The following is a 144,179-nucleotide window of genomic DNA, read 5'->3' as shown; positions in this document are numbered from 1 at the left end:
GAAATGCCAAGGCTCCATACTTATTCAATTTAATATCTCTGTTTCTCGAAATCATAGGAAAAAAATTAACTAGAAGAGACCTCTGGACATCTTTTGGTGCACATCCTTGCCCTGCCACCATGGCCAATTTTGAAATTAGACCCAACTTCATAGTTAATTCACTTTTTTCAGGGTATTTCAAACTATTTTATAGGGATAAATATCATCATTATTTTCCTCCTCTTAACTGATGAGTAAAATATTAATGAAGACAAATAACTTCTTAATATCATACTAGTTTGGAACAAATGATTGACTTCCATATTCCCTGAAAGGTTATTGAGGTATTTCTCTAGATCTAAATGCAGCCAGGATATTACTCCAGATCTCATGTCTCAAAGTTTCATACTCCTTTTATTAGGCTTTAACAAAAGGATTTCAGTCATCAGGACATTCAGTTCACAGGAATTTTTAATAATATAGTAAAAGAGATCCTTTCCCTTCCCTTCCCTTCCCTTCCCTTCCCTTCCCTTCCCTTCCCTTCCCTTCCCTTCCCTTCCCTTCCCTTCCCTTCCCTTCCCTTCCCTTCCCTTCCCTTCCCTTCCCTTCCCTTCCCTTCCCTTCCCTTCCCTTCCCTTCCCTTCCCTTCCCTTCCCTTCCCTTCCCTTCCCTTCCTTGTAAGAATGAAAATGCCACTGCAAATTTATCCATTCAAGCACAATGCTTTTAATGAGTCACTTCAGTGTTCTCATGTGATCTAACTGTAAAACTGATCTATTTTACAGTTTTAATTGCTTGATTAATAAGAAAATAATCACAGTACTGAGCTTGCATAACAATGAGTGTCCATCTTTAAAACTTTTGTTCTCCACCCAGTTTCAGTTATGAGACGTAATCCTCGCATGGAGCCTACAAACAAGGACCTCTCTAAATATGCCTACCAGGATTAAAGCTAAAGGTGAGCAATAACTCTTAATTTCAGCAAGATCTTGGTTACAAATTAATTTTTCTATGCTCAGTGTACAAGGGGTTGTCCCATATGTTTTTCAGGAACTGGATCCTGTTGCTGTTCTGTTGAGACATATGGTGTCATTCCTTTACATTATTTAGCTCAATAAATTGCTAGTGTAGTTCAGAGCAGAGAATGGGAGGGCTGTGGATAGAAGATGAATGAAAAGCCAGTTGCATAATCTGATACTTTCAAATGTGTGATATTGCAGGAAGGCCAGCATTTATTTGAGGGTTTTTTTAAACATTTTAGAATATATTTTAAATTCATTTAGCTAGAATAGTTCAGATAAATTAGTAACGGTGGAATTATATGAGTCAAGACAGTCTAAAAGTAGAAACCAGATGGGCTTTCTATGAAGAGAGGCTACATTTTATGAGATGAACTAATATAATTGTAAAAAGCATAGAAGCTTTTGGGCTCACCAGCCTTCAATACCATGTGTAGATTTCAAATCAATTTTCAAGGGTCTTTGGCATTGATTTGAGGAGGATTTCTTTAATCTGACATGTTGCTCTGAGTGAATTACAACCATTTTTCTTTCACCTTAGATCCTAAAGACAACTACATATATATTGGCATTCTCTGAGCCAGTTCACTGGACCCTGTGAGCATATGTGTCAACCTGGCCAAGAATTTATCATGTGTATGATCTTCTATAGAAATCTGCTAATTAAAATCCCATTATGTATGAGGCACTCACATATTAGGACTACAAAATGACATCCTCATGAAGACAGCTAAATTGCCACAGCCTGGTGTTTTTTTTTCTGTGAACATAGCTACAGTTAAAATTTATCTGTATTTACACTTAAATCTGTATTTACATTTATCTGTACAAACACTGCCTCTCTCCAAACACTCCCATATATATGTGTGAGTTTGGGAGGCAGAGAACAGGTTGGGAAAAGAAGAACAGTTCTCACACTTGCAGTCATTTTTATGGTCCTTATTACAGACTTCAGGGATAAGAATCATCCCATACTCAATAACAGTCTGTTACACTGTTTCATTACCACTATATCCAAAGGATATAACAGAAGGAAAACGAATGGGGCTTTATTCTACCAAAAACTTCTGAAAATGCATTGACAGAGGAAAATATAGCTGCAGCATAAGTTCAGCAATGCTTGAAAATACAAAGCTGAAAATATTTTGAATATATAAATATATACATGTTACAGCTTAAAGTTTTCAACTTTCAAGAATTTGCCCTTTTGGTAACAAAGTATTTCCAGGATTGCTTCTCAGGCAGCTGCATGAGCTGCAGAGACAACAGCTGAGAGGTGTTTAACTGTCTTGTGATGCTCAGTGAGAAGTACCTGTGCAAGGTTTCCTGCATGGCCTCTGTCAGGTAAATACTTGTAACACATGAATTCTAAGATACCTCACATTGGACAGCATCCTTGAACTGTAGTTTGTTTTCACTGAAATAAATAGAATTAGTCTTGCTGGTGGTGTTTGCATGGGGAATCAGTGCTTGCTTGAAGGAGGTCCATAATAACTGCTACAATTAATCAATTATAAAACTGGAATTTTGAAAGATGATGAGAAAATGTGATTTAATATTTTAAGCCATCAGGTATTCACAGTTAAATGCCCAGCTCTTCATTTTCCCAGGATAGGCATCAGTAGCTAAATAGCAGCACCAATTTTCATTCAGTAAAAACTCTGTTTCAACACAACACTAATACTGAAATATAAACTGAAGACTTAATTAAACAAAAGAAAAATTATGACTAGTCTAACTTGCAGCATTTGGCCTTTAAAAATCATTAGTAACTCATCCATGGTGGCAGTAGAAAAAATAACTTTCAAAAGAGTTTAGAAGCCTTTTGATCTTTTTTTCTGCTTTAAAATCAATTTCAGTTTGAAAATATCCCTGAATTTTTTCTCAGTCCCCGATGTTAAAAATATTGCCGCTGCTGTTGAGCAGGAGTGCTTTCATAGCAGCTAAACTAGGTGATGTTTCCCGTTGTAGTCTCACCAGTGAAAGAGGAGAGAGGAGTGAAGAAAAGCTGCCCACCTTGGACTGCAGTTAATGCCCGGGAGACAGCTCCTTATCGAGCACGTGTAGGAGAGAAAATGCAGGTCTTTATACTGTGTTTTTGCAAAACTTCCTAGATACATCCTTTCTCAAAACAAAAAGAATTGTTTTCCTAAGATCCATCTTTACAAACTATATGAAAGACAGGGCCCAAATTACAAAGTACTCTCTGCCTGTAATACCCCTTAAAAATCCCTGTGGAATGCTACACTTTCATTACACATTAGCGTTGGTGTCGGTAGTTGGATACACACACAGCAACGTGCACAAAGGCCAATTACTTAGAAGCAGGTAAAGAATTTTCTTTCGTGGAATTCAGTGCTAAGTCACGTAAATTTTTTACTTTTAGCCACGTAAATTGTTCAGATTTGCCCCGAGCGGGGCGCGGGTCCGAGCGCACGGAGCCCCGGGTGCCCCGCACGCCGGGCGCGCTCAGCCCGCACCCAGCGCCGGGCGGGAGCCGCTGAACTGAAAGCAGGTAGAGGCACTTCCTGCAGGCAGAATTCAACAGAGAAAGGGAGTTTGCCTCTGATCTCCTTCAAAAACCAATCAGGCCGGATCAGCCAGGCGTTGATTCTCCCTCCGTCCCTCCTACACCTTTTCCAGAGGCCCAATGGCCTTGTCCCTTTGGGAGATTGACTAGAGTCACATGAGCTGCACCAAGGGCAGGTAACTCAGGAGAGGGGAAGGGGAAGAGGGAAGGAAAAAAAAAAAAAGGAGAGAGAGAGAGAAAAAAAAAAGCCCAAGCCCAGACTGAGCTGCCATGATGTCAGAGGGAGAGAAACCCACAGCTTGCTAATTTCACCTCCCAATCGGCCCCGGGAAGGAGATCACCGGGAACAGGTAGAGATGGGAGCTTTCTTTCTCCATGTTTTTTTTTTTTTTTTCCAACAGCCTAAATAGCTCTTTCTCTCCTCTTTATATTGTGACTCCTCGTTCGCTCCTTTTCCCTTTGATTACTTGGAGGTAGGGGGTGAGCCTTGTGGGATTTTTTTGGTTTAATTTTTTTTTCTTGTTTGTTAGTGTGTCTTTCTTTTGCTTTTCTTTTTTTTTTTTTTTTTCCCTCTCTTTTTTTTTTTTTGACCTCTGCTTTTGATTGTAGTTGTTTCCCCCTGTGGTCATGACGGCTTCGCACAGTGACTCTTTGGTGGTGTTGTTTGGGGCAACAGCTGGTGCATATGGGGCTAAACTGGGTTCGGATGAGAGGGAACTAATTCTCTTGGTGTGGCAAGTTGTGGATCTACAGAACAAGAAGGTATGGCTTCGATATCCGGGGCGAGGGCGCGTTCCCCGGCGGGGGCGAGCGGGCTGTGCCGGGCATCGCCGCCTGCCCGGAGCCGTTTGTTCATTTCACAAATGCACCGAGGGAAGGGAGGGGAGGGGAGGGCGCGGGGCCCGTGCCCGGGGCTCATTCCCTGCCCGGGGCTCATTCCCTGCCCGGGCCGCTCGCTCGGGAAGCTCCTTTTTGTTCCGTCTTCAGGGAAGGAGTAACTTTTCAAGAAAGTTTGACCGCTTCCATACCCCACTGCCCCGTCCGTCTTAAATCATGTGCAGCTTCGAGGATGTCTACGGACTTTTGAAGCTTTAAAACAAAAAGTTCCCCCGGGTGGCTCCCAGCGTGCTCGCTTCCCTGGGAGGCGGCTCACGGTCACCGTTGGACCCTTTGGGCCTGCTTTTTGTTTGTTTAACCAATGTTTGGATAACCTTTAAGAGAATATTGACTTCTTTTAATTCTTAGGCCAACCTAAAAGTCATGTCTAGTATTTTTTTTCTCCCCAAAAGCCCTATCATAAATAACTCCCTAGAGATGAAGGGCTTTGATAAAACAAACAGCACTATCAATTTCATTAGTGGATTCACGAAACTGCCTTTATATTAAGTGATCTTCCCTTTGTACGTAACAACTCCCGAAAAGTCGGTGCTAACTGCAAAAGGCCTCCCATGAAATGGGCTTGGATACTCCGAAGCAGAGAGCGTGGCTCTCCGGGGTGGGAGGGAAGAGAAACCGCGGCCAAAGGTTTCGATTTGTGAAATAGACAAATGCGTTTTCTCCTGGCATTTATCGGGAGGTGATACTGCACCTTTCTGATTTTTCTGCAGTCTCAACACAATGCTAGAAAGAGCTATTTCTATTGTTGCTCACTTTTGTCCATAATTTCTTGAATGTTTTTAGGTAGGGACACTACACAAATCCCTGGTGAAAGCAGACAACTTGGACTTAAGTGACCAGTGTCGCGAAGTCAGTGGCTTAACACCAGAGGGACTGGGCAAAGCTGAACCACTGGACCGGGTTCTTCAACAGGTGAGGTGCTTCTTTTGGGAGCAGGGGCTCTTCAGAGTGAAGCCTGTGAATGAGATTTAATGGATTTGAACAAGGAAACAGAATTTAGTTTTGTCTTTCACTTTGAAATCACTAGCAAGTTTTTGTGCTTGTTTTTAAGCTAACCCAAAAGAGACCTGAACCATTTGAAATGGGAACTCCATAAATCTGAAACAGTTGTGTATGATACCAGATTATTTGAGTTGATTCTGTGAGTCCTTGGAACATCTGACTTCTGTTTTTTTTTGATGGGTCTACTTTTATTGCAAGTTTCTTTTAAGCTTTGAAAGGGTAGGCCAGTAAGAGTACTGCTTAATAAAGCAGTGCTAATCAAACTTTCAGACTTCACATGGTACATTCTAATCTACAGGTTCACTGCTCTAATGGGTATTGATAAACTTTTTCTCATTTGTTATTCTTAAAATCAGCTGAAATCTTCAAGATCTTTAATGTAACATCAGATATGCTTGTTGTGTATCATTCTTTTCCAGATGAGATTAATGAGTGGATTATAAAGTGATTTGGTTTGATTATTTTCTAATGTCTGTAGTTTTGCTCTTTGGCTCATTTAATATCACATTGAGCCAGTAAATCTAACATTTGTATGATACTTACAGCTCAAGAGACTTATGCTACTTGAAAAAATTTAGTGCAAATTGTGTACACACAATGCAGTTCCCAAAAGTTTGCTTACTTTGACTGTCCTTTCTATGCATGAAATGTGCTTGAATGGAAAAATACAATAGTGCATTTTTGTGTAACATATAAACCTGCCTTTCCACACCTTGTCTGAATCATTTGTAGGTGTGTTTCAGCAAGAAACTTGCTTAGGCAGTAGAACAGGTTCATGTTGCTGTAATTTCTGGTGACACAGATAACTTGGCAGACTTGGTCCTAACCCTCTTTGATACTGCATGGTTAACACTACACTCTGGAGTGTCTTTGAACATGTAACTTCTATGTGGCTTAAAATCTGTCAGCATTGGCTGCAGTGGCATTTGTTCTACTTGTATTTGTTTTGTTAGAGTCCAGGACCAAGAGGTGATTGTCTTTTTATTTTTTGGGGGTTTTTGGTTGTTTTTTTTTAAAGCTCCATAATAACCCCTGAGAAAATGTGCAGCTGCAGGTTTGATCTTGTCCCAGATCTTGCACTAAAGACATCTGGAACAGCTTACCCTAGTACACTCTGTTTACCTTTATAACAGACACACTTTAATTATACCCAATACTTTATGAGAGATTGTATCTTATTGCCGTAAATTGCACTGTAGGTGGGTCTGCTTTAGCAAATAAAAGGAAATACTACCTTTGTGTGTAGGTGGGTAGAGACTCTTGAAAAACAACAATTTTTTTCCTTTTTGTTTGCATATCTATGCAACTAAATAATGATTTTGCTGTTAATTGTTGGATGCCTGTTGTGATGTGGCCAGTTCCATCATAAGTCTTCTGGAACACACCTTACCTAAACTCTTCTCCCTTCCCCTCTGTGTCCTGACTCCTGTGGGAATTAGGAAAGAATTAATTCAACTTCCCACTTGCAGTGGTGGCAAAAAGCAAAACCCCATATTCTTTATTAGTAAATCCTTTTCTGCATTTTTAAAGACAAGTCCATGGGATATTTTAATTGCATCATGTATTTTAAGGATCAGGTGATCCTTTCTCAGTTAAGCATCCTTAAAAAGGATCAGGTGATCCTTTCTCAGTTAAGCATTTTGATTAGCAAAAGCAACAGGTAGTTGAAGTGGTTATTTGAAGTGGAGGAGGAAAAGGAAGCAGACTTGTACCTTGATTTGAGATGATGTTATAGAGTACGTGAAATTAGCTTTCCACACCCTGCCTGGATTGTGGTAGAAAATTGATGATGCAGCTGAAAATTGCTCACCTTAGCACACATCTCAATCATGTAAATGAAAGTTGTGGTGCCCGCTTCTGGTTTTTTGCCTTGGGTTCCCAATCTCTACATGTAGAGGGAAGTGAGAACCACTGAGCACAAATCCATTGTAACTTTTATCCATGCTTCAGAGTCCTCTTTCAACTTCAAGCATTCTGTGGTTCTGAATCAGTGATTTGTAGCTGGTAAACAGCAGATCAGCTTCTGTGGGTCTGGAGTTATTCCCCTGACCACAGAAAGTCTCCTTCTATTGCTATATACTTCACTTTCCAGCAATGATGGGATCTACCAAAGGCCTGTAGTCTGTGGTCAAGTCTTTACTCTGCTTTTAACCAAGCACTTCATCTTGCACAGCTTACTACTTGAGTTTGTCTTGAAATTTTCTGAAATAGGGTTCCTTATCAATAAATTTTGGCTGTTGTAATTATACAAGGTAAAGTCCTGAAGCACACAGCCCCCAAATAACCAAGCTGTTTGCTGCAGCATATGCTCTGTATGTTTTGTTGCAAGGTTTTTAATACTGTACCTGCCCAGGGTAACAAGTATTTGATTCCAGAGGTACCACTGCAGTTATGGGATCCATTTGTGTTTTCTCATAGGTGATGTGCAGGGTTGTGATAGCTTTCCTTTGTGAGGGTGGAGTATGTACAAATGTCAGGGAAATAGTTAACCTGAAATTATAAAATGTGTGCCCTTTGGGAGCCCCTTGCTTGATGTATTTAGTTCAAAATGGTATTAATAACTTACCTCTGATGTGAGACCAGTAATGGTGAACTCACAGCTGCTGAGATGTTGCAAAAATGCTACTGAGTAGAAAACTGAGGATTTTTACTTAACAAAGTAGGAGATCTCTTGTTCAAGTGTGTATTTGGAACTCTCTTGAGCCTGTGATCTAAGCCTCTAAACATGTATCAACTACACTACTTACCAAAGGGAATAGTTTTCTTCCTGCATGACTGGGACATTCTTGCCAGTTTGATTGTTTAGATCCTCAAATCACAGGACTGGCTTATTTAGCATGTTATTTATATTTTTCTAGTTAATTGCTGTAGCTTAATAGTTCCCCACTTTGCAAGCTTTTAAGGGAGAGCAGTTATTCTCAGGTTGCTCTCTGAAACCTTGTAGGAATGGAACCTTGCTTTTAAAGAGCAAAACCAAAATGAACTTTGCCTTTCTCTCAGCCCCATTACTCTGTCATCAAAAAGCTGCCATCCTCATGTGCTTCTCTGATTGTAGCCACGGGGGCTCTAAGATAAAGATCCCATATGAAGTTGAAAGTGTTGTGGATTTCTTAATCCTTCCCATATAGAAAACCTGGCTGAATCAGCATGACTTGCCTTAAGACATGCTACTTTCCTTATGCAAGGCAATATTTGCATGTCTTCCTGAAAAAGGATGTCTAAGAAGAGTTAATAATGTTGGAGAACTGTCTGCAGTATTTAGCTGTAATTACCATCTTTCTTTGAACAATATACATAAAAAGGGAGACATTCTCATGTGAGACCTGGCTTTACTTTTGGGTCTACTAAAAACATTCAATTTTAATCTATGGATTGATATTAAAATATTAAAAATTTGTTTAAAAGACTCTCCTTGTCTTGCTAATTGAATATACTGAATCAAATATACCAGTGAATATTTTGATTCATATTCTTATACAGAGAGACAAAGCTGGGCCTTTCTCCCCCCACTACTCCCCTAAATAATGCTCAAATTGAAAATACTGAATGGTTGCCACTTTATCAGGTGATAGCAAATTGCCAGTTCCCTCCAGCATGTTTGGATGCCTATTGATCATCCAGCTGAGCTGCAGGTGCAATTTATTTTCAGCAAATTCAGCAAGAAACAAGCTGGTTAAATGAGCTTTTGGAAACAAATGGGATGGGGGGAGAGGTGGAAGAACTCATGAATTCCTCTAACCTGATAAACCGGTTACAACCCTTTTTTTAAGAGAAACTTGTTCTGCAGCTTCTTCCTCACAAAGTGCTAGCAGAACGTTTTCTTGGTTCCCTTGCCAGCTGTCACATCTTCATTTTGGTTAAATGATTTTTAAAATTTATTTTTAATACACCTCTCAGTCTTCAAACTGCAGAAAAATCTGAAAATGCGGGTGACTTTTTTTTTTTTTGAGTCCTACAGTTGATTTTCCAACTTCAGATTATTTGTTGACTGCATCACCACAATAAAACTTCTAACAGAGTTTGGAGTATTTGCTGGGTCTGAGCTCTGGTGGTTTGGAGCAGGTGTTTGGTGAATCTTTGGCAAGTGTTACCAGACAGGCTGCTCTGTCCACAACAAACACTTCGGGTGTCGTTTCACAAGATTTGGCTTCAGCAGTGAAGCCAACTTCTCCCCTGGCCCTACACCAGACTTTGCCATCTTTTTGTTGTGTCAGTAAAACCCTTTGTGAAGCTGTGCTGTAAACAGGATCACTGAAATGAGCAGATGGGGTGGGAACTTAAAACTGCTTTGCTGTCCAAGCTCACATCCTGTGAAACTACACCCTTTGGTTGTGTTTTCATGATCCAACATGTTTGATGGCGATACCAGCTTAAGCTGTTTCTGCTCCTGAGCACTTCAGTGGCAGCTTTCACTTAGGCAGGTGCTGCTACATGGCCCTCCCTCCTGCATTCTGCCTGTACAAAAGTCTTTGGGGCTGCAGATGGAGCTGGAGCAGGGCACTGTTCTGAGTTGAAGGCAGTTCTGGTTTGGAGTGGTTCTGTCTGATGCTCATGTGGCCGATTAGGAAGTTTTCCCAAGGGCAGCCGTAGCACGAAGGTGTGGGTGAAAGGAGGGTAACATTTTAAGACAGGTAGGGCACTGAGCAATTTATGTGAAACTGTGGCCTTGGTTTGGCATCAGCAGTGAGTGATGAGGATTTCCTGATAGACACAAGGGCCTTCAGGTTCTCAAGGTAGGTAAGTGATAGATTCCTGCTCTTACAGGAGGCCTGAGTGTCCTGTGTGCAGGTAGCCTTATGTAGAGTTTTCACATTTATTATCATCCAATAGCTCCCTATTTTCACTGAGAAATGTAGATGAGGATTTCTTAAATTATGTTGCATACTTCTCATTGGAATATCACCAGTATTTACTGTAAGGAATTACGGATGTGCTAATGCTTCCCGTAGCTGTAGGACAGTGCAGTGTGGATTTTTATTGTTCTTTTAGCTATGGCTAACTTTTTTTTTTTCAGAACCTTGGTTGCAATTCTATTGTTGATGTCCTAGATAAACTAATTTTGTCTTTACAAATTCTCAGCACTACCCAGCTCTGTAACCCACTACATTGTTCTTGAAACACTCAAATCTGTTCCCTCAAAAAGGCCAGAAAAGACTTGATAGCATAAACAGCTCTGTTATGTATATTAAATATATATATGTGTATACAGAAATAGGCGTATGTAGATCATGGGAATCCATTTGTTATTGGTAGCACTTGTGTTCTCTTATGTTGTGTGGAAAAGCAGTGACATTCGCTTCTCCAAAGGCTGCAATACTTTTATCTGAATTCCTCAAGTATTCCCTGTAGGAAATAGTAAGGTTCCTTTGCTTTGTTCCAGTATTTAGGTGCGTTTCACTTCTGAATGAGCAGAGAATTAGATAAAAGAATTTGTCTAAAGCTGTGTATTCTTTTTCTTATGGGCATAAAATTGTGGTAGCCTTGGCAAGCTGGGCTATCTTCTCTTAAAACTCAAAGTGCCAGTATTAATGAAAAGTAAATAATTTGGCCCAGTGGTCTGAGGATATGAGTAGACTTTTCTGTGATAGCAGATGTTGCTACATTTTCTGGTGAAGTGGAACAGTAGCAATTAATTACCAAGTCTGGGATTAGCATATATTGACAAATAAACTTTACTATGAGCTTGCAGAACAGCTTGAGGTGCCTGTCTTCACAGGGAGTGATGTGCCATGTTTGTAAACTGTGTCACTAATACATTTGGATGTTTCTACAGCTATAATATTATGTTTGAATACATGAATTTCTCTTGAAATTGTTCTTGTGGTTTTTTTTTAACATCATTGAAAGACAGCAAAATAGAGGGTAGAAGCATTTTAATACAAAGATTGCTGGATTGCATGATGCTCAGGGACTTTGAACTTCTTTCCTCTAACTTGCTCTCAATAGCTACTGAAAAAGTCACTGGAAATGTGTTAATGAATTATTGTCAGGGGTTTCAAAAGTAGCTGAGGAATAAATGAAGCATAAAGGATTTTAACATGTAGATGGGGCATTTAGTGACATGGTTTAGTGGTCAACTTGGTGCTGTCAGGTTAATGGTAGGACTCAATGATCTTGAAGATCTTGTCCAACCTAAATGATTCTATGATTTGCATTCTATGATTTTGGCAGTAATTATGTGTGCAGTGCTTCTATCTGTTCTTGAAGTTAACATGGAAGCAGCTTAGAAAATTTTGTGTGCATTTGTCTGCAAACCTGTGCTGTTTCTCTCTTCCTCTGGTAGCATTTTGAAAGGGTTGCACACTTCCTCAATCTGTATGTTGGTTTACTTTATTTTTCCCCCCTTTCAATAAACCATCACTCTTCAGTTACATATGGTTATACAAAACCATATATAACCATAGATATGGTTGGGTAGCTGAGTGCTGCCAAAGGAGGGCAATGTCTCTGTCAAACTCTTGCAGAACTTCTTTTCTGAGCAGTTGGGTTTCAGACTGATGTACAGTTGCTAGAGTTGATACTGCTAGCAAAGCAGTGCTGTGGCCAGAACTAAAAATGCTGATTAAAAATTAATTTTTTAGCATCATAATGTCAATCCTCATGTCAGTCTCATTTTATAATTTCTGTGGTTAAAAGTGAAAATTTGATGTCTCTTAATTAGAAACAAAACCAGTAATTTTCCCTCACATTCATGTCTTTGCCATCTCCTCTCTGCTCTGACAAAGTTTTTTCTTTCCTGCAGAGATATCATGTTGTTTTCTGTTAGCTACAACCTTATTCCAATAAAAAGGAGGAAATACTGATGCTCTGAAAGACACCTTGACATGTGTTCTAGGAGAGTCTTGAGTCAGAAGCCATGTTTGTTCTACAAACCATATTTCAGTGCTTTGCTCTGATAAATCTGTGGTGATGTTCTCTAAACTGTTCACAATTTGCTCCAGTGTCCTTCTATACCTCTGTTCTTGCTTTGTTCACAAACAGCTGCTTTGCTTATTTGTCCCTCATTCATTAAATCCACATGCTGTAAAGGTAGATATGAGTTATGGGATAATATTAAGCAAAAGGTATTGGGAATTGAAATTGAAATGATCACCCCTTTTGATGAGAGACAAAACAAAACAACTAAAACCAACTCTCTCACTTCCCCCAAACTTCTATTTCAAAATATTTTGCTTTCTCTTTCCTCCTGCTGACTTTCTTTGTAGAGCTGCAGTGGGAAGAGTGTGGCAAAAAAGGATTGAGAAATGGATATTTTATTAACACTAAAATATTGGTTAGAAACTTAAGGTTAAGAAACAGTTGTATTCTTCTTGCAAAACTTGGCTCCTGTGATGATTTTGGACACCTGTTAGCTTAAAATGAAAGGTTCTGTTGCTAAAGGTCTAGGACAGTCTCTGAATTTTGTTATCATTCTTATTGAATTCAAATCAAAACTTAATCAGTGAGGTTTCCATTCTCTGGCTCTTATTCTAGAGAAATGTAAGCGTGTGCTTTAGCATTACAATGAGCTGTGTCGACATTGGCAGTGTGTGGAATTAATTCTGCTGTAACTTCTTTAGATGTTTACGTGCCTGGTAAGTAAGTCTGTTGCAGTGAATTGCACTAAGAGGAAAGTAAAACTATAGTAATGTTACTTGAAAATTAAAGTGAAAAAACCCCTGTGGAAGTTTTGCTGTGTAACCAGACCTTATTGTAGCTGAAAGTTGATTTAAGTTAACTTTGCAGCTTAAGAAATACACGAGACATTGTATAACACACCAATCTCCTCTTGAATCAAATCCCATTGGATTGGAGGGGGATGGTGAGAGATACAGAGTTGGAAATACATAACTGGCACAAGAATGTGACTGTGACAGAGTTTTGCAGTTTGCTTGATTGGTAGCTTGAGTGTCTCAGTGTTATTTCTTACAACAAAATTAAACTTACACAGGACTTCATATTATTGTAAAGTATGTGAGATGGCACCTTGTAAATATGAAGTGCAGAAGAAAACTGCAGTTCTTGTGGTTATGCTTAAAGAAACAAAAGAAAATATAAATCAACACCCTTTCTCTGTAAGTCTCAGATGCTAAGATTTGATCACAAGGAGCTGTGACTTGCTTCACATTCAGACAAATTCATGTCAAGTCTTTCCAGTCACAAGTAACTTGCTTTGGAAGCAGTAAGTTACCTGAAAGGGAGGATGTAGTTCTGTAAGAGGAAGCAACATCCAAATAGTGGAACCATTAATGTCCTTGTTCTGTGTTGGCCAGGTCTGAATCCCTTGGAAGGCCAAGTGTAAATTTTGATATTACTCAGTTGTGAACTGCTAAAATCATATCTCTAATAGTTTCTCACTCTCATTTTTCCTTTTGAGTCATTACCAATTTTTGATGCTTGCCCTAATCTGTGACTTGAAAGTTTGAGAGATTGAGGGCAAACTGATTTAGGGATCTAATTCCACTTGTCCTTTATGTATTTGTGAAAGCATGTTTGTACAAGAAAGGGAACACTCCCCCATTTACAAAGCAATGCAGAGTCAATTTAAGAAAGGTTGACTTTCTTTTGCTGATATTTGTAAGGGTTTGATCAAGAATCACTTGGATTCTTACATAAGCAAAGATACTTCATAGATTTCAAGGCTGTTACTCAGGAAAGTCCATGCTTATTATATTCTTACAGTAGAAGTTTAATGGAGAAGCAGGAGCATGAGAAAATCATGCAGGAAACCGGGTTGTGGATAATAAGTGTCTCTTCATTCTTTTGGTGTTGCCTCATCTTTTTACTTTCCCTGAGTATTACTAAGAAAAAAAAACCTTGAGAAACAGCCTACAAGAAAAAAATGTTTTAATTTTGCAGGCATTGGCTATTCTCCTACAACTGGTTAAGCTTGTACTACAAACAATGAGGTAGTGTTGAGTAAATAGAGCAGTACCAAGCATTACAGTCAATAGAGCCAGTGCTAAAGATCACATTGCTAATGAAAGTTTGTCCTTGAAACAGAGGTGAGTGGGAGTGGGGGAGGTATAGAACACTGAGAGAGAGCTTGTGCTTATATCAAGACTTTGGGAAATGTTGCAGTCATGGCATTAATTAAACCTAGAGTTTGGAAAGTATGTTCAACCTTGTCTTTCAGGCTGTAATGACTTGCTCTGTGAGTTGAGCTGATAGCAAGCAGCCTGTGAGGACTGTGAGGCACCATTGTAAACCTGTTTGAAATGTAGGTAAAAGGTTGACAGAGTAGGGATTTTTTTGTATTAGTAGTATTCAAAATTTTCTTTTTGCTTAAAATCAGACTTAGGTAATCATTTGTTAGCACAGATTATTCATATTTTGCAAGATATTTATATTTTTGTGTTATTTTGTTGGTTTTGATAGCTAAGGCCTCTTTCACACAGATTAATTTAAAGTGAAAACATAGTTTATCTCAGTAAGTGTTTCTTTATTTAGCAGTTTCCTGACACATAATGTAGTAGTAAAGTAAGTCCACAAACTCTGAAATTCTTATGTTGCTGGACTGGGGTGCTTTATCTTACACAAGGCTAACTTCAAGTAGCTTATTTGTGGAGTACTCTGCATATTTCAACACTCTCTTATTAAAACAGGTCGTGCTTTTGAAGATAAAAGCCTGTGACCTGATTGCTGTGACATTCAGATGGCCTGAGCCATGGTCTTGCCTTTTATGCTTAATGCATTACCTGAATTAGATGCTGTAGATACCATAGCTGGGAAGCATGCAAATAGTCTGGTGTTTCAAACTTCCATCTAAGAAATAATTAATCAAAAATGGTCATAAAGTGCTCAAGTGGCATGGCTTGGACAGATCTTTGTCATGGCAGAAGGTTAGATGTTTGCATTCTTTCCTAGGAAGAATTAAAGCATTTAGTTAGCTATTGTTTACTTTGCTGCACAAAGACCCAGGTCCAATTAAAATGAACCACAGAAAGAAATAGTGTGGAAGTTTCATCTTTAAAACAGTTTACCACAGCCCTGAGTAACGATGGTCTGTTTTCTATGCTCCACAGAGTATCACTAGACAGACAAACCATGACAATTGTTGCTCTGTTTCTGTATTTCATGTTCCACCTGTTGCTGAACAACGCTGAACAAACTTATTTTTATGCAGGAAATTAGCTGTAGGCTACTCTCACCAGCTAAGTTTAAAGTTGCCAGTCCCTCTATTAATTCTGAAGGAGTATAATGAATTTTAAAGGAATTTTCTCTGTTTTATTGAGTGAAAGGATGCAATAAATTTGAAGAATACTTTCCATTTTCCACCTTGAAGTCTTGCAGTAATTATAAGAGGTGTCTGGAGGCCTTTCTTTCTTGAGAGAACTGTGAGGTGACAACAAGGAGGACAAGGTGGTATTACTTCTTGTAACTTCAGCTTCCCAACCAAGTAAAAAATAAAAGTGACTATCATAAATACACTTAAAAACATAATTCTGTGTTTTTCAACTACTACTTCTTTTGAAGAAGAATTCTTTTGGAATTTCACGGCAGAGCCCCAAGCCTAGGATAGCTGAGACCCTGTTGTCACCTTTTGCTCATGGCATGAGTGGCAAAGAATTCATTTCTTTCTGTGAGAGAGGCAACAACAGGAGTTTGTCTAAATAAGCTGCTGCTGTGGAGGAAACTGCTTTGGAACAGCTAGAGAAGCAGCAGGGTGTGCAGCACCTGGTCTGGACCTCTGTTCAGGAAATAAGACAAAGTGACAGCAGATTATCAGGTGTAAGAAGCAGCATAATGTAGTTGAGGAGAAGGCAGTCTCCAGTGCTTGAAGCTCAGTGCCACATCCTGCCTCTCCTTGAGACTTAGTAGGGTAAATTTGCTCTTACACTTGCAAATTCCAAGATGGATCTGTACTCTAACTGGTTTTGGATATGTAATGTCTGTCTTGAGTACATTTGTGGTGGCCTTTGTGACTGATTGGTCCTTCTGTTATTTAATGTAGTTTCTAGGCCATCAAGAGGTATAAGGTGATATGTAACTTGACTGGTCATACTGAGCAAAATTAGATTCTCTGGCAAGCTGGAAATGAATCCTATGCTTTTGTCCAAGCTAGTCTGCAGTCACTAAATAATCTCAGGCATTAGTGTTCAGTAGAGCAAATAATTGCCTTCCTCCTAATAGGAGAAATCAACTGGCAATATTATTTTTGAACATTTCCAGTGAATGAACCTGGGCTGCCTCTGTCATCTCCTGCATGTTTGCCCAGCAATGAATTCAAACCAAGGGGCAATTTCTTTTTCATGTTTATGTCTGAATGGTATCTAAATATGGTATTTTTACCCCTGTTTAGTTAGAAGGGGAAAAGAAGTTATTTGTAGCTTGTGGCTACACTGGGGCTTTTTTCTTTTATTTCCATACAGCAATTTCAGTACAAGGTCACCATGTATCCATTATCAGCCATGTGGAATATCAGTTAACAGATGAACAAAGGCAAGGGCTTACTATAGGATTCTCTGTTTAAAAAGTTACCCAGCACAATAAAGGGTTATCATACTTGTAAATAGTGCTGAAATGCAGTCTGTGCACCTCCCAGTAGTATTGACATGCTTTAAATTCCTCCATTGCATGGATAAGGCTGACATTATCAACAGGGTTGGAAGAGTGAAGGAGCAGAAGACTGCTCATGGAGAGTATTGTAAATAAATGTGACACCCTCATGGGTGTAGGAACTGAGGCACAAAGACCAAGTGAAAATATTTCCCTAGGCTGACATGTCATGGTATGTTGTGTGTGTGTGCAAGCCTTGTATACCAAAGCCATGGCTTGTTACTCCTGACTTTTCTCATGCTGTATTAGACCCTTTAAGTCTTCGGACAAACTTCAGGATTCAGTGATACTCCAATCTTGCTTATGTTTTAGTGGCAGACAGGTTCTGTTAATGAGATTTGGCTGCATCTCAACTCTTGATTTCCTTCACTTCCCTCCATCCTGGAAAACATGACCTTTCCCAAAAACCCCCAGCCCCTCAGGTACGCACTGTGGTGCCATTGGTGTCCTGATCTTTGGTGGAGCTGCAGAGTGGGCAAAATAGAGTCCAAAGTGGGGAGAGTCACACAACAGCTGAGGCTGGAAGGCACCTGTAGATGTTGTCCAGCCCACGCCCTGAAAGCAGGGACACTTGAGCAGGCTGCCAAAGACCATGGCCACTTGGGTCTTTGGTATCTTCAACGATGAAGAACCTGCAACTTTTCTCAGCAGCCTCTTTATTGTTCATCTGCTGGAGATCTTCTTTCAGGAACCACACCTGCGACTGTATAATTGGGTTTGGGTGTTCTCTGGAATAAATTGTAGAGGACTTAGCATAAAATCAGGCTTTGAGGCAACAACTGCAGTGCCTTTTGCCTGTTGAAACAGAACTGGGAATAGAAAATCTTTACTGAAACCTTTTTGAAGATTATCCTTTGTTTTCCATGCTGCTATAGCTGAAAGAAGACTGGTCATTGTTATACGCTCAATGCTACAAGCAAAGAGTGACTCACACCAAAAGCCTGAAAGAGAGTCTAAGGCTCTAATGTTGTGAATTGCAGTAATGTCTAATAAGTGATGATGATTTTTTTAAAATACAAGTTAGACTGGAAAACATCCATGGTTATAAACAGTATGGCTTTAGTCATAGGTTTGCACAAAGGAGGACAAAACTTTTTTCTTCTCAGGGTACTTTACAGATCTGTGGAATCTTATTTTCACTTTCTCTGGAACAGTTTCATTTTAGCAATATGAGGGGTTTTTAAGCTCAAGGGAATATGTCAGAATGTAAGTCCTAAGTGAACCAAAATAAATTTTCTTCTAAGTTATTCCTGAAAGTTTTCTTCTTAATAATGACCAAAAACTGTCTTTCCTGAAAAAGTTTTATTGTCAGGGTTTTTATTTGTTTTGGTGGTTTTTGTTTTGTTTGCTTGGGCTTTTTTTGCAAAACACTAATCTAGAATGTTAAACCTGTTCCAAGTCTTTCAACAGGCTTTAAGCCAAATCAATTATCATCTCTCTGCCTCATGTCTCAAATTTTGACTGGACCAGATATGATCTGTTCACCCTCCCAAGTCTAAAGATGGCATGGATGAAAAAATGAGCACTTTTTGATATGCTGATCTGGCAGAAAGTAGACCATGCAATCACCAAATTGTAAACTCTGGGCAGTTTAGTAACATCCTGTTGATGCTACTGGTTTGAAACCAGATCCCTACACCATAAGGACCATTCTTTGTGCAAAGAATATTGATAAATATAACTCATCTTTCTACTTGAAAATAGATTCAAGTCTAGCTTAAGTGTGGACTACAAGCTAAGCTGTTTTCTGGATTTTTATGTGATATTTTAGCATGGCACTCCAGACCTGCTTAAACTGCAAGGATGCTTTTAATTCTGAAGCTCTGTGAATGATTTTATCTTGTCTTAGCTGTGATGGGTCAGTAGGGCCAAAAGAAGCAAAACAGAGAAATTCTGTGCATGACTAAAGGAAGGGATGCTGCTTTAAAGACTGACTAGCAGCTTGGAAATCTGATGCATAAGGGGCAGCTGAATTTTCTGTTACTTCTCAGAGGTGATTTGAAGAAAAAAATCCCCCAGAGTGCCATGGTGTTTTAGAAATGGTTCTATTTGACAGCATGGGTGCATTCTGTGCCTGAATTATCTCAGTGTTTAATTACCATGCCAGGCACAGATACAGCACAGATGCAGTGGCCTTTCTCAAGGATGACAGCTATTTTTAGTAAGGAAAATGAGACTATCCAAATAGACAGATGTTTATTTTAGTTTTTTGTGCATCATAACTGTAGAAAAAGCTTAATGAAGAATCTTCTTGTTTCTCCAAGATCTACATCTTAGTTCAGCTATATTTAAGGCAACACAAAGTGGGCTGTTATTTTAGTCCCTTGAGATTCATCAGTATAAAACACAGCAGCTTGTTCTGGCTTTCATCCAGCTTTGCTGCTGGCAAAACATGTCTCTTCAATCTCTTTGTACTCTCAGCTACATGACCAAAATCCTGTTTAGCCAGTTTTTCAAACTGCTGTTCAAAGTCTGTCCTTCCCTCTCACCACCTTTTCTCTAAGAACTGATTTAGGTTTCAAGGAGGCAAGTATACAGAACAGCTTGTTTGATTCTTCCTCTTCCCTCTGTTCAGTTTTTAATCTTGGTGTGGAATTATTGAACAAATTCCTTTAAATAAGGAATGACTCATCAGAGCTTTGCTGGAGAGACTGATCTGGTGGAATAAGCAAGAGAGGTGGAGGATGATGCTAATAGACTGGTTCTTGCAGTCAGAATGAGGGCTGGTTGCAAGATGCAAACAGGTAATTAGCAGTGTGTAAGTGCTGTGGAAGGAGCAGAGGAGCAGGGCAGACAGGGTGTGTGAGCTTGGTGGGGGCAGTGTTAAGGTGGGGCAGCTTTGCCTGCTGAGGTGGGGGCGTGCTTGGACGGCAGCATGAAGGTGAATGACAGCAGGTAAATAGCTGAGATGGATTTTATTAGTGGAGTGAAGGAGAGGGGATGGAATTTATGAAATGACAGAGTTGTGGACAGGTTGTTCAACATGTGAGACAGAAAAACGTAATGTAAATCTGGTGCTGGTCTTAACTTGTCCTGTGCTTGCTCCATTTGGGTGGATGCTGGTTCAAGGCTGGCTTTTGAAATGCTGCCTGCAATCTGTGGCGCAAGAAAGGAGGCTGAAGATGGCTTTTCCTGGGCAGTGCTGAATTGCTTAACTGGTGTGGCTTGTTGTGCTGAATAATGTGGCTTTACAAACACATCTGCCCTAGCTGCTTTAACAAGTTTGACACATGTGTTACGTGTATCTATTGCCTGAAAGACTTGAGGGTCCAGTGTAATCTATAGCAGCAAGAGCTGGTCCACAGCTATGCCTCTCATACTCAACCTCTGCAGAATTAGGAGACCTCTCCTAATTGGGTGAAAGAAGCTACTTCAGGCTAATCTCAAATATCTGTCATTCCTCTGGGGCTATTTTGCCCCATGCTCTGATCCTGAGTGAATCTTCCCAGTCATTCTGCTACCCCCTCCTCTCCTCAGTTAACCCATGCCATGGTTGAGCTGGTTTGGATAACAAAGATTGCTTATGTCTCCTGACTATTCTTTCCAGTCTTCTTGCCCTCTTCCAGAGCAGTACACCCCAAAGTTTGAAACAGGCTGGTTTTAAAATAGGAGTTTCTAAATAAGCTCCCAGCAAGTCTTGCCAACCTTGTGGCAGTTTATCTAAGGCACTTTAAGCTGCTGGCATTTGGTAAGAAAAGTAGAGTATTGTTTTGACATGTTGATTGTTCCACTGGAAAGGAGTTTGCAATGTTGAATGTTATCACTGACATTTAATAAATATCCAAATACTAACGCTTGGTACAAATAAAAAACAAATCCTGATCCTTGGGAGTTCTTTAAACCTTAGTACAGTTGGAATTCTAGGCTTATCAGTGTCCTTATGCAATATTTTACTACTCTGGCATCTTCTCAGTAGAGGCTTCTGAAAATATCTGTGTTTTCTTTTCAGCTGTAGGTTGTGTGGGAAACACCACCTGGAAAAAATGTGAATGTTTCAGTGCAACAGTCTTGATTTTTACTAATTTGACTTACACCATTTGACCTGAGCATTTCCTCCCTTGTGCAAACATTTTTCTCCTTTTATTTTCTAACTTGATGACGTCTTTTTGATCTACAGTTCTTACATTTTATGTGTACAGCAGGAGGCTGCTTACATTTGCTGCTTTCTTCAGATTGTGTGGGTTAGATTTCTTCTTGTATCTGATCAAAATAGCTCCCTAACTGCACTCCCTGTATTGGCTCTTGAGCACCTCCAGTAACAAGGGTACAAAGTTGAAGGTTTGGGGAGTGTTTTATTGCTGTTCATCAGTAAGACTCTGCTTCCTTTCAGCAAGAATCCCTGTGCACCCCCTCTGGAGGCTGATTCCTATCACCATTTCCAACCCCTTTTTACAAATATTTGCTCTTTACTGTGTGCATTAGTTAAACAAAAAAAAAAACCCTAATAAGTTGCTGCATTTAGTAAGAAAGCAATTCTCATGTGTATTATTGTGGTGAGAATATTTGTTGTTGGTCTGTGACTGTGGCCATCCACAGAACTACTTTTCTGAAGTGATTCCTCTGGAGTCCACTGGAATTTTCTTCTTTTTCTGATGTTTACACATCAACTGAGGTATTTTGAGCACTCTCAGATCTCAATTTTCTGACTTTAAATCATCTTTGAACAATAACTGGCTTTAAAGCCTCAGATTCTTCAAGACTTCAGCTTGTGGTAGGACCACAACCTGCACTAGCAATTGGGAGGAAACAGACTTTGGGAATCTGCAAGTTTGGGTTGGTTGATTTTTAGTTAGTTATTTTGTCTGTTTGTGGTAGTTTGTTCTTTTTGTGTGTTTTGGTAGTGTGCAGAGAATTGCATTATAAAGGTTTTTGTTTTGTGGGGCTATTCACCCTTCTTACAGTTTCAAATATGTTCTCTGCTATTTAATAACTTCACTTTATAGATATGTTCATATCTATATCTGTAAATATATCTGCAAATGAAGTAACTTAGCACAAGGTGCTGAGCTGAGTGCCCCTCCTTACCCAGCTTTGCCCCTCAGTTCCCTGTTTTGATGTATAGTACCCAGTACTACAGGATTCTGAACTCAGAATGGTAGTGGAACTCTAGCTGCCTAAGCCTAGAAAAGGGCCTGGGTTGGTTTGAGCAGGTATTTTGAAATAAAGCCTGGGTAATCATGTCTCTGCTCCTTCTAAATCATGTTCTAAATCATGTTCAATACACGTGTTTTCCCTTGTGGAGCCTTACCTTTGGGCTGCAGGTGCTGCAACACTTGCTCACACTGTGAGCTCTGTGTAGCTGTGGGATCAGGTCATTAGGACATCACCTTTCCTGAGCAGAGACTGTAATGATGTAGTGTCACATGTGTTGTGATAAAACAAACCAACTCTCTTTTCTCCCCATACACAGGTTAAAAGACTGCACAAAGATATTGTCTAAGTCTCAAGCCGACTTGTAATTTGCTTTTGGGGTGGTTGTTTTGGAGTTATAAGCTGTTGCTGAGAGCAGTGGGTGGCTACTGCATCATGATTGTAATTATTGCTTGTTTGTGAGGTGATGCTTTCCTGGGAGGGAGTAGCATCAAGAGGGAAGCTTAGAATAATTACATTTGTCCCCTTGAAAATTAGTTAACAAGCTACTGCTTACTGATACATGTAGGTACTATAATATGCTAGCTGACTTATTAGGAGCTAGGAATTTAACACTGGTATAGAGTAATAAAAGGCTGGAAACTGTTATCTAAGGATGGAAAATAATGTAGAATAAGACAGCTGGAGCCCTTTCCTCTTGAGAATTACTCTGCTGGGGGTTAGCCATCCTAGAGCTCGGAATAATTTTTTTAAATCTAGTATTCATAACACTTTATCTGTACCAAGAACTTTATTAGCATGGACGTGACTTGATTATAATTTTACTTTTGAAGGTATTAGATCACTATTTGTTTGGCTTTTCTTAATATATGACTTTTGAAACATTATTAAGTCCTGATGAGTATGTTTTTTGCTTTTGAACCAAAAAATTATTAAGGATATAATCAAAGTCAGAGGTGTTATAGGTGAAGAAAGGATATTGCAAAATCAATATTGTGATTTATCTTCAAAGTTCTTTCAAATATTTAAGAACTTAAATTATAGTTAGTCCAGATTCTGTACATTACCAGTATAGTATGATCACTTTTCATATGAACTCATAATTCTGCCATATCTTCCTAATTACTCTTTTGTTTTACTATATTCTGGGTGTTCTTGTTTGCTATTCCACAAATGCAGTTTATTTGCCTTCTTTAATCAGGAGCCCATGTCTGTTCTCCATCATGTTTTTGAAAAAACTTTTACAAAATGTTGAATTACTTTATCTCGTTTTAAAAAAAGTGCTGAAGTAATGGCAAATGCATGAAATTATCAGTCAGTACAATGAAATTTTTCACTTTATTTTCCAGTTTAGTCAGCTGGTATCCAGTGATTTGAAAGTACTTGGAAGGAGCTCTTACACACTCTGCAGTGATGGCCAGTTACTCATCCGACAAGTTCTCCACCCAGAAACATCCAAGAAGGTACAAGATCAGAACTGGTGCAGAGAGGCAGTGCTGGGAGGGGAGTGACACAAGGGAGCTGGAGTGTCCCAAGACTATTGAAGATGATCCCCTCCCTGCCTGAGCCCTGAGTAGCTCTTTTAGGCACTTGCTCTCGAAAGTCAGCCACACTACTTGGACTCCCAGATGAGCAAAAGGAAGAGGAAAATTAGGAAAAACAGGATAGAGACAGAAGCAATACTAGTCCTTTGAATTCTGTGTGTAGAGTGGAAACAGAGGTACAGATCAAACCCCAGCAGAAGTGATGGAGAGCTATTGCTTTGCTTAGGCTTCTGTTAAACCAGTGTCCTCTGGAGCGTAAGCACCCAGGTGGTGATGTGGCCTGGCAGTGGTTCTCCATTTGCATTTATTCAGTGGAAAGCAGAGCTGCATCTTGTTTGCTATTCCCACATGAAGCAGCAGTTTCTGCTCCAAGTTCCTGGAGGGTTTAGAACACCCTGTCATGCGTAGGGAGGAGAACCTTGCCTTTGTGCAAGGTGGTGACTCTTGAGTTTGTTGGCTTAGCAGGGTCTGCAGGAGCCCCTCAAGAATGAGAGATGCTAACATAGAAGTTGCTGAAAGAGATTTTGTATTCTGTGACAATATTTATTTAAAATTTGTCATCGTGGTTTGGTACAAACCTGCTTTTCAGTGTAGCCGCAAAAGATAAAATAGTGTCAAAAATGGGAATTAAACAGCAAAATGTAGATATTTTAAAATATTTTTTCCCAGACATCCTTTCCAGCTGTTTTGCATGACTCTGACTCCCAGAGGCTTTGACTTTGTTCATGTAGACATCCAGTTCTGTAGAGTTATGGAATTTGAACTGTGTTACAAAGGAACCAAACTGCTCCATCACATACAAGCTGGTGATGTGGAACTACCTGATTTCTGAGAGTGCCTCATTCCGTTCAAAAGTATTAATTGAAATTTAAAGGATTAGCATGTATAAAACAAATATTTTTGCCTTCCTTGTAGAACTTCTTGTTGTCAGACTGCTTCTATTCCTTTTATGATCTGCGCAAAGAATTCCACACTTGCTACCCTAGTTCAGCCGCCGTGAAAGACCAGACTATCAAGACCATGGCAGAATGTATCCTTTTGCTGCAGCTTATATCCCACAATCTGGTCAGTTCCTTGAGTTTTATCTCCGTGATTGTAACAGAGTTTAGAAGAATAAAATTAGATGTGGGTTTTATAAACTCACAGGTAAGGTGAAAGGAGTGTCTACTTAAGTGTGTGTCAGGGGAGTGGCTCTGCTTGTAATTTTTTTTTCTCCAAATTGAATCTAATTGATTTCTAAACCATATTTAGTAAATATGCCAAAGAAAAGCATCACTTGCATTGGTACTTGATCTTAAAGGAAAAGCTGAGCTGTCAGTGGGCTTTTTTCAGCACCAGCTGGCCTGCAGCTTTCCACTGTTTGCAGATAACAATTATCTTGCATGATCCTGATGAAAATGAGTTTAAAATAAAGCAAAAACAAAGCCCAAACAATACTCTACATCTCAGTTCAAATTAGAGGGATTTTTGGGGGCCATCTGAATGGGATTGAAGTTCAGTTATGTTTAAAGTGATAGGAACTTACTCAGCTTTTCCTTTTTTGGACTGTTAACACTGAAATTATGTAAGCTCTCAATAGTTTTCAAACTGTTGTCTGTTGAAGTGAATATAAACCAGTTTATGAGCAATGTAACATGTCTAATAGCCACATGTCTCCGCTAAGACCAGTACATTTGATTATTAGTTCTGTGCTAATATCAGGAAAGCCTTATAACTTGTTTACAAAGGATTGTGCAACTCTGTTATTTTCTATAATCACTTGTTTAGATCTAGGCTTAGGGACAGATGAAGCAGAGGAGGACTTTGGCGTGTGGCAAGTGAAGACCATGGTGGCTATCATTTTCAGCATGCTTTCAGAAGGTTGTAGTAAGTTAACTATTTATACTGAATGCTGAAATCCTTCTTTTCTGAAAGAATTGGCAGTGATGCTGTCATTCTTAAGTAACCTCTGACTCTGGTTATATTTAAACTTCTTGTTTTGTCACAGATCACGTATTTACTGAGCCTGAAACTGTGAAACACAAGTATGAAACAGGTCCTTGGTAAGTGCCCTTGTCACGGTTGTTTACAAACAAAGATGAGTCTTGTGTACAGCAAGGAAAGTTTGTGAATATTTCCCCACGGTCATGTGAAAGCAGGCTGGCTCCTGAGAACAGCCCAGTGTACTCAGCAGTCACTGCAGTGCGGCCAGAGTGTGGCTGGCATGCTGAGTGCTGTACTTTAGTCCATCTCTTTAAAGTCACTGCAAGTTAAATGCTCTTTGTTCTCTTGCTTCTATTTTGCATGGCAGCGAGGCTGTTTTATCTTACCCAGGGTGAAGAAATATTTGTGAACTTTCCCTAAGTCAACAGAGCTGATGGCCAGTGCACCCTGCATAAGCTGAGCTGTGTGGTGCTTCCCAAAGTGGTTTTTCACCCATGCTGAATTGGGTGCTGGGTTCAGGGATGAGGGGACAGGATGACTCATTTTTTACAAATGCATTTCAGTGACCAGATTGAAATATTTTAGGCATAAGTAATTTGTGTTGCTTGGATTGCTAGATCTTTCATATAAAATTAATTCAGTTCCTCATTACTTTACATTTTGGCAGTTGTCCTATTTTTTTGTTTAAGGAACTGTGGTGACAACATTGTGCATCTACAGTGTTGTAGATAAAAAGGAATTATCCAAGTTATCTTCCCTTTCTTTATTAAAAGGAATAATGGAGATAGGAGAGTCTCAACAGAAAATATGCTCCCAATTTACAATTCAATTAGTTGCAATCTGAAGTTTGGTAAAATATTGGAAAACCTGGATGAAAGCTTACTTTGTCTTCTTTTTTCTTTCTGTGCAGCAGTAAATCTGAAACTGTGGACAGTGAGACAGTAATACGTGCCAGAGGTTTGCCATGGCAGTCTTCAGACCAGGACATCGCTCGATTTTTCAAAGGGCTCAACATTGCCAAGTAAGTTAAGGAGAATTTGCCTTGCTTTATCACTTTGCCTTAAATATTTGTTTTACATACATCCCCCACTCTCCCCACTGGAGTCCTTCAGTCTTTCCCCACTTGACCCCTTCCCATGCTGTGGCCATGACAGCTGAACAGGTTTACCAGCCTTAGGCATGCAAGAGAAAGTTTTGAAATGTGTGAAGAAGAAAAGAAACTCATCAATTGAAAACCAATATACATTCATTTATTGCTAGTATCAAAAGGGAGAAACTCCTATTGCATTAATCAAAGCAGAGGCCAAGACATGAAAACAGCTTTAATTTTGTGCCAACTTATTATTCTTCTATATCTCCTAAACAGGCCACATTCAGAAACTTCTAAGTACTGTTTGGAATAAATTTTCATATGATTCATGTATATACCTATGTATAGATTTATGTGCATACATATATATGAAGAGAGTGCAGTTATTTAGCATACCTGTCACTTAATATATATTCCAGATCTCCAATACTGAAAAAATATATAATTTTCTAATTTAGAATGATGAGGAATTTCAAATGTGCATCTCTGAAATAATAGGAAGGACAAATTTGAAACTTTATGGGAGTTGAGAAAGTGTTGAACAACATGAGATCCATGATCTCAAGGAAGCAGATTTTAAAGTACAATTGTGTTACAACAAAAATTAAATTTTGGATAGTAGGAATTTCTTTCCAATCTGTAATCTTCATGTTTAAGTCTGATTCCTTTACTATTCTTACACAGTTATTTATTAAATGTATTAAAGATTCAGACTAAACCTGTATTTGTTGGCTTTACCTTTCAGAGGTGGTGTGGCTCTTTGCCTGAATTCCCAAGGAAGAAGAAATGGGGAGGCTTTGGTTCGGTTTGTCAATTCTGAACAGAGAGACCTTGCCCTGGAGAGGCACAAGCATCACATGGGTAGCAGATACATTGAGGTAAAAAGTTGTGACTTGAAACAAATCTTTGGAGAGAAACCTGAATATTTTAAGCTATGTTCTCATTTTAAACCAAACTGCACTTCTGTTTTGCTCAAAGTACCAAAACACAATTCTCTTGCTTGTGAAAGTGTGTCTGTGGTTTAAAGCTGAACATTGTGATTTTCATGTGGATTTTTTTGTCCTTTCTTTCAAGGTTTACAAAGCAACTGGGGAAGAATTCTTAAAAATTGCAGGAGGTAAGTGATGCTGGAATTCAATGTGATTACTGCCGTTCATAGGAATGTTGTTCAAGTTCTGTTTTTTTTCTTTGACTGAGGATGCAAATGGATAATGAAGTAGCTTTTCCTGTTTTGTCTTCCAAAATGTTTGACCCTGTCAAGTTGTTGAAACTGAGCTGTGAGCATTTGAGCTGTGATGTTCACAGACTGCCCTCCTTCTTGGGAGGAAGACCAGCTTTTGCAGTGGAAACATCTGTGTATCTTGTATTAATTCACACTCATCTCATCTTTGCTCCAATTTCATTAAAATATGAAGCACTTGCAGATGAAGAGGTTTTCCCCTCAAAACAGATTGCTGAGAGTCAGTAGTGTTTTGGGTCTTGTCTGGGTTTGTTGCTGGCTGCTTACCTACTGTATTATTCCTTAGTGCTTCCCTGCTGCTGCTGCATCCCCTGAACTGGGTGCCCAGCACTGACCACATGTTCTTGGCTGACCACGTGCTGTTATCTCTCTGCCAGGCACCTCCAATGAAGTGGCCCAGTTCTTATCCAAGGAGAATCAAGTTATCATCAGGATGAGAGGCCTTCCATTCACTGCTACCCAGGAAGATGTCTTGGGGTTCCTGGGGCCAGAGTGCCCAGTCACAGGAGGGAAAGAGGGACTTCTCTTTGTCAAGTACCCAGATGGCAGGCCCACAGGAGATGCATTTGTGTTATTTTCCTGTGAAGAATATGCACAGAATGCACTTAAAAAGCACAAAGAAATACTTGGAAAACGTTACATTGAACTCTTCAGGAGCACAGCAGCAGAGGTCCAACAGGTTGTAACTATTGGTTGTGAGACTTAAAACTGAACAGTTGAAACGTTTCTTCTAACATTTGCACACAAATATGTTGTAGAGAGCCATGAACATTTATTATATGAAAAATGTCAAGAAAGATCAATGCATATTTCCTAATGGTCATGGAAAATGGTGCAGCACTGGTTTTGCTTTGTTTGGGGAGGGGGTGTTTGTTTTGGTTTTTTTTTTTTTTAAGCTACCACTGCTTGGGAGTTTGTTTTTTTACCATCCTTCAGACTATAAAGTGAAAATCATTGCATATTTTTCTTCTCCTTTAAGGTTGACTGAAATCAAAAAAATAATTCTAAAAATATAGTAGATTGATAGTATTGTAGTAATACTTCCTGAAAATCTGCAGTATGGTCTTTAAATGCTAGTCTCCATGTACAGAATTTCTAATATTAAATTCAAATCTGGATGCATGAAATGAGCAACTGCTTTCTTGGAAACTAAGAATTAAGATGTATCTGATTTTTTGGTGAAAGGAAGTGAACTTTTTTTCTTGACATGATATATTTCTTTTTTTGCCTATCCTTCACCAGTTCCTATCATTACCTTCTTAAACTGGTAAAACCATTTTATTTTGTCACCAGCAGCTTGTCCCTATGAAAAATATCACATATTGTATTTTTCTTCCTGACACAGAATACTTGTAGACTGGTGGCTCCAGAGGGAACCAGTATTAGATTTGGTCTGGTGTTTGCATAACCACTGGCTATAAAAGTGTAATACAGTTACTGTGCAATTTATGTGACAGGTGAAGTCTTTCTGTAGAAGGGATGGGGCAATGGAAAGAATATCCACACTTGTAGATCATTGCTACTACTGTGATATGGATATTACAACAGCCAAGAATCTGTGTGCTGTGAAGATTGGGAAGTGGCATTTCCCTCTCCCCCACAGCTTCCCTCCTGAGAGAGAAGGAAGCAAAATCCTCTAAGGAACAAAATCACTCTGTCACAATGACCAAGTCTCTGCTTCCACTTTTTTTAGGGAGACCTGGATATAACTTACATTCTACCAAAATGTCATTACTTCTTCCTCTATGACAGCTGTCTAGGCTGACACCCAAACTTTTTTGCTGCCTGGGCAAGAAATGATTTTTTAGGACATTACAGGCTACTTGTTTGAGTAATTGCAAGAAGTAAAGCCAGGCCTCATCTATTTAATGTTAGTACAAAGTAAATGAAACAAATGAGAGAGATTTCTGTCCTGAAATGCATTACAAGGAGATTCCTGAAATAAACTCCCTAAGCTGAATCACTTTTAGCAAAACTAAAGCTTTTTGACCTGTTTTTTAGTAGCTCTTTCAGTAGAATGTGTTTATTTTTGATAATCATCAGTAAAAATGGTTTCCAGCAGTAAGCCCCTACATGTGTCATATGTTGCCTTTGTCGTTTGGAAATGAGTCAAGAGAAAATGTTGAGATCAAAGTCTTCTATATTCTTATCTTTAATTTTTATTTTCTCCTCAGAAAATCTGTACTTGGAGATGAGCACTGGGGTTAAACGAAATAAGCACCCTCACTTAACCAATCAGGTTTTAGAATAAATTAAAATTAGTGCTTTCACTTACTAGCTATTTCAGGTCTCAGTTCTTTTAAAATGACTGGTTTTAATTTACCCTGATTTACCTAAGAACTGTATGTGGCAATACTGGTTTATTAGCACAGATGTGATTTCAGATGTTTCTTTTTGAGGTACTATACACAGTAATTGACTTTTAACTTTTTTATATTGACATGAGAAAAGTCTGTTATTGGGGTCTGGCAAATTGAATTTGTTAGCCTTCCCCTCTCTTTTTCTGAGTTTAAAACTTTCAAATGCCCAACAGGAAAGTAACTGCAGTAACTTAGTATAAGAAGGGTTTGTTGGAAATAGTATTGTGAGAACTGCTCTATGCTCAGACAGATGATTGTAAATCTGCATTGCTGTGGGTTTTTTGCCAACAGGTACTTAATAGATACATGTCAACACCTCTTATTCCAACCCTTCCAACTCCCATCATTCCGGTCATGCCCCCTCCGTACACCATCGCCACGGGCAGCATCCGTGACTGCGTGCGGCTCAGGGGCCTTCCCTACACTGCTGGCATTGATGACATCTTGGAATTTATGGGAGATGCCACAGGGGATATCAAGCCCCATGGAGTTCACATGGTCCTTAATCAGCAGGTAACAGCATTTTGCATGGGAGGAGTAACTTTGCATTGACATTGGTTTGAAGTCAGGGCAGCTTACCTTATCTTGGCTTTAGTCTTCTCCAGCCCTGGGAAAATGTAATGTTCTCTTCATCTGTCTTCGCTTCATTTCTCTTCCCCTTTTACATACACCCTTGCTTTTCTCTCTCTGTATATATATATGGACCAGCCTGGGGAAGATGAACCTTGTTCTTTAAATGATAACTTTATCCTGAAGGCTGTTTTCAGTCAGAGGCTGGAGATACATTACAGAAATCTCTCCTTTAGATGGCATAGCTGCTCTGTCAACTTCAGGATTCCTGCTGTGTTGTTTGAGTGCTCTTTATGTCAAAATGAGATTTTTCTAACTTGATTAGCAGTTGCTCAGGCTTAAAAGAGAGTCGATAACTAAAAATTGTGGTTTGGGTGTATTTTAATGATGTGATCATAGAGATATATTTTCCCTGTTGTCTTGTGTTAAAAGTAAGTTCTTACTGACAGAAATACTGAGGTATTAAAGAAAACAAATGAGAGATCTACTATATTTGTTTAGGAGTTTTTCTTTGCGTGTGTGTGTGTATTTTTTTGGTTAAGAAAGTTTTTGTATTTTATACAGACAGGTATATCTGTCAGATTGCAGAAAATCAGGCCTGGAAATCAACTTCCAATGCAGCTATGGACTTTACTAAAGGATCTGGAACTTTATGCTGCTGTACTATTACCTCGAAAGCAGTTGTAGGGAAGGCAAAACCAGGATCTTCTAGAGCTTCACAGCAAAAGAATAAGAGACAATGTGAATAAACTACATCCAAAAAACCCCATTCCAGTTGATGGAAAAGGGAAAAAATAAAACTGCAATGACAAATTAGCTAAGCACCTGAACAGATTCCCAGAGGTGATATGGAACCTTCACCCCTGGAGATGCTCAGATTTCAAGTGGAGAAGGCCATGAGTGGCCTGACGTAAATTGAAAGTTAGTCCTGCTTTGAACAGCTTTTGGATGAGAGACCTCCACATTTTTTTCCATGCTACATGATTCTGTTTTTTTCTGCAGAGGACTGAAGTAGCATTGTATTAACTGGGCACTTGTTGCATGAGTCTTGATTTTTCTGCTCCTAAATAGAATTGTTGAGTTGTGAGTCATTTGTGGCAGAAAAGGAATAAGGATACAGGCTTTCAGTAGATGTTTGATCTTAGTCCTTTCTGCATTTCTTGTGATCTGGGAGATTTCATAACAGATTGACTTACGATTACTTCCCCGCCTCCCCTAGGGACGACCGTCAGGTGATGCTTTTATCCAGATGAAATCTGCTGACAAAGCCTTTATGGTGGCTCAAAAATGTCACAAAAAAATGATGAAGGACCGTTATGTGGAAGTATTCCAGTGTTCTGGAGAGGAGATGAACTTTGTTTTAATGGGTGGCACTTTAAATCGTAGTGGCTTATCCCCACCGCCATGTAAGTTACCATGTAAGTCTCCAATTCTTCTGCTCTCTGCTGCTAAAGGCTGATATGTGGTAGGTGCTGAAGCTTTGTGGCCTTTCACCTTTTGACTCGGGTTTTGCCATGATCAATAATCATCCATCTGTGTACATGCTAAGATTGGAATTGTTCCCTTTGGGCAATAATGGGACTGATCAGAGGCATTTTTATTGTATTTTCGGCGGTGAGTAGAGGGCAGCAAGGCCTTGCCAGTGAAATTGTTGCACACTTTGCTTTTTATGGGTGTACTGTTCTTCTGAGCTCTGCAGTAGACTTGCCTGTAGTGAAACCTACTTGGAATGAGAGGGATTTTTAAAATGGGGAGTTGTTCTATATTCCAGCTGCCAATGAGTGCTCTTGCTATCTTGCCTCAGAGCATTCAGAAGGTACTCTTTGGGCTTAGTTTTGAAGGAAAACACCCACTGGGATGATATACTAACCAACCATAGAGTGGTGAAGTTGGATGGCTTTTAATTTTTTTATTTTAAGATTACAGTGAACCTTATTGAGGAGCTATAATGGAATTTTACTGTATTGTTCTAATTAGTCTCACTACCAAATCACAAAGCAGATACTGATGTGTATTTGCAAAATATTAAAAAGCTGCCAAATATAGTATATAAAACCAATTTGACTGCACACCAAGCCAAGTGTATTGTTCCTGTACAAATTAGGTATTTGTTCATCAAAATCCATCAGACTAGTGATCTAGTGGGAATTTCTCCCTTCCATTTGCTATATCCTAAAAATACTTTTTGAAGTCTCAGGAAGCTTATAGATGAAGTCTCATGGTTAGTAGTTATGGATGCCCACGTGTGCACCCATGTGGATGCCCAAGCACTATTATGGTGCTTTTGTCCCACAGAGTACAACTTCTGTTAGAAAACACCAGGGTGTGTTGGTGTGCACGCCTGCTTTCTCTATGCACATGGCTTTATGCTTTCTTTTATTAACTCTGAAGTTCCCTACTTTCCATTTACATATAGACAAAGCTGCTCAGATCTAGGAGTTGTGAACTCTCAGGAATTACTCATTCCAAATGAACCCTGGTTGTTATTCATGGCAATGTAGCAAAGGTCTCCAGAGGAGAGGCTAGAGAGCAGTCTTTGCTCAAGTGTTTATCAATCATGCCCAGATGGTTTTAATCACATTGCCGTAGCAGAGGAGTTACTCATCTGAGACTTGTCCATTCTGATTGCTTTTTGTTGCTGTGTCCTCGTTTGGTTTTAGGTCTTTCTCCACCAGCTTATGCTGCTTTCCAAACAGCAGCTGTGATCCCAGCAGAGGCAGCAGCCCTTTACCAGCCACAAGCCCTCCTACCATCCACCAGGACACCCCAGGCCTCTGCAGCTGCTCCTCCAACTGTTACCTACTACCCAGCCCAGGCTGCTCAGCTCTACATGAACTACACAGCTTACTATCCCAGGTAACCCCGAGATTTCACTGCTCCTCTTGACCTTTCATCCCAGTGCACTAGGTGACTCTGTGGTCACCTGTGAACACCTTTTAAATTTGCACTTCTAGTGTAGGTAGTTCTGGGAACATAATGTTCAGCAACAGAGGCAGAAACCATTTTAACTGTTTCTCTGTGACCTTGTAAGGGCGTTCATCTCTGTAGGTTCTGCTTGAATCTCATGATAATGTAAAGGGGTTTTTTGGCACTGAGGCAATGTCACCAAGGCAGTTCTATTTCTCGGCCAGAAGAGAAAGAAGCTGTGTCAATCCACACCTCTACCCTCACCTCTTAGTTTGTTCTTTTACTTACAATACTGTTTTCATGCTGAAAGACTCATCATAGGTGTGTACTAGGTTTGATTTTGTACATCAGTGAGACCAAAGAACATTTTTACATGTGAAAGCAAATCTCCACCTTTTCCCTTCCACAGATGGTATCAGCATGAGTCACTGAAGTCTGGTACAGGGGTTGTGGGGAAATAGCTTGTTCACTGATAGCTCCTAGGCTTGTGTGACACTTGCTAGCTTGAGTATCTGGCAATTTGCTAAATAGGCCCTGACCAGAGATGGAGATACTAATTACTCACTATTTTGTGGCTCAGAAGTGCCAGATTAGGGTGTTTTCCTCCTTTTCATATTATGGCACACCCCTCCCCTTTATTTCTTTGTGTTTTCATTAACGATCTTAGAACAAGTCATCTGCAGCTACTTTTCCTACTCCCCTGTGAAATAACAAATGCCACTCCTTATGTCTTTAACTACAAATGTTAGCCATTTTGCCTTCCCTCCCTTGTCTAAAAATAGATCATGAGAGCCTAAGAGAAATTAAGAAAGTCCACAAAGCAATCCACATCGGGACTCTCTGTTTTTCTGTAGTATTTGGATTATTTTTCAAATCTAAGTTTTTGGTTTCATCTTTGCCTGTTCTTAGTAGAACCAGTTACTGGTTTTTGTAACAATTTTGCTCCCTCTCTCTCTTTCAGCCCTCCAGTATCTCCTACCACGGTGGGGTACATTGCAGCTCCCCCAGGAGCTGTGGCAGCTGCTGCCACTGCCACCCACACTCCCCTTCTACCCCAGCCTGGAGCCTTGGTCCGGATGCAGGGCTTGCCATATAACACAGGAATGAAGGAGATACTCAGTTTCTTCCAGGGGTACCAGGTTAGTATGCAGCCCTCTCCTTGAGACCTCTTTGGACCTCTGAGTTTTGATCAGTGGAGGCCAAACTGAGCCAGCAAGAGCTTTTGGAAACTGCAAGATGCTTGTATTGTATATTTAACTGGCGGACTGAAGAGTAACACAAAATTTGCCTTCCTTCTTATTAAATAAACAAATCCTGATCTGGAAGCAGTCATTTAGTGTCTGGGTTTGGGGTTTGAGTTTGAAGAGCTCAGAGCCGCAGTGGGAGTGGGGCTTCCACGGGAAAGTGGGGGCTGCCAGAAGTTTTCAGTCCTGGGCTCTCGGTGGTGGGAGCCTTTTGGTAGGGTCAGTGTTTGACCTTCAACACTGAAAGTTTGCTGATTTCTAATACAGAGAGCTGTGAGCTGGGTGTGGTGACTTGCAAAAGGAGACACAGATGTCTTGGTAAAACATTGTTTCAGTTGCTAATAATTTTGGTTACAGGCAGGAGCATCTTTCATTAAAACTGTATTACATTGCAAACTAAAGAAAATCTGTATTATCCATGCTGTCCATTTTGACAGCAAATATACTATAGGTAAGGTCAGTCTGTATGGACTGATGGAATGCTCTCAGGTGATCAAACAGAAATTTATCTTCTTGATAAGTCTTAAAACAAAAAAAAGGCACCAGCTATAAACACTGTTTTCCAGCAGCCCTTATTTGATGTCTTCTGCCTTTTGTCTCAGAGGATACAGTATGTCTATATCCATGGTTTGTCATGGCATATTTGCTAAAAGGAAAGGTAATTGAATATGTTCTGGTGAGTATTTAACCCCTGTGAGTAACGGCACTTACACAGTTCCAACTCTGCCCTTTTGGGTACTACTCGGAAGCTCGGACCTAAAATCCTCTTTATGGCTCTCAAACCACTGCAAGTGAACAAGTGATTTGTGTCAAAAGGCAGTAATATTTGCATGTTTGTCCTTCAACATTCTGGGATAACAGTGATATTGCAAGAGGTAATAGGAAACATTCAGGCATGGTATGTTTTCTTTCTTTATTTCTTTTTTTTTTAACCTTTATATTCTTAGAAGACAATGAGCTTTAATTTGTTGAGCCAGATATCTGGTATGCAAATGAATGTAGACTGAGAACAGATGCTTAAATGTGTATGTTCCAAGTTTTGAGTATTTGGAAGATGCAATGCTCTACCTGTTGTGTCTTCTCTTTGAACGTTACATTTATGTTTTGAAAGCAGTTCTGCATACTCAATTTTTCAGTGGATAAAGACTATCACATAAAAAGTGTGGTGAATTTTGACAAACAGTAAAAAGAAACTGCATATTGTATTTTAGGTCTTTTTGTTCCACAGATATTTCCAGAGTTCAAACCAAGTTCAGTTATTTGTGGCTTTCATGATACCCAGAGAAGCAATAAACATTCATCCTATTGTTTAGCCATCAATATTTTGCCTTTTAGTTGTTTTCTACTGCCTGGGGGTTTTGGTGGATAGATGGTGGATGTATTAAAACCTTAAGTATGGAAGCTTATTTGCTAAATTGAAATTCAGCTAGAAGTGTAACTGTACCTTTGAAAAATGTGGCCTGAACCTGTCCCTGCATGAAACAGGTCAGTGACCACCTCTGCCTTTTGTTAAATCTTCAGTTTAGTGAACCTGAACTTTGTGTCTCGTGCTCAGTTTGCTCTTCTCATTTCTGCATTTGGAGACCAGTTCCTGGTGTTTGTATTGCACAATTAAATGGTTATAGGAACAGAAATTTTGCCACAAGGTGAAACCTATATTCTGTTGCTGCAACCTCCTGTGATCACCAGTTACTGTTATTAAATTGGTCACCTCTTTGACTTCTTTAGAAGATGTTGTCCAAATGAGATCAGTTTCAAAATCTTATCAAGGAACCAGGAATTCTTTTGAATTATTCTTGGAATCCCGCATGTGGTAATGCTAATTTTATACTCATTCATTCCTTCAGGGGAAAAAGAGATGGTGACTTACTGTAATGGGACAATATTACATCTCTGGAGCAACAACTAATCTTTTTTTTTTTCTTTTTTCCTCCCCTTTTTCACGTTGTTTTCTCATTTTTCTGCTGCTGCCCAAGGATTTATTGCACGATGCTTCTGCTTGTTCATAAAGTGAGCCCTTAATAATAATCAGTGGTTTGGGCATGGTTTTAATCTGTGTACAGCTAATTGATGTTGCTATTCAATGGTCTTCAGTGTTGGTATCCTGGGAACCAGATCGGAGATGCTGAAATGGAAGGGTGATTTTTGTCTTTGTGTGTCCTTGTCTGGAAGGAACAGGGCTTAAGTTTTAGCTCTTGCTTTATTCTCCTCTGAATTTTTCCTTCAGGCTTCATGGGCTCTGTATATTGCATGTGTGCACATGTTGCTACTTAAGTGAAAGAACTTTTCATACCAGACCTGCCTCTTAAGAGATATCATGGGCTTCAACAAGCTGGTCTCAACATCAGTACATGCTTCTAAAAACAAATAATTTAAAAGTCTGCAGATCAGCATTTAAATTTTCATGTAATTTTATTACTATTAGCCTCTTGTTTAGTGTTTCAGCAGCTCAATTTCTTTCTGTAGTTCTGTTTTCTTGGGTTTTTTTTTGCTGAAAATTCCTTCCAGCTTGCATGTATTTATTGTAACTTGGGTTAGGCAATTGAAAAACTTGGGAAGAATTTTAATAGTAAATCAGGGACATGGCAATTATCCCCATCACCTTTCTGTAAAATATTGTAGTATACTGTAATCCTCAAAAGAGCTAATACTAGTACTCTCTCATTCAGTAATTCACATTAAACTGCTTTTTAGTTGTAGTGTAAAGCAGTAGGGCCATTGATTTGAGTTCAATTATGTGCTGGATACATAGCTAAGGGATAGCTAAAATAAACCACAAAATCCAAGCCAAAAAAAAAACACATTGAGGAAACAACAAACCCCTGAAATAACCAAAACAACAACAAAACCCTCACCGTGCCATTCACCAGCTGCTCAGCAGATCCTGGTCTCTGGGCTTTATGTTGAAGCGAGGGATCCATGGATGGGATTGTGAGGAGACTCTTCTGGAATTCAGAAAAGTAACTCATATTTTATATCATGGGGTGAAGTCTGGGGAAGAAGTGGTGCAAATGTAGTAATAACATCCAGCAAAACTCCTCAGTGTTACTTCTGCAGCTGTGCAGAGCGATGGTCTGAAGCAGTGAGAGAACTCCAATAAATAATGATTGAACAGGGGTAGCAGTTGTGATGAATCTATGTGAAGTTTTTTACTGAAGTATTTTTATTTCTCTTTATTTAGTGTCTAAATACTTAATGGGTTTTACTATTTAGCCACTAAAGGAATCAATGCAAAATATTTTAGTCTCCAAATACTGGAGACTCTTTTGGGGTAGGGTTCTCTTTCAGTTGTCTTTTTTGTTGTTGTTGTTTGGCTTGGTTTGGTTGTTTGTTTGATTTGGGTTTTCTGTGTGTTTGTGTGGGTTTTTGTTGGTGTGCAGTTTTACAAAAAATTTTTTTCTGAGAATGCAAATAGTGGCAGGGTTGGTATCGTGACAAGAGCTATTAGGTTAATGTAAAAGCAGATGCAGTTTAGCTGTGCCTGTGGTCTTAGCTGACCAAAAACCATTTCACAGCTGTTGTCTTGGCCAGGATTCAGCCTCCTTTTAGTAGTACTTGCCCAGTTTCTTGGAGGTTGGCATGAATGTGAAGTGAACTCATGCCTGCCTGGAAAAGACCCTGTGGATTAGTTCTTAGAAAGCAGATTTGCTATTTAGGTAACTTGTGTGTAAGAATAGCAGTAAAAAACCAAACCAAAAAAAAAAACAAAAAACCCAACAATAACAAACTAGAAGATGACTAAGATTTAGGGGCCATGGTCACCATCTGAACTTTTTAAAAGCCCCCTGAATTTGCTGAAAAAGGCTGGGATGGAAATGTAAGAACTTCTTTGTGTATGTGTTTCTACATAAGAAAAGCATAAAATAAATAAATAGTGTTCTTCAGAGACACAGAATTTAAGGCTTGCTGGTGGAGGGGAGGAGGGTGAGTTGTGGTTAAAACAGTAATAAGGAAGTGAAGGGAAGTGGATGGATGGCTAAATTCCAAGGGCACTAACAACATTTCTCTGCTCTATCAGGACAACAGACTTCATTGTTGCTGACTTTTTAGGGATTAGGAGTTTCTTTCTCTGAAATGTGTGCTTAAACAAAGAAGTATTCTCTATTTCCTTTAAGATCCTTTTGAAATCTGATTCTCTGCAGTCTGAGAGGGGGATACCCCATCATCTGTGTGCCAGTCCTAGGCATGGCACCCTCTGTCTAGGGAAGGGAAAGGGGAAGTGGTAGAGGAAGAATTAATTCCCACTTACTGGGGTTGGAAGTCATCTGGCAATACAGACACTATTCCATGCTCACCCCCACACTCTCAGAATAGAGCACACTGCTTGTTTTGCTTTATTCCTAAATTTATCTCCCACCTGGAAATGTGGAGAAAGCATTGTGAGACTGGGACCAGTAAATTAGAGGTTACAGTTTCTGTCTGTTGCCTCCCACGCTTGAAGCAAGTGACTGAAGTGGCACCCTCTGTATTTTTGGAACAGGCATTACCTGTTTCAGTCTCTGATGCACAGAAGGTTCAGGTGGTATCTTCTTCCACACAGAATTCAGGTATTTGTGGGTGTCTGTTTTGGCAGTCTTATGGTAAAATCGATGTGCTTCTAGGGGCAAAGCCATTGTAGGGTATTTCTCCTGACTCTTGTGCTCAAGGTTGCAGTTACCTACCATCAAACCTGATTCTATTTTCCAGGCTGAGTCTAGCTAGACTTTTTTCCAGAGTCTGAGAGTTCTCTTTGGGAACTATTCTGTGACAAAGTTTATGGGCAGTTTGAGCAAGAATTGCAGCTGCCTTCCTGAGGTGGCCATTTTGCCCATGATGTTTTCCTTTTCTATCATTTGCTCCTGTTTTTTCCCAGTTGGAGTGTGTCTAAATATACTTTCCAGTTTCAATGCCGGGTTTGTTTTTTTTGTTTTTTTGTTTTTTTTTTTTTTTTAGCAGTGGGTTATTTTCTCTAGATTGCTGTTTTTGTGCTGTTTTTAGACTGAGCTTTGAATATTCAATGTAGGAACTGCAAAAATGAAATGGAAATCAATGACTGGTTAGTGACCTGGTTAAATCCGTGCACAGTCTGTGAGGGGAAGACAGTCCCATATTTCTCTCAGCAAGAGAAGTACAAAGAAATAAAATAGGCTGAAGAAAAAGAAAATTCAAGGAGGATGTTTAGTGTATTACATCTTTATTAACCAGTTTACCCTTGGTTTGGTCCTGTGTGGTTGGATGCTCTTGTTTTGTTCTTATGGGTTCTGAAATGCAGACAGAATCAGAAAGATTCACAATCATGTGCCTACTCAGGCAAGTTAGGGTAGTTTTCACTTTATTTGAAGAATTTACTGTCCTACAGCTTCTGTTTTAATTGACTGCAGTCTCTCACCTATACTTGTGATTAGATGCTACTTCTATTTCTGGGTCTTTTGATGAATTTATTTTTCTTCTTTCTTTCTCGCTTTCTTTAGGTCTTTGCCTAAGCTCTGACAACTCTTTACAGGATATTTTTATAACTTTCATATTTTCTACATTGTTTATTCCATTTCAAGTGTAACTTCTGAAATGCTGTCCCTTACAAGAGTAAGACTGTAGAGCTTTGCCTACTGTACATCTACTGATAATCTAAAGTATGTACTATCTTGAGACATTCCTTCCAAAGAGTAAACTTACATTTTGTAGATTTGTTTCAAGGGCAGGTCTGGGAACTCATAAATCTAATATTTGCACGGTCTGGTTGCCCTGGCAGAGACTATCTAGAAAATACTTCTTATATTTGTCTTTTACTTAATGGAATGGGTTTAGAATTCAGTAGTAAAATTCTGGGGGGTTCTTTTCTTTTGTGCTCTCTGGGCTATTGGTTATTGCTTTCTGTGAAAGGTGTGTACAAGATGGTTGGTGTTTTTCTTTTCAACTTCCCTTTGGATGGATATGTGTTCTGTATGCCCAAATATGCCCCTTTTCTCCCTAAGCTGGCAGGAGACTTTTTGCATCATAGAAATATCAAAGGAAAGGCAGCACAGTGCATTTACATTGTGTGCATTTGGCAATCATCTAAAGCATTAGTCTGTTAGGGGGGAGACAGGAAACTCTTCTTGCCACTGAAAAGATATTCTACAACTCAGGTTATGCTAAACACTATTGTCTTCTGGATTACAGGAACCACTCAAGTAATCTTCGCAGCATGTGTAAGAATGCTCAGTCCCTTCCCAGGATATGTGATTTGGAAGGATTATGTGCTAAGAACAATATTTCATATTGATGTATTTCCTGACTATATTTATTTGTACCAGGCCAGTAGTATGAGTGATTACTGTTCATATTCAGCATCTCAAAGAATTCTTAGATCTGATTCATATAAGAGGGTTTTGTTCTAATTTGATAGTGTGACTGTTCTGTGCAGTCATTATTTTTATTTTAATATATTACTTCTACAAATCTGTCATGATGCAGTTACACTGTGCAGTTTATTTCATTTTCCAATGTAGAAATACACTACACTAGCATAAATGCTATTTTACCTTGTGAATGCATTCATGCTGGGGCATTGATTTTCTTTCATTACATCGGTGTAGTCTATGGAGTACAAGTATTATCTGCAGCTTAAGTGTTTTTCACTCTTCCCTAGAGAAGCTGCACTTCATTTCCATGAGTGCATAAAAGATCTGAATGAGATCCATACAATTATTCTGATCCCTCACCTCAGTGTGCAGGCTGGAAGATGCTCATCTGTCCCAGTGAGAGCCATTACTGGGTTTGTGATTGTGCTTATGAAAATGTAGGAGTTTGGTTACCTGGTGCTGCCATCTCATGAGTAGAAGGAAAAAAGGAGCGCTTCATGGTCTGAGCTATTTCCCTTCCTTGATAAGGAGCAGTTCAAATACACAGTTTAGAACATTGCCCACAAACATTTACTTTATTTCTACAACCAGTAATGCAATTAATGTATGTTTTATCTTACATAAAAGTAGTTTCTGTCCAATTCAGTGTCTCCTGCCAGTTATTACAGCTGATGGTCTTAATTGTGGTTGCAAATGATGGTCTGTGTGGCTTGCTGTGCCAGACTGTTCCTTCTCTTGCTGATTGTCCCATGTCACACTTGTACTGTAGTATGCACCTGATGACTACAATGGCCTAATTCAGCTGAGCGATCAAGCCAGGAGTGTGTTACAAGCACCGAAAGAGTGGGTCTGTTTGTAACTTTGTAACTTCTGAAGAAGGTAAGATGTGACTGCCAGAGCCTGGCTCTCCAGAGGTGAATGGGAAGGGAAAGAAGGGCTTGGTGCTACAGAGATCTTTGCTTGTGGCTTTCCCCCTTAGAAGCTTGCATTGGGATCCTGGTTTTAGTCTTCCTGCTTCAAAAATCGACTAACCCAAGGAAATGGGCTGGCTGTGATCTGTAGCTGCTGGGGCAGCAGTGGTGGAGGTAGTGATTGCCTGGTTCTGCTCAGATGGTGTGTTCAACTTCCAGAAGGGTTTGTTAATGCTTGTATCTCATGTGAACCTTTCAGTCCAGTATTTTTCTCTTAGTAAAGTCATAGAAGATTATTTTTTCTCCCTGGTATTGCTAGAAAGCACATACAAATGTGTGTGTGAAAACCCCCAGACCTCTGGCTGTGTCTTTTCTGTACCATATAACTGGCTAGAGATTAATATGTCTCCTTCTTGATCTCCCTAATGCAATGTGAACTATTACATTCGTTTTTCCAGAAGAGGTTTTTTGGGTATAGTGACTTTCTAATGCATCTAACTAGGTTTGCCAACAGTAAATTTGCCTGCATTTTTTGGCCCTTACACATAGTTCTCAGAGAAATTTTGTTATGGCCTATGTGAACTACAAGATGCCACACTACTACTGTATTCCATTCAAAAGGCTACTGATTAGTTAGTACATTTTCTTTTTCCTTAAGAAAAAAACAGAACAACCTCTCAGTTTAAAAATGGCAGTCACATACTGTGCCTTGAGAGAATTACTTTCACAGACAAATGTACTTTCACTAACAATCATCACTCAGTTGTTTTCAAATTAGTTGTTTTCTCGTGTTGGATCTGTAGGGAGCAGATGGACTCATGGTCTGGTGATTAACTGGAAAACCAGATCAGCAGCTGGTTTCTACTAAGTATGACGTGGAAACAGTCTTTGGCTAATTCATGGAGTAGCTCAGTCTGAATTCTAAGTGGTGCAAAGTAGTATTGTACAGGTACCACTGTTAGAGAGTAAAAAAAAAAAATCCATGAAAAATATTTGTGTGAATCTGAATCTAATTTTAAAACACGGATTTGCATACAGAAAATCTGTTTCTCTAGAATTATCTATAAATAAGAACTTAAACCCAGTGTGTCTTAAAATGAAACTGAAGGGGTCCATTTAGCTCTTTAAATTAAATTGCTTGCAGAATGTGTAGACGTCTCTGCTAACTTTCTATGCAGCTCTCATAACATGAGTTTCTAGATCTCTACATTGGTATTACACCAATAATGCTATTTAAACTATGTTTTTAAAGCTCTCCTCTGTGCTCAGAGCTATAACTGTGTTCCATGTGTGTTTTCAGCTGAGTCTGAGCTGAAATATTAAAGTTTTATTCTGGACTGATGGTAAATGGTTGATCCCATATGGATTAATAGCAAAGAGCTGGTTTAGACCATCTTTTAGTTCAGATTTGCAGCTCAACCCAAGTTCTGTACAGCTTTCTCTTTGAGAGAGGGTTACTCTGAAATAAAACAAGATTGGTTCCAAACCATTAGTGGGCTTTAGAGATTATGTATTTTATCTGTTTTTTGATTTCTTTCTGCATGCTATTTCTTGACTAACTTTAGTTCTCTGAGAAGAAATGATAGAAAGTTTGTACTAACTGCCTTATGCATGGTTTTGGTTTTTAAAGTGTGCTGTTGCTTATATTTTAAGAATAGTTTTACTGCCTGCTCAGTGTTTGGGTGAGTGAAGCTCTGGCATGCACTTGATTTATTTTCATATGTTTGAATGTAAAGGTGATACATGATATGATACATGAATGAAATGCTATTGGTAATAACTGAGACGTCTGCTGTTTCTTGTAGTATACCAGACACACACAAGTTCTACAGTAATGAAACACTTAAATATTTTAATCTTTTATAAACTCAAGAGAACATATGTCACATGAACATAACTTGAATTAATATTCATAAAACTGGTTGGTTTTCCAGCATTGCTTTGTCTGACACTGTTTTTCAAAAAAACTAACCTTGTATGCTGAGCTTTTGATCCTTCAGTCTCTCATTGTGAAACTTCACTGAGATTCATTTCTGTCCAGTAACCTGGAGTTCAAACTTAGCTTGGAAGAATTTCCTGCATCTTACTGAAAATGAATGGGGTACAATAGGGCTGACTGTAGTCTACTTTGAACTCAGCAATTTGGAACTGCCTTTTAAGACTTTATGAGGGCAAATGCCTCAAAAGTAGAAATCAACTCCAATGACTAAATAATCTTGTCTGCTAACCTGCTTTTCCTTAGCCTTGTTAAAATTACAATAAATATTTATTTAATTCAGTTTTGCACCAAATTTTACTTAATTGTTCTGGAAAATCTTCCTTGCACTGTATACCTGTGTTGAGTTCAGCTCATTCTCCCAACACAGAACTCATACAGCTCTTTTATTTTTGGCATGTGTGTTGGGTTTTTTTTTTAATTTTGTGGTGTGAGTATTGACATGCCTTAAAAGCCTTTGTCACTTGGCCAGTAGTCCCCATAGTACAAGAATTATTAGTGCCTGGATTTGTTGCTCCATTTACCTCCTATTAACATCTAACTCTCTCCTTTTATCTCAATTGCTTCTCTAGAAAAATTTTTGCACAGAATTATGTCTACATCGCTATATTCAGCACTCCAGCAGAGTAAGAGCTGCTGCTGTTTGCCAAGCTAAAATTTCTTTTAATCTTTGATTCCTTCTCCTTCCCATTCTTAACTTCCAGAATGTTTTCACCATGGACACAGGAGTGGAGTGAGCCATATGCACGAATAAATGCACCAGCATTAAAAACTAAATTTCCAGGTGTTGTTGCTGGTCTTAATAGGTTTTTTTTTATTTTATTTTTTCTTCTTGTACCATTGCAGCTCCAAGCAGATTCCATCCTCATGCTTTACAACTTTAGTGGGCAGCCCAGTGGCGAGGCGTTGGTGACTTTTCCAAGCCTGGATCTAGCTAAGCAAGCAGTGGCTGAGAGAAATGGACAGCTCCTGGGCAGCCGCTGTGTGCAACTGTACCTGGTCTAACTGAACACTCTGGAGGATGAGGAAAGGATGCTGCACTCAACACCCTGCCTTCTGCAAAATAAGAAGTCTTCCCTTGCCACCCAGGCAGCCACAAATGTGCCTTTTCAGCATAACCTGTTGGAATGCAGCATGGTGCATGTCCTTTTTAATTTGAAAAATGGCATCTCCTATGCCAAAGATAAAGTGAAACCAAAAATTGTGCAGTTAACTTACTTAATTTCTAAGGTACCTGTGTAAAAAGAAGCAAAGCTGCTCCTGGCATGCAGTTAATTCTGAAGACAGTCCAGTATCACTTCAGCTACTGCAGCCGCGGGCGAAAGTTACTCAGTAGCATTTGAAGTGGAAAATGATGTTTGAGTCATTCAGATTCTTCTGTGTTTAGTTTTTAAGAGTTTACACTTGACAAAGTGTCTCGTTCTTGTAGAGTTTAAATGTCTTTAGAAAGGTCTTTTGGAATGCATGGCTTACCCAGTTCAAAGCGTAGATCATATTGATTTTTGTTTTGTTTTGTTCTTGACTGGAAAATATCAGGATGCTGGATCCTGAACCAATTGTGCTTTTTCATGTTTTCATTAGACATTGTTTTGCAAAAGCCATATTTGACCTTACCAGTGTACTGCTGCCAATGTGTAAAGCAAAAAATAAAACCAAGAGCAAAACCAGAAAAATCCACTCTTCCCACCCTGCCCCTAACCCCATATTTTTAATCTCTACAGGACAAAAATGGCACATAAACCTGAGTACTAATAAGTTATATTTTTTTATTTAAGCATAATAGCTTTCAGATACTGTATTAAAGATTTTGCTCTAGTTTATGTGCATGCAATTTGTTTACATCTTTAAACTACTTTATTTGTATATTATGAAACAGCAAGATATGTTGAAATCTGAATTCTCTAGTGCATGCTTTTTTCTTTTTCCCTTGTGTGTATATACATAAGCTAGAAGTACTTTTACGTCATGTAGCATGTGTTTAAAAAAGGACATCTGCTGTAGAAGCACTAAATGACTTTGTTTTTACTGTGCCTTACTTCTAAATCATTCCAAGTGCAATACCAGCAGAGCAAAATGTAATGAATTCTGTTGTTGACATGTTCATGGATGTCTGAATTGATCTTTTTTTGTTAGTGTACAATTTGACTTGTACTTTAAAGAACTGAATGATGTATGCTTCTTTATATTACAATAAAAGAGATGCTTACAATGTGCATTGCCTTTTGAAAGTTACTTATGCTTTTCTTTATTGTATTTTCACAGAGCATCAGGCTTTGAGAAATATCTTTACACACTTTTCTCCTAGATTTAGATGAGCATTTGTACTTTGTGACATCTCTGTTTTTTGGGGGGTTGTGGTGGTTTTTTTGTGGTTTTGTGGGGTTTTTTTGTTTTGTTTTCGTCGTTTTGCATGTTCTAGTAAGCAAGAAATCTGTATGATGCCTGCTTCTCTCCTAGTGCAACACATTTTAGGCAACATGATGTAACTGTTTACATGCTTAGTGTTCTCTTTCTGTTGCCAGAGGAAACAAAGTATTGAACTTGAAATTGCATTTGTGTTTGCATTTAATTGACCTAACGGGTCACTCACTTATCTGTGCAACCCAAAATGCTACATTTAAGTCAAGATAGAGCCAGTGTGCCTTTTTGTACTGAAAATTAAAAAGGGGAAGGATATCACATCAAGATAAGAAGGTGTTTCTCTCTAGTCAGACCTATCTCATGTCAGATACCATTTCATCATCAAAATCTCCCAAATTAAGTTTCAGCACAATCAGGTGGAACTGGAGGGAAGGATTTTTTTTTTTTTTAATGGAAGTGTTTACACTAACCTGTTTCCAATGTTCATCTTGGTGAAGTCTACCAAAAATCGGATTGCACAATGGTAATTAACATTCTCATTGTGCCTTGGAGGAAAATTTGGTAGCTATGTAGTCCATTTACTACACACAGTCTGCCACAGTCCAGCCGGTCACAGCTTTGCAGGCTGTTGAAACATTCTCTTTTTTCCTCTTATAAAACCCGTATGGAACTTGTGGCTTTCTGCTTCCTTGGCAAGGTGAGGCAGGGCTGGAATGGAGAACCTCAGCCACATCAATCGTGAGTTAGATGCAAACACTCTCCCTACTCGTTTAACACCTTTGTGGCTTAGTCGGCATGATCATGGTTCTGCAGTCCCATGCCCATCACAAACTGCAAACAGGCTCTGCCATGTGTGAAATCTGTACCTATCACCCACTGCTGTTTTATTCCCTGTTTAGCATGAGATGGTGGAAAGCAGTTCTAGAAAGTGAACTTGGGGATGTTTCAGGCTGAGCGGTTTCATGTGTGAAACCAAACATGTGGAACATGGGACCAGAGTATAATTTTTAGCAGTTACTGGTGTAAAATGACTGCAAGGCAGTGGCAGCATTTTGGATTGACCAGAGCACTCTGGGTGGGGCTGACAAGAGACCAGGCCGGAGGATGCTCTTCCTCTGAACTTTGACTTTCTTGCTTATATTGAAAACTGTGGTCTTGTCTAAAAAAAAAAGAATAAAAGACAAAAAATAAGGGGGGAACGTTAAAAAACAAGGTGCTACTGACACAGGGCAGTGGCTGGGGCAGGAATCCATCAGATTCCCAAGATATTCCCAGCAGGGAAGGACCCACAGAGACCACCCAACGCAGCTGTGAGTGAACGGCGCACCCGGGGATCGAACCTGCGCCCTCAGCGCTGTGGGCAGCGCGCTCTGCCCGGGACCGATCCCGTGAGGGGCCAGGCCGGGCCGGGCCGCGCCCCCGCGGCACCGAACTCCGCCAGCCGCCCCTTGCGCTGCCCTCTGCCTCGGTAAAACCGGGACAGCCGAGCCCGAGCGGGCCGGTTCTCCCGGGTTCGGCCGCAGGGCCAGAGGGGCCGCGCTGGGCCGGGCTCGCACTCGGCATTTGAAGCTTTCGGGCCCCGCAGGGTTTGTGCGCCGGGCCCTCAGGTGAGGCAGAGCTCGTGGCAGTGGAGCTGTGCTGAGCCCTCAGCTTCGCCTCTGCTGCAGCCACCAGCAGCGTCCCTTGGGCGCTGCTCACCTGGAATTTTGCTGCAGACGCTTTATAGCTGATGGGCTGGCTTCAACTCCAAGAGCTCACCTGCAGAAAGGGAAGATAAATGCTTGCATCACGTGTGTTTGGAAAATGGCTTCCATCACTGGAGAACTCTGTGAGCTTGGGGTAAGCCCGAAGTGTTTTGTGTTCTTTGATGAATGCATTTGCTCTTTGTGATTGAAGTTTTAGACTATGCTGTGTTGCAAAGCCTTATCAGAGGAATTACTGTCTTTAAATGCGTGTAGCTTAATAGAAAAATAAAAAAAAAGTGTTAAGCTTTAACTGTTTTACCAAAGAAGAAGTGAAGTTCGGTAAAGAACTCTGATTTGACTTTTACTGTTATTAAAGAAAGGGTCCTCACACTCAGCCACAAAACTGGATTCTCAAAAAGAAGCTTCTCTGTGCTTGCAGTCACAAACTCCTTCACCTGCATGTGTGTTGCCATGCTGTGTAACTGCAGAACAGAATTACCATTGGTTGTATTTCTTCTCCTGATTTCACAATACTGATAGTGCTGGTTTGGAGGTGATTCATTTAGTAATTTCTGCTCCCACTCTCTTGAGACTGATAATTTTACCTGGAGATGATTTCTGTGTTGGCCAATCCCATGGGATGTTCCTGCCCAGCTTAGAGAGAAGATAGATTATTCTTATTATACTTGTTGGAGGTGAGACTGAAGAGTTTGAAATGGCTGTTCTCTGTTCCAATAGTTGCAGCTGTGAATCCAGAGCAGGTGTTTCTCCTTGGGATTTCTTCATTTGCAGAGCACGCTTGCCCAAGACAGGCTTAAATGTTTTGTTTGTTTATTTGAACTGAGATATTTTCAACAAATATTTTATTAGTGAAATTCAATTCCTAATTTTTTTAAAGAATAAAGGCTTTTCAGCACCTTCATTTCTGAAATAATATTTGTTCTATTTCAGTCAGGTAAAATGAACTGCTGATGAAGGCTGGCAGTTCAACCTCCTGGGTCCTGTCTTACATAGAACTGTATTTGACAAAATCCATTATAATATATTTTGAATCTATTGCTAGAAGTGTCTCCTGAAAGCTGATTGCATCTAGGAAAACTTGAAATATTCTGAAACAGAAAATTCCTGATGTGCCAACGCTTGCCTGTAGTCAATTTAAAATTTTGCCTTTTTATATCTACTTGTTATAAAGCTTTTGAAAAAGAATAGGTGAGGGCTACTGTGTTATTTAGCTGAATATGCAGTTTAAATGCAATTATTCAGATAAAGATGACCTAAAGTTAATTTAGACTTGCTAATTGCAATTTTTTTTATTGCTATGTTATTATAATCGTTTTACTTTAAATATATGATTTTTTTAAAATAGCTATTGTTTGTGGCTCTCTGTGTGCTTGCTGATAATATAAAGTTGAGTATAAATAAAATGCCTTCCCTTCTGTAAACATTACTAAGGTACTGCTGTAATTTTGCCTATTTAATGGTAGCTGTGTCTTTGGGAGAATATCTTTTGCTGCCAGCAGATGTCCCCTTTCCATCGGGGTTCGCAAGAAGGAGCTCGGAACAGCTGCTTTGGAGACGGGAGCTCCCTGTCAGCAGCTGCAGCAGGAGCTCCAGTGTCCGGGAATTCTCTCGTGTCTGTGAGCCTTGAAGTCCGAGGTCATTTTGCTGCTCATAAAATTGTTGACTTAAGTTGCTTGTGTTGGTTTTTCATTTGTTTTTTTTTTTTCTTGTTTTTTCAAATTTGTTCTTGTTTTTTATTCTAAATGTTTTCTCCGAGTTCATTGATATTCAATACAGTTGCTTTGAAATGGACAAACCAATTTGAAGTTGTGAAAATCACACTTGTATCTGACCACATTTAGTCGGGAAAAAAAATTAACTTTAAAAACTGCTCTAAAAATGAAATGCATAAAATGTTTCCTAGAAATCCAGTGGCAATGTCTGGACAAAAGGCGTGCTTTAAGTGTCACCCCAATGAAAACATACTGTGCTAGACCAAAAATGAAAGAAAAATGACTCTTTAGTCTTCTGGCTTCAAGAAAGAAAACCGTGGATCAGCATTATAATGCCAAGGCTTTGCAGCAGATGCCGTTTGCAGTAACAAACAGGGTGGGAGCCCTTGGTGGCGGTGGGGCCCGGCTGGCAGAGCCCAGCCCTGGCTCTGCTGCCCCGGTGGCTTCAGCCGCTCTGGCTGCTCCCGGTGCCTGCGGTGAGACGGCCCCGGGGCTGGCAGGGCCCCTCTCTCAGAGCTGGGCACCTTCTCAGGCTGTTCCCTCGCTGCTGTAAGCTACTGCTGGCAGAGAGCGAGTTGTTGTTCTTGTCGCTTTTAACTCTGCTCTCTCAGGGCATTTCCCTTGGTTGTGTTCAGCCCCATAAACTGAGAGTCTTTGGGAATTCTCCTTGTGGAGGATCCAGTCAGATACTCACTTGTCACCATCATATTTTGTGAAAAATCCTCTTTGCCCTGGATCCTTCTAGTGGGAAGCTGAGAAGCCTCAGAGAAAAAGGAAAACAATATAATCTCATTTGCTTCTCCTGTGTTCTGCTGCTTTGGAATGTGGTTTGAGATGGTTTATCCAACAGGTGATTGCTTGATTGGTTTCATATGAATTGTTCTTACTTAGTGACCAATCATGGTCCAGCTGTCACAGGAAACTGGAGAGAGTCATGGGCCTTTCATTAGTATCTTGTTAAGCCTTCTGTATGATCCTTTCTCTATTCTTTAGTATAGTTTTAGTATAGCATTCTTTTATATAATATAATATCATAAAATAATAAATTAGCCTTCTAAGAAGATGGAGTCAGATTCATCATTTCCTCCCACCCATGGGGGACCCCAGAAATACCACACTTACACTGTAGAGTGCAGATCATACAGGAAGAAGGGTAAAAACGGGGAGAGGTTTTTAATGTTTGGTATTAGATCTTGAGTTGCTCCAGCACTTACCACATTTTGGGACTGCCTAATGTTTTCAAGAGAAATTGGAAAGGGGGGAGTGTGGGGGGTTGCATATCAGTAGTTCCACTAGTTAGAAAAAGGAACACACCCTCCCACCCACAGCCCTTAACCCTCAAACACGGGAATTGTCTTTGTAAATTTTTGTTGCTTTGAAGTCTGGGGACATTAAACAGGGCCTTCTACTGCTCCTAGACCTCCTAGGACATTCTTCTCTTGTTGAGCAATAAGTGAAAATAAGAAGAACATATTGTGTTTCATTTGGGAAAGCAGCTTTTACAATAGACCTGATGAAGGTGCAATTGCTCTGCTTTATACCAATGTCCTGTACTGGTCCCTACCTTCCAGCTTGGCTGTTACAACACTGCAACTTTTGAAAGGTTTTTTTGTTGTTGCTATTTGGTTTTAATCATTCCTCGTTATCAGCACTTTATCTTCTTGCTGGAGGTAGGGGAAAAGTTAATGTGGTACTGGCACGGATCACTTGTGTGTGTATATTCCCTTCTAAAATAACTTGAGATGTTTGAATTGCATGTAAATGTAACTTTTAAAATTTGTATTCCTGTGCAAAAATATTCAAAATTTTCACTCCAGCTACATTTAAAATAATAATACTTAGAAGTATGCAAGAACAAAATGAAGGAAATATTGTTCTATTTTTTCTTACTACTATCCACAAGAATAAGTGAGAGGTGGAAGGAAACAACAGAATAACTGAGGAGAGGAAAAATTATGTATTTTGGGGAGGGGGAGTCTCACTGGATTTTTCTGTGAGAAGCTCCATAAAGCTGATGGCTGTTGGAAAAATCTGTTGTGTGCAATGGAACAGCATTAAAATTTAGCTGTCTCTGCTGCATTGAATAAAAGCTTTTGGGTTTGTCAGGAAGAGTAAGATCTTTTCCTGCTGTTTTCTGAACTAATTCAGTGTTGGGGATCTCTCTGGGGCTGCTCTCAGTAGGGATGGGAGGCACACAAAGTAAAGTTGTGCTGTGGGAGAAATGCAGAGGTGTGGTGGAGCTGCCTGGTGCAAAGGCTGGCAAGGAGCTGATCCTTCCTCCTCCTTGGTTGGGCCATGAGAGGTACAAGTGAGGAAAGGACAGTGTGAGCCTTATCTGGAGTGTAACGTTTGTCACTACGACTTAGTCCAAGGAAATCTTGGTTAAACACGCCCTGAAAATGTGGGACTCATTCCCATTGGATTAGGTGTGCCTTTCTTTTGTTTGATGCAATGCAGTCCTTGTGCAATTGGGAACTTCACTGTGAAAATCCACACAAGCTACACTGAATATTAATTGTAGCAATAGCATTAAATTAAAATGTTCTTGAAAAGGTCAGAACTTTTGGGTTTTGTTTTTTGTTTTGTTTTGGGATGAATTGGATTGATTGGTTATTTTGTTTTTTGGGGGTTTTTTTGAAAAGCAATGCAAAAACAGAAAACCAATAATTTTTGCTTAGTTTTTGCTGATAAGAAATCTATGTCTGAGATTCTAAATCTAAATCTGAGATTATAAACTGTTTGATTGCTTACAATGTTTTGTATTTTGTGTCTGTGTGTGTTAAATTGCTCTAAAATGTTTAATCAAAAGTCAGGTACATCATATTCCTGATGGGATCTGGAGCACAGATGATGGATGGATGATGATCTGCAGGCCATGAGGAGATAAGTCCTGGAGCTGGAGCTACACCTGGTAATCCTCACAACAGTAATAGACCTTTTCTCTTGCTTGTGAGGAGGAGAAGGCCTATAAGGATGGCAGCTCCATATTTGCAATGAAATATGGCTTCTACTTGTCTGTAAAATCTTTTTGTTCAGCTAAAAGATATTGGTAACTGATAACAGCGTGTCTGTGGTTTTATTTAAAGTCACCTGGTCTTACATTCTAAAAAGTAAGCCCCCAGAAAAGAAAGGATTCCAAATTTTCAGATTTAGGGAACTGGTTTGGAGATAACTTGGGGAAGAAAGAAAATGGTAAGGCTGTGGTCCTAGACATCCCAGAGAGTGTGCTAACAAGAGGGGAGATTGTGAATGCAGTGAAGGCAATATTTTGGGTTTGTGGGTTGTTTGTTTCTTTTTTTTTATTCTGTTCACTGACACCAGGTTCCACCAGTGGTTCCCTTTCAGACCCAGCTACTCTGGCTAAACAGCACCGTGCAGCTGCACTGTGGGAACTCACTGCAGCCTGGAGATCTTGGAGAACACAGCAAGTTCAGCCTTGGATGCTGGAGCTTCCAGAGGGTTTGCAATGACCAGGATAATGACTCTTATAATGGTTTAGGAGGTGGGATGGTTTTCTGAGCTGTTTTGAACAGGAAAAGCAGGTTGCAAACGTGCTGAGGAGGCAGCATCGGCCCACGCTGCCGGTGGGAAAGGACAGCCCTGCTGGCAGACTGCTCATGGGGCAGCTCTGGGAAGGCACAAACACAGAAATCAGCCCAAGTGCTCTGGAGATGGAGCTAAAGCAGCTCTGGGTGGGCAGGTCCAGAGCCCCTGGCAGCCCAGGCTCAGCCCATGAGCACAGCTCCATCGGGCAAGCAGGAATGCAGCTCCCAGCACAGCTCTGCTCACGTTGCTGCTCTCAGCAACTGAGCTCACAACTGATTAGAACTTATAGACTGGAGAATTTTTTGAGACAATTAGATAAACCAAAGTGGGGGAAAGAAGGGGTTACTGGATACAATTGCAGATTGTTCATTGTATGCCTGTCATTAAGCATAAATGATGTTTAGCCTCTAGATACAGAAGAGGAAATTGGATTTGAAGTCAGAAGGAAGAGCCAAGGAACAGTTTTTCTTATGCCAGCACCTCAGTTTTTATTGCTTTAAACAAGGCTTAGTAAGGGGGAACATGCAGAATTTGTGTGGATGTCACTGTAAAAAGTAACTTTGAGGAATAATTATGGAGCTAGTAATGAAGCAGACATGCCTGGCTCTTGGAGCCCTTGAATTTGTAACTCTGGAATTTGAGTCAGAAATCCTTCAGAAGAGCTATTACAGAATTAGAGTAACTTTTGAATTCTATTTACCAAGCACATAATCTCTCTTCAGAAATTCTTCTATTTCCTATGTATTGTTGTTGATTTCAGAAATATTCAGTTTCATGTTTGCTTCAGATAAAAAATTGTGGAGTATACAGGGAAAAAATGGTTACTCTTTAGCAGACTATGCCACTGAAAATTGAACTCCAGAAACTCTTTGTGTAAGAGGACTTGCATTTTTTCCTGAATGCTCAAAACCACTGCCATCCCCACCCCCACTTGAATGTTTTTTTCTATTGTTCAGTGTACCCAGGAAAAATAAGATCCTGTGGTTAAAATTCATTTTTATTTTTTACCCACATAAACCATAGGGTGTTTTTTTTAATTTTCATGTTAGAAACACTCCATCATGTGTTCCCAAATCAGCAGTGGAACACTGAAACTCAAGAGATGAGTTTTTCAGTACCTTTCTTTGTGAGTACCTTTGCAGGTGCCCGTTTGGATGGTGTTGTGAGACAGCAGCTGTGCAGAATGGTAGCTGCTGTGACAATCCCCCTCACTGGGAGATGTTGAGAGAATACCTGTGACCCTGTCTTCTCTCCTAAATGGGTTCTGCTGTTGTGCTTTAGGAATTACATAAAGACATTTCAGGTTTGCTGCCCTGCAATAACTCCAAACCTGACAGATGTTTTTCAGGAATGGCAAACAAAACCTAAGGTCTCAACCTCACTTCTCCACCAGTGGTGAGGTTTGGAAATAGATAACCATCACTAATATGGAAAGTAACTCAAACTAGTACCTGTCACTGTGGTGGCTCTGTAGTGCCAAAAGCAGTAAAGCATGGCAGGCCTGTTTTGGGGTTTTTAGATATGAAAATGAAAGTGGCAATTTATGGTAAGGATGACATCATTACAGAAGTGTAAAAGGAAAGCTTTTGTCCTGCCTTGTGAGCTCATGAGCAGCTGCTCAGGTTGTGCTTCCAGAACACCTTTGTGGCATGGCCTAGGCTGTGCTCCACATTCAAGGGTCTCACACTGGTTTTTGTGTATTCATTCCCTCTCCAGAATGTGCCCTGCTCATGTTCAGTGGGGTGGGCTCTGGATAAGCTCTGCACAGGGGGGTATCTGCTGGGGGGTTCTCTTGAGCCTCTCCCTGCCTGGCCTGCACACACAGGCTGCCTCAGCAATCTGCCCTGAGCAACAGCCCAGGTTTGCTCTGATATGCCCCAAGTATAGGTTTTGTTTGTGGAATGAGCTCATCTGGTTTTGGCCACATTTGAGTACATTTGAAGCATGATGTTAATATTTAGTCTAAAATTATCTTTATTTTCCACATACTATCTCTACATTGTGGAAGATCAGCAACTTGTGATTTTTTTTTAACTCACCCCCTCCCCCCACATAAATTTTTCACTCTGAGACACAAAGAAAGTTGGTTTTTTCAAGTCATTTTTTGTGAACACAGTAAATGCACCAATAATCAAACCACATATCCAGCCTTTTGTCTCAAGTCTATTAAAGTATTAAAGATAATGTTCTCTTGATAATGCTTCATGATGGGAAAGCATTCTTCTCTTTCAAAATTGCCTTTACATTTATCTTACTGCAGCGTTCCCTAAAAGATTGCTAATGTGGAACTTTATAAATAATCCTTTCTGCACTGCTGTACAAGTGATTTAATGGCCATTTCTGGGGGGTATTTCTAGGAAGTGCCTGACAAGGTGAGGCGCGTGTTTGGCTGCGAGCGGAGCGCGGTGGCTGCCGGTGAGCGGCTGGCGCTGCTGTGCAGGGTGAGCACACTCTGTGCCTCCTGCTCCCAGCCCACCCAGCCTGTTCTGAGAACAGCTCGGCTCTGCAGCCCTTGTAAACATTGCTCCAGCTGTGGGAAGCCACTGCAGTGACTGCAGTTGTTGCTGGAAGGCCAATCAAGGCCAGCCTTAATTATGCAGACAAAAAAAGAGAAAATTATTTAAATGTTCCCAACACTGAGCAAACAACAAAGATCTCTTCTTAACCCTACTGTAGCAAGAGCACCTTTTCTCTGAAGGACACATTTTTTATTTCCAAAATGGCTCCTCTGCCAGAAAGCCTACCATGAATCATCAGTCCTACATGGCCATGCCTCTGAATCCAGCCTCTTTTGCCAGGTTTCTTATTGCTTACAAAAGCGATTTTTCTGCACTACTTTTTAGAAAATAAGTCTACAGGGGGTTGATTTGATTTGATTTGATTCTCCTCACTTCATTTTTTGAGACTTCCAGTGTGGGGTACCAGAATGCTGCCTTTCTTAAATACACCTTCATGTGTCCTTTTCTTTAGTTTCTTTAGCTTCTTTAGTTTTGCATCTGTTTTGTGGAAACCACCAGTGGTGCAATACTGGCTTTCAGGTAATACCTTTAGTGGCAGGGGCAGATGGAGACTTCTTGGGCAGTTGTGCACGGCTGGTGATGGAAGCAATTGTTTCATGTGGTTTGGATGCTTCTCTACTGCTGTCAGAACAAGAGAGGGACATCATATTAATTGTTTATATATAAATTATTCATTACTTTTAAATTAATAAAACTAGAAGCCTGTGTTAAAAATTTCTAGGGTTCATCAACCACCATCTGTTAGTTAAGTGAATGTGAGGCTGGGGCATAAATAAGGCATTAGATGAACCCAAGTAGCTTTTCATAGCAGCAGAATTTTGGAGCTGGGTAGGAGGACTCTAAATATGAAATAATAGGAACAGAATGGAGTGAGATAAGGCTCTCTAACCAAGAGCTGGCTCCAGGCATTGCTGCCACTGCAGATGTGAGTTGCAGATAAGAAAAGCCCCTGAACAGCTCTGTCCTGCTCTCTCCCCATGTTTTCTTCCTCTGGGAGTACAGGGAGGGCTGGGTGTGAGTGCACCACCCAAACCCTCCTGATCTTAACTGGGAACTGGTCCTTCTCTTCTCCCAGTGGAATCTGATATGGACTCATTAAGTAGCATGGAGGGGGAAAGAACCAATGCAGCCTAAATTTCCTTTGGTTTCAGGCTGACTTTAGATGTGAATTTTTCTGGAAGTAGGGAGGGAAATTGCTGAAAAAGCTGGGAATTGTGGAAAGTTTGAGTTACGGGAAAGATTGTGATGGAACAGCTCATGATCAATATGTTTGCAAAGACCAGGACTAAAAGGTGCACTTTGTAACCAATAAGACTCTAAAATGCTTTCTATATGTGACCTGAAATGTCAACCAAAACATATATTGAGTTCTGGGAACTGGAGATCGCAGTACTTAACAGAGATTTTCTGTTATCTCAGTGGGACATAGTGGAAAATAACTCAGACTTCAAATGACAATTGCTTAAGAAAACATTTACCTTAGTAGCCTGCACAAACCCAGGTGATTACATAATACCTACTTGAAACTCACCTTTATTTCAGCTGGCCACGAAATTTCTTAAATCTTGACCTTTTATTATAAATATTAAACACTTGCTGCATTCCAGCTGAGTGGAGGTTGTCTTCTTGGTGACTAACATGATTTTTTCTGGCATTTATTTGAAGTACCTCATGACAGAAAATGGGTTAAAACAAAAATGTAGCACAAATCATCTATGATACAGTGATACTGAATTATTAGTATCCTAAGACACCCAAAGGTTGTTCAGTGCTGTGATGTTCTGCCCTGTGTGAGCCCTGCAGTTCCAGTGTATTTTCAAAACCTGAATGCCCAGCAGGGAGCCTCCAGTATGGCCAACAGCTACCAGGAATGGTGTGTTCTTCTGTGCCATATGTGCTGCAACTCTCCCTGCAGCTGTGCCTTTTGAAGGGGGAACCTGCTCTGTTGGTGTTTCAGTTGGGTGGGAGAAGTCCTGGGTGGCTGGGTCACTTGCTGAAATGTCCTGAGGTCTCAGATTTTACACTCACCATGTGTGAGGATAAGGAATGCCTTGCAGTCACCCAGATTACTTTAACTAGCATGAGTTAAGTGTGATTTAGATTGTGAATCTGAGTTTAATCATAATGCTCAGAGCAATCAGGTTGTTTTGTTTTTTAAAAACCATATAGGCATAGAAATAGATAAGCAACAAGTGCTGTGTTTAGTCTAGTTGCATACTGTGCATGTATGTGAGAGAATATATATATATATATATATATATATATATATCCTGTGTGAGAAAGCTTTCTCTTTGTGCAGTAATCAGCTTTGCTCTTTCCCCTTCTGATAACCTTACTAAAGGGTTTAGCTTTTGTGTCTTGCACATTTTTGATGGGGTACCTTTAGTTTTTACAGCCTTTATTCCCTTTCAAGTCTTCTAGAAGATTTATCCCGGTTTAATCTCAGCTGATACCCCCTTTCTTCCAGATCTTCCTCTTTTTTTGAGTAGGAGAGTTGGGCCACCCTTTTATTTATAATAAAGGCTGTTTCCTTTCCATATCCATGTCAACGTTTCCAGCCATTAAGCATCAGTTCTCTTACTAAATTGCTGAGGCGTTTTGCCTCAATGAGGTGTGGAATTCTCTCCCTTCCATAGGAGCTGCCCGTTGCTGTTCCACCGCGGCCCTGTGTCAGTGTGAGTGTGCTGACAGCGCGCTGTGGCTCTGTCACCTCACTGCTGGCTCTTGAGAGAGACCTGGCGCTACCGAGCACCACTCAGAGGGAGTGGATTTCCAACCTTTTCTCCTTCGTGGGCTTCCCAGCATTTTCTTGTTCTAGAAGCAAATCTCCCCTGAACTGATCCATGGCCAGCCCTGAGATGAAGAATCAGCAGCGCTCCCAGGAATTCAGGTTTTGCTTTTCAGTTGGATTCCTTGTATCCCGGTCAGCTGGCAGGCACTGGCCTCTTCTGGCTGTGAGATGGTCCCGTCATGAGCTGGAGGCAGGGACCTGTCTGAGTTCAGGACAGGGGACACTGCCGAGGCTGTGACCCTCCTGATGAACCCTGGCTGGTTCAGTGCAGGCAGACCAAGGCTGCTTCCCTCAGTGACCTTTCTGCATGTGAGATTTCATCTCCTATTCCTGCTTGCTTCTGTTTGTTTTGTGGGAGTCCTACTGAGAGTAAAGTGACTCAAAATACACAAATGGAGAGAAATAATTCAAACTGCATGTGATTTTAAACCTCCTTTTCAGTTGCAAATAGAAAGCTAAAACTGGTTGCCATTAACTTCTGGCTTTAAGCCGAAATGTCTGTGCCTTTGGGGAGCTCACAAAGGCTAACCTGGATTCAGGTGTGTGTTTCCAGAGCACCCTCACATTTTGCCAGAAAAAGAGACCCAAGAGAACTGTGCTGTGTCAGCTTTTCTTACCCCAACTTTTCTTGGGGGCAATTAGAACTGCATAGGATCTCTGTGTGAATTAAATTTTATAACACCCCTGGCCCCATGCCCATGCTGCAATTTGCCTTCTTAAAAAAAAAAAGTAATCCTAAAAATCTTTTTGCTGTTGAGAGCAGGATCCTGATGGTATCTATGTGACTGAGAGAGTGCCAGTAACACTAAATGAAGGTTTGACACTTGTTTAAACAAATTTGAGAGCTTGGGGGACATTTTCAGAACTGAACAACTGAGCTCCTTGAATCTCAGCAATGTGATTTCTTTTCTGTTAACTCCACCCCTGAGGATATTTTATGTTGCATGGAGCCAGTGCAGATTCTGCTTGCTGGGCCTGTCTGCAGCACATCTCTGCTGCCTGCAGAATGGCCTTCAGTGAAGCCAGCCGAGTGCATTTTGAATGAAAGAAACACCAGGTAGCCTGAAAGTTATCTTACAAGCTGAAAGTAAAGACAACATTTAATTGCTTTCTAAATTTTTTCTACTTTGATTATTAAAGACAGATTATTAAACAGAGTTGCTGTTTAAATATAATATTTAATGTCACTCGGAATTGTTCTGGTTTTAGGTCATGTCCTTCCAACCAAACAGGAAATTTTTTTTTGTTGTAAGTGATGGAATTCCATTTTACTCATCTGGTCCAGATGGTGTTTGACCTGCTAAGAGTTCATGTGCTGTTGGAAAAAATATTGAGCTTAGTGTACTGTATGTGAAAATGCTACAAAGTCATGAAGGCAGAATCTCTGTGGGGGTGGTCTGGGCAGGAGGGCACAAATGGCACAGAAAAATGGAACAATTTATATTAGAACATGCCCAGCTATATGTTTAACTGTTGCTTATCTAAAAAATTATTTTTGCAGCTTTACTGCTATCTAAAAAGTAAATCTAAGAGGAACATTGTGAGAGATTTTCCTGCTTTCTGCTATGAAGTAGTTGAGGCCAACCTTTCACAGAAGTGGAAGCCTGTAATTGGAGACAGACCTGCATGGTAACCAAAATATTTTCTCTTTTTTCTTTTCCCCCTTTTCTGTCTTTTGTATGTTTTTGTATTCCTCTTTCTAGCTAAGGAAACCTTATTGGTCTCCAGTGTCATTTTAGCAGCTGGATTAGTTCCAAGGGGTTTAGGCTTGGGCAAGCAGCATTTGAGTCTCTCAGCAAACTCTGCTGACAGCCACAAAATGTATGGCTGTGCCTGTCCAAGCCACGATGTCATTCAGCCTGGATCTGGCCAGTGCTGGATTGCCTGTTATCCTCCATTGTTTGTGCAGCTTTTCCATTAGAACTTCTGTCAGTGGTGAGCTCAGATGGCAATGATGACATTCTTGGCATAGCTTCTTTTTTCATATCCTAAGAAAAAAATAATCCCATAGTAGCACTTAATTCAGTTTGAGTATTGCCTTATTTGTCCTACTGGCTTGATGGCTTATACTCCTCCTCCAGCTACTGTGACTACAGCCAGGCAAATGTCACAGGCTGGTATTTGCTGTTACTTGAATAAAGTTATCCTTGACCTCTCATAGTTGCTTTCTGTTGAAGATTTTATTAGTCAATTTTTATTCCTGGTAAGGGAAGAAATGGTGGGAACATGGAAATGCAGAAATGCATGTACTGACAAAACTGTGTGTGCTGATCAGTGCAGCTGGAGACAGAAACAATTGCAGCAGGAACTGATCACACAGCACAGACCTGAGCAGGAGCTGCTGTGACAGGCAGGTGTGAGGATTAATGTCCTGAGCAACCTTTCCACATGGAGACCCAGCCTAGAAAACACACAGGGTAAAGTTGAACCAATGGCAGTTCAACTGGAAATCTGCACATCTGTCAACTGCAGCTGTTTCTGACCTCTAAATGGTTGTTGCACCTTTATTATGATGCAATTCTTAAAATGGCAAACCTTGAAAGTAAACCTTAATTCATTAAATCATAGAAAACCAGTGCTCTGGACAGGCTATGCAGCAGCTCTGGAGGCACTTCTTCAAATGACAGAAGACTGGAAAAATCTGTTCTTGCTTCATACTTAGAGAATTTCCTACTTGAAAACAGTGACAAACTGACTGCTAGAAGCTTGTCTTGTCCTTTTCCAACACATTGCAAGAAACACTTGGCTGGTAGATACACCGGGGGGTTCTTGGAATATTTACAAACAGATCCTTTTATTGCTGTGAGAAAAAAATTATGATGCATGTAGGACAACACTCAGCTATTCTGTGCTGTGTATTTTTTGCAGTAGTTGTACCTCCTTGGCAGAGAAGAATCCATCACGCCTTCTGTACCAAGCTGTAGTAAATTTAGGAAGGCAACCCTGACCTTTCATGCCTTGTCCTAAAAAATGCTCTATGCCAGCCTAAATCCTTGATGTTGGTGTTATAGCCAGAACCTTGGGTATGTGGAGAAGCTGGACTTAGGAACTTTTGTCTTTGATTCCAGAACCTGCAGTCATTAATGTGTGGAGGTGTTTATTGAGAGATGCTGCAGTTGTTAATATTGTAGGGTGGTTATTGTTTTTTATAATTGCCTGTTTTCTAGAAAATATTTGCCTTCCCAACCATCAGGATTTTCAACACACTGCTTCCCTGTCTTTCCTGCTTTTTATTACAAGAAGGACCTTTCTAAGCCATCAGTCATTTATCATTCCACTGTCAGAAGAATTTGGAAGAGTAGTTGTTCTTTTTTCCCTCCAGCTTACTTCATACGATATCACTGATTATCCAGCACTGCACTGCCAAGCCATATTTTCATATCAAGTCCTCTTTAGATGCATCACTTTGATTAAAAATTACAGGAAAGAACAACCACAGACTACAAACATTCTTCCAGCTCTCACCAGCAGGTGTCACAGCAATGACAGGAAGGAAGAGGTATTTCTTATTCAGTTTCTAGTAATAAAAACCACAAATGAAATGAAAACTTTACATTTGCAGCTCGAGAACTTATATAGCCTGGCTTTTCTAGTGGATCAACCTCTTCAAAAACAAGATATATTGAACATCCAAGTCTTTGCAAAGTAAATATTCCTTTTCTATTGCTTATGTATCTTAGTCTCGTTTTTTTATTCCTTCTGTTTTCTTTTGCATGTAGCAGGTGTTAACAAAAGTAACAGGTTAGTGTAAAATAATTTTTAGAGGATCTCTGCAAATGACTGCTTTTTGTTAAGAATGACTGATAAAAATTATCCTTTTACCAGGCAGAATAAAGTTCTGAGTTAACTTTCTTTACCAGAGAAGTCTGTATGCAAAGCTATGCATGAATTTAAATATATTGAAAATCTTTTTTTCTTTTCCATGGCCTTCTACATATCTTAATACTTCCCTCACTACAGCAGTGGCTAGTTCCTGAATATTGTTATTGCAAATTAATTGAAGCCATGGGGCAAAGAATAAAGGTAGGGACAAAACAGCTCAATCCTCACCTCATTCAGTCCAGTGGAGCACATGGTAGATTCAGAACATACACTGGTATTTTGAGTTAGGCAGGGAGAGAGAGGGGTCCAAAAACAAGCAGCAGGAAGAAGAAAGCACAAGTCTGTGCTGTGGAATATTGTAAGGGAATAGTGGCTACAATATGAGAAGTAAAAGGCCTTGATTTCTGCCAGCATTTCCTTTGGGTTTGGGTCCCAAGTGAAAACGTCTGGTTACTCTTCTGAGGGAACTGGCTTTACCAGGACATTGCTGTTCTCTGATTACGTGAAACACCAAACCAGTGCTTTGCAAGGTGGAAGCGACGTTTTCAGCCTGCCTGGCATAAAGCCTGGTCTGTGCACGGAGCCGCGCGTGTGTCAGCGCTGGCTGAGCTCCACCCGCCCTGGCTGAGCGCAGATCCTCTCCTGTGCCCCCCAGCACCCGAGCGGAGCAGCCTCCAGCCCATTTGCATCTGAAAGGCGACTTGAATTGACGGCAAAGGAGACGCAGTCAATGGCTTATTGCTGGTGTCGGTGTGTGCTAATTATACCCTGGGTAATCACCCTACAGAACATGTGAACGGCTTTCAAACTGCCGGGGCTATTTTTACTAAAGCTCGGCTATATTTACCGTGCTTCGGCTGGTGCCACTCGAGCATCCCCTTTCTGGTGTATTTATAGCCAAATGCAGCTGAAGGTAATGGGCCGGGACAGGCGCTCCGAGGGACGCAAATCCCGGCCCGGCCGCGATCCCGGCTCCTGCTCTCTGCCGCAGGTGAGCATGGCAGCCCAAGGCCGCGGCTTCTGCCTCCGTGCTGGGTTCCGAGCACCCCACACCTCAGTGGGTAAGGAAAGGGCCCGGCAGGAAACTGCGAGGGAAATAAAAACCTTTTCAGTAGCACCAAGATCACTGAGATGAGATACACATTGCATTGTAAGGCCCGACTGTACCCACAGGGACTTCCCTCGGTGCTGCCTGATCAGCCAGGATTTGGCAAGTAATATAAACTTTGTTGGAATTTCACATTTATTTCAGAAACTGTTTAACTATATCTTGCCTGAGATGATATCCTTTCAGGAATGGGAATTGCTTTTTCTGACGAACTCCCTTGAATAATAATTTCCAATATCCAATGTCTGTCCCTGTCCCAGCCTGGCACAGCTGGTTACCGCTGCATCACACATGGAGTTTCTTCCCACTACATCTGGTCTGCATTTCAAATAAATGACAATGTATTTGCATTATTTTTATTTATTTGAACACTATGATTTAAGAGCCTAAATGCAAGTTTTTCCCTTTATTTCTGCAAGTAGCACTGCAATCATAACTTACAAAATTTTTAAAATACAAAATGTACATGAAATTACAATACAAGGCTCTGTAAACATCTAGAACTTAATCTTTATTGTCCCACATTTTTAAATATAAAACTTCAATTTGAACGATTTCCGAACCTCAAGGAATGACATCCATTATGAGTATCAAAAATAGAGTTTCAAAGCTTTGTATCAGAACAAAACCATTTTTTCATTCTTTGGTTTAAAAAGGGTGGCAGTTCCCCTGATAACAGGTAAGTTTTACTACAGAAATTCAGATTCCTAGTTTATGGTAATTTCAGAACTCACCCCCTGTCCCCCTGGATTAATATACTACCCCCTTTTGTTTTTCCCCCAAACATTGATCTTTTACCCTCCTTATAGAAAAGCTACCTCATCATTAAGGCTTTCCTTCAGGATAATCTAAGTTAATAAAAATTTTTGGGAAAGTACTCAGGGAGAAGACAGGACTTAAGGACAAGGAAGTGGATGCCAACAAAATATTAACAATTGCCGGGTTCTGTTGTTTAATTAAATTTGCATAGTCCAATAGAGATCATGTGCTTTTTATACCACTAAAATTATACAAGATTAACAGTCTTTATCTACGTTATCACACAAGCTAAAATAAAATTAAGACCCTTGTATTGAAGCTTTTACAAGGCAAATACAAAACTGCTTTAGTATCCAAAGCTATATTTTTTAAAATTTCATTTTTAAATAGGAAAGCATTTCTACGTCTACAGGCATCAAGGTATTTAAAGGCATCAGAAAATTTAGTGCATAGCAACTCCGGATTGTTTGGGCTCCTATATTTTAGGTACAGTGTGAATTCCAGCTACTTGGAGAACTTGCAAGGAGAGTCTGTACCAGCAGGATAAAGGAGCATAAATCCCATACAGTATGAAAAGCTTTTCAATCAGAATTCTCCTACAAACAATGGTTAATGCAAAAGACCCAATACATGAATGAAAACTGGAACGTGCCTTGCCACCAGCACACACTGTGAGACAATGACATGGTTTACAGCATTGTGTGGTTTGGTTTGTTTTGAAGGTGTTAAAAACAGAAGTAGATGTATTTCTGAGCATGTGAGTTCTTTCTAGGACCTTTAACATACACGAGTAGAGGACAGAGTAAAGCACCATTGCTGAGGGACAATTGCAATATCACACTTTCCAGATTCCAGCCCTGCCAATTATTTCCTGCAAATGTCAAGATTTGCACCACTCAACAGTACATTCACAAAAAAGATGCTTAAGATTCCCAGCAGGTACATGGTGGTCTTGCATCAAGTTGTCTGAAATAATTATGATACATCAAGTTAGTAGCCTCAGGCTGCACTCTTAAAAGGAAGTACATGATAAAATTACAATTTTACCCACTCAATATGGTCTTTAAAAGTTCATGATTCAGCTGTTTCAGAGATGGGATTACAGCTATGGTATTGCTTGGGCACTGACTTCACTCCAGGTGTAAGGTTCTGCCTGCAAAAGGCTCAATGGAAAGTTTTCCCCACCACTGTTTGCCAAAATGCAACATCAGTAGAAGCTGTGTTTGCTTTCCCAGGTGTTACAACTCAGTACTGCTCTCCACTGTCAGACCCTTTCATTCATTTGAAGTTGACAAAGGGCATGTGCTCCCCACGTGTTAACTGCTAAAATGGCTACACTTGTCTGAACTGGAACCAATGCAAATATATTTTCCAATTTTCTAATTCTTTGTATTAATTCACTCTTAATTTTTGTTAGATTGTCATGGCTCACCCAAACGAGCAACTAAAAGGAACACCTTGGATGTTCTGAGGTTCCCTGTACTGCTGACCTTTGCCATGACTGGTATACCCTGTGTGTTCCATGGAGGGAAGCTCTGTAATGAGTGATTCCTGGGGGAGGGAAAAGGCTGTGGCCTCCACAGGCAGTGCTGGATCCTCTCCACAGTGTCTGACTGGAAAGGCCAGAGACTTTTACGTAATGATGTAAACAGATTGTTTCAAATTCATCAGATTATGGGGATAAAGGAGATGCATCCTCAGAGCACAGCACGGAGTTTACTGCTGCTGCTGAATCTTGTGTATTTCTTTGGTAGCTCCTGCTTCACACCTTTGAAATTAAACATGGACACATGGTACTGCCTAACCACTAATTCACAGTAAATTACTTTTAGCAAACTGACATTTACAAACAGCCAGAATTTAAGGAACTGTAACTGTCATCTCCTTAGGAGTTCCAAGTGGCATGGTTGGGCATAAGCCTATAAAAGATACAGATGTGATCAAATGATCTATTGCATTGAAAACTTGAATGCCACTGAATTGGTGATTTCAAACCCATATTCTGCAGGGATAATGGGAATATTTAGATCCTCAGCAAACATTAAATTTTCTCCTGTATCTAACATGGCTTTGATGTTGCTGTTCTTTAATCTAAAATCCTACTGCTCAAATTTGATTACAAATGTAACTTGCTAAGAAAAAAGCTATCTCAAGAAGGAGCCTGTGCTAATAAAGATCAGGAAGATTATCCACAAAGTTATAAAAGTTAAATTTTGGAATGTAATTTCTATCCCAACACTTTCATGATGGAATGGTCTTTTTGCAGCCTATCAAGTAACATCTTCAGTTTATAAACAAGTGCAGATCTACATTTGGCTTCGCTTCCTATGAATCTAAGAAAGAAAACACTACAGTATTCATATACACAATGGCTTCCATGGCATTGGCTTCAGATGACAGGTACAACTTGCCACTGGAAGATCTTATTAAGAAAAAAAAAAAAGAAACAGAAGCTTTAAAGGCTTTCCAAAATGACCAAAAGGTGTTACAAATCATCAGTTACAAACTATACTACCTCTAAGGGCAAGCAGCACACTGAAGATGTGCATTAAATCTTCCACGTTCAGGACTGTGAATATTATAAGAGCAAACTAACACCTCCACACATCTGAAGCACTTAAAATATAAAAGTATTCTATTTAAATGCAAAAAGCAAAGCTTGTTTGTAACTTTAAAACAGTTAAAATATCTGGTGTAGATTCTGTGTGTCCATTTTAAGAAGTCTCTTTACAGCATCTGAGGAACTATAATTAAAATGCTCTGTCTCTACATCAAAAATGTAACCCACTAAAAGGGCTTTGCAAGGATCCACTGTTCCAGTTCATCAAGGCCACAGAGTTGGAAGCACAGTAAGTCTAAAGAGGAAGAGGATGAAGAAATATTCAGAGAAACTGTGACGTTTTCATGGATGTTGAGTCGTTAGCTTATCCATTACTGGATTCCATCAGATATTCTCGTCTCCAGAGATCCAGGACACGGATGTGCAGGCTGGCTGGCCACTAGGTGCTCCATGTGACACTGAGATCTGTGACATATCTCTTCCTATGATCTCATTCACTATAAAAAAAAAGAAGAAATATTAAAAATTGACAGGTTTTATGCTTTCCAAAAGGCAGAACTCATCAGCATAACCCTTTTAAAAATAAATACTTTCAGAGCTAAACCTTGATGCTGTTATGTAACAGGAGATGAATGAGAGCCTGGCTTCAGCAACAGTTAAGCAAGGGGGAAAAAACGTCCTGCCATAATCCATGCAGGAGAATCCCTAAGCTCCTTGTAGAAAATAGGCACACGAGCATTCATGACACACAGGTAACTGAAAGGCACAGCACAGGTCAGGTTTATGGAGATTTCCCCACAGAACTCCTCCTGTTCAAGAGTGTGACAAGCACAACAAGTAACTCTAGCAATTCCTGACTCTTTCAGGCTACTTACAGAACTTCCTAAGAACCTAGATTCAGGTTAAGAGAATATTCTTTTTAAACACTACATACCTATTAATTGGGCCAGTTTTCTGTATACTTTACAATCTTGAAGTCCTGCTCTAAATCCTATTTAATTAAATGCAGGACAATTGAGGTTGAAAGATGATAAAAATTATAATTTTAAAGGCTAAGTGTAAAAGCAGTGACAGAAATGTCTATTTTACAAAAATGGACCTTGGTAATGTTATCAAAGAAAACTGAATAACATTCTACATGGACATGAAAAATATCATATTAAATAATAATGACAAATTTTAGAAAAATATTGGACCGTAACCACCACCTAAATTATTATTTCATTGTTAGAAGCAATGAGTCCTGTTGATTCCCATTACTGAGTGGGCAGTAGGTTATATCATCTCTTTCTCAGCAAGACTTTGAATAGGCTGAATTATACAGGCTTTTCCTTAATCATTGCATGAGTTTGCTTGGACCTTCTATAAACAGGTATTTAATGGATCCTTTTGTTGACCAAGGACCATTTTTATGTTTAGAACATTTTGTTCTGCTAATAAGCTGCTTCTATTGAACACCTTAACAGATCTGGAACCCAGGCTTTTGCTACTTTGTTCTCCACTGGGCAATTTTACAGAATAGTGTTGATGCACTTCACCATCTTTCTTAATGCTTCCTTAATTTTCCATAGCAGGATTTACTTTCCTACCAACTATTTCTGTCTGGTAGAAGCATAACAAAACCAATCTACAGCTGGTGTAAATTGTGTTTCTGGCACTGAACAGCCTGAGCATTGCCCTTCGTGGTAGTAGGATCCATAAGTGGTTCTGATGTAGAAATGTATTAATATTGTGAATATGTATGTATAAATGTATTAATATCGTGAATATGCTGAAGTCCATGTAACTGAGAAAATTCAGCTCTGAAAAGAGGTTATGTCATCCAGGAAAGCATTAAAACCACCTCCTGCACAGCCCTGTGTGTAATGGAGGAGGAGTTTGTTATCCATCCCTGCAATGGTTTTCTCTTCAGGAGTGCAAGGACAGCTTGTTACACCCCTGGTATTGAATCCAAGGGCTCTAAAAGGTCACACACACCATGGAAAAGCCAATTCCCTCAAGCATTACAAGATGTGCAATTCATCTGGCTTAGAAAAACCTGTCATTCAATGAACTAACTGCATGAGGACACTGGAAACTGTGTGACTGCAGGTAGGGCACTTTCCCAAGTATTTTTCCTAGGCCAACACAATACACAAGTAAACAATTGCTAAAAAACCCCACAACTTTTTATTTTTTAAACAAATGATAGATGCTTATTCATAAGAACTGTGCCCCATCAGCTTCTGTCAGGGCATTCATTAGCTTGCTCTCAGGGGCTCCAACAGCTCTTATCTACTGAACAGTAGCTTTGTGCAAATCCAGTGTGCCAGCTGCTCAGTACTGCTAAAACTTTCATGAGTGCTACAATAAAAACATTATCAATAACATTCTGAAGTTCACTATTTTGAAATTATTAGTTACTTCCCTTAAGTTTTGATGGCTGATCTGTATCTGTACTAGCACCATCAGCACAAACTGGTCTGTCCTGCAATGTTTTGTAGTTCCCACAGGCAGAGGTGTTTACCTGAACAGCACGTAGCCATTGGCACGGCATTCTCCTTAGAACACGTTACACTGAAGACAATAGCTGGTCACATGGGGTTTTATTTGCCAAACTTCTGCAGAAGTCATTATGTAGAATATTAAAGCTACAGGTTAGTTGGTGTTGCTTTGTTCTAAATAATCACTGATTTGTTTTTAAGAATCTGTTTGTAGCTCAGTGTTTTTGTTTTTTTTTTTGCAATACTTTTAGCATGTGGTGAATACAGATTTATCTGGTTTACATGGATTTCCATTAGAAACATCTACCATTTCTTGGGCAAATGCAGGCAAATGTCTTCATTACAACAAAGAACTCTAGTGGAGGAACCTTACTTGTCCCAGTGACTTTGCAAGAATTGCTAAGTTATAAAACCAACCAGTATTCAAGTGTGCTTTTTTCAAAGTAAGATGTAAATCAGTGTTCTGCCAGAGCACCTTGCAGGCCTCAAGAAAAGGCCGAAAATGCTTTTCCTGCTGTGTCTGACTAAGGCGTTTGTTCACAGACCTTGGACTCCCAACTACCACATCTTCCTATTCTGGACTTTCCAGGAATGTCCATTTCAATTGTCTGGAACTCTGCACCCAACAAATGGACTGGGGGGAGCCTGCAGACTCCAGAACTCTCCATTGTTTAGATAAGGTACAGCTGAGGATAAAAATAAAGGCTTCAAAGAAAGGAGAACTTGCAGAAGGCAGCAGCTCAGATCAGACTTTAATCTTTCATGGCACATATAATATTCATATAATACCAGCATTATCAGAACTTGTCTTTCTGATGGGGAATGGTATAAATTAAAGCAGTTTCAAATTATGTAGTCAGTAAGAGATAAAATCTTGCATAAAAATGTACAAGGCTGAGGGCGAAATCATCCAACATTTTCCTTTTTGTATTAAAGACTAGAAGAGAAATCCAGGTCAGTATTTGAATGCATGATGTGTCACCTTCTTCCAATGAGGGGCAAGCACACAACATGTAGCAGTCTGTGATTAAAACTGAAAACTTAATTAATCTGCATAGATACAGGTTTTCTACAATGTTGTCTAGCAAAACTCAAGTTCTTCAGGTGACAAATTGGGAGAGGAACAAATTTCAACAATTCCAAAAAAGGACAAGCTCAGGCTCTACTGCTAATGTTTTACAAACAAAATAAAATTTCTTTACTTTTAAAAAAACACTTTTCCCACCTCTCCTACTTTTGACTATGGGCTGCAGGGGCTACTCTAAAAATATATCTACAAAGATTTCATACTCCCTTTTGCTTAACCTTAGGAGCCATCCCATTAGCAACTAGACACTGGGAAAGCAGCATGCACGGCTTTGTTAAACCTCCTTGTGTTGACACCATTTCCTTTCTTCAGCACAAGTTTGCAGGGGAAGGATGCAGAGCTTGTTTGGGATTCTGCAATACAGATCTCCAGGATGGGTTTCATGTTCTTTGTGCTCAGTCTGCCAGGTTTATGTATTTTGTAGTTCATACTTTTGCTGCCTCTTTGGAGAGAGCCAGTTCCATTAGACTTTAGATAACAGTTGTGCAAGTAGGACCTTGACTTTTCAGCCCACTGCCCCTCCAGTTAATCCCTGCCTGTTTGGTGCCTGTGGTGCAGGTGTTGACTGCTGATCCCACAGCCTGGACCCTCGACTCACTCCTCAAGTCAGAGGAACCAGAAATGCCTTACACACTGAATCATTACAGAGGCCTTGCTAATATTCAGTAATCATTTGGTACCTACTGATACCTAAAATCATTCTGAATGATCAGTGTCAACTGAGTGGATGATATAAAAAATGCCACAAAGTGTTTCCTGTGCTAACAGTCCAGGTCAATGATCCTGAAATGACAACTGGAGCAGATGAAGAGAGAGAGGGGTGCACACACTACACTGTGTACACTCATGGCACATTCCTCCATACAACAGTGATAACTGCACTTTGAAAACTTGTCAGATATGGCACAGATCAAAACGTGATACAGCGGGTGTTTAAAACACTTTTTTCTCCTTTTTTAATATTGGGTTGTGAAATGAAAATTATTTTAACAACTTTTCTCTGTCTATGTAATTGACCTCTTTGGCAGTTTTCCCAGATTTCGGAATTTCAGCTGTTACTTTATTTGCAATAGTTTCACCTTTTCCTCTCTTACTATTTATCTAGAACATAAGCTGGCTGGCAAATTTATACTAACAGTTAAAAATAGAGGGTGCAGAATAGAAGTTAAATTGGTGGGGAGAAAATCTGCTACAAACAGATTAGATTGGCCTGGTCAGTACTGGTGATACTGCAATGTTGCATTGCAAAGCTTTTCCCTGTCTGTGCTGCATCGAGAAAGGAGCAACACACTGCAAATATTGAGAAAGCATCAAATGTCAGATAGAGGCTCCAGCCTACAAAATGAAAAACTGCAAAATATGAAGCAGCGTCCCAACATCAATATGGGCAGAACAGAGTAGAAGTAGCTCTGACTTTTGGATCTTTTGTAAAATAAGAGCAAGCACTTACTCTGTTTTACTGGGCTCTTCCCATGGTTTTCATTTCCCATTGTGCTCTGTGTGCCTGTTTCCAGTCCCTGCTCACTGCACAAGTGGCAGCAGCTGGAGCACCGAGGCCTCCCCTGCCCCTGAGGCTGAGGATTTTGCCTCTGGTCACTGAAGGCTTGCACTGGGCAGCTGACAAAGCCACAGCCTGACAGCCAGGCTGCTCAGGACGAGCTCTTCCAACTTTGCAATTTGCTATCCACAGTTTTAAGACCTAAAGTTAGGTTGAACAGCTCAGCCTTTTGGGCAGTGAGTGACACCCAGAGCTATGGGTGCTGATCCCATCAGCTGTTCCAGCACTGAGCAACCCCTCTGGAGAAATTCCCACCCACAGAAAGTGATCCATGTTCAGGATTTGCAGAGAACAGAGCTCTTGTGCTATGAAGCAAGACATCAGCATTAGAAGCTGGGGCTTCTAATAATAAATTCCTGAATGTTTTGGATAAATGAAGCCCCCCCACAACTATGAATTTAGAGTAACAAGTTCTCTTAAGGTGTTTTTAAGGTGTTTGAAGTTCTAATATCAAAAGTAAAGGCATTATCTTCCTTAATCAAATGCCAAGCAAAACCTAACATGCTTCTGAATTGCTCTGAATCTTATTTCCCCTCTCATTGTGCTAAAAGACAAATATTTTGTACTTGGAGCACAAAGGAAAACAGAAGTATATCTAAGTATATGTATTTTTTATAAGAATATAAGAAAAGGAAATTCATGAACCTACAGGCCTTTCAGAGAATAAGCAAGTAACCTCTTTTTCCTTGCAGGAAGCCACTAATCTACTTTCTACAGGACAAGCAAGTATCTTTATTGGCAGTTACCAAGCATTTTAGGTTTTTCTAAGTCAAAAATACTTCCTGAAAACCTCTTTGGAGAACTTCAGGCAAATCAGTTCAGATTACAGACCACTGCAATGGGCAAGAGCACAGATGTGTGCAAGATACAACAATGTTTCCCCAGGCTGTTCCACCAGCCTCCAAAATGTGTTTTTCCCAGGGAACTCCTGAGTTAGAGACAGTATCTTTTGTGCCAAACGTTCCCATTTGGATTTTTCTCTCTGGGATCTTTAAGGTCAGTGCAAAATTCTGTCAACTGCAGCATTCTGTGACAGCAGATTGCCAAGCTTAACTCCCCATAGCAATAGCAATAGCAATAGCAATGGCAATGTTTTTCAGCTGTGCTGAACCTGCCCCAGGATTACTTGATTGTCACTTCCTGGTTTCCTTCCCAGGAATTATCTTCCATTACCTTTTCTGTGCTGCCCACTCATTTTATATTTGGCATTTTCTCCTCATTCCCTTTTCTGGCTGCAGAGTTCTAGGAGATCCAACAACAGGCATTCATCTATTTCCTTTGTGGCATCAGGGACAAAATGTGGCCACAAAATAGATCTAAGGAGTAGTATTTTCTTATTCTCTGCTGTTCCCTGGACATTCCTAGCATTTATTCACCCTGTCAAGACTACTTTTAACACTACTGAGCAAGTTCTCATAGTTCTCATGGTTCTTATTTTAAATTCAAGACAGCTTTAAATGAGAATAGTTAGCACTGTATTGATGAGTGCAGATTTGATTCCTTCCCTTACTCTAATTTCCACTTTAACTGCCTGGTTTCCTTTAATCACAACATCTTGCTGTAGAGGTTTCTAGACTGTCTTTGGTTTTCACCCTTCCTAAAAGCAGAGCAGCAGCAGTGTCACATTTACCCAGGCTCCACAGCAGGTTCTACTTTACACTCAACTGTTGCTTGCTCTTCCAGAGCTGCTGTCTGGCATGTCATCTACTTGAGGACAATTGTCACTGTCACTGCTCTGAAACCTTTTTACTGACACCTTACACTGAGGCAGGTCCTGCAACATGTCTCTTTTTCAAAGGATTCTGGGTATGAGAATCTCTAGTTCCTCAATTGTCAACATCAATACACAAAACTTTCTAACATCACTTACCTAATTATAACTGAATAACTGATTAGTCATCTGTTGGTCACATTTCCCATTTAACTTCATAATTTTTATGTTCTGTTCTGATTTCTGCATGTGGAAGCAGCTTGTAGTCTCTCTCACAGCAGAGTAATTGCACACTTAAGAACCTTCATAAATAATCTGCAGGCTGCTTGCAACTATGTGACCCTTCTGACCACCTATTATATTTTCATAAACTTGATTGTTTTCTACAGGTTGTCTTTTCAAGTTTGCCACAGCCTGTGATGCTGAAACTGCTACAAAACAAAATTTAATTTTTTCAAGAAGTTTTTGTACACTCCTTTCAACCAGATAAAGAGACATTTCCTCATGTGGGTTCTCCTCATGTTTTGGTAGTCCCTGCAGCAGTCACCTCACTTACCCCTTCTATAAAGGATGACTCAAGTATTCCATTGGTTATTTCCTGCCTTTGTAGATGCTCTGATCTCCTGCAGCACACTACAGCCACAGTTGCTCTCCTCTTCAGCAGTATAATTTAGAAGCTGTGTTCTTCCTAATTTAAGCCTGAAAATTGGCTCTGTAAGAATTCTGTACTGGCAGTGGATACTTAACTTGTCTGATTTGACACTGAGCATTCATTCTTCAAGGTACAAAACCATCCTACTTTCCTCTGTATCCTATCCTGTATTAATACCACACTACATTGTGCCAAATACACAAAATACCCATTATTTTCATTTTAAAAAATGCCATGTTTCTCAATTGCATTTGTCAAATGCTAACACTTGTGTGTAAATGTGTTTCTGTCTGGGTTTCTGTTTGTGTGCCCTTTATAAAAGGGACCTGTCAGTCTACATTTCATAGACCTAAATTTGGGGTTTACCACCCTATGTGCTATTTTTCACTCGGGGATACTGGTATTTGAGGGTTATTGTATTATTAGCCTAAATTTCTATTTTTCAAGAATTCCTGCTCTTCAACAATTATTCTGAACCTACCAGATTCTGAATTGCACAGGATATAGTGCAGAACACTGAAATAATCTAACTTATAACTCATATTTTACTAATTGATTTGCTGTTTCAAGACACAGGTATGTCAGTTTGGTGTACAGTCCTTTCCCTGGCTTTGCCATTCCAAACAGGAGCTACTTACCTTACTAATAACATTTTGATAGGTAAGGAAAGCAAAGAATTAAGTTTCTTGAAAGCTGGTAAAAGACCAGTGTGATTTATTTCAGTTTCATAAGCAAACTTAGGATCAGTCTACACAGTAATTGTGTGAAAGTTTTATGAAGAGCTTGGTTATTTCACTGTTACCAAACCCACTGTACATTTACAGTTATTAACCTTTACAAATCTATGGAGAAAGTATAAAATGTTATAAGTCTTTATAATGTATATGTGCATGTATTGAGAGAAAAAGGACAGTATAGTTCTTTGGCATTTTAGGCATCTTTGTAATAAAGTGAAAACCACTAAAGTCTAAACACAAACAAGACCAATAGACCATGCAACAATTTCTAATATCATTAGTATTTAGAAGAGTTCATAGGGCCTAATTATCTTGCTTATATGTGAAATAAAGAAGCTGAAATAATAAATCCAGATATTCTTACCCAATTATAGTGCACATTCAACTCTAAATCTAGTTATGAACCTGGATTCCTAATACTCTGACTGGAGGTGCATGCTACTGTATTCCAGCTATTTAAATTGACATTGCTTCACCTTTTTGAAAAAGAGAAACATTCCAAATTTCTCAGTTAACTGATCTGGCCACTCTTCTACCTTGCCCATATTTGGCTTAAGATTTTCATATCCTCTTCTGCTATTTTACTAGATCCTACAGCACACAGGAAGTTCTGTGGCAGCTCTGTATACTTTAAGTGGAGGTTTTTAATGAATGAATGTACACCTGGCTCACAAATGCTAAATTTTCAACTATTTCAGAATACACAGGTGTCTGGTTATAGCAATACTTCAGTTTTACACAGTGCTTTTCACTTGCAGCTCTTAAAACTCTTACAACACTTTCCCCTTTCCTTTGTGCTCCAATTTCAAACATTGAAGCATTTCAGTAAGCAGACTCACCCTCTAGATTTTCCACAAAGGAGTTGGACATGAGTGCTGAATGTTGAGTCCATTTCTCTGTTGAACCTGATGGCTGGTATTCCAGGTCAGAGATAAAACTGTCTGTGTCAGAGAAGAAGACAGACATAACTACTGACTGGACTAAACCAAGAAGTTACAGTTCACTCAACCAGGAAGTGATTTTCATTTTTCTTTTAATAGCTCTAAATTGAAATACCCCATTTCATTCACAAACACTGCGTACGTGACATAAGCAACTATTTATAATTATCAGAGTGCCTATTAAAAACAGCATCACTTTTCCTGTATATTTACTCGTATATTTACTTTCATTTAGCAGCCAGAGCCATAAAGGTAATGATTATTTTTTTGGATGTCTGCATAGTTGCGCCTCATCATGAATTTATACTACTTAAATCTGATTTTAGTATTTGTGTTTAGAACATTCCTCCTTCAGGTTTTTCAATTTGCTTTACTTACTGTGGTCAAATTAGAAGCACTTGTGGCACTGGACAGCAACTCCAGGGTAGGCAAAGGAGTCCTAGTGAACAAAACCTGTTGTGCCATTTTGCCTCTCCCCCAAGCACAGGGAGCTGTCCCACTGCACACCCTGCCCAAGGCACGGCTCTGCAGCAGGGCCACCACAGCTCCAGTGGCAGAACACCAAGTGTTGTCTTGGCACAGGTGGCTCCCTCAGACTTGGGCCACGTGAGAAACCCTGCAGGTAGTACAGAGCTGCATTTCATGGAACTGCTTTTCCTAGAGGAAAAATCAATGTCAAATAGGGTGTTCATTATTTTAACCAACAAGTCTGTGTTTATTCAGTTGTGATCAGTGGCTAGGCAGAGCTTACAACAGGGTTGGATTTGTTTTTTTCCCTGCCCAAGACAGGGTTGCAAATTTAGTCAACTAGGCTTTAATACAATTAAGAAAATGACTCTGGACCCTGGCTAATTCGTGCCTTCTGGATAGAGGCACACACTTGTTTTGCCAGCATGGTATCTAAGCCCTGCTTAGGGATGACTCCTGGGAGAACAAAGGAATCTACTCTTACTTCCTTCTGAAATTCAAGCAGCTCAAATTACCTCTTTGGGTGACTTCTTATGCTTAATTGTTCAAAGTGTAAAGTTACACATGTTTAAATGGGAAGTGGAAAGCATTATCTGGGTTTCAATGAAAATGTCCGCTGCTATTGGGAAGGAAAGGAGTAAATTAAGGATAAATTCTTGTCCAATAATAGGAGATAAGAAAAGATCATTTTCCCCCATCAATTACGGTAGAAACAGCAAGAAAGTGATATTTAAATAAAGATCTAATGAATCCAGGGAGATGGGCAGGAAACTGCCTCGTGAGGAAACAAATTAACTGTACCAACAACCCTCTTTAGAAAGGTGAAGCTTTCAAAAGAGCAGACAACAAACACTGCCAAAAAGCCTCCAGAGAGAACAGTGGAGTTCATTAGCTTATAAAGCAACAGCCTCTGCACCATTAGGACAGCACAGCTTATACAGTAAGGATTATATGTCACTCTGGCAGGAAAATATGTTTCTGAGCAATTTTTCTAATTAGTTTCATACTTAGCAAGATCCTGAGGTTCCTGCGTGCACTACCAAAGCTGCTGACAGCGGTGAGTGTTTGCTTTTATCAATCCCTGACAAATTGTGCCATGCACAACACACATCATGGCCAGCCAGCACCTTCTGGAACAGAGCATGCACTGCCCTCGGGCACACACTGCTTCTTGTTTGGGAAACGTGGGACATAAAACAACAGCCTTTTCAGCTCTGTGATACAGCATAAAGATTTTGTTCTAACACACACGTTAGGCAGAACTTGAGGTACCAGAAAAATATACATTAAAAATACCTTTATACTTTGTAATAACCTAAACATTTGAGAAAGCTTTCTGTACCCAAAGAATATAAAGCCAAAATAAAACCTAAGAAGTTGAAGCAAAAATCAAGAAAAATGACACCCGGTAGATCTGTTTAACTGATCAAAAATTCATACTCTTCTGAATGAACTCATTGTCCTGACTCAGTCTTTAAGTAAAGAAAGTTTAAGAAAAGCTTTAAACCCTCAATTATGAGCACTCGGTTTGGGTCAAAGCAGGAAGTCAACTTTAAATTCGAGTTCTGTTACGGGTACAGGCAGACCAAAGAGCTCCTGGAGTCATTCCATTTGGTTTTCAGGATCTCCTCCTACAGGAGTCAATTGACTTCCTGTTTTTGTAGCACTATCTGATTAAAAGTTTGGCCTGTGTGTCCTTTACTACTGCTGAACTGGAGCAGGATGTAGGGCTGTGGGACATAACCTAGAAGATGTACTGGTTTTAGAAGAGTGAATCTCCCAAAATATTCTAGAATGCATGACTGTCTACAGTGCTGCTTCAGTGAGTAGCAGAGTGGAGTTTTTTAATGTGCTTTGCAAGAAGAAGTTTGATACAAACTGTGTGTTTTAGAGGACAGGTGAGTGAGCTGCTCTCGTGACCGAGGTAACAAGGATCAGCAAACCACAAGGAAAACTATGGACAGAGTGCAGCACACATTTTCTGGGACACATACCTTCTTCTGTCAGCCTCAGACAGAACTCTACCAGCTGAATTTATGTGAACAACCTCTGCAACTATGTCACATTGCTTAGTGCATATATTTAGCCTGGTTTTGACTCCACATGACCAGCGAGTGTCAACTTTCCCTAACAAAAAAGAAGAAGCTGCCAGGCTCTAATTAACCCTCAGTTGTCTGTGCTGGAGCAGCCAGCTGATTGTGCTGCTCTGAGACCAAACCTGTCAGGCCAGGGCTGCTGTGGCAAACTACCACAGACAGGGGGGTTGCCTTGCAGGTCACCATTCCAAGCCAGAAGCCAGGCTTGCTTTCAGTAATTTCAGGTACTATTTTTTTTCCCAATTAACTGTATGGAAGGTTGGAGTATAATTTTCCCGTGCACATTATGTACAGAAAAATGAAATGTGCCTGCAGAATCACAGCACCAGTTCTGCAATCATCTGCTACAGTAACCAATACCCTGCTCATGGCTGGGCTATGCTGTCACACTCTGCATTTCTATATCCTGGTGAAACCAACTCACTGCAGTCATGTTTACCTCTTCTCTCACACAAGAAGAGGGCTGAGTCTGACACAGAATCCAGCACAAGCCTTGGCTCTAGAGCACACATGGGCTGTGCAGTGGAAAGTGGTGCTGAAGGGTCTGTGTGGATTTTTTCCAGGGTCACAAGGTGCACTGAGCTCCTTCCAGTGCTGCTGTGATTGCCAGCAGCCACACCTTGGTGCAGAAGTGCCACCTGCACTGATGGAAGAAGTCTCTAACCTCCTCTAAATCTTCAATGGGAATCTTTTTGAAGTGGGGAGTCAGTTGAGTTTACTTTGCATTAGTTACAAGATGTTCTGTGGCTCTCCCAGGGAGAGCTGGCCACAGACACCTGAGGATTTAGCTGACACTTTTACACATTAGAAATCTGTAACTGGTCTGCTTGGGATGCCCCACTGACAGATTTTATGGACACAGTGAGTGAATCCCTTAGAAGATATGGTCAAAGCACCCTTTAACTGCTGACAACCCCTGATGCAAAACATTTCACCTTTGCTCACTGCTCCACCCTTCAGCTTTTAGACTACTGCTCGGTCTGGATCTTCATTCTGTTCATAACACACACTTCTCAAAGTAGATTTCCATTCTCTTTCAATACATTTCAGGTTCTGCCTTGTCACCTCAACATCTCACTGCAGGATTGCTTTTTACTGCTGCCTCATGCTGCTCGACAATACAGATTTAATAATCAGAATGCTAATAAAGGAGGAGTTTGAACACAACTTTACTGAACAGTCTATACTGGGAGAGTTTTCAGAATGCCTTTTAGTGCAGGATTGCTCTGACAGTTCCAGGCACAGGGTAGGTCAGAGTCCTTGGCCTTGCTGGGCCCACTGCAGGGTGCAACATTTCACTCTGTACTCAGGAGACAATAAAAACACCTTGGATTTGAGATGTACATCTGAAGTTTGAGCTGCTCTCCTCCACACTACACCAGACTCCAGCATTCAGTACCTTCTGTGCTTCTGCAGACCTCCAGTGGCAGGATGTTGCCTTAATTAACACTGATCTGTTAATGAGTAAGTTTTAAATATAGACAGAAATACAAAGTATAGTCCTTCTCCAATACTTTCTTATTACTCACCACTTTGATTCTCCAGAAATTAAGCTGAAGCTACAGTTAAAAAGCTGCCTGCAAAGATGTACAAGTCTCCTAGCCAAGATCAGAATAATCTGAGCTTCTCAGCAAGAGAATTTATAAGCTAGAGAGTTATCACAGAACTATTAAAATGAATGAATGCTAACAGCTTAGAGTTCTACATGGAATGTGTCTGACAAAGCAGCCTTATTGCTTTATATACACAAAGTGCTTAGGGGATTTCTGGTTATGATTTATAGTAAATGCACATACTGGATTTTCTAATCTCCAGCTTTATGTAATGGAGATGCAATGAGTAACAAAATATAAGAGGATTAGTAGAAGGTCATCCTGATTTGCTGAATCTAGCCAAACAATACCTTAAAAATGGTTAAATACAGGTGTACATGTTAGAAATCTCATCACTGTAGAAAGCCATGAAATCCAAGGTAAACTCCCTCCTAAACTGCAAACCACAAAAGATGAAATTTGAGATCAGTATTGGAACAGTTTTAAACCTAAAACCTGACAGTGGGAATAGGTAAACCACTACATTAGGAGCACTTTTTAAAAACAGAGGGGGTAGATTAATTAAACCTCATCATATAACCAGACTAAGTCTAACTTTGAGTAGCTTTTCTTTCAAGTGGGGAAGAAACTTTACTAGATGGGTGTGCAGCAGTATGGATGATGGATATGGGAAAGGGCAGAAATGACCAGCTGCCTGTTTCCTGTCACTTCAGCTGCCTTGTTTGTATCTGTTTGCAGCCCTAAAACTCCACTGTCTGCCCAGGGAAACTTTAACCTGAGGTTTGGTCAGAGGGCTGACTTGCTGAGAGATGCTAAGGGAAAAAGGTCCAACACAATGAGAGACAGAAAAGGTAGAGGGGACAAATAAAAGTGCATGAAGCTGCTTTACTTAGTTCCAGCCCAAAAGTTTCTGAGCTTGTGCTGCCTGACAACTGCAAAACCTAAGCAGAAAAGAGAACTTTTCAGAATACCTTTGAAGTAGTAGCATACAATACTACTCTGAAATTGTATTATGTTTCAAATATTTTTTATAATATAATTTGAATTTTGTATCTATGTGACTTCATGCATTTTGATCCCTTGTTTCAAGTGAATTAGGTGTTCCCTGTAGGATGCAAGGATAGGAAGAGGGGAAACAAAACATAAAAGCAAATTCAAGGTGGAGATTAGAAAAGTCTAAGGATATCAACAAGGTCCTCCTGAAAAACAAGACAATGAAGAGTCACACAAAGTTCAGTATGGGGGGAGAGAAAGGAAAGAAGCAGGAAGGAAAGGAAGGAAAGGAAAATCCTTTGTCAGAAACATGGGCAGGATCTGTCCTTCCATTGTGTAACCTGTGTTCAACCACAGAGTGAACAGAGCAGGGAAAGGGCAAAGGAATACAGCCACATTTCAAAAGGTTCTCCATCTGGTCACTGGCAAACACCTTGGACTTTGCAGGGAAGCTGCAAATGTGTTACACTTTCCAGGAGATGCTGGATCAAGACTAATCCAGATGCTCTTGACTTGAGCACTGATGGATGAAGCAGCTTTGTAGTGCTGTATCAGGCAGTGACTGGGAAGGGGTTTGGGTGTTTTTAAGAAAACACCTGAATGTGCGTTGAAGAGGCAGTAAAAGTAATTTCTAAGGGTCTTACTTAAATGAATTTATGTAACTAATATGCACACAGTCACATCTGGAGGTGGGGTGGGGATTTCTCAGTTTTGTGGGTTTTTTAATTGAGATTTTAAGAATTTTAAATCCAATTCTGTCAAGATACACAGTAATTCTGTGATTTATTTTATCATGGGGTAGCAGTTCCATACTACACTGAAATTTTGTAAAATATTTCTTGAAATATTTTATTTTCTTGGCAAAGAAATAGATACTATTTTAATTTTGAAACAGTATATATTACTTAAAAGAAAGAAGATCATTTATGCTCTCAGAGTTTTTTGTTTATTTTAAGAATACTGATTTAAATATTTAAGGCCGGTAAGCCAGACATGATTTAAAGAATTTTCAACTGCCTTTGCCTTAGTGTTTTAAGAGGTTTATTTGCCTTAATTGGTAACCTTCAAAAACCTATTTTCCAACTAAGTAGAGCTTTCAGGTTTGATGTATTAGTTGGGAGAACATATTGTATCAACACTCATTTTATGTATGTAATTATGTTTGGATTTTTTTCTTTAATTGTTATAACATTATTGTAGAATAGCCTATTTGCTATTTGTGCTTGGCACTATTTGTACAGAAACTAAAATTCAATTATACAAGAAAAAGAAATTTTAGAATTGTTTTTTAAACCAGAGTAATATGTCAGATAAATTATTGAAAAAAGTGTTCTTGTCTAAACATGGGTTTTTTTTTTCCTTTAAAGCTGATTAAGCAGAGGAAGTATTCACTCACATTGAGAGAACTGAGCAGCTTTGCTTCTTGTCCCTGTGCCCTTCCAGACTCTGGGAACAGCAGGTTTCATGCTCAACATCTGATTTGTATTTGCAGACTGGAAATGCAAACAAGCCCCAAACCCAACCCCAGGAAATCCTCGCACGGCAGCACCGTGGAAGGGAAAGGAACTGCTCACAAACCCAGGGCTGCTGCCAAGGGCAAGTTCAGCACTTAAATCCATGCTCACTTTTCCATACATGAAGTCTGTTTAATCAGCAGTTATCAGAACTTTAATTTTCTACAACAATCATTTAAAAAAAGAAGTTAATTAAGCTGTGGCCATTTGACTCCCATGTTCATTGTACTCTGAACCATCAGCAAGTGGCCACGCTTCCAGTGGGGCTCCAACATCTTCTCCTGTCATCCCATGGCTTTGTCAGCACAGAACAAGGCAGTACTTTCAGTGCTAAGCAAAGGAAATAGTATCAAAAAGCAACAAATACTTATGACATAGAGAAAAAAACTTTTTTACTGTGCATCCATTTTAATTTCTGAACAATAATAAACAAACTGCCAAGATGTTCATAAGTGGTAAACGCTTCTGCTTACTTTGTGAACAGTCTAACTACAGTATTCAGTTATATTTGATTTGTTTCTACTTTTTTTGTGGGTGTGGAGAGAAGAAGGATGAGAAAAAGGTAGGTTCTAACCTGACACTTCTTGAAACATTAGATTTCCCTCTTGTTCCTCTATACAGAAGTACAAAATGCTATTTTTTTGCTGCATGCTGTTTCATAAAGCCTTGCTTTTCTCCCCTCAGCAAGTCCTTGACAGAATCAGTCTCTTCCTTCCTTTCTAAATAAACTTAAGTTGATTGATAAACAGTGTTTCTAAAAAGAGAGCTTTGTTTAATTAAGGTGGCTATTGAACTGAAAGCTCAACTAGACTGGCTTCTCTCGTTTTCTTCCTACTATGCCATGTCTTTAAAGGCATTTCTTACTAAATTTTATTACTACTGTCTGGAGGTAACAATAGCAAAGCTCAATTTATGCAGGGAGTTGGGACTGACACAGATACTTAACAGATGGCCTACACTTAAGTCTTTATTCTACTGCTGATGCAATTAAGTAATTACCAGGGATGATTAAAAAAACCCTAAACCACAACATTTATGACTACTTTAGAGAAGAGACACTGGCATGATTCCCTTCATCAAAACTAAACACATTTTACACAACTTTTAAGGCCAGGCCTTCTGTTCTTCCAGACTTTATTAGCATGACATATTCTTTAAGTTGCTTTGCATCTACACCTCGAATAGTCTGATGTTTAGGATCTGATATTTTTCTTTTTTCACTTTGTTGGAAAATAACTATTTAATTAATAACTAAATTTTTAAAATTGTCCAAATATTTACAATACAGTCCTTTATAGTCTGGCCTTTAGCATTATAATGTCCTTGTTCTGTTTATGTTAAACAAGTGAACTTCTCAAAAAGGTAGTCAGAGTGGAGAAAGCAAACAGCCACTGTGAGCAGAGGTGCTGAATGATGACAGTATCTACAGAATGTCTGTGAGGAGACCAAGACGGTGCCAAAATGCATGTGATAGATTATCAAAACACCAGCCTGCCCTTCAAAACTGGGACAGCTCCAAGAAACAAGACTCCAAACTCCATCTATGCAACTTAGATATCGTATTATGAGTCTTACTGAAACATATCAGTGACACAATCAGAAAAGACTTCAAATGACTTTCTTGACTACAAGGTGTCAATGTGTAAGAGTTGATCCTCAAGCCTTGTTTTATGGCAAAACCAAAATCTGTGAGCAAATCAGACTAAAATGCTCAAATTGTATAAACTACAAATTAACAGCCGACAGAATTAGTTTTAGATGAGTTGTTGCTTTGGACACAAAAATATGACTCCATGACTGATGATATAACTTTCCTTCTGTGAAGAGCAGTGTGTTCTAAACAAAAAAACCCTCCCACACCCACTTGGTAGTTTAATGCCCATTATAACCCCAGTATTGCAATATTATATCCACTTACCATCATCTAGTGTGATGTCTTGTAGTCCTATGGTTTGAAAATTCAATTCCCGGTCTTCAGGCTCTGGTTTGATGTGCACAGCTGCCCCCTCGGGTGCAAAGGGAGCTGAGTCACAGCCGGGGTGGGGCCCCAGGGGTGACACCGTGCCCAGGGCTCCCAGCGCGGGGCTGGCGGCCTGCGGCGAGTGCTGCCCCGAGCGGCTCCCGGGCGGCGGCGACGGGGCGGGTCCTGAGCTCGGAGATTGGTAAGGCAGAGGCTGGAGCTGGGGGGAAGAGGGGCCGGACAGCGGCGAGTGGCCCAGCGGGTGGGAAGCTGTCGGGGACGGGGAAGAAGCGGCCGCTGGGTTCGGAGAGTGGAACGGGACCTGCTGCAGCTGCGAAGAGGCCTGGCCGAGGGAGCGGCTCATGGCGGAGGGGATGGAGCCCTGCCCCGCGCCCGGGCAGTGGAATCCCATGGACGGCAGCTGAGCAGGTGACTGTCCCGAATGAGCTGCGTTTGCCAGGGGGTGCCCTGCTGGACTTGATGCTGACACAGAACCTGGGTTTGAAGAATGGAACTGCACCGGTGGTAGAGCTTGGCAGCTGAGATTTATCAAATGAGGTACAGCCGTGTCCTGCGGAAATGAAATCGCATCAAATCCTGGGCCGGAGGCAGAGTTCATGGGAAGCCCAGGCTGTCCATTGTACACATCACTAGGCTGCATAGGCTGGTAAGAAGGCCTCACAGGAGGTGCTGACGTTACCTGAAAAGACTGAACCACGGCAGGAGGCAAAACGTGACACTCTTCACTTGGACTGAGGTTTCTGCCCTGCATATGTGGCAGGTGTGGCACTGCCGAGGTCACCATGGCCGTGTAGGGTGGCTGCATGGGACACACGAGGCTCCTGGGTGACGTGGACAGCAGATTGTCATGGGGGTGCCCTTGCTCTGGGGAAGGCAGCTGGGCTCGCATGGAGTGCAGGCCCTGGACGCCGCCCGCGTGCGGCAGGGCCAAGGATGGAACAGCAGACAAATCCACCTCGTCTCTGTGCTCTTGCTTCATTATAACTGGAAAAAGTAAAACAGTTTTACAATTCCAGCCCATCTGTACCCTGTGACAAATACACACTGACCTGCTGTTTAACAACCACAATAGCACTGTTAGTGTCATTGCTTCCCTTCTGCTCTGCTTTCACCTTCTTTGTTTCTATACCTGCTACATCAACCCTGCAAAGCCAGAACAACTCTCCCAGCAGGTATTCAAGGGCAAGCATCTCCCCTTCCACCCCATCTTCCGATGCAATGGATGATTATAAAGACATTTGCAACCCAGCCAGAGAAAGTCCAGTTCATCTAAAGGACGTTCTTGTCACCAGAGGGGGGGAGCTGCTGCTGGGCTCCACCGAAAATGGGCAGATGTGAGCTCAGTATCATGCACTAGGAAATGGTGAAGGCAATTTTTAGCAGGCTTCAGGCCTTCCTTAGCCTCTGATCACAAGGGCAGCTGAGCTTTGGCAACACACACCCTAGCTTGAGTAGTGCACTATGTTTTATTTACAGTAGCTCTTTAAGCTCATTCCCCAATTTCAGTGATGGCAGCAACTGTTCTTACAAGAGCTACAAACTGACACACTTTCAGTTGCAGGTTTATTTTTTTTAAACTACTGGTAGGCTCACAACAAGATACTGATCTTAAGTACTAGTAGAAAAATACTAACACTTAAATGCTCATTTACTACTTTATAAAATACAGTTAACTAAATATTACAGTCAAATGAACTGTAATACATATAGAGTGTTTTAAGTGCTTGTGTGATAACAGCTGCAGTTACAATTCAGCTTGCTTCATAAGTAGTAACTGTCATTATTTCGTTCTACCATTTAAATAATTTAAATAGAGATATTTCAAACAAAAATACAGATGTGTAACTATCTTAGGAGCTGATATTCTTGAAAGACAGTTGACAAATACCACAGAAATCTGATAACACAGTTAATGTGTACTTGGCATACCAGACACCTCGGTAACACTGCCTAAATTTAAAAAGTAGGTAATTTTAGAGCACAAGTGAGCACAGCTTATTTTAAATTGTGTTAACTAATGGAAGTTGGCTTTGTCAGCATTTACAGAAGTTTTAAGAAGTTTATATTAATATCTGTATCTTTAAAGACTCATTCAGATATCTGACTTCAAGTGCTCCAAGCAGCACCCAAGGGTCCCCACCATCACTGGCACCTTGGGAATTCTGACTGCTCCAAATGGGCACACAGCTGAAATAAAGCAAGGGGCAGGGCAGGAGCAGGCACTGCATATCTGCTGCAAGCTCTTCCTCACACCAAGTGGGAAGGAATAGGCTGTGTACTGTATCTGCAGTTAATATGTCCTGGTTTTACTTCTGGCTAAGTTACAAGCTGATCTGTCTCAGTAAACTGCAAGGTATCCAGAGTGGGGGAAACACTAATTTGACCTTCCTTGTATCTAAATCTATGGGGTTTTTTTGACATTTGAGAGTAGAAAAAAATGCACAAATTTGTTCTATGATCTCACTATCCATTGTGTCATCACGATGGTTATTTCAAGAGCACCTTCATCATCATTCTCAAAGAAAAGTAGAATGCAAAAATTGTTGTGTAGAAAGTGCAATGAAGAAATAACTAGCTGTAGTCAGAGTGCTGGAGCTTATTACTCTGTATTTCAGCCTTTTAATTAGACAAGCTTCAGTAACTGTTTTACAAACAGTTCAAAGCTAATCCTATGTTCCTATCAAAGGAATGAGACAGTCTGGAGTATGTTTATCCACTTTAAAAAACAAAATAAAATGCCACTTTTGTATTTTTCATTTGATACCTGGTGTGTAAGTAAAACGTTGAGATTGGCTTTTTTTCCTCTTGCCATTGCACAGATAAAACTGCACCTGAACTGCAGCTGTGATGGCTTTGTTATGGTATGGAGGAACTTCAAGTATGATGTTTGCCTATAGGAAAGTTGAAATAAATAAGTTTTACACATTAAAAGCAAATGAAACTGTTAATTACAGAAAAACTGAAACACTTATGGTAAAACTAAAGCACCCTAAGTTTTTTAAATTGGCAAACTTCATGCACATTACATAGTAAAACAGTAGTACAGGCAAACTTTTATTTGGAGAATTTTATTTTCTTTTAAACACAAGTGCTCTGAAGATAATGCTTTAATGAAATAAGACATATCATATAAAGGATGCTTTGCTTATCTGCCAGAGCACAAGAAAACCTTCTAGCAGTTAAAAAGCTGCATTTTGGATCATTAGGCTTTTAAAAAAATTTTAATGCACTGGAAGTAATTTGTCACGTTAGCAAAATTATCTTAAGTTTCCGCTTTTTAATTTTCAAGTTCTTTTTTCATTGCTTTGACAACGAGCATGCTATTTCCAGTTCCTTCAAAGCATCCTCTTAATGGCTACTTTATAGTCTTAAGACAATTTAGAAGTCTCCAACTGTCTGTCTGAATTAGTCAGCGATCTACTTATTTTAATAAATGAAGTCTAAATTTCAGAAAAACAATGAAAATATCAATTTACACATTTAAAAAAAATAAGCTTTCTAAAGTAAGAAAAATTGTTTCTCACCCCTTGACATTTTTCCCTAATTATTTTTCCTTCTACCTCCCACTGAGGTCGTCCATCTGTTGAGAAAAAATTACAAATAATTCAAACAAAAAGCATTTTCTTAACACTTTAATAATTCATCTTAAAAGTATTTAAATACTTAATATAAAACAGGATTTCTTTTCAGTCACAAAGAGACTGTTAAACTGACAGACACACATTGTAAACAGAGTAGAGAGATGCTTTAGGAGTTCCAGCAGTACAGCCAGGGCAGTTGCTGCTGTGCAGGACTGTGCACTGCAGCCCAGTGTGCAGGTGCTGCACGGGCAGCTCAGCTGCAGCTCAGCTCTGAGCACTGGCAGGGTACAGAAGGGCTCTCCCCTCGTGTTCTGAAGCCTTCCTGAAGGGTGCTTAAACTGCTGCTGCTGCCACTTGTGCTTACTCCAACAAACTGCTGATGTCTTGGAGGCTGAGTCAGCAGCTGAGATAACCCAGGCCAGCGCTCCCTGCCCTGCCCGGGGTCACGGTGCCCGGGGGCTCCCCGCCCTGAACCCACAGACCCCGCGGCTGGCACGGTGCCCGTGCCAGAGGGGCAATCACCTGGGCAGGCTCCCTGTGCCCTGACCTGGCATCACCCACACCCTGCACCTGCACCCGGATCCCTCTGCCACTGGGTGCTGTTACAGCAGCAGCTCTGCCTCTTCCAAAGGTGTTCAGCTTGTGTGGCAGAACACATGATTACATTACATTTTGTATTTGCTAATAAAAGCAACACCATTCTAATTTATTCATATACAGAAATAATAAGATGTAGAAGAATTGGACTCGGTTCGTAAATTTTTGTTTTTAATAATTTCTTTTGCTACTGTTTTCCTGAAAGTTCAAATCAGACACTTAAGTCACCAAAATGGTAATTTAAACTGTTCAGATTTTATGTTTTATTGTTTTCTAGCTAGCATTTACTTCATTAGCTAAGGAGTCAGTTCCTATGCATTGATTAAATCAGATGTAACATGGCACCAATGCCAAATACTACATTTCAATTAGATCCCATTTTCACTTTTTCATTTTTTTATAAGAAGGAGCAAATACATGGCATGATCTGTTAACAGCATCTTTCAAATACACACATTCCAAGTTTTGTTACCCTCTGTCTTCCTGAATCAGAAGGACTCCTCCATTAATAACTGTCAACCAGCACACAGATCAGTGCCCAAATGAACTTTGCAATTACTACTCTAAAAACATCCTTATTTCTTAAAATCAAGCTCGGATATTGAGCTTGGTTTGAAAAAAATCCCAGCAAGACAGTATTTACCTTGTCCTTTTTCAAAAAATATAATTTTGGATTCTGGAAGAAAATTGGATCCTGTCACCACCATTTCATGGCCTCCATTTACTGAGCAGCTGTTGATGCTGTACTTCTCAATCTGAGGAAGTTCTTGTGCAGATCGCTGAGCTTTAGAAATATTAAGGGAATAATTATTATTCACAATTTTAATCATAATGACATTTATTTTATGAGTCTAACTTGAAGAATCAGGGATGAAACTAAAATGACCACCTGTTTACATACACAAAATGTATTTGTTTATGATTTATCTTTGATTTTAAAATTATTTTGAAATTACATCATTACAGAAAAGAAACACCAAGAATACACGAATGCCAACAGTCTCTACTGTTACAGCAAATTTAGTTTGCAGTTTAGGAGTCCTGGATTAAAAATTACTTTAGTAGTTTCTACACAAAATAAATTCTAGGGGAAATTCAGATTAAGGTCATGCCTTGATTCCTTAGTGTGAGTATTTAACAAATCAACTCTCGAGAAGTTCAGCTGTTCACTAGATATTACTGTATAGGGAAAGTCATGCTACAGACTTGTCAATGAAATAGTATCAGCTCTAGAATGAATATTTTCACTGAGATGTATCAGCTGCCTCTGCTCATACACAGGCACTACTGAAGCTGCTGTATGACTGCACTGAGGCTAAAGCCCAAACCCTTGTTTTTCCTCTAAACCTCCAAGCTGTCACTTGGCAAGTACCATCTTTAAGTAAAGATACATTAACATTTGGTAACTGAGTGCTTTACACACAATACTTTTTACACAATTGCTATACATAATTCTGGCAATAAATATTGTCAGAGTGACACTACTCCTGACACATGCAGAAACCATGAGTATAAAAGATGTACAGTTAGAGCAATCTTACAGCATTCAACAGGTATGGAAGCAGTCTGCAGAGATAAGACTTTTCCACTGGGCTGTGGGATGTGAACACGGAACACGAGGCGCACTCGGGTGTTCTTCCTTCCAATATCTGTCTCTCCTTTCCGCAGCTCTATGTCTGAATTGCGCAGCTTCAAAATACCAGCGCAGTCGATACTGGAGATGGGAGAGGATGGACACATGGATCACAAGAGAAATGGAAGAAAATAAATCAAACTACTGCCAAAGTTCACTCTGTAAGCCTTTCTTTTGTTAAAGAATGAAGCTGTTCTATTTTCTCCCACATGATGGTATTTTAAGGGTTATTTTAAATGTCTGTGATTGAAAGAACGCTTAAGTGTGAAAACAGCAGCAAGTACTGGTGAAACGTTTTGTCTTGTAAATGTCCAGCTGCTGCTTTTTTGAACCTTTAAAAGATTATTTGTTATTGCACATTGTTTAACCTCCAGAGTGAGTTATTTAACATAGTAAATGTCATTTACAAGGAGCAAGAGACCACTATTTAGTTCTAGTTTAAAAAGGACTAGAGAACGACAAAGTGTACCCATCAAATCCCAGCTGCTGTTCCACACAGTGATCAATTATTCATATGAGACACACAACCTCAGTCATATAACACATTTGTACAACAGCTTCCCTCTCTCTCTACTCCTTTACTTCTAATTGTTCTCACACTGGCTTGCTTTAAGAGATTTGTCTTCATCATGACCCAGATTTGTAGAAAATACACGATTTTACAGGACTTTTCTTTCACCTTTGCACAAATGAAGAAAATAAAAACTACACCTAGCAACCAAATGGCTGACTCATGCTGTGAAGTACCTGGCTGACATATTATTTTCAGGAAGAAGTGGAATTTCCAACACTTTGGTGCTGGCAATGATGATCTCCTGGCTGGCAGTGGCCACGGTCTTGCCGGTGATGCGGTGCACCTGGTAGAAGGCGTGGGGCCGCAGGTAGCGATCGTCGGCCGTGCCAATGAACATCTGCAGGTTCACCGGCTTCTCGCTGTAGCCCAGCAGCTGAGGGAGGCACATGGAATAGAACAGGTTAGGTGACTCCCACTGCACTGTGGGTGCACACTGCAAACACACTACCAGTCCAAAGAGTTAAGAGTTAGTAGTATTTCGTGACTAACTTCAGAAAACTGAGTACAGGTATCTGTCACCAAACACAAGGACTGGCAACAATTACTGGAATGAATGAATGAATGAATGTCAAAATACCATTATTATTTTTGAATCTCTCAAAGACAATTTTTCTATCTACAGAATTTCTACATCAAAGCTATGCTATGCTATAGGTCTGTTTCTGGTAATGTTTTTAATTACCAATTACCAATTTTACTAAGATGCACCTAGATTCTAGAAATACTAAAAACTTTTAGCTTTTCTACTATGAAATGGAACAGCAACTTTTATTAAACTTAAGAAGTTTTGTGAATGAAAATGTATCAAACTAGGACAAGAAGATTCAATTAATATCTAGACAATCAAGTGTGGTTTATTTTTGGCAAAGAAAATACTTCAAACCCACAAATTCTGCAAACGTTAATTTACACATCTTCCCATTTCTCAAATACACATCTAACCACCAATGCAGTCAGTTACCATAAAACCACCTGTTGCTTGAGCTAACTGCAGCAATTCTGGTGCAACACTCAAACAGCAGAAAAAATTATGAACTGAAACTAGAAGAAAAAGCCCATTTTATGATAGTACGTGGGTAATTTGTTAAGGAAACAAATGTAAACAACAGTAACACCAGTTTCCTTTAACCCCTGTTATTATAAATCTGAAGCCTACAAAATATTTCTTACAAATCTTTTCCTTCACCTTGCTGCAACTGGCAGATTGATGCCTGCTGTAAGTTATATAATTGCTAAACTGCACTGGAGCAGATTTCATTGACTTTGACATCAACTTATGTTCAAATGGGAGGGAGGGACAGACAGTCATTCTTTAAACGTGGTTTTGCCATGTCAATATTTTTGTCTCTAGGGAGAGTTATTTGGTCACACAACAATATTATCCAAGCTCTTTACACAAGTAACACTTAAAAACCAAACAAAACATGTCAATTTAACCTACTTAGAAGAGTAATTTAAGCCAGTAGTCAGCAGCACACAAGCCCAAAGCACACCCACACCCAGCAGTCAGAAGCCCCACTGCTGGTGCAGCACTCCTGGCAGGGAGTTTTATGGACCAAATGAAAGCCTGGTTTCTATATTCAAGGTACAGCTTGGTGTAGTGACAGACCTGGTAGGTGCTGCCACTATATTCAAGTGGCAGCACCTACCAGGTCTGTCACTTTTATTAGAGCTTTCTCAGTCAAGAATAGAAATTTAGGTTTACACAGAAGTCTGGAAAGACTTTGTTTTGTCAAATATATTATCCCTGGAGTTCTCAGGGAAAAGAGCTAAATCCAGTTAAAAAACACCAAACCAAACCAAACTATCCCTTCAGCCACTGAATGGAGACAGTCTAGATTGTCAGAATTGCTTCCCATGTAAGTAAATGGTTACAGTAAAGAACTTCCTGTGACAGTCAGTGTACTGACAGGTTTCTCTCTCTTCACTGTCAGAAGTCACCTATAAACTACAGGAACATCAGGACCACAAGGAACTTTCCTCTTGCCATCACAGTGGAGCATAGGGACTGTTACACCAATTAAATATATACACATGCATAAGTTCCTTTTTATGCTTGATGCAGGACTCCAGTGTCTTTCCAAAAATGTCTTTTTTGTTAAATACCAAAAGAATAATTTATTTTTCTAAATTGGTCTGAATTATTTTAGGAGTTTAAAGAAAATTAGGACGCATATTAGTTGAACATTACAGCAGCCATCTTGTCACAAGTTCTCAACACTGTGACTCCACCATCCATTTTCCTCAGAGTTAAAATTAAATCTTAACACAATGGAATACAGCCTAAATGTGACGTTAGTTAAATGTGTTCACTCTAATACTGGGAATTATAAAAATTACAAGCCAGATCTATTCAAAAATTTGACTGACTTCCAAATGCGGTCACTGTGACAAAGCTAATTTCCAATTAAGGCTAATCTTCCCCATGCTGAACAATGGACATGTACACAGCAGTTCTAGAGATACTGGTGATACCAGAGATAAGGAAGGGTGGGGGATACTTGTAAAACTAAGCTGGTCTCTCTACAGTGCATGAAGACCATCTTCTACAGAGGACACAGAGCAGGAGCTCAGTTTAGGGAAGTAAAACATCCCCCATGCCAGCAGTCACACTGGTATTGCCCAGGAGACTCTATGGCCATATACTCTGGCAAGGTAGCAGAGACTTAAAAATATATACTTGGTATTGCAGACAATTTATTGCTTTTATTCAAGGTCAAGTAAAAAGATAAACACGCCGTCCCCCCACGAAGTAAAGGAATAAATATCACCAATGTGCGCAATACCTGTGGCAATAAAGTAAGCCAGGAAGTGGGAAAGAAAGAATAACCCCCATGTACTCCAGCACAGAGTGTAATTCAGGGCCTGACTGCACCAATGGAGCGTCATTAAAGGAAACATCCCAGCCTCAAGCAGGCAGTGGACAAGCTGCAGTGTCCCTGTGCTCCCAAGAGCCACAGCCAAAAGCCAGTAAGCTCAGCAGGCTGTGCATGCTGACGAGACAGCCTGACGTGCTAGTGAAACTCAGGCAGCTGGAGGGATCGTGGATAGAAAAACCCCAACTTTTATTATACAAATCTATGCTTTAGAATGAACATTTCCCCCTTAAATATTGTGTAATAAGCAAGCTGGCTGCTCCAGGCTGACTTGCCATTATTAATGCAAAACCTACCTTGTGAATAATGAAGGAGAATTACTACCCCAAATCAACTTCAAATCGGGAAAAATTATTTATTTAGGTATTTAAAATGCATTCCTTTTAAATACAGTTTTGCTCTCATTCAAAAAAATATTAATTGTTCTTAATTTCATTGACAGCAGGGTGATGCCTTCTTACCACCTTGTCTGCTTCATGCACAATTCTGTATGTTGAACAGCCCAAACATTTAAATCAGTAAAAATCCCCAACCTGCTAATTGTTTTTCAATGAAAATAAGTACTTAATTAACTTGGGAGAAAAAATACTATATTTTGTTCAAATACATAACGAAGCCATGAACCTTCAGTTCACCTTAGTAAAGAATATACACAAATAAGATGTTTTTACAGACCATAGGTATTTAAATAAACAGCATTTTACAACCTACTGGCAAGTGCTGCAGAATCAGCACCATGAAGAAGCATTATGGTAAGGCACTACAGTATCAGTGTGCTCAAGATTCAGTCATGGGTCACTTACAGAGGAACAGTAACCTGAACTACTGGTTGAGCCCTAGGAAGGCTTTCAGGTACACTTTCCAGCACGTATTCCATTAATGTGCAGTATTAGAGCTGCTCACTACAAACAAAAAATTGCCAATTTTACTTTAAAAAAAGATATAGCACTTTCCCAGGAGCAGCAAACAGTGTGCTGCAGACAAGCAGTAAGTTACTGCACTGTGTCACTAGTGACCTCTAGAAACCCTCCCCTGTAACAGAATCCTGATCCACCACCCACTGCTCTGCCGAGGAAACTCAGCCAAGTTGTTTTTGTGTTTCTATATCGTTTCCATAGCAAAGGTCAGTGCCTGCGTAAGTTAAACTAAAGCTGGAAGGCTAAAGACTGAAGGTCACCACAGGATAAGCCACAAGGGCTTCTCGCCAAAGCAGTTCCAGAGTATTACTACACTGCACACAGGAAACCCCTGCATGGCACTGCGACTCCAGAGCTTTTACCAAGCAACTACAAAGGCAGGCACTTCAGGAGAGAGTTTTGGATCATCAAGAAGCTTTGTATTTTATGCAACAAAAACACTCCTATGTACTCAATGTACACATGGAAAATCCTTTAAAAATGTGTCACGCTAGAGACTGTATGGATTCATTTGATCACTGAAGACAGCACTATTTAAACCTGGAATTTTGTGGCAGTGGTGAGAACCTCTCCTTGCTGAGAAAAACAAAGAGGTCACCTTATTTTAGAGGCATCAACCTGGAAAAAATAAATTAGCATTTTTCCAGATTTCATGTGGACTATATTTGGACCATAGCAGGCTCACATATCATTGGTTCCATGCTCTGATCTAAAGAAAACAGCAACTTGGAAAGCTAGTGAGAAGACTCTTTTTAGTCTCTAATACTTAAAATTTTTACCTCCTCATTCCACCTTTTTTTTAAATGAAGATGATTCTGTCCATGTTTTCTATTTATTGTTGCAGGCCAAGTCTTACCAATCTCTATTCAAGTGTAAAAGTGTCATTTCTTAAGACATAAAACAAAGCTTGGGAAAAATATCCAAGAGGAAATAGACACCTCACAGTAACCAGGTACTTACAGACATCACTAGTATACTTGGAAATAGTCTGGGTTTTGGAACCAAAGTATCCAAACCCCAAGTTCCTACTTGTGTCAATGAATAATGTCAGCATTCCATACACCTACACTTTCAGTCTTAGAACTTAAGAGAAAACATGGAACTGGATGTGTGTGTATGGGGTGGTGGTGGTAGGGGAAAGGTAATTTCATCAGTTAGGTTTTATGTTCAGCTATCAAGTATACTATGATACCAACAACATTCTGGTGGTGTCAAAACCTATTTGATTGTATTTTTAAAGCATTTTTCCTGTAAAACTTTCCAGCATTTATTAGGAAATTGCCATGCTTAGTCAAACTTTCATTGGGGTTTAATACTCATGTTTTATGAGCTTTTTTTTGCTTGCAAATTGCAGATGAAGATTTCAGTGCTCCTTTGCCTTTGCACAATTAATTCACTGCTTAGGGCATTACTGGATTGGTGAAGTAGGCTGATTAGAAAGAAAGCTTTTACATACAAATAGGCCTCCCTAAAAATAGGGCACAGTCTTGAAATACAATGCAAGTTTGACATAATCAAGTCCCTAAAGTTCACAATCCCTCTTCACTAAGTGCACCAGTATCTATACAGAAATCCTCAGCTCAAATGTGAAGAACAGGAAGGAAACTCATCTGTGTAAATAGCCACAAGCAGTTACTAAGCATTTACTTCAGATGGAGATTTCCAAGGCTCTTCAACACCTTGATACGAACAGCAGCTTGTAAGTTATTTCCCCCTTGACAGACTCTCAGCAGCTGGATGCATTTCAGTGTCTTCTGTATTCCTTAGAACACCCCCAGAGTGACAAGGTAAGGAGGACAAGAGAAGAATGCAGGCCCCACTGTAGAGGGTGAAAACAAAGAGCAGTTCTCATGAATCAGTTACTTCTTCCTTTTACTTTGGAAGACTGAGCAAAATATGGTACAGTTCACTATGAAACCTAAACAATCCTGAAGGAAAAGAATCTTTACTGCTTAAATTTCAGTCCACTTCAAAAGTAAAATGCAATTTCTTTAAAAAAGAAATTAAAGAAAAAACTGAACCATCTAAATGTTTGATCCTCTGAGAAAAGGATTCCACAAGCCTGGAATCTTTTGGACAGTGGTATCAGAGAGGCACCAGTGCATGGCTTTGATCAATGGAACTTTTTTTCTGCAGACATTTCTCCACAAGACTTTCCCTTTTGAGTGGTGTGCAGCAGTTATCCTAAAGAACTGTGAGGATTGCTGGGTTTAAAAGCTGAAGGGCTATCTGCCAAGCTGAGCAGCACATCTATCAGCCATGACTTGGGATGACAAGTAAGGGATGACAAGGATCCAAGGGCATGAAGATGAACATAATTTAAAACAAAAGACACCATGACTAATGCCAGTGATACAATTTATTCTGAATTTATCAACAGCTGCATTTGGAAAAACTTGAAGCAAACCACGGATGTGAAATGAAGAAAGCAGAGTTCAGGGAAGCTACTGAAAGTCAAAATTACCTCAGTCATCCCTTGCAGCCTTGCAGAGGTGCAGTGAGTGCTGACCTATAATCTCCAATGGACTGCTTAAAAGAGACTGCAGAAAGTGATGGAAGGAAACTCCATTCAGATCTATCATGCAATATCCCAACTGCTGGCTCACAAAGTCTTAACAGCACATTGGATTCATTTTATAATTTCATTCTGATGCTGCAGAGGTTATAATGTTACAAGAAGTTAAATGTCTGATTTTAAAGTTCAATACATTAAACCAAAACATCTATTTCAATCCCTTCCTGACGTGCAGTACTATTTTCTGTTGCTTGATTATTTGGTGCACCTTTCCATCAACAGAAAAGGAAAAGCAAACACATCAGAAAAGTCATCCTTTGTGTTTTGTTAAATAAACTTATTGAGCAGACTGACTTCAAGACTTCAAAATAGTACAGACCTTTGCAATTGTGAAAAAAATAGTGACAGATAAAAGGAACAAACATGAATAAACTATTAGGTAGGGGCACAAGTCCAATTAAAAACATTTTAAAGGTTGTCACAAAAACAAACAGATCCTGCAAAGGACTAAAGCAAAAAGAGTAATCGCAAATATCAGTTCATTGTTGGTCATGGTACCAAGTGTTTACACATGGACAAAACATTCTGCAAGGTTTAAAAACTTGGGTTTCTATTTCTGAAATCTCACACTTTTACACACTCACTGCTTGCAGACAGGATTGGAAGTGTTTTAAATACTGACTTCAGGCATTTTTTGAGATGTTTTAGTCCTGTCCCATTTTACATTACACAAAAAAGGATATAATCTAATAGCTGAAATAGTATTAGGCTAACAGAATGCAGAATTGCCAGTCCCATGTAATCTGCCATCAAACCATCCATCTGCACTTGGTTCTACCACACTCTTGAAAAAACAATGGTGCTATTGCTGCAATACTAACTCCAAATACTAATTAGGCTATGGAGAGTTTTTGGACAAGCATTGCTGGGATAGGAAGAGGTTATTCCCACATAACCTGTCAGAAAAAGAAAAATTTAGTAAACCAATGATACAAAAAGCAGTTGACTGTTTTTATTGGTTTTCACACCCATTACTGCATTTTCTAGAGAGAATACAGGCATCACTTTTGCTATCTGTTTTTGGGATTCTGAAGCAGAAGATGCCTAAATCAAACTGTTCTTCAAAGATACATAGTTTTAGAATCTCATCCAAAGGTCAATGTTTTTTGCCAGTACAGCCCATTACACAGTTCCCACAGGCTGAGATTTACCTTCTGCCTTTTAGATTTATTGGCAGGTTGCTGTCACCAATCAACAGTAGGCCACTAGAGCAGGGATACAGCCTGCCTTCTGGTGAGGGACAAATCAGGAAAAAATTCAAGACAAAAATCAAAGTTAGAGAGTGGAAGGCAGGAAGAATGGGAAGGGTTACAAAACACAGAAAAAGAGTGCTGTTTATTTGACATAGAGAAGAGGGAGAATTTCAATATTATACCTAATATTCAAGTAGTTACATGCATTAGCCACAGGGAACAGCTGGGAAAAGGTGACAGCAACAGAATTGCAGGCCAGGAAACATACACTCGTTTAGACAACACTTTGTTAATTTACTTTTATCAGATCATCTGACATTGCCTGGATAGATCCTCTCTTGTTGGTTGCAGTTTCTTCCATCAGGACTCAGGCAGAGTTTGACAGGCTTTTTGAGAACACATTCCTGCCTCAGAACTTTCAAGCAGTTCAAAGTAAGTTTACTTTTGCTCAATTAGTTTACTTTTTTCATCCACAGCAGCGCTTATCATGACTTCAAGCTCTGCAATCACTTTAAACAGAGCTGACACAGAGTCCCTCTTTTACAGATCTCCAAACCTCACACGGAAAATTCTGCTTGTCAGTGAATAGCAGTGTGTAGCCATCTAAATAAACTGACTTATTTAATATTGCTTGGATTTTTGATCTTACATCTTTTTTTTTAGTGCAGAACTGCTGAGTTGTTCATATGGATTCCACAATGCATCCCCTCCTCTGTTACTGTGAATCTGCTACAGGAATAATTCTGCTTCTGGCAGAGGAAAAGAACAATTCTGTCCTTAAGCACTTTGCAGTATGAGAAGAAGCCACTTCCAGTCCAGGCAAACTGTTAACAGCTTCCACCACTCCCAATCTACCCTGCATACCCAGGGTGGGAGTGCATTCTAGACAGTGTCTGCTGCAGATACACCAGCAGTTGTAGAACCAATACAGAATACCAAGACAGAACCAATGTTCATACCTACACCTGACTCTCACAGTGGCCCCAGGACAGACACTCCTTGCACACAGAAAGGTGCTAAGGAGCAGCTGGGAGCCCACAGTCCCTGAGTACATCACTCTGTGTGGTTACAAGATGACCAGCATGGGCATCACCTTCTTCCCTAGCAACAGGACAAAAAGAGAAAAGGAAATACTACTTCTTGTGCACAACACAGCCTTTATGATTTACTACCAAAAGATGTCATTAATTTAAAATCCTTGAGCTCAGAAAATTGCAGAAAATTACATGAGTAACAGGAAAACAATATATAACACAAGTTTATTGTTTATTTAAAAAAGAAAAGTTCATTTTAGATCAGAAAACTAAGGTACAAAAGTAAAAACCCCCAAACTATCCCAAATAGATTCTTATCAGGTGCCCACCTGCTCTAAAAGGCTTTTCTGTTTTTGATCATAAGCATTATCCAAATGAGGTCTCATGAAGAACCCTACCAGTTCAGACAGAAGTAAAAGCTCATTCTAGCAAATTCTAAGTGCAAACATTATTTTATTTGTATCCGTGGGAAGGGTGGAAATTCAAGCAATGATGACTGTTCATTTAGAGTTGGATAAAATGTGACAGCTACTTGTTTAAAAGGCTCCTAGATAGGTGAATTGCAGACTCTAACCTATGAATTAGAATGGTAAAATTAGGGAGTGCTCAGAGGCTGTCTCCTGGCAATGCACTGCAAAATTTCCACATAATTTGGATGACAAAAGCTCAACATGCCACCTTTCTCCTTGCAAACCATTCTGCTATATTATTTATTCCTTCCCTGTGAAAACTGTCAGCATTATCATGCAGATTCTCTACCAAGGTAAAAGAAACTGTTCCAGATGACAAGGATTAGCTGGAACATACTCCCGAGAAAGCAGAGCTTAAAATGAAAGGTATCTGCTACTTAGAACATTTAGCATTAAAAAAAGCTAAAAACAAGGGAACATCATTATAGAATTAGCTTTCTTAAAGTTAAGAGATATACAAAGCAAAGCATGATGCTCCACTTATTTAATTTCCTCCCATTTGGAAATAAGCTGATTAAATGTACTCACAACAGATGATGCCAAATTTGTCAGAAGCTTAGTGTCCTAGCAACAGGTGTGGTACAGTATTAGTAATAGATTAATGACATGCACTAATACATTAAAGGCTTGAAGCCATGGACTATCTTAAAAATCATTATTTTAAATAATACATCAAGTGCATATGCAGAACTACAGAGGCTTCACAGTTTGGAGATTAAATACTCCAGCTTTCTATAAAATAATGTTCAAAAGCAAAACAAGTTGTGTAAGAAGGAAAAGCACAGAGGCCTTCAAGCACCCAAAGATGTGGCAGTTGGACTTGACAACCACTGCAGGTCTGCTCCAATTAAAGGATTCTGTTCTCTTTACCCAGCTCCTTTCTCATCTCTGACACTGGTAGACACACAGTTATTTTACACAGGAAAATGTGGAGCACTTTACTGCAATGATCACACACATGAAGTGACTGCTCTAAAGCTAAGAGCACCAAAAAGAAAAGTCAGAAAGAAGTAGTAATGCATGCTATGATGAGGATTTCTGGAATAAGCTTCCAGAAGTACTGGAAAACATTTCAGTTTGTATGAAAGTAATATTTGCCTGCTTACAGATATTAGTATTACCTTTTCCAAATTTGGCCTTTCCCATGCTGTTTTTCCAAGCAGTAAGTAAAAAGTAAATACAAATCAATGCTTTGTTTCATAACAGCTTCCTATCTCCTATCAAACACAACAATTAATTTGCAGTCCAGCTGGAAGAGACCAAATTGCAAAGTTGAATATTAATTTGCATTTGCATTCATTTTAATGTAGAGAGGCATAGTACAATGCATGTGTTGAAGCATAAGACTGTCAGACACACAAATGCCATCCTCATTTTTAAGAGAGCATTCTCATATAGCAAGGTATTTCACAATTTCAATGCAAATAAATAGCTTTTAAAATCATTGGTGTAAGTCAGTCACTACAGATGTTTCTTCTAATTTGCATTACTGCAGTTAGAAGCATCCAGTAATGCAGCTTAGAAGCATCCAGTTCTGTAAGCAAAAGAATGCCTACATATTTGTCAAATCTTGCAAATATCAGCATAAATTCCCTTAATGCAAATATAAGAGCAAGACAAACACCCAGAGAAAAAAAATTCAACAATATTGAATGCAGTTCACAGCAGTTCAGGAAAGATTTATTTTGTCAGCTAAAATCTCTCAGGTTTCTGTCCTCATTAATGATGTGTTAAATTCCACCGAGAGCACCTTGGCATGTGGAAGTTGTGTCTACTTGTCCTCCAGTGACTAAAGCAACACACTCCTGCACATGAAGGAACGTGTCTTGCCAGCTTGCCAACCCCAGCCTAGGCCAGGCATCCTCAAATTTCTCTACTTTGCAGCACACACTTCCCTAAGAAGCACCTGACCTTGACTCTACTGTGCTAAGAAACCCGGTAGGTCTGACAAAAGGAGAGAGTTGCAGCTGGTCAGGCCACAGCACTGTGAGAAGAAAAACACTGAGCAACTTTGCAGGGAACATGAAAGCTGGATGAAGAGCTCAGCTTAAGAATTGCAATGGAAAAACAAGGAAAGACATTCAAGAAAGAAGATGGGATGCAGATACCCGACCCTTTTTAGAAGGAAAGAAATGATGCAAAGACTTGAAGACAAAAAAAGGTGTAAAATGAAAAAGTTCAAGGTAAGCTAACAGAGAAGAAACAGGGATAAACAGCCCAAAGAATATGATTAGGAGTCAGGCTGAAGAAATTCATCAGATGAGCCTGGAAGCAGAGGTTGCTTAAACAAATTAATAACAGCAGATCATCCAAGACACTTAGACTCTGCTAGTATATCTTCATCTATATAGATGAAATGTAATGATGTAAATACAGCGTGTGACACAATTCACTTGCCAAAGAGGAGGAATAAACTGTAAGGAGGAAAAGGGATAACATGTTTATACTACAGTAAGAGTAGGAGAAAGAATGGGGACAGATTATGCCAATCCTATCAGCATTTTGCATCTGGTCTCCAACAGTACTGAGTTACTTTCCACTACTGGAAGAGGATAAATATATAAAATACATTTTTAATGTATAGACTGTAGCAAAATATTGAAGACTGAAACACTGACTTTATTGGAAAAGAACGTGAAATATCCTGGATTTGGAGGAAAAGACAAAACCTGCTGCAATCTTCATGTAATCAGATTTTTCTCCCCTCTTTGTTTTATAAAAATTTTGTAACTATTGTCTGATTTGACTTATAAACAAGCCATTAAATTTTGTCTTAACCTGGCTTAGAATTAATATGAAGACCATTAAGCAATACTGAGGTAAGTGAAGAGACACTGCTTTCACCTAAGGATGTGGCAAACATGAACCAAGGCATCTTAAGGAGCCCCAGAGTTTCTCAGCACCATTTGCCCCACATTCAGTGAATGAGGGTGGGTTCCCTTCCAAGCTGTGTGAGCCAGCTGACACATGGATGTTAAAGGAGACATCAGTGACTATCCCTAAGAAATCCAGAAGTCTCCCTAGCACAGAGCAAGATATTTGTGTACACACCTGAGCACTCCAAGTGAGAGAGCAGCACATCACATCTTGCGCACACAGTTATTCCCACAAGACCAAACCCACATATCTTTCTCTTCAAAGAGAGTATGATGCCAAAGCCAAGTCTAATTTACCAGGACCTTACATCCTATTCTGAGCTCAACAATAACTGTTTTTTTTGGTCAGTGTTTTCAAAATAGTTAACATTATATTTAAGGGAGAAAATCTTGCCCAGGAAAGGCTATAAGCTTCACAAGAGGTAACAATTCACAGCATTGTAAATACCAGTAACTGTAGTTAAAAAATTACCTTCTATTCAAGAAATCCAGACTTCCTACCTTTACTACAGGGTGTCCTCCAGTAGATGCTTTTACTGCTCCTCTGCTTCCTTCTGTTTCATAGTGAGCTCTGTGATGAGTTTTAGGCTGGACTTCTATTTTCAGTTCACACTGCCCATAATGGCTTGGTAAAGGCCAGTCAAGAGGTGGCAATGAAGATGTGCTGCAATCAAGATAAGGAGATGTGGTTACAATAACGGTGCCATCTGGCACAGCAGAAAGCCTTCACTGGAAAACACAGACAATGATGTCAGTTCCCTAACAAATGATAACCAAATAAGAATAACTATCAGCTTAAAATTGTTATGTGAAAACCCACAGTTTTGCTGGTACATTAGAATCTTGAACTAGAATGGAATTTCTTGAGCAAAAGAAAGGTACTCTATGACCCCCAGCCCCACATTACCAGTGCTACTCTATAATGCCTTTATATTCACTTTTTAACCTAAAGTATATCAGCAAGCAAATTCAAATGTGGTTTAGAGGGAACAGTGTAAACTCAAACTGCCAGTCATTAACTTTTAACTCTGCATGGTCTTCCAGCTTGCTGGTTTTGCTTTCCTTTGGCAAGCACTGCATTTTGTTAACTATCATTAAAATGAACACTATGTGATCACCCTAAGTTTTAAAAAGCTACTTGTTCTATCTAAGCATAAAGACTTACTGCAGCAGGCAACAGAGACACCTAAAGTTGTGTTCACCTTGTCCACAGACACACCCTTACATACAGTAGCAAAGTCACTCCAGGGAAGAAGAACAAAACACAGTAATAGAAATAACATGGAAGAACCTCAAACCAATGTTTACCTACCCTTTTACCTGCACAGATTTATAGACTTAATATTCTAATAAGATGAATAGTCAGATTCAAGCCAGTAATTACCTAGCAGAGTAAGTTAAATTGTGAACATTTAAAAGTGAAAATCTTTTTATCTCTTATGTACCCAAATTTCTCTGTCAAAATAGCTGGTATACAAGGAACAAATATGGTACCTGAGAGAACTCTGTTAATGCACCACAGGCTAATCACCAATTATTGGGAGGCATTACTGGAAGTTGAATGGTAAATTCAGTCAAGAAAAAAGTATTTGTTGATCATGACCACTCTTCATACAGTGTCTCAGAGAGATTTACTCCTCCTGCAATTAACTAACAATAATGTGGCACAAGTTGTATCAGACTCGCATTATCTTTTAAAATAATATTTGGCATACTAGGACAAACATGGAGACAAGAAAATAACCAACTCTCAAAATTTTGTCATTCTTTGAAAACAAAAAGAAAATAAAAAGAAAATAACAGCATAAGAGAGCAAGGAAGAGGATTGTGCACGTGCGGATGCCTAAAATGCTAAAAAAATTGCAAGAGATTCCCCAGTAAATGACACAGCTTTTGAGGCTGTACTGCATCAAACAGATGTGTTCTAGAAGTAGCTGCTCTGACAGTTACAGCTGCTTCCCTTTTGATGTTGGATACCCAAACTGTTGTTTCTCTCTGAATCCTTCCTTGCCATGTCTACCCCTGAACTTCTCAGCAGCAGTGGATTCTTTACAGGTTTTAAAACTGTCATGCACCTTCCTGCCTTGCACCTTCTCTGTCTCTGTCATGCACCTTCCTGCCTTGTAGGGGTATCAGTTTTATGTATTTTTGCTTCCACATCATCCGTACACATTTTTCAGACAAATACTATAGAGGTACACATTGAACCAAATCAGTGATCTGACTTGGGTTCATTTTGAAATGTAAATTCTTTAATCCCATTAATTTAACAGAGTCCTAGTTGCCTGCACACCTTCAAGCAGAAAAGGGGTGGGAAGCAGAGTGGGAACTTCCTGGCCAGCTCTGCCACCTTCTTAGAGTCACATGAACCCACAAGACTGCATTAGCAGATAAATTAAAAAAACCCAACAGAATACAGTCTACAAACTCTTGGTATTTTGGTTTTTTTATTCTATGTACAATTCAATACCAAATGAGAAAAATCATGTCAGCCTTTGGGGTGCAAGAAGTAACAAATTTGCATATGTTTTGAATACTTTGTCATATGAAGCAATGCTATTTTGTACCAGATGCTGAATATGGGAAAATAGGTCTGAAGCTGCCAGCTTTACTGCATGTAAGGATCTGTTCTCAAGAAAATACTATTCAGTCTACACTGATAGGTAAGGATCAGCAGTAAAAAACTCACCACAGTTATCAGCTGTCAACTGTGCACTGAGCTTCACTGAACTTCTGCACAATCTCTGATAGTGCTGAACTTCAATTTATAGTGGTGTATTACCCTTAAAATATCTGGAACGTGTTAAAGAATAAGCAGCTCAGCTGCTTCAGAAATGAACAAGGACTTTTTCTGTCCCTCCCAAGCTTCCACAGCATGACAGCTTTGTGTTATTGATAAAGACACCTAACTTTGTATTCAGAACCCAGATCAGCTGCTGGCCATGAGGGGCTTTTCAAGTCATTTTAGAACAAAAGATTAGGAAAAATAACAACTCATGTTTTAAAGCCCTTCACTTTTCAGTCTTGATGGAGAAGGAACATGTTTATAGATATTTCCATGTTTCATTAGTAAGTTCTACCCAGTTTGGTGCCAATTTACTGTTAGAACAGCTTGGGACCAAGCCTTTCACAGAAGTTTTTCTCTCTCTTTTTTTAAATTAAAAACCTTATTAGCAATGCAGTAACCTACTAGTAAACAACCAAATCACATCAGGATAGGGAAGTAATGAGTGACAGTCATTCTAAAGCTTTCATGAAATCAGATCTTTGTACATTGTTGAAACAGCACCAATCTGTAAACCTACAAAATGTTCTTCTGGAAATACCAAGGGAGTTCTATAATCTGATTAATGCAAGCCTCAGAAAGCCCATACTCATATATATCACATCAAGACTAAAGACTTTAGAGAACAGCAGCTATTAAAGGGAACTCAGAGCTACAGAAAGAACCTGTTGGCAGCATTCTCAGCAGAAACAACAGCATTTGAAGGTATCACTTCATTGATTTTATCAATATTAATCTAACAGATACTTTCTTCTCTGGAACCATTATCTCCAAAACAGAACTGACTGATGAGGGAACAACTGATGTTCAGTATAAGAACAGTCAAACATGTCCATAAGGATTTGAGCATTCAGAGCTGTAAAAGGCAGGGAGGGCACAGCTCATGGGCTGACTCTGCCCCTCTGCCATAGGAAGAAGCCTGGGGCAGAAACAGGACTTGCTTTGACTGTGGCCCCAGAGCAGCGTGTGTGGGACAGAAGGAAAAACAAAGCCTATGGCACTCATTAACATAATTCAGCTAAAAACAATTTCCTTCCACTTGTAGCACTGTTTTTGAACACAGGTGCAACTGATACAAAAACTCATTTCAGCCACTCTGTATGAAAATGTTCCTACCTCCCTGTAGCCACTAATTCTAGTAGCAACCCCTTTAAAGATACCCCAGAGTACCTCCAGATAGTTGTGAGAGTTCACTGGTTGAGATTCCCAGATCTTCTAAAGAGATACTTTTATTAATTTTTAGTTGCAGCAAAAATAATTTTCCACTTAAAATTCCTCCCAATATTTCAAAAGAGAAAAAGCTCACTGACCATACAATGGGTATTCCACATTTTTTCCTCATCACAAGTTTTTGCAGAGATGAACCCACAGTGTATTCTGTGACAAGCCAATGTTGCAAGACCGCAACCCCCTGAGAATATCAAATCATAACTATGATCCAATGCTATGGTTTTCAAGATCTCTTGCAGAGCCAAGATACTGCTGGGGCTGCTCTTCACTGCCTAGAACAAAGCCATATTCTCCCTGATGGAGAAATTCTCAAGTTAAGAAGTTTGGGGCCATTCCAGCTGCCACAGTGGCCTATCAATAGACTTAATTAATCTGCTTACATTCAAAAGACCATTCTGCTCCTAGCAGAACAGTTCACACTGGTGTCAGAGTACTGGTACAGTGAACTGCCATGGGGAAATCTCTGTTCCATCATCCCAGAGCAAAGCAGAGAGAGGAATAGTAGGTACAGCACTAAGGCCCTGCACTAAACACTACCTGAATTTCCCTGGATTCAGTAATGGTGTGTAAACATTACAGTGATAGCATTGCTTATTAAAAACCTAAGAGGGTCAAAGTTCCTTTGCTTGTCTCACTTAAGTGGGTTCTTATCTTCAAAGTCAGTAATTTGCAAACATTTTCATTTTAAAGTTCTGCTAGTAGAATAGCTGGTGTTATTTCTATTTATCAGAAAAAGGTGATAAATACTTGGCAGACTAACTTTGTCTATAGAAATCTTCCAATGTGAGTGCAGTTCTTAAAATTAAGACTGAAGGCCCAAAATACCTATGGTAAAAAAAGGACAGAATTCTGTTCCTGTCTATTCTTTAGACTTCCAAGAGAAAGATTCAAACAAAAGAAACAGTTTTCTCAAGTATTCCATGATCTACCACTTCATGTAAACTATTTTTTTTCCTGAATGAGTTAATTACATTGTCAGCCATCCTAGTTTTCAGCAGTAAAATACTCTCAAGCTGCCATTACTTGTCCACCATTAAAATGATTTCTGAGCTGTAAATACGTCTGTCAAAGCCTGTTTGTTCATCTCCACTGGGACAAAAAAACTATTTGATGTCCCATCACTTCTCAGTGTCATAGATTAAATTAATGACAAAACAGTCTGGAAATAAACACCAATTTATGTAGTAGTTTTTAAATCAATATGCAAGTCTCTATGAATACCATGAGGGAAGTAAAGGAAACTAGGTTTTATTTCAAGATTTTTGACCATTAATGAATATTGCCTGGTTATCTTCCAGACACAAAAGCAACATTTGTTGCCATCCAATACTGTGGGGCTAAACAATGAGTCATTCATTTTTTCTTTCTTTAAGTTTACTACCCTGCAAATGCCTGTTTGCTTGAAACACAAATTAGATTCTCGAGATCCACTTGACCAAACCTAAAGTCTACTGTTCCACTAGTCATTCATGTTAAAATAGGAAGTTTAAAGCAAAAGATAATCAAGACTTTTTAAAAGCAAAAATAACAGAACTGCCATGATTTCCAATTGCATTATCAGAGAGCACTTTTCTAACAGCCCCATGTTACCTGCACCAGGGCTGGCCATGTCTGTGATGGTCCTCAACTCCACAATACCATAACCAAGGTCAGCACTAGCAATGCTCCTGATCTCTTATGAACTGTACTTGTAGAGTGAAGTCCTCACCAAAGGTATTGTATTATATCACCTGCTCAGTAGAGATTTCTAGGTGAACTCTAGACTCTTTTTATTCCCCTTTTTCAAGTAAAAAAAGCACTGTAAAACAGATTTTTTTTTTTTTGCACTTTCTGGAACTCTTACACTCCAACTCTAACAGCAAGTATGAAAAAAAGTGATAAAATCAGCACATTTGCAGAATGCTGGAGTAAAATGCTAGTGGGAAGGCTGGATCTACTATCACTACATTAAGATCCCAAGAAGAAAGTGTTTTTTTCAGTGGAGGGGAAGGAAAACATGAGACACATAAAACCATGTCTTACCCATCACCCTGTGAGGAGGCTGGGGGTGAAAGAAAGAGGTATCTTAAACAGCAACAAGAATAACCATGTAATAAATAAAATTACCAAGTTCATTACTGAATATTCTGTAAAATGACCAACTGAGTCTGCCATCATACCTGGTGAGTGACACCCTCAGCAGCCACCTCCACTATTCCCTGTACAGAAGCTGCTGCCCAGCTCCTTCACTCGGAGAAAGGAATTGCTGCAGTGGTCCTGCCCAAGCCCTTGCCCACACTTCTCTTGGACAAGGAGCAGAAATGGGGCTTGGGCCATGTAATACACAGACATTGTTCATATGCCACTGACTGGCAGATTATGAGTTTCTGTGACCAAATAACAAGCTGTCATCAAACAAACCAGTTTGGATGGCATGTGAAATATGACTAATGCTCAAAAGCATCTTATACATTTTTAGAGTTTCTTAAGCATTGCACACTTAGTGAAAACAGAAAATGAAGGAAAACATGGTAAGGCCTGATAGATAAAGTAGATAACAGATTTGCAAAACTTTAGAGAGCACTCAGAGCAGAAGGTGCTACCTACACATTTCACACCACAGAACATGTAAGGCAAATCCCTCCCCTTCTTCCAGGGGTCAGTTATTGCAGCTGGGCATGTATTTCTTTTATCTGCTTGGAATCAATACTCCTGTTTACTTCATGCACTACTTTGTGCTTGACAACACAATCAAGACACTAAAAAGTACACTATTTTCACTATATCTTGTCATTTATACTACAATTAATACAACTGTACATACATTATGGAATAAATACATAAATAGAGATTACATAATTCTTTATGATAATTAATATGCTCACTTTTGGTCACCATCATCAGCTATTTAGAAACAGAGGCTCTTGCATTTGATTTTTATTTATAAAATGTAAGGATCAACTTAGGTTTCTAAGAATCAAAATTACAAAATACTGTATGACAGAACGGAAGGTTTTACCTACTAAAGATGCACACTGCCAAACCCCCTGTGGAACAGGCTACAACTGCTAAGTAATTCAACATTTCAAGGAGGATACAGCTGCCAGTGCAGCCATTTCCACCAATTCAATAATCAGCCGACATTTTTGGCAGCAAATGCACCCAGCTTAATGGGCTTATGTAGCTTCCTTGTGTATAGGTGTAGTCTTCATTGTCTTCTGTCTGTTTGCCCATCTTATATATTTACAGAAATTCTTCAGTTCCTGCTTCTAAATAAAGTTTGACATTTGAAGAAATATTTTTACTTTTTAATGAAAACACTAAAATTTCTTTTTATTCAGTTGTACTCAGTTCCCTGCAGTACAAGAGGAAACAGGTATGAGCTGTCCATGTTTCAAACCACTTTGTTCATCCCACAGAACCATAGATCCACAGCCCATGCCTGTTTGTTCATGACATCTAACCCTACTGTATTGCTCACCTTTTAAGAACAGTGTTAGCATGCAAGCTAACAAAAATGGCAAGTTAGGACTGCTTATAATCCTACACAAATATAATACAATTCCAAAATACACAAATAAGTTAAAACAGTCATCATTGTTTTAGTTCTAATGAAAAGATTTTAGAAACAGATTGAACACCTATTACTAACAGATGGCAATGAAATTTTAAAAATCCCCAGACTTGAGGACAGTTAACTTATCTGTTAACACAGTAGTTTCAGACCTGGTAGAACAGATCCAGCCAGCAGCTTTGCATCTTTACTGTTAAATGTTACAGTAAACAAAATCCATGAACAGTTATGTGGAAGAACATTAAAGGAGAAGAAAAAAAAATCACTTCTATTTACTAAAATCAGTACAATTCTGTGGAGAGAAATTAAAACCTGTGGTTATAAAATTTGGCAAAAAAATAACCAGATGGCTGAATAAGTATTGTTTAAATGGATTTAGCTATTAACAAGCCAAGCTAGATGACAGCTTCTCAAGAATTTATACAAGCTCTATAACTTGAAAGATCATAGAACTGATCCATCTAAAACGTGGAGGGGGGGGGGGGGGACTTTTTCACTTAATTAAACCAGTTCCCTCTTCTGAGTCTCCACAAATCATCCTGCTAGCACATGACAGGACTGCAAAAGGAAAAGACCTATTTAATTCTATCATGGATGGTGGAAATACCCTGGAACTAGAGCCCAGACATCCATTCTTTCTGGATGACTTTCAGCATGGCATACAAAATTTTCCTTTATTCTATTTCTAGAATTATATGAGCCCAAAGAAGTAAATCGACACAAAAGCAAATAAACCCCCTACCTCTTTTGTGATCTCCCAGTTACATAAAATCATGTAAGTCAGGTTTCCCTAGCTATATGAAAATGTCAAGTGCTCAGATTAGATGGAAAGGCAAAGCATGTACAAAATCCACTGACATTTAATTCAGCTGGGCTCTGTGCATATACACAAACTTTACTTAAATAAAACTAATCCTATTTACAATGATCAACTGGGTTTTTAAAGATGAAGGGTAAGTGCTATCTCAACTTATTTTTTCCAAATTATAGCATCCATCTGCCTTCAAGTTTTCTTTAAGAAATCTTAATGCATCACTGCAATACAAGGGCATTTATATGTCTATTTAAGATGCACAGGAGGGGAAAGCCAGGAAGGAGTCACTTTGTAACCACTCACCGGAATATAGGAGTGTGACCAGGCTTCGGCTTGTTCCAAGTAAAGTGCGAAGGAACAGAAAGAAATTGGTCTCCGGGCAAGTCTTTTTTCAAGGTGTGCTGAGAGCCAGAGCAATCATCCACTGCAGTTTCAAGGGATGATGACAAGGTACCTTGCTCTTCAGGACAGATATCTATTTTTCCAGATAAAGTGGCAGTCTGATCCTCTGAGGTCTTTCTGGTTTTTAGAGGAATATCAGTCTCTGTACAACACTGAAATGGTGAAAGCCCAGAGTTAAGGCCTTGTACATTATGAATGGAAGTGTTCAGCCACGTGTCTTCTGTTATGCTTCCTCTGGGAGAATGGCCGGGTGATGGAGTTGGAGAGTGGTGAGGAGAGAGAGAACCAGCATAGCAAATCTCAGCACTGGAGTGGCGGCGCTTCCCACAGGGGGATGTAGGTCTGGATGAGGGCCTTGATGTTGGTCTAGGGCTCAGCCAATTTTCATCTGTAATACTAGTTCTGGGAGAGTGACAGGGAGACTGTCTGGGTGACAAGGCATGCCCAAACCCATACGGCTGCTGCCACGATTCATCACTGGGACCTCTCGGAGAACCTCCAGGTGATGCCAAAGGAGAGCCAAGGGTAAATCGAGCAGCTGCTTCATTTAGCTCTGAGTCTACGTCATCATAAACATGGGAAATGGATTCACAGGAGGAAGCATCTGAAAACCAACTCCTGGATGAAATGCTGCTGGCAGGGCTGGGACTAAGGGATGATTCCCTATATGATGGCTCCAGAGGAAGATAGAGATGGTCCCGGGAAGGCCTTTCCATATACTCATTTTCTGTGCCATTTGTGTGTAATTCATCTTCATTGGCCTCAATCCCCTGGTGACAGTTGGGTGAAATCGATGTGATTTGAATGCTGGGGCACTCGAAGGGTTTGGGTCCACCTAGTGGACTGTACTTGGATTCTGGTACCTCGCAAGTGCCTTCATAGTTCTTGTGACTCTGAAATCTCGTAGGAGAGGAGTGAGACTGCAGTCCATGGCGAGGAATACAAATTGGCTGGTTGACAGAGGATGATGGCTGCTCTACATTAAAGATGTATATGGATGCACAGTCATCTGACTCAAGATCTGAAAACGAAATTAAAAAAGATAAAAAAAGTAGTAAGAGACAGAATGCAATACTTGGATAAATGCCATAAACAAAATCCTTCGCTTCCCAGATATGGATTGTTATCAACATCCTAGACATTTCCCATTACACTAGTTACACAAAATAAAGCTAATTCTTAGTTTTAAGTTTTCCCCAGTCTATTTTACAACTAAATATGACTACAGCATGATTTTCTATCATAAATCCTGTTTTCAATCTGATTTCACAGTTTATACACATCTTCATAGAGAAATTATAATGCAAACAGAAAAATGGGTTAAAATCCTGAAAGGCTCTAAGCTTGAACACTCAATTCAAACTTCATCTTTCATAACTGTATTCCACTTATAATTAAACATTTTTAATCAAAAATGATTAAAAGTTTATCTTTTTGACACAAATAGGATGAAGGTACTTTCTGCAAGTCCTGTCAATACTTACAAGCACCAGAACATCACATCCATAATACAGATCTACTTTAACAATAAAAAGCATCTTACAGTGACTCAAGCTTGAATAATGAAGATTATGAACTGCTAAAAACATTCAACCAAAGAAGGTCTAACAAGAAGTATTATTCAAGAAACTATAAAGAATTGTATTCCTAAGATATATTTTTTGCAGGTTAGAAAACTCTCAAGTGCCTATGCTAAATAGCATTTTTCAGTGCAGTTGCATGAAGTTTGAGCACAAGTTGTTCAGCAAAATAAGGCAAAACAAAATATTCTCAGACCTCACTAACTTATCCAAAACACAGGAAATATTCCAAAGAAAAACAAGCAATTGAGAAGGAGTACAAGTCCCGTTATCAAAATCAGCAACTTTGTCTCACAGAACTGAAGCAGTTTTTCTTGCCCCATTTCTCAATATTAAATTAACTGCCAATAGGAGACATTTGTCTGAAACAAATGTAGAAAACACTTTTTTTTTCATATTTTGTAGGTACTGTGATTCCACTCTTGTTTCTTTTCACTTGTAAATAGGGTCTTCACTCTTTAATTTCCACAAATCCAGGCTAGATGACATAAATTGCATCTCTAGGTATTAGCTCTTTTTTAAAAATTATTTTTATCCTGAATACCAGCAGACTAATAATATTTGTTTTACACTAAATGTATTCTCTCTCACAATCAGTTAAAATATCCAGACTGGAAGCTATGTATTTTAAACCTTTGCATGAAAAAAAAATTAGTTTGTTAATGAAGTCAGTCTATTTCACTAATAGCAATCAGCTTAAAATTAACTAAAACAAACAAAACATCAGCTCCTCAGAGACAGGGAAGCATTTTCAAATGAAGAGAAAGCACATTGTTACCAAGGAATGGACTACATTCCTCAGACTTCACAAAAAAAAAAAACCCAAAAAAGAAAAGGCTGAAGTTTCATGAGCAGGGAACAACTCTATAAGAAATCTATTAAAGGTGGCATACATTGCATTTAAGGAGTACTTAGTAATATTATAAACACTGCATGATTTTATATGTATTATGGTTATGTATGACAATTATCCATATTATAAATCATTAACTACTACTGTATGTGTTAAGAGCAAAGAAAATCAGCATAGGTTGATTTCTAAATATGCACACACTGAAAGAATCAGAGTTCTCAGGAAGGACTATTGCACATATCACACACAATTAACACAAGCTCACTACCAAAACTCCATATCCATTTTCTTGCACTAGGGTAACAAACATTTTTTAAAACTTTAATTGAGGCTCTTTCTTTCTGCTGTTTTCCATCACAAAATATGAAATGCAGACAGTAATTGGTTCTAGGTTTTCCATATCTATTGGTGTATTGATGTGCAAGATCACAGATATCTGTTTCCTAACTCAGTACTAATAAAAGCATAGATCTAGGGAAGAAGAAGGCAATCCTATAAAGGCTATTATCTACCTTATCAAAACTTAGAAATAAAACAGTTACAGCCACAGAATAATAATAATAATAATAATAATAATAATAATAATAATAATAATAATAATAATAATAATAATAATAATAATAATAATAATAATGTTTTAGAAAAACAGCAGTTGGAAGTCTTCAAGCCCAGTGTGTAACCATTTACTGTCATTAATTGTTTTAGGAACAGGAGCAGCACATTGTTTGCACTAAACCTCTCACCATTGCAAAGAGCCTTCTTCCTTTTACACCAATAATCAAGAAATCTTAAAATATTTAAGACAATTTCTCTACTTTCAGTGTCACAGGGATTTACAAAAAGCAGATGTAGATTCAGAATTTAATTTTCACACTGCTGAGGTGGAGAGATCAGACTAGCACAGAATTACCAACACCAGCTGGGAAGAAGAAGGGAAGAGATGGAGCAGACAGGAGACAGAACCTTTGTGACTCAGGCGTCTGTGGTCCCTCTCCTGAGTTTGGCCGTGCTGGCCGTTACCCCTCCCCAGCTGCACACACACAAAACAGGAAGCAAGAAACCTAATGAATACCCAATCCCAAAAGCACACTTAACACTGTGAACACAACACAGTTTGAAGCCTAAATCACCCACATAATTTTCAGACTCAATTGATAAACATGTAGATTTATTTCAGTCTGTGCACACAAATCCTCCCCCTTACAGTTAATGTGTTTAAATAACCTGTTAGCTGCTCACAAAAAGGACAACACTAAGACCTTAACAAATCATGTCATTAATTCTACTAAATTATTTACCAGAAATTATTTTTGTCCTAATAAAGATTGCAGAGAATCCAATCTGAAAGAGCCCTCTAACCTATCTTAAGGAACTAGTAACACACAAACACAAATAGACAGCTGGGGGGGGAGGGGGGAAAGAAAAAATGAAAAAACCTTCACTGATAACCCTTAAAAGAGAAAGCAGTGAGAATAGCACAAAACAAATCCACCACAGGGCTTCAAGAAGCAGAGGGTAAACAAACAAAGGGAAGTCTCACAATAGGCAAGTGTAAGGAAAAAAGAGTTATGGAGAAGCCCGAGGGAAAAAAATAGAGTTCTGGAAATCTGGTTACTTCATAGGAGAGCTATTACATCCAAACAATCCTGTTGGGGGAGGAAAGACAATAAAGAAGTTGGCCAAGTCATGAGGCCTTCACTGACCATAAAATATAAGAAAGCACTCAAGACACAGAAACTAGGGCAGTCTATGAAGGTAGAGCACAAAACCTGAGTGCCACAAGCACATGGGGTCAAGATGACAAAACAGACACAGCAAAATACACAGACCAAGAGAAGTAGTGCCATTCACCTCAAATCCCTTCGTGCCACTGAAAAGGCAGGTGTGCTAAATGCTTTTGCTTTAGTAAGGACAACATAATAAACTGCTAATAAAGATAACAGCAACACAGAGTAAAGAAAACTGGACTCAATAAAAGGTTAAAAAATAATGAAGGATTATGGGCCACTAAGTTCAACTTCAGTTTTAGAAGTAGTATTAATAGTTTATTTGTTCCAGTAAGCATTTTAAAGGAGACAAAGAAACAAAACAAGTCACTGTTTCCTAAGAACAAACCACGTCAAACACATTTTCTTTTACAATCAAAGGAGATCTTCTGGACAAATGGCATAGAAAGAAACTCAGCTTTGTCTTCACTTAGTAAGACTTTTGCCACTGAGAAGCACAGAGAAGCCACGAGTCTTTAGAAATCTAGTGGAGTCTTCCTCCCCACCCTGCTGAGATCAGGTTCACTACTGAGGGATCACAAAAATGAGCAGATGCTCTATATTCACAGTGTATAAGCTAAATAAAGCTGCAGACTTTCACTGCAATCTTGCATCAGGCGTGTGTGTCATCCACTGTCAATGAGAACCAGAAGGTTGCTCATTTTGAATGTACATTTGCTACTGTCTGGAAACAGCCTCGTGTACAGAAGCTCCTGTTCAGCATTAAAACAATGCTGGCTCATCCCTTACTAAGCTGCTAACTACACTTCAACATAAGCTGTCTAACTGGGGAATATAATTAAATAATGTCCAGAACAACTGCTTCTAAAGTACATTTTGCTTGCTACTTGCTGTATCAGAGTGCACATTCAGGAGTAGCAATGCTTGCCCACCAGTTGCTCACTCCCCAGTGTTGTACTGGCACATGCACATGTGCAGCTGTGCACTCAGCCAGATTTCTCCAGAGAAGGAAGGTCAATTACTATCAAATGTCTGAACACAAGCCCTGTGCCAGAATTACCCAAACTGTTTTATTATTCTAAGTTTACAAGCCCATAAACAAACATTTTCAGACAATAGAAGCTGCTATAAGGTACGAAGAAAGTGCAACTTGACCTAGGTCTTATAAAACTACTACTGTGAAAACAGGATCAGCAATCGAGTCCTTTAAATACCATGAGGAAAGACCTGAACATGGACACAGAGGTCATGTGTGTTCTCAGGCAAGTCTGTCTCACTTACAAGCTTTAAAAAGAATGACCAACTCTTCTGTTTTCCACTTCTGTCATGACAGTTACCATTATCTCTTTCTGAACACAATGGTTACAAAAATATTTGTAAAAAGGGACAAAAAGCATATGTGGCTGGTTTTTTATTTCATTGCTCTGCAAGTTTGCACAAGTTTATATATTTCTTGGGATGAAAGAGGAGTCTTAATCCTTAAGACTAAGACTAAGTACACAAAAGAAAAACTATTGATTATTGACTTTTTTGTGTTCCTTAAGGGAACACAAATTAGTCAATAATCAATAGTTTTTCTTTTGTGTACGTAAAAACGCAATTGATGAGAGTTCTTCTTGGTACACTATTGCACTAAAGCTCTATAATTGGATATTTAACTCCAGTTTTTCATTACAAGCTATCAGTTCTCCAGAAACACTTCCTACAAGCTTAAACATCAGCTTAAAAAATCCCACAACCTCAAACTGAAACATAGCAATGTATTAGTTTATAAGGAGTACAACTGACTAGCAAGCCAAATATGGTACTGAAAAAGAATAAATTGTGAAAAAAATTAAGGTAGCAGGGTGGAGTAGGGGGAAATATCCTTCTAGACCAAAGTTAGCAATACATGAAGCAGTACTGCAGGTTTAAGTTTTCAGAAAGGGATGATTTACAACACTCATTTTATGAAGCAGTTTACTGTCTTTGATGGTTTTGTGCTCTGTTTCATGGCCATGTCAGATTACTCAAAAAAGGATAAAAATGAATTTTACTTTTGTCAGTCATGTATGCCAGAAGCTGTCCTGTTGTGCCAGTCACAATTTCACTCATTTTCTTTTGTTAAGCAAAGTATACTGGAAATATAGAAGAAAAAGAACCTTCTCAACAGTGGGAGCTCATCCAGGAGTCTTTTCCAATCCTAGTCTGGATAAGAATTCATTATCCTTTGTAGAAATACAGAAGAATAAAGAAGCTGCAGTAGTTTCAGCAGTTTAAACAAGAGAAGAATCCAGCATATCAAATGTTTACAACAGACACTGACTAAAATAAGAACATACTGACTCTTGGGGTGTAACTACACTAAGGTTTTTTGAGCAACAACCACCCTCCCACACACCTTCACACACAAAGGGGGAGGGGAACTGAGATGTTCTTTTAACACAGATGATTTTGGCAATCATATTTACAGTGCACTAACACCTGTATATATACAACTGACAGAATGGCAAGCTGTAGGACATGGGAGGAAAGAAGCAACCAGGACAGGAACTGCAGGTGTTCACTATCAAATAAAAACATAACATGCAACTAAATAAACCCTTAGGCCACAGCCTGGTACGCATTTAAACTAGAACTGCTGTCTTAGTGTACATCCAGCTTCACAATGAAGTAATGAAATTAAATTTCAAATAGGGAAAGAATAGCTTTGAGATATATTGCTAAAAGGTTATGTACAAGGCAGGTAAAGAATTAAACTTGTAACTGTAAGATTCAACAAGAATTAGTCACTCTAAGTTCAGTTACAAAACAGAAAATAACAACCGGATGCGCTAAGCAGTGTTTATACCTGTGCCTTCTCCAGCTCTCCTGCTACCTCTGCTTGATATGAAGCATGTCTTTAAATGATAACTTTAAAAAGCCTTTGGTTCAGTATTTAAGGATTATTCATTAATACTCAGGTTAAAAAAATCTGCTTCTTGCTTCAGAAGCCTCCAAGTTCTGTGGGCTCCTCTTTGGTTCCTATTTTTAATCTGTGGCTATATCATTCAAGAACACATGGTATTTCACTGCATAATAACCTTGTAGACAAAACAGAAGCTGCTGTCCTCCAGTTTGATGAAGTCTCATTTGTCATTCACTGTCAGATCAAAGGTAATCAGCATGACCCAGTAGTTCAGAGATATTAGTGTACAGCCTTTTGGAAACAGCACAGTGCAGGGGCACAGCAGGTACTATCACACAGTATGAGCAGCCATCTGACACTGCTGTTCTGAAGATGAACTCTCTTATTCTATATGATCAGCTGTTAGAGTATGCAAAAGGACTGCAGCCCTGCAACCCCAGAGCATTTCAGATGTGTAGATGTGAGACCTGAGAGAAGCCTGATCACTCCCAAACTGGTGTGCTGTGCCTGACCCACTGGAAGTAGACTGAGCATAAAGGTAAGAGAGAAGATTAGGCAAATACTGAGTGAAAGGAACAAGGGAATTAATCGTGGGTAGTAATCGCCAGCAGGCCAGGTTTGCCTAGATTCTTGCTACTGTGGGCCAATTTACCATGCACAACTCTTCCTTTGTGGAGGCAAAACCAACAGGCTCCATGAAAAGGATCTCCAGTCATTCAAACAGAATGAACTGAAATCCTCACCTAATTCACCTAACTCCTACATGGATGCCTTTACCACCAACTGACTTCTAACACGACCTTGCTCACAGCAACCTGCTGCTCTATACAGAGACACTGCCAGTTCACTGCTCCAGTCCTGAAGCAAGCACTGAGCAGAAACCAAGCTTGCAAAATCAGAAGGTGTTAAGTAGGGCTGTATCGAAGAAAACAGACAGGACCGTGCAAGAAAATTTGTATTTTAGTTTACAGGAGAGTACGGTGACACAGAGCAGGGTCTTTGTGCAAAGTGGTAGAAAAGGAGAGCACTAAGCCAAGGCAAGATGTCTGAATGGGGAGCAGTCACACAGTGGAGGGGAGACTGAAATGGGGGCATCCCCTTTCTGACTATCAAATAGAGCATGACACCGAGATTGAGAACTGGCATCAATAATATCCAAACAAACTCGTTTGGGAACTCTTCACACCTCGGCCTAATTACACTGTACTGCTGCAGCTGCCTGCATGACAGAGGGCAAACCATTCCACAGCAGGCACTCCTACCATGTAGTTAACTCAGTATTTCAAACCATCAATTTTTACAACTTTTCACCAATATTTTATAATGCAGCGGACTTCAGGTGCATTAAACTCAAAGGCTGTGTACATCAAAGAACTGTAGTGAGCCAGAATGACAATCTGAAACTGCCTTGTTTTCCCATCTGCTCACACGAATGTAGAATCAGAAACACCTTGAATTCACTTTGCTAGATTGATGCAGTAAAAGGCAGAAACACAATTCAGCCAAATGAAAAAGAGGAGGCTGAAGCTGAGCACAAATACTATTCTTCTCAGCAAGGTTCAGAATGACACCCCAAAATAAAGAGGTGGTGATATTAGCATGCCTCATGACTGTGCCACATGTAACTGCATCTCTTCCCAGAGTCCTAAATGGCTTGTGTTTATTCCAGCAGGACTGGAGGTATCACCACATACTGTACATCAGCCTAACTCCTGCCTCCAGCAGAAAAAGCTTCGCAATTTGAAGGACAGCAGCATTTGCTCTCAAAAGACTAAACACGACAAATTACACTGATGAAATACAGAGACTTAGGTCATTTAAAGAAGCTGTGCAAAATAAAAAATGTTGACAGATTTTCTTAGTAGTTCTTTGGATTAAATAATGTATTTCCTTATGGCCTTGCTGTTTGAATACAGTTATCCCAAATTACACTATTAAAGCTTTTTGTAATCAGTTACTGAATCTCCTCATCTCCTTTGTGTCCTTGACTTAGGGAACAACTTCTAGAAAGCATCTAAAGATACACATGAGCAGCGATACATCACTGCAGATATTATTACAGGCCATTATGCAGCCATCAAAGCAACGAATCATTGTCACTAACAGTTAATAAATGCAACATGATTGGATTAACAGTTTGTCATTCTGTCACACTTTCATTTTGGCTATGAAGATACAGAGGGCTACTCTGTACAACAACTTTAGTTAAAAGGTGACAGCTTCTGCCCTGGCCCAACTACAGTCAGTCACAATTTCATTCCCTCTCTAGCACAGAGCAAATACTGCCCCTCTGAAAGAATGTCTAAGTCATCCTTCCATTTTTTCCAAAACCATTAAAAACATTAAAATATGGGATTAAAAAACCGTTTCTCATAGCATTTGTTCCCAAAAAAAAGCAATGTTAGCAGCCACTGAAACATGAAGACTTTCATTAACCCTCTCCATCAACCTGCTAAAAAAAAACAGAAAACACCAAAAATATTCAACTCCATTCAAGAATTTTTTCTATATTAAAAATATTTCTCACTTTCAGAAGTGATGACTAATCTTCAAAGTGCAGCCTGGGAGACCATTTTTAAGGATGCAATTCCTATTAATCTAAATATTAATATAAATAATATGATACCACATTTTTGGTACTAATAAATTAGCTAAGTACTAGCTCATGTTTTTACCTACAAACATCTTTCATGCAACCTCAAATGAAGTTTTTGTTTCTGCTTTACAAAAACCCACCAAAATCATCACACAATACCAACTCAAACCACACACAGAATTCTATTTTCATGACTTTACTGCTGAAAGGTCATGGGTTTGTAGTCAGATCCCCAGAAAGTTCATTCTTCTCTCCTTCCACCAGACCTGCAGTGCTTCAGATTTAAATTCATCTTCCCTGAATGACTTTGAACAATTCTATGATTTTTTAATGTTCTCTTTTGCCAGTATTTCACAACAACACTCACAGATAGGTGTACTAAAGGTAGAAGAGAATGCTGCCTCCTTAATAAGCTTGCTCAGTTTTACTCAGCCTTACTGATCATTTCACTCATCTTGAATTCCACTGTCATTTGAACCCCCATGGCATGCCTGGACAAATGCAAGGACTTGGATGTTGTTTTACTGGCTGGGCTCTGTGCCAAGTCTGCTCCACGTACTTCCCTGGCCCACTAGGGCAGCTTGAGGCAACAGCTCCCGTATTTACGTTATTGCTGTGAACAGCCAAACTGCTGCTTACTATTGACCCAGGCCCATCTACTCCAATTTATTCTCTCTCACTCACAGCAACATTTCAGAGCTGGCTACACTTCAGGTGGCATCTGACAAACTGCTTCCAGTTGGACAATACAGACCAAAGTAATGGGATCGTGTTTTAAGCAGAGGACTACATTTTACTTTGAGAAACAGCAAGAAATTTTTAATTTTCAGAAATATGTAAGACAAAAGCATTAGACCAAATGCTGACCTGGACCTGACCATCTCCCACATCCCAAATCTCAGGATTTGTTTTCATTTACACTCTACCCAAAATTCAGTTGGGAAGAAAGGGGACAGAGAGTGATGTGCAACTATGAATTCACAAACAAAATAAGTGACATTTTGTCAAACTGGGGACCTTTATAACATCCCTGCAATACATAGTGACTCACTAGCTAGTGACTCTAGTCTGACATAGTAATGCACTATGTAGTGATCAAAGAACCATACTCCCAAATCAGAAAAGTTATTAAATTAGATTAGCTGCAACTACAACAGCTTTGCAACACCTCACAAAAGAATTTGGTGTTTTCCCTGAATAGTCTCATCCTGGTCAAGCTTCATTCAAATAGGCAAGATTTAATTTATCCAGAATACTGTGAAAAATCACAACATACTCAAACATGTCGGCTTGCCAGGATTACCATCTTAATCTCTTACTCTTAATTGCCAGGCAATTCTTGACTCCACTGATAGCACTTTAGTACACATTCTCCTTTGGTCCTTCCTCAGTGTTTCTCTAAGCTATCTTGAAGTCACAAGACCCTCTGGTTTTGGTCAGATGCAGCTGTTTGGTTTTCCCTCCTCCCCCCTATCAGCAGATTATATAACCACAGCCTATATGACTGATTTGCATTGTGTCCCTGTGTGTCAATCTTTTAAATGCGGATACCAGCATCCCCCAGCTTGTAAAACAAAATGATAGTAGCTCAATTTCCTGCAAGTGGTGGTTTATCACTATATATTTAATACTCAGTTATCAAATAAATATTTCTGTTAGAAAGTGTCATTTATATCTAAGAGAGAAAAAAATAAATGGATTCAAGTAACTTATCCATTCATTCCTTTGTTGGAGTAGCACCAGCTGATCCTATTCTTAACCACAGAGCACTCTTTTAACATTTGTATAGCAAATGTTAACAGACCAGCATAGACAGCTGTATTTAGATGGATGGCTCAAATTATATATATTAACTACAGTTACCATCTTGTGCAAAGACTTTCTCTCCTACCAATTTATATAGACATCCAAATCTAAATAGAATCAAAATAATTTAAAAAATAATAAAACTTTAAGTGAAACAAACAGGTGTGCAAGGTAGCCTGGTAAACAGACTTCAAAAGATGTCTCACAAGCTCCTCTTACTCAGCTAGGGAAAGCCAACTTTGCAACAGTTCTGGACCAGCTCTTTTGAGCACAAAATCAAATTTCACCAAGAGCAATCCTCAGTCAACTCACACTGTAAGTCCACAGCTACTGCCAGCATCCAGCCCTTCATTTCCCACTCAATCTAATTATAAGACTACTCTCTCTTTTCTACCACAACTTGATTTTCTTAAGATTATTTACTTTAATCACAACCTCAGGGAAAAGAACAAAAAGTTCAACCACGCTGCAAACTCTCATCAACAGCTTTGTCTGTTTTCTACTCTCTACCAACAATCCCTGACAGCAATACCAGTCATGAATGCACATTTAGGAAGGGAAAAAGGATACTTTATATATTAATGATGAAGGCAAAGCTATAAAGACTAGTATTGTGGTGGTGTTTCAGTATAAGTCAATGGTTTGAAGACTTCTATGGCACACATAAATGAAATAACACATACATAGTGCCAGTTTTCACTACAAGAGAGCTCTGCCTAGCTGAGGGAAAATCCAGCACCCATCATCACTTCAGAGCACTTGGTATGTGGGCAGGAGACAACTGCTGAGCAGCCCAAGCAGCTCATGGATGGTCACAGAGAAAGGTCTGACACAAAAACCTTCAGAAAAGATCAGGTATTACTTTGACAGTCACTTCAGCAAAATGTGCTTTTCAGTTGTGTTATCCAGTAACAAACCAATAACCCACCAGCTCTAAGTGAAAGGAAAAAAATCTCAGAGGAGAACAGGAGTAGAAGTTTGTAAATCAATGAAAGAGACAAATCCAAACTCAGCATCCTTATGCAGAATGAGGCTGCAGCTCACAGAGATGTTTGGAACAGTTGCTAAATTCATCACAGACCTGGGATGTTTTTATACTCTTCAGAAGAAAAGTAAGAGATATCATAAGATTCATTTGTAACAAGATTGCCAAATAGTATTACCTAAGCAAATGTTAAGTCACAGGAAATATGAAGAACCCGTTTTCATCTTGTTTCATGGTTTCCAATAAAATAAAATAAACACTATGAACCTGAAGTCCAAGGAGGGTAGTTTGATCAGTTCTTTTAAAGCATTCATATTGTGGGAAAGCAAATAAACAAAATCAACCAGGGAAGATTATTTACATGGAAATATTAACTTCTTCTCTACTTCATAATCCAAGAACAAAAGGTAGAAGTTAAGGTGAAACTCATATTACTGTTTCAGGGGTAACAAAACATTGGCCCCTCTTTAGCTCTTATAATACTTAATCAGAAATAACAGGAGCATTTTAGGCAGGAGGCTGAACAGCAGCATCAGTAACTCATCTGTAACTCTTCATCTTCTGCATACTGAACAGTTTGCAGCCTCTAATTTTAACTTAGTTCTGATTTCACATACCAGGAAGAAATAGTTTTGCATGACACAGAATGCTATAAGATCCCAAATTCTCAGCTTAGTAGTATATACTCCAAGTACAGCTTTTACCTTGAAAAGCTCATTCTTTTAAAGAGAAGATGAACCCCTAAAATAAAACTTCAGAAAATATTACAGCAACTCATATTTGCTTTCATTTTGAGAAGTTTGGCATTTAAAAAGTATAATGTGTTCTCAGCAGTGTGAAAAACTCAATGCAGTTTAATTGCCTAATAAATTCTAGACAAATTCCCCAAAATTACACTGAATAGAATTGCAAAACTGCTGGTGGTGAAGGGAATCGGGGCATCATTACAAAAGCATTCCAGCTAATTCAATTACTCAAGTGTCACATATTACATCCCAAAGGTCCCTTCATCAAAAAGGCCAAACCAGGTGGCACATCAAACACTGTCACTGCCAGTCGCAAGCCAGTGACATGTCTGTTAGCAGACTGTGGAGGACCTGAACGATCTGTAATGCACGGGCTGACTCAGACATTTCAAACGCACTGGTACAAGGTGGCACGATGCAATCGGATGCTACTGCAGCTACCCAAACTTTTGCAACAAAGAGCAAAGCAAAGATATTTGGTTCACTTCAGAGTGATCTGTAGCATTAACTTTAGGAACTGGAGGCTTGAATTTCTTGGTCATAAAAAGATGAAGAAAGAACTGTAGCTAGAACTGTACCAAACGCTTTTAGTGCTTAACAATACAAAATCAAAGAGACAATTTCTTTGTTCTTTGGGATAAGAACACCGAACAAACAGAGAAACAGAAAGCAAGTTTGCAGGAACTCTTGCTCAGTACCTAACATCCACTTGAAGGCAGCTGAAGAGCTCTTGAGAATCTTTAATTTAGCAAATTTCTACCTCAACTCAAAACCTACTGGGAATGGGCTACCCCTTTTAATTTCAATCCAAGTATTCTGCAAAGACTGCAGTATTACACTAGGGATTGCAAGCATCTTCACACATCTTCTTTCATGCATTCTCCTCTGCAGCAGGAACTACAACTTTCAGATCAAGCAAAGAAGCACTAATGCAGAACACACTTTGCACAAACCTACAAATGTCAGTCCTGCTATCCTGAAACCCACTGAAAATGTTCTGTGGAATAACTAAAGATCCCAGCTGATTTAATTTCTCTTACTCTTCTTTTAATATCATAAAAGGGGTAATCTCCTGCCTGGCATTAGCACTTTCTTAGTAGTTCAGATATCAAAAGTATTTCAAGGAAATGAAAGAATAGCTCACTTTTCCTTGCTCTTGATTACAAATACAGTTAAATATAAATATGAAACTGTATATACTTACATGTGTACATATATAAAAGAAACATATATAAAATCCTCACAACACTAGAGTAGTCTCAGTATAAAAGACACCATTAACATAGATTTCCATGTTATTTGCACAAGAACTTTGTGCCAGACACTTCCTTCATCAGAATGCCAGTCTCAAACTTTTAGAGACAAAGCACGAAGGATCAGAATGTGTTTTTAGGTGTTCTCCATGATCATGGAAAACTGAGTAATTTTAGTATTATTTCTTTCAAATTAAGCAACTTTCCCTGTGACCTACATGTTTTATTATTAGCATACACCCTTATGCTTACTTTGCAGCACATCAGACACCACCATTGAAGGAAGTGATATGGGATTATGAAATAGATGCTTTAGGGAGCTCTAAGAACTTTTTTTTTTTTTGTTCATCTAATGTATTTGGAGGAGGGGTAAGGGAAAAAATAGATTTCCAATATGGGACCTCTCATATGAATTCTATGTGTAAAATCCATGGGCAGAATAAACAGATGAGCTCTGGCAATACTTTTAACAGAGGACACGAAGGCAGAGTCCTACTCTAACCCTTTCCCCCGAAGGCCACATCTGTGCACAGCAGGCAAGATCATCTCCAGAATTCTACAAAACAGTAAAATTACTGGTTCAGATGGTTCAGATGCAGAATTTCTTACTGAGTGCTACAGCAAACAAACTAGTTCATGGTTCAAATATCACATTTTTAAATTTGACATAAGAATAGTTTTGACTTATCAAGCATGGAAAATTCTCTGTATTCAGAGTAATATCTGAACAGCTTATTAAGGACTGCTACCCAAATACAAATATAACAGTGAGTTGATACCACACTAGTATTTCCAGCTTTCTGAGAAACTTGTTCTCTCATTCTCATCTATAATCAACAAAGGAACATAGTTTAGACAACCGGTTTTATGTCAAAATAATAGAAATGGGGGTGTCAAAATTGTTTTTGTTATCATTTATTCACATGTTTTCCATTGTTCTCATACGGTACTGTAGTGCACTTATCTATGCAGAATTCAGGCCCCCTTCACAACACACACCATCTGCTATTGTACTGAGATGGAAAATAGACAAAGCCTTCCCTGATCTGAACGAATTTGCAAATTAAATCTGAGCATCAAGAAAGTTAGGGATTTTCTAAGGAGTTAATCCTGAGTGCTTTCACACAGACTGTATCAAACAAATTTTTTTCTAATTAACTTAGGCAGACGACCGAGTCAAACAACATGGCTGCATCATTTAGCCTGGATACAGCCGTGTTTCAAGCTATCTTATCATCTAACACTTGGACATAAGACAGCCCATTACCAATCAAAACTTATTTCAAGTACGTTAGAAAATAAAGCACGCAGCCATCAAACTCTGGTACAGCTAAACAAGGCACAGCTGGTCCTTATTGATTCTTCACGCCACAATTCACAGGGAATACTTTGTTTTCTGCAGTTTCAAGAAATACGAGCATTTTAAAACGGGATTTTCAGCCTCCAGGACTACAAACAAAGTAAAATGGAAGCACTCCGATATGTATGCGTGCATTTGCACACACGGACCCAAAGAGCCATCACATCTCAACACGCGGTGCTCGCCCGTGCACACGTACACAAAGTCTGCAGAACGCACTGGGATGTTCTATATACGGGGAACACTTCGGCTGAAACTTTTCATCGCAAGTGCCCGAGCACTGCCCTGCTCCGGCCCCGTTAACACTTCGCTGCTCCCTGCCCGGTCCCTCCCGGGCTCGGGGGGCGTGGGGCCACCAGATCCAACCCGGGGCCTTTTCCCCGCCGGCGCCACCGCGCCCGGGGCGGCTCCTCCCGCACGATGCGAGCTCTTGGGTTTCTTTTCCCAAAGAAAGTTGTTACGGCGAGGAGAGGCCCGGCCGGTCGCTCCTGAGCCCCCGCGTCCCGCGGGAGGAACGGGAGCGGCGCCGGGAAGCGGCCGCGGCCTGAGGGACGGACGGACGGCGCCGCTCCCCCCGGGCTGCCGCCTCCCGCAGCGGCGGGGCCGGCGCAGTCCCCGCTGCCCTCCCCGCCTCGTTCGGAGGAAAACAAGAACCCGACCGACCCCCCCGGCCCCGGGGCGCACCTGCGGGCCCCAGCGGCGGCCCGGGGCCGGGCTGCCCGTCCTCGCCGAAGATCAGCCTGAAGTCGAACTCGTCGGTGGCGCCGCAGTTTGCCGTAGTCATGGGTTTGGCCGGCGAGGCGCAGCGAGACCCCGTCGCCCCTCAGGGCCGCGCCGGGTCCTGCCGGGCTACGCTCGCCCCTCAGGAGCGCCGCATAACACCGGGCGGCGGAGGGGCCGGAGGCGGGGCGGCGGCGCGAGCGGCGGCTGCGGCCCCAGCGCGAGCTCCGGTGCCCGGACGCTTCTGTCACTCGGGGGGGGCGGGCGCCTACTCCGGGCTGCGGCTGGACCCGCCCCCGCGCCGCGCCCCGGGCAGCGCCCCCCGCCCCGGCCCGCCCCGCCGGGCCCTCCCCCTTCTGTCCGTGCGTCCTCCGTCCGTCCCTCCCGCGGTGACGTCACGGCGCCGAGAGCACCCCGTGACCGCCGCCCGTGCCACCGAGGGACTGAGAGAGAGGGAGAGACGGCCTCGCCCTCCCGGCGCCGCGGGGCCTGCCGGGAGTTGTAGTCGGCGCTCGGCGCCCAATCGGGCGCGGCCAGCGGCGCGCGGAGGGCGGGGCCGCGCGCGGGGCGCGGTGCCACGTGTCGGTCCCGCCGCCACCGGCAGCGCCTGCCCTGCTCCGAGCCCGCTCCGCTCCCAGTCCTGCTCCGGGCCCGGCCCGCTCCGTGACCCTTCCTCACAGCGCAGTCCGAGCAAAGGAGCCGAACTCACTTGCGGCGTGCGGAGCGTTACTTTCTAAAACACCGCATGTAAATAGGCGGTGCTCTTGGCACCAGCTAATGACTGGAATAATTAGGTAGGATGGCGTAAGCTGAGGAATGTCGCTTGGGTAACAAATGCTGCCTCCAGCACTCAAAGCTATTAGCTGCTTGCCTTCCGGCTCAGTGGGAACAGTGGCAGTCAGGCAAACATAGAACCACAGAATATTGAGCTGGAAGGGAGCCACAAGGATACCCCAACTCCAGGGCCAGCACAGGACAGCCCAAGAACCCCACCGTGTGTCTGAGCACCGTGTCCGAACACTCCCTGAACTCTGGGACGTTTGGGGCTGTGACCGCTTCCTACGGGAGCCCGTTCCAGTGCCCAGCCCGTTCCGTGCCCAGCCCGTTCCGTGCCCAGCCCGTTCCCGTGCCCAGCCCGTTCCGTGCCCAGCCCGTTCCGTGCCCAGCCCGTTCCAGTGCCCAGCCCGTTCAGTGCCCAGCCCGTTCCGTGCCCAGCCCATTCAGTGCCCAGCCCGTTCCGTGCCCAGCCCGTTCCGTGCCCAGCCCATTCAGTGCCCAGCCCGTTCCGTGCCCAGCCCGTTCCGTGCCCAGCCCATTCAGTGCCCAGCCCGTTCCGTGCCCAGCCCGTTCCGTGCCCAGCCCGTTCCCGTGCCCAGCCCGTTCCGTGCCCAGCCCGTTCCCGTGCCCAGCCCGTTCCGTGCCCAGCACCTTCCGTGCCCAGCCCGTTCCCGTGCCCAGCCCGTTCCGTGCCCAGCCCGTTCCGTGCCCAGCCCGTTCAGTGCCCAGCCCCTTCCGTGCCCAGCCCGTTCCAGTGCCCGGCCACTCTGGCTTGCACTGTGGCACTTCTCGTGTACTTCACTTTCTGGTCATCACAGCTGCTGCACCAAGGCTGTAGAACTGTGCAGAATTCTCCTCTGAAACCAATTCCAAAAATAATTTTAAAGCATGGAATAGTGTCTTCTCAGTCTTGCATTTTGCAAGATCTGCATCTAAAAGTTTTTAACTATATGGAAACGAATTAAAAGATTCCTTAGCAATGTGTGTCATCAATTAAGGGAGCCCAGCAGTCAGCAGGGAGATCACAGAAGCTTCAGGATGCTCTGCCTGCACGATAACATACCAGAATCTATAGTTTTGCCTTGCACTAAGATGAAAAGTCAAAAAGAAGGGCAAAATAAAACAGAATTTGTTCTTGCAGCATAAGCATCTGTTCCCTGCAGGAGATGGCAGTACATAAACTGTAACTGTCCTGATGTGTCTGGAATTTGCACTCTAGGAAATCATAGAGGGAGCTTAATGCTTGAGTCCTGTGTCCAGTTCTGGGCCCCTCACTTCAAGAAAGACATTGGGGTGCTGGAGCATGTCCAGAGAATGGCAGAGAACCGGTGAAGGGTCTGGAGCACAGGTCCTGTGAGGAGAGGCTGAGGGAGCTGGGGTTTAGCCTGGAGAGGAGGAGGCTCAGGGGTGACTTCATCCCTTTTCTGTAACTCCCAGGAAGGAGGATGTAGCCAGGTGGGGGTCGGCCTCTTCTCGCAGGCAATCAGCAGCAGGATGAGAGGACATGGTCTCCAGCTATGCCAGGAGAGGTTCAGGTTGGACATCAGGAAGAATTTCTCCATGGAAAGGGTTGTCAGGCATAGGAAGGGGCTGCCCAGGGAGATGGTGGAGTCACCTTTGCTGGAAGTGTTCAAGGAATGACTGGACTTAATGAAACAGTCACTGTGCGCTGTGGAATTAGTAAAATATTAATCCTTTATACATATGATATGGGAAGATTTCAGGTTTGAGCTGAAACTTTGGCATTGATGGGATTTAAACTACTACTCACAAATAGTCAAGTTTGCTTATAGCCAGTTATGTAATATTCACAGTTTAATTTGTTATGGGATGTGAAACTCACATTAACCAGAAATATCATCGCTATCTCTAAGGCTTCATTACTCAGTTGAAAAAATCATCTGAACTAGTTAGCTGTGACTCTATGGCCATCTCCAGGTTAATAATGTCTGGTTCTAAAATAATTCAAATTGTTTCTATGCACAGGGTCTTTCCATATTTGTTGCAGTTCAGACAGATCCCAACAGGCATGTCATAATCCCAGGCATGCATTTGTACCTGGATGTTCTCATTAGAGCCTGTGACTGAAAGTGAGACAAGAAGGCTCACATGAAGAGGAATTAGCTACACTGAATAATCCTCAGTCCAGAGGCTCTTAACAGAGTGCAGTGAATTCTCTGTGAATTCTCTCTCTCTGTGCACTTCTGAGGAAGGTCAGTAATCTGTGCTGAAGAAAGCAAGCCCAAATGAAAAGCTACTTTGTGACATTGCAATTCTAGAGGAAACAGAACACATAATATTAAAAAAATACTTTGCAGAACTTCAGACAGCAGGAGTTTGCCCAAGTTTGCCCAAAATGGGAAGTTGCTTCTAGTGCAAAAGCAGCCATATGTTTTTTACTTATCTTGTAAAGCACTGTCCTTGCCATTATCACTTCCCACACACCACCAGCTATTTCTTTACTGAAAATACATGAGCAGCTACAGCTACCATTCTTACAGCACTTAAACCAAAGATTCATGCTCTCCTTAGGGTAGACAATTCCCTTTTCTGAAGGAAGCCTGAACCTTTATAAGGAGCTCACAGCCAGTTGGCCTGTAGCCTCTTTTTATCTCTAAATCCAAGGTCACGTAGCAAGACAAGCTGGAAAAGTATGTGTAATTGGATTAACTGAGGTTAAGAAAAACCCTCATACATTCTTGAATGAAAACAGATCTACGATGAACCAGTCAGTAAAATACACTATACATAAAATGACTTTTAATAACTAATTTTTGTCTAAAAACTTTGGGGTAATCTTTTTCTTTTCAAAACAGCTGAATTAGACTTTGTCTTATTGTTAAATAATTGTTGTGTCAGATTACAGCAAATGGAGTAACCATAGCAGTTTCCTGTTCTGTTATACCAGTAGATTGTTCATTACGCACGTCCCCGGTGAAAAATACAATCAAACTTATTCTCTTCATAAGGGTGGATTTGAACACAAGTATTTGATCCATGTTCTTTGATGAGATGCTCAACTATATTTCTAATGAATATTAGAATTAAAGATTTTAATATTTATGACTTGTTAATTTCCCTTAACTGTAAAATAAATCTTGTCTCCCCTTTTTCTAGTCTCCACTATTTATTCTGAAAGCTATGGTAAGCAGGACATTAGGTATTGCTTTTAGTCCTACCTACTGCTCTCAATTGAAAAAGAAAATGGACTGTATGTCCTAAAATAAACAGAATAATTGGTTATGACATGACCACCTTGCTAACAAGGTAAGAATTTAGAGAACATGTAAAAGGTAAAGTGGTATTGTAAGTTATTTACAGTAAACTTTATAAAGCTTTTTACTTCAAAAGCAGATGTATGTCTTTGAGTTCTGTTCTTCAATTGCCAACATCATCCTTTCTTTTTATCTTGTCTTCACCATAGCTTTCATTTTGCTGACTCTGTTGTACTGCACCAGAAAGCACATCCTTTCTGCATCTGAAACTGTAAAGAGAAATACACCTTCAAACCTCTTCTACACAGCTAAAGAGCAATTGGGGTGCGACTGGGAGGGAGTTGATAAAACAACTGACGTGAGTGAGCTCAGATCAATTTCCAGGGAATTATGTCAACCTCTGTGCTTGAGGTCCAGGGCATGGATGGCTGATTTGGCATTAGTTGGCTACTGAGAAACGAAATGGTGGCAGTAACAAGGGCAACTTTATTTCACTTGTGGTTTTGTGAGGAGAAGTTTCCTTTATTTACTCATTTATTTAATATGCATAGGTGGTTTCTGTCCTTGTTGCTTCTAGGCTGTGTTATTGCATCCAGATGCGGATACACCTTGATCTGGTGAGGAGCTGGAGTTATTGCATGTGACTGGAGAAGGAAGGAACGTGCTTCCTGTGGTATTTGAATCCTTTCCAGACTGTGGCTATTTTTTAGGCGTGTTGTGACTTTCGGCTCCAAAAACCTGAGGGCTACATTGTGCTGTGTTTTATTTTCCACACATCATCCGATGCTGGATAGCTAGGAATTCTGGATCTGCAGCCACATCCGAGATCTGTATTTGTGTTGGAGTAATAGGGATTCCTCCCCCCTTCCTATGGGCAGCAAATCAAAGCCAGCTGTGCAATTGTAGCCAGAATAGGCTTTGCAAGACGCATGGTCAGGCATTCGTTCTGCATGATTCAACCAACCAAACAGCCTCGAATTAGGAATATAACACAGAAGATTGCATTTCTTGTGCTTGATCTCATTCCCATTTGTGGTTGAATCTGGACCTGTTTAAAAGCCCCACACACCAGCGTGGCATAGAAAGGGCAGATGAGAAAGCACAGAGAGAGACTCCTGGATTGAGCAGATAGTGTTCCTTGGCTGCAGCAATGGTTATGCCTTTTACAGCTGCTATTGAAGAAAGCATGAGTACAACAAGGGACATTTTTTGCTCAGTGTGTACGCTTACTACCCTTAAATTCATTTGCAAATGGCATACAAACAAAATTATCATAGCCTTCATGTCTCTTCCAGCTAACAAGGCACATCCATTGTTTAAGCAAGCAGAATGGTGTTCTGCAGGAGTAAGATAGCATTTCAGTATAGAGCTTATGCTGAAGAAGATTAAATTCAGCAGTCATATAGGAAAGAGGCTTGCATTCTGCACACAAGGTCATAGGTTATTTATATTTAATATGTGACATCTGGCATTTTAAATAATTTCCTTGGCTAATTACCAGTGCCTGGGTGAAATATGAAACTTCTGCCGTTGGGGAATTAAAAGCAAAACAAAAACAAAAGTAGATTGCATAGCATTGGAAAGTTTTCTAGCAAAATTAGGAGTTGTGCTAATTCAGGCATTAGAATACACAGTAGCAAAAAATAGAGTTCAAGACAGTAATTTGACTGAACTTTGGTAGATTTTCAGTGAAAATCTACAGTCATCCTTTTAAGTTTTCCTATATCATGACTTGGCTACAGCACTCATATCTAGATCTTGAGCTTGCTGTTTGATCAATGGGGCATTTGTAATAGCAAGATCACAAAGTTAAAAAAAAAGATTGCCGACAAGGTGTGTGTTGACAAAAACATACCCACATAAAAACTTAATGAGGTCACAGTCTCATTTAACCATTTTACAGTTTTCCCCAAGAAATTTCATCGCTCTCCTAAACCTACTGCAGTCATATTAAATACACTTTAATATATTTCTCCTCAATATACTTTTACATTAAACAATCATTGCTTTGCTTTATTGTTTGTTTAACATGCCATGTAAAGCAGACATTACTTCATAAAGTTTGCTGCTGTTTTATATTTCTAGAGTTTTACAGAGCAGGTTGCAGTCCTCCCATTTGGAGGTCACCATCACACATGTTGTAAAGACTAAGAGGTCTAGAAATCTGGCACTGAACTGCATGGCTCTCCTCACAGACTTTAAATTTATAGTACTTTGCTCTCAGATCATAGAGTGAAAGCAAAGTAAAATTACCAGCTGCATTATTACTGATACCAGTATATAAGGACACTCCAGGCACAAGTACTTGCTTCTGAAATGATTGCTTTTACAGATACCTTAGAGTCTTATTACAAAGCCTAAAGTGGTTTGTGAGTGAAATCAGATGACAACCGAGATTGCTACCAGAACAAGAACAAACTCCTTTAATGCACAGTGATGTTTGCATAAGATAAATATTTGTGGAAACTCAAATGAGGTTTCTTAAAAGCTCTTAGGCTTGAAAAAAGACTAAGATGGCATTTTACTTACTTTTCCATATTTTAACTTTCATTTTTGACTGTTCACTAGCCAGCAGACAGTCCTCTTGTACAGTACTGGGATATAGAAAATACAGGCTCTGTTCCAAGCTTCCCCTTTTGTGCAGTCTAATTTTCAGACTTCAGAAGGGCACAAGTAACTTGCTATTTACATAGACATAAAACATTGTCTTAGTTTCTCTCTAAGGTGAGGGTAATACAACTTCTGTTCCTCTTTTTACTTAGATTGTAAATGCATCTGAGTAAGGACTCTCAAGTCTGGAATACTTCTTATACACTCCATTTGAACATTTAAGCAGCCTGGCTAGATGATTTGGGCTGGTATTTCTCTTTGTGCTGGACAAGGAGAAGCATCACCCAACTGTTGTAGCAAAATGGAACCTGAGTCCCAGACCCTTTAGCAATTTTGTCCTAGGATCTATAAATACTATGGTCCTTCTGTGGAATGGTTCTGTTTTGTTCAAGTGTAATGCACACACAGTTGAAGGTGCAATGTTTTTTTCTATATTTCATATACACATTTGACATCCTTTGATTAGCTTAGGTATAACCACAATCTCATGTGCTTAAGTCATCCCTCCTTATTTACTGTAATTTCATAAATGATACATAGACTTTGCTTATCCATAAATCAATGTTTCTTCATCAGTATTTTAATTATCTTCAGAAGCAGAAAAAGAGTATTTTCCCTCATTAAAGCTTTTCACCATAATTCAGAATAAGAACTAGAATAAATGTATTACTAAACTTTTCTTGATGTGTCTGTTCCCAGGTTTCCATAGGAAGCCTAATGGGCTCACTCCTGAGTGAGCAGGACTGTCAGCCTTGTGCAAACCTCTCTTGTGTCCTTGACTCGGATCAGGCTAAGCCAACATGAAACAATAGGTTCCAGTGGGGCGGAAAACTTGAAAGGCTCCCTGGCAGGTTGGATCTCAGACTTCCACCTTTCCTCTGTGGATCCATTGTGCAGTCCTTAGAGCCCATCTGCTCACCCCTTGCTCAGTCTGTACCTAATGAGCTTTCTGACTCAACATCTTAATTTGGGCACAACAGGTTTCAGCTGAGAGGTAACGTGGAACACGGCTGCCATACCCCAGCTGTTGCAGGTGCTTATGTGTCTTTTTTGCTGTAATCCACCCCAGTCTAAAGTCAAACAGGCCAGCCAGGTGGTTTACCTTTATTTTTGCCTTTGCATTGGAGTAGAGGTGGGGGTTTTCATTAGCTGCCCTTGCCTCCCATTTTTTAGTTGATTGAGTTTCCGCCTGGCTTGATGTCCAGATTGCAGCGGGTAAGAGGGTTGGTTCTTCTTTACAGAGCAAGGGCTGGGAGCTTTAACTATTTGATTTGGTCACAGAATCAATCCTCATTACAGCCAGTCATCTGATATGCTGCTGGTCCTGATCCTTATCTTTCTACCCTAACCCCTTCCCAAGAATAGGCTTAGCTGCATCCTCTAGCTCCTTATATATTGGCAGAGTGGATTGGGATAAAGGTACTGCTGTATATTAAACATTTATGGAAAGTAGAAAAGACAAAACACAGAAAGGAATAACTGATTAAATACTATCTCAGTATTTTTCCTAGCTGGAGAATGAGCTATTCAATTAATAAAGTGATCCAAATCAGCTCTGGAAGAATATTACTCAGTAAAGGTTCACCCATTAAAATTAATTTAGTTTTGCTGTATTTGCAGATACTATATATGTATTCATCAGATATGTATACAAAGAATGGTTTGGCTGGTAATTTATATTGAACAAAACAACAGAGTTTAAATGAATGCTCACATAAAATGGATTTTTAACATGTATTCAAACTAGAAATCTTATTGAAAGGGTTCAGGTCACTTAATCATCGAGCAAAACCAAATCATACGACCAGCCCTTTTGCTTTCATTATCAAAAAGGCTACAGATGCCTGTGAATATGCACAAATCATCTTTCTACAAGTACAAAATAAAATGTTTGACCTACTGCTTACTCCTTAGGAGACCAGGGTCTGCTGTTCCTGTACATTAAGAAGAAATAACACCAATAAGCTACAAATATTTTCCCATTGAGAAAACCAGTAAGAGGTTGCATAATGTTTTGTTGAGCATTATAATTGCTTGATTTTGACAGACTGAAAATATGATTATTGCAAAATGTCATGTGCCTTTATCATTTACAATGTTGGCTAGTTAACATTTAAAGCATTCAAGGTTGCACTGGCTCCTGGGAAAAACAATTAACTATTCAGTTTTATTTTTATTCAGTCTGACTTTTCTTATAAAGCATTTTTTGACACCAAGGTTCACAATCTGTTGATTAATCAGAAAGCAGACAACAATAGCAAAATGTACCTTTAGAAAATTGCTCAGTGTTCAGGCTACTCTCTGATTTTGTCATTTACTTCTGGTTTCTGTGATTGTTAGGCTAAAATATCATAACAGTAGTTACATCCAGGCAGTAACATTTGAGAGGCAAAGAACATAAGATAATGGAAACTGGTCACCTCCATGATGATGGGTAAAATACAGACAGGGAGGTGCTAGCAAGTAGTTTTATGGCAATTTTTGCTTTACCTCAATAAACCCTTTCACTGAACTAAGTATATTCAGATAAGAAAAGGTCTCTGGACTCTGCCACTTAGCTTTCCATTATAACTCAAACATACACATCTTCTCCAGTTTTGCACAATTAAAAAAGAAGAAACAATCAATCAGCCCTGGAGTGGTTTCAGCTGGGCAGGGACTCAGCAGGACTGGATGTCCCCACAATCACTATGATGCATGACTTTTTTAGCATGTAGTAGCATTAAGCTGCCCTGATGGCTCAGCAAAAAAAATGCTGAAGAGAACAACAGCTGCCCTTCTTGGTGCTCTCCTGCAGCAGACTCTAATCCTCTGGGTTTATACAGTTGTTCAAGAAACATTAAAAGGAGAAGCCTTCTAAAGCACCAGAGGCACCAAATGGGACATTGCTTGCTCCAAGTTTTATCTGTGTTAAGAAAAACTGTATTTTATGCTTTAAATTTTTTTACAGTAGCACCTTCCAAAACCAGCCAATGTAGTGAAGATCTATATCACAGAATGCAGTTTTGTATTTATTTTCACAAAGGGAGGGGTATGTCTGCTACAGTATGACCATAAACTGAAAATTAATATTTTCCTGTCAAGACAGTACTTGAAACTTATTTGTCTAAGCAGCTTCCAAAGTTGTAAACCCAGTCCAACTGGCTACCAGGCTCTCACTGTGCTTGGTTCAAAACAATTGGTACAGACCAGTGAATCAGACAAAAGATCAGACTAAAAATAGTTTCCACATTGGTATTTATACATCTTCAGAGTATTAAAAATAGTCTTACTGGATTTCTTGGAGTTTTTCTCATTGGGGATTCCCTGACAAATAATATTGAGGCTGTAATAAAATTGATTGTAAGAGTTTAAAATTAAGCTTTAAAATTAGTGTAGAAAACATTTGTAAGCCAATAAATGTTAGAGCAGAACTTGAAAGAAATCCAAACTTTTTAAGGCATAGAATTACACGTAGGATAGCCAAGCAATGTTAACTCTTTCCTATAGTAGTCCTTTAGTTGGAAAATAAATTTGATCTACTTTTTAATATGCTTTTAATCTGAGATTACAATCTCTTCTTACAGTAAATGATGTCAAGCATTGGCTATTAATGTACAGCATTTCTGGTGTCAATAACTCTGTGAAATATCTAAAACTCTTCAGTTAATTAACTGTAACATCAATTGCCTGTGCGAGGCTTCATGTTAGGAAATAGTAGCTATATGTGGTTTATATTGCTAAGGGAATCACAAATAAGAAATCCTAAAAGGAAAGGAATGGTTTCCAGTAAACTGTACAAGACCAAAGGTTAAGTAACTCTCAGAACATGAGGTTATGGGTTGAAGTAGTTAAAGGGGAAATATTCCAGAAATACATTTCAGAAAATAAACTAATTAACCCATAATATCACCAGAATGACAGGTATTTAAATAAAAGGGAAAGGGTGGAAATAATCCCTTTTTTGGGAAATCTACTTCAATATTTATAATTTAACCGGCCCAAGTATGACACAAAATTAAAAATTTAATTAGAATTATGCAGGATTTAAATTCCTTTGTACATTATATCCTTGCATTTCTCAGTAGTGGCTCAATTGCTCAAGAAAAAGCAGTATTCTGGAAGGGAAGTTTTTCTATTTTTTCTGCTTCCATTCAGGGTGTTTTTCTCTAACACCTTGAGCCAACCTAATTTACAGTTGCCACAGCCTGGCCTCCACCCTCCCTGTGCTGCTGGTGATTTGTGCTGATGTGAGCGCTGCGCTCAGAGGCAGCTCAGGGAGCTCAGCCAGCTAAAGGCTCCTGCTCCAAAGAAAGCAACTTTTTGTCTCAGTTCCCTGAACTGGCTCGTTATCCAGTAGCATGAGTGGCAGCAGGGAGGGAGCTCAGCCAGCTCAGCTTCAGGCTGGCTTGAGAGGAGGTCCCAGAGAAGCCTTGGGACCCTCAGTGTTCTGAGGTTAACCACCCTGCTGGGAGCCCCAGAGTGACATGAACTGTAATTACCTTTGGACAGGTAGTAAATTAAACAGATGAAACTTCACCAAACCTGAGACCTCCAACACGGGAACAGTAACATCTTTCAGCAGAAAAGTCACAAATGGCCCAGCATGACTTGTTAGAAGTGGTTTGCTGGAAGCAGCACAGTAGAGGTGCAGTGGGATGGCTGCTCTAGTTGGACATTTCCCTGAGTGGAAAGGGGGTTTCCACACACTTCCCTCCCTATGACCCCCCTGTATGAAAACTGCCTAAACTCACTCAACCAGATGGAAATGTCTCACTCACTTTTGCTGTGGTAATTTTCTGCCTGGGGCAGAACAAGGTGGGAATGGAGTCATTTTCTTTGGAAGCAGGTTTTTCAGCTCAACTCAGCTCAGCCCATCCTGTTCTCTCCTGGGCTGGGGAATGCATGTCCTGGTGGGATGGCTTGGGGAAGGGGTGACCTCTGCCAGGCACCCACAGCTCACTCAGTGACACTCCCTTGCAGTCACTATTTAAATAAGCCACATTACCCACACAGCTTAAACTGAAGATCTTTCCCTGTGAAAATCAGGATGGACCCTGTATCTCAGTCACAGGTTTATCTTTATCACCTCAGTTTTCACCAACAGCCCACCTGCCTATGCCTCAGAGCCAATTCTCTGAGGTATTTGATGGGTGTGTACTAGAGCTCTCTCATTATGCACCAATTTTGCAATGAGGCCACAACAAACATGTAAAAGACAGGGCTTTGCATGTAACCTTTTCCTGTTCCTCTATTGTTGTGTCTCCACACCTTCTCCATAAAACTAAAACAAAAAGAGCAATTTGTATCAACTGAACACATCCAGTTTCAAAAATCAGGTACTAATAAGGATGGACCTGTTGCTTCAACAGAAATTGTCAATTGCTTGCCTTGTGCCAAACTGCAGAGAGTGGAGTGAGGAAGAAAAAAAGCTTTTAAACCATGAGATATCTGAAGGTTTGATCAAAGAACAAAATATGGAGAATGAATGCAGGGCAGCAAAGGCATAATCACAGGTTTCTGACCTACAAGACTTGCAGGAAAAGCCAGCCCAAGTCAGGTACAGTACAGAAATCACTGGAATTGGTTCAATTTGACTGAATGCCAGAGCACACTCTAATCCAGGGAACAGAGCCAGACCTGACCCCATTTGCAGGACCTTTGTTGCTGTTTTAAACATGTATCTTTACTGTGCCAGATAACAAACCAAAGATGGTATTAGCCTAGCAATTAAAGAATAATCAGCAAAAGAAGCAATGCTTTGATCCATACCAGTTACTTAGACTGCCATTAATGCCAACTGGGGTGTTTTAACTATGGATTTTTCTCTAACGATGTTTTAATAAATTTGAATAAATAAATTAATTTAGGCTACATGATAAGTTATAACACCTAAGTCTCAAAACCTCCTCCCTTAAAATCAGCAACCTAGCCATTAAAATAGATTGCAGTTATAACTACAAGTATTAGGAAATAAATTTAATATTTTCATCTGTTTGTATTCTAAGGCTTACAAGAATATGGTGTTAGGCAATGCCAGTGTAATGGTTTGCTCCTTGCCTCTGTGCCCTGCAAGCATCCCATCTGCTCAGCTGCCTCAGCAGAACCATTTGTGAGACCACCCCGTGAGCCAGAGCAAGGGAACTGACCCAGCTCTGGGCTTTATTTGGGGAGAGGGGAGGATTGTCAGGGCTGGCTGAGTTCCCCTGCTCACATCCCCACAAAGAGCTGTGTCAGCAGGGCCACGCGGGGATGGGCCAGTGGCTGCAGCAGGAACACAGAGCAAGGATGGCTAAAGTTAGTGCTGCTGTCATGAGACAAAACCACAGGAGCAGCCTGGTCACTGGCCATGCCCACGGCAGCCCCAGAGAAATGCTCCAGCACTGAGTCAGCCACGAGCCCCACAGCAGGAAACACTCCCTGAACGAGCATAGGGAGGATGAACAGATGGCATCTCCAGGATAAAGGCTGGGAATACTTTGCTGTACAGTGACTTTAGGAGAAAAGCTGTGATGAGGTTGATCAGTAGTGAAACTTGGAGAAAATGAATCTGAAGAGTAAATAATGAGGCTTATTGGAAGTGATAAATACAGGGCTATTGAATTGTTTGCTAAAGAATTTCCTCATTTTATCCTTTGTTTTAAAGACATTTTGCATGCAGTAAAGAAAAGGATAATCACTTTAAAGGATCATTGTCAGAAAGATGTATATGAAATAGTAAATCAGGAAAAACAGGCTAAAGCTTAGTTCAAATAGGAGAGAATCTTTAAAACACTTAGACAAAAATTCATCAGCTTTTCCCCTCCTCACAATTCATAGCAGTAACTCTGAAAACAAACAATTTATCCACTAGGGATGATTGTTGCTCTAAGCCACGGCCCTGATGAATGTATTTTTTAGTCTCAGATATAAGGAAAGCTACAAAAGGTTAAAAAAATGTGGGTATAGTTTAGATAAACATCTCGGAGTTTGGAAATTCATCTGAATGCTTTCTATCAGGAAAAAATGTGCTGTAAGTCTTGTGAGAAAAAAGGCTTATTTGTGATGTTGGCTCTTTTATTTCTGTTCTCAGCTGGAATACGATGAGAGTAGTCAACCTCACACATGGTGTTTTGTCTTCAGGAGTTGTGGGGAAAAAGTTCAGTTCTAAAAATAGAAGATTATGGTGAGACTTTCATCCTACATAAACTCAGCCTCTTGTGAGAGGCAGAGACAATAGGATAGCAATGTAAAATTTTGCTTAACACTGAAGAGTTGCATGCAGTTAAAGAACAGAGAATTGTTTTCATTTTACAAGTTCAAAAAGTCCCCATCTATTCAACTGGAAATATAACTTTTGTTCTGATTTTAGTTTCATGGCACAAAATCAAAGATGCCTCTCAGCTGACTTGAATTGTAACTCTGACACCCACCAGGTTCTTATGACAGTGCCTAGAGATGAAGCTTGACCATACACAGCAGTACGACTGGGTCTTAGCAACAAATGGAATAAGTAGTCTACCATCAATAAATTACCTCCAGAAACTACATTTCATTTCCAAAATGCCTTAGATATTTAATTTTTTTTCATTTTAAGTCAGCTGGATGTAGCCTCTAATATTAGTCATGAAAATGAAACTTGAAATTTTAAATTACTTCAACTTGTTGAAATTTTCCTACCAACAGTTTTATATGACAAATGCACATATGTGCAGGGAAAGGCCATGGTGTACATGTAAATTCTGTGTGCTCTGCCTCACCAGGGGCAGCTGAAGAAATCACATCTCTTCCATAATGGCTATTCTCCCTTTTGATAGATCAGGAGGTTTTTTATCCTGAAGCAAATGGGTTTGGTTTGTATTTCCTTGGACTAACTCTGCTGGGAAGCCTTTAATATTTCTAATGTCACAGACATCCACATCAACAAAGGTATCTACAGGACACAGTCTGATAAATGCTGCTTTTGCCAGCAGTTCTGTCTTAAACCATCCTTATCTCCAGGCTCCTTGTTCCTTCCTTTTCTTTCTGCCTTGTTGCCCTCAATGAACTGTTTGGAGGGGGGTGGCAGTGATGTGGAGAATACAGGTTTTAACTTGCAAAAGCTCCCCGATCCACTATAAATCAGACTTGCACTATTAGGACTGGGGAGATTCCTACTTAAAAAGGGTCACACACAGCCCTGCATGGCCTCTCCTTCTCTCTCCCAGCCTAGGTAAGGCTGTGATTTCACACTGCTTTTGTATGAACCAGCTTGTTGTTACTGACTCTTGCAGTTTATTGGAAAATTAAAAATTAAAATATGCAGACTATTTTATAACCCCACATAAATGTACAAACTTCCAAGATTCAGTATGTTTGCTGTCCCCAAACCAGATACACAATACAGGTATTTGTATGTAAAAATTCATAGACCAAATTTTAAAGGCTGTATAACACACAAAAAAGAGCTGTCAGGCAGCTGCTCATTCCCCACTTTTATGAATAGAGGGCTGAGTTATTACTCCATATAATAGAGTACTTGTTTTTCCATGAGGCAGGAGGTAATCCCTAACACTTATTCTGTTTACAGGTCATATCTGCTTCCCCAGTGCTTCTTCCAGGGCCTGGTATATTTTCTGAAGGGCAGTGGGACTAGACTAAGTACCTTTCACATACCAGCCAGGGTATATGCTCCCTATTTAGAACTCTATAAAGAGATTCCAAAGAATATGCGTTTGTTTTAGGGAACAGAGGCACATTTTTGTTTTGCTCCTCCCCTCCCAAATCTTTTCTTCAGAAACAACTCTTGGTAATCCTTCATGCTTGTGTTTTTTTAATCTATAGACAAAAATCTGGAGCCAGAAGTCAGAAGAAAACTCAAATGCATAAATCCTTTTAAAAGAGCTTCTATCTTATCTAGGCTTATATACATGTGGTAGGAACGTGGAGACTGGAGCCAACTGTATTATTTTTGCCAATGTGCCTTCAAGTGTGAATAATGTCCCAAAAGTTTATATGCTTTCCTAGATATATGTTACATAGCTCACAGATAACTGTGTAGTTTGTCTGTCACCTATCCCAGCAGCTGTGAGAAATACCTGGACTCCTCAGGAAGACATATTGTTCAAGATGTCATCACCTCATTCATTTAGAAAATAATAAATTCTCAGGAGTAGCATCAAAGAGTAGTGAAAAAAG

At 40.0% G+C, this 144,179-nt stretch overlaps 3 protein-coding genes across 4 annotated transcripts; 2 read left to right on the top strand and 1 right to left on the bottom strand.

Annotated features, from left to right (window-relative positions):
- Nucleotides 1-2,266: 2,266 nt before the first annotated feature.
- On the top strand, nucleotides 2,267-46,344 carry ESRP2 (epithelial splicing regulatory protein 2). The gene is made up of 17 exons (XM_036390306.1): nucleotides 2,267-2,342; nucleotides 2,970-3,079; nucleotides 4,138-4,290; nucleotides 5,209-5,337; nucleotides 23,406-23,519; nucleotides 24,516-24,630; nucleotides 25,368-25,460; nucleotides 25,588-25,642; nucleotides 26,434-26,544; nucleotides 27,359-27,491; nucleotides 27,688-27,730; nucleotides 28,231-28,532; nucleotides 30,505-30,726; nucleotides 32,003-32,201; nucleotides 33,444-33,639; nucleotides 34,652-34,829; nucleotides 45,008-46,344. The coding sequence occupies exons 2-17, from the start codon at nucleotides 3,074-3,076 to the stop codon at nucleotides 45,164-45,166; spliced, it is 2,208 nt and encodes a 735-aa protein (XP_036246199.1). The 5' UTR covers nucleotides 2,267-2,342; nucleotides 2,970-3,073; the 3' UTR covers nucleotides 45,167-46,344.
- Nucleotides 46,345-64,070: 17,726 nt separating this feature from the next.
- On the bottom strand, nucleotides 64,071-128,720 carry NFATC3 (nuclear factor of activated T cells 3). Of its 2 annotated transcripts, XM_036390298.2 has the most exons (11): nucleotides 128,407-128,718; nucleotides 111,831-112,950; nucleotides 103,647-103,809; nucleotides 91,378-91,577; nucleotides 90,539-90,711; nucleotides 89,641-89,781; nucleotides 88,344-88,399; nucleotides 87,584-87,710; nucleotides 84,757-85,803; nucleotides 76,113-76,214; nucleotides 64,071-67,542 (listed from the first exon to the last, which is right to left on the bottom strand). In XM_036390298.2, exons 1-11 carry the CDS (start codon nucleotides 128,504-128,506, stop codon nucleotides 67,430-67,432), a joined length of 3,342 nt encoding a protein of 1,113 aa, XP_036246191.1. In that variant the 5' UTR covers nucleotides 128,507-128,718; the 3' UTR covers nucleotides 64,071-67,429. The 2 variants fall into 2 exon arrangements, with proteins under 2 accessions (XP_036246191.1, XP_036246193.1); XM_036390300.2 differs by lacking the exon at nucleotides 76,113-76,214 and having other exon boundaries at nucleotides 128,407-128,720.
- Nucleotides 128,721-129,241: 521 nt separating this feature from the next.
- LOC129046815 (uncharacterized) lies at nucleotides 129,242-130,057 on the top strand. The gene is made up of 2 exons (XM_054516185.1): nucleotides 129,242-129,246; nucleotides 129,406-130,057. Exons 1-2 carry the CDS (start codon nucleotides 129,242-129,244, stop codon nucleotides 130,055-130,057), a joined length of 657 nt encoding a protein of 218 aa, XP_054372160.1.
- The last annotated feature ends 14,122 nt before the right edge of the window (nucleotides 130,058-144,179 follow it).

The sequence above is a fragment of the Molothrus ater genome, chromosome 12 (assembly GCF_012460135.2).
Source record: "Molothrus ater isolate BHLD 08-10-18 breed brown headed cowbird chromosome 12, BPBGC_Mater_1.1, whole genome shotgun sequence".
In the NCBI taxonomy this organism is placed as follows: Eukaryota; Metazoa; Chordata; class Aves; order Passeriformes; family Icteridae; genus Molothrus; species Molothrus ater.
Note: the sequence above shows the minus strand (reverse complement) of the source record. Positions and strands in the feature narration are given on the sequence as shown.

What these genes read in the sequence shown, in the direction of transcription:
- NFATC3 (XM_036390298.2), bottom strand. Translation starts at nt 128,506, where the DNA reads ATGACTACGGCAAACTGCGGCGCCACCGACGAGTTCGACTTCAGGCTG. An exon ending in GCCGCCGCTGGGGCCCGCAG is followed by an intron (nt 112,951 to 128,406) that starts GTGCGCCCCGGG and finishes TTTCGTTTTCAG; the next exon opens with ATCTTGAGTCAGATGACTGT. An exon ending in ATTTTTTGAAAAAGGACAAG is followed by an intron (nt 88,400 to 89,640) that starts GTAAATACTGTC and finishes TTTTCTCAACAG; the next exon opens with ATGGACGACCTCAGTGGGAG.
- ESRP2 (XM_036390306.1), top strand. An exon ending in TTTCAGCATGCTTTCAGAAG is followed by an intron (nt 25,461 to 25,587) that starts GTTGTAGTAAGT and finishes GTTTTGTCACAG; the next exon opens with ATCACGTATTTACTGAGCCT. An exon ending in ACATGGTCCTTAATCAGCAG is followed by an intron (nt 30,727 to 32,002) that starts GTAACAGCATTT and finishes CGCCTCCCCTAG; the next exon opens with GGACGACCGTCAGGTGATGC.